Source organism: Aplidium turbinatum, chromosome 2 (assembly GCF_918807975.1).
Source record: "Aplidium turbinatum chromosome 2, kaAplTurb1.1, whole genome shotgun sequence".
Classification (NCBI taxonomy): domain Eukaryota; kingdom Metazoa; phylum Chordata; class Ascidiacea; order Aplousobranchia; family Polyclinidae; genus Aplidium; species Aplidium turbinatum.
The window spans coordinates 56,435,078-56,579,256 of NC_137473.1; the positions used below are offsets into that span (position 1 = coordinate 56,435,078).

The following is a 144,179-nucleotide window of genomic DNA, read 5'->3' on the forward strand; positions in this document are numbered from 1 at the left end:
AAATTATCTAAATAGCAAAATATTCGGTCGTGCTCTAGTCGGCGTGGTTCGAACTGATACAAAAAGCGGAGCAGAGCAAGGAAGCTTGAAATAAGTGGATAAAAGCCCCATACAATTCCTGTGCTGTTGGTTTTGTGGCAGCTCAATAAAAGATTATTGAATTTGAAAATCCGCTCGTTCACAAACGGAGATTAGGCTACAGCCTATAAAAGAATCGTCCCTTGAAGTAGTAGAAAAACTGTGTTCCGATCTATATTTAGAGAAAAAACACGAAATACGTAAGCCATATTACATTTTGTCACTTTGCTGGTCATATCTGCCGAAAGATGTAACAAAATGACTTTTCAGGTTGCCGACCCCGGTATAGTGTGAACAGGCCTTTCCTAGAAGCTCAGACGAAGCGGAGAACAAAAGTGAATATTCGCGACTGGTTCGCGGAACAATGAATTATTGCGCGGCCACGCTTCTTGCTGCGTGACTTCGGTATAGATTGTTTCACTGATTCCTAGAATGTCTAACTGACTGCTATTATGACGTAGGTGGTGCTTTACCCTCGTCATGCGATGTTAACGCCGACTGCGACTATTGCGCGTGTACAGACGGCACAGTGAAGGATTACGACACAAGGCTCTGCGCCTCCTACGATAATCATTGTGGAACATGTTTGTACAACCAAACTTCGTATGAGGTATTATCGGCTGTTGTGATGTTGTTTGCTGACTCTCATAGACGGATTTAATCTTTTAAAACTTTCGTTATACCCGCTCTCGACCGGCTGACATTGCTCCTAGTCCCCCCTTGTTTGTGGTGAACTACTCGACTTTGTACACGAAGCAACCTCAAGATCAAGCGACGCTGGTTCGGTTCTTGTGTTTTGCGCTTAACCCATATCCTCCTGAATCAAAATTTTTTTGCAATTTTTTGTATGTTAATGATTTTTAAGGTATCTTAACCAAATTGAACAATATTTTTGAAAAAAAAATTTGGTGGGGACAATTATCAACAGTTTTTGGCTTTTCAGTTTAAACTGACGTTAGGAGCAGGAGGGGGCATATAAAATAAATGCGAAAAAGTTTTCTCGGTCAGTGTTTAGTCTAATACGTATTCAACCAAAGCAATAATGGAAAATAACAAAAAAGTCAAGAAATCACTACATGTTAACGAATCAAATAAATGTCACAGTATCAAAAGATAGGAATGTTCTTGGTTGATTCAACGTCTGGCGATATTGATTTATCATAAAAATGTACTTTATATTGGCTTGAAACCATTTCGTTTCACATGTTCACCCGGCTTGAGTTCAGCTGAATGAGCCCAATTCTGACATCATCTATTTCATGTGGTACTCCTTAAAACACTGAGGATGTAGGCCAACATTGCAGGTTTCACAAAAATAAAGGGATGTTCCAAAACATCCTGGTTTGGCGCAGCGGCGTTGCTTCCCTTTTATGATCCAATGTTGGGCAGTGCTGTATTTTATATGGGGTTGCGGAGATGCCCCAGCATCGGTCTTGCGATGGCGATATATTTGAAAAACATTGTTGACTGCCATATCAATACAAAAACGAAATAATGGCCACCAACATTTTTTGCTTCTCAAGTTGATCATATACTTTGAAACATTTTGATCCAAACGGTCAACACCACCCATGTGTTGGTTGTAAACGTGTATTACATTTGGCTGCTGAATATCAATCTTTTTTCTCTCTTGCTTACTATATCGCTTCGCTTTTTGCAGTGGGTCTTTTCCTGCAAAGGTTGACAGAACATTTACTACTTTTCTGTCTTTCCATCGGATAGCAGCAATGTTATGTGATGTCTCCACAGCAACATCCGAGGCACCTCTGTGTAACTTGTCAACTTCATTATCTCGCTTGAGGGGAGGATTTTCCATGCGGTTAACTCTGGCTGTTCCTGTAGCTGCAATAAACTTTTCACGAAGGTATTGCAGAAGTCCCGTACTTGTGAAAAAGTTATCCATAACCACATGATATTTGGAACTGGACTCGCTTTGTGGAGGTAGATGTTGCATCAAATGAGCTACTACTGCAGCACCCATCTCAAGCCCAATATCCTCGTACTCTTCCAGCTGGGAGTCTTTTCCTGCATAAGGGCGGAATTGTACGCAGTAGCCTGACGGCTTCGCTAGCACCCACAGCTTATAGCCAAACTTTATAGGCTTGCCATGAATGAATTGTTTTGCGCCATGTTTCCCAAAATATGGTACCATGCTTTCATCCACACTCACATGTTGTTCAGGTTTGTAGTTTGCAAGGCATTGTTTGTTCACTGCAGCAAAGAATGGCCGGAGTTTGGAAAATTTGTCACTTTTGTTTAATTGCTGGTTGTCAGAAAGATTGTTGGGAATGCCCCCATTCCCAACGATATCCAATTCAGCATTAGCCAACAACTGTCTACCACATAGATTGTCTGGAATACAATCCATTTCACTACCATCATCTTCATCTGTATCCATGCCATCATCTTCAGGAGGAAATATAACTAAATTTGCTTTAGACACGACTTCTGATATTGATTCTTCATCAGTTTCTAACCTTTCAAGAGCTTCCAATGCTTCAAAAACTGTCAATTTGTTGCTATCATGCAAATGTTTTGCCATTGCTATGCTGTATGAAATCAAAAGATGTATGATATATCATTACTTTTAACTTCAAAATGAAACAGTTATACCATATTATGTTCACCAATTGACCTAGATTAAGTTTTTGTTTGCTAATATATCAACGTTTTGCTTGAGAATCAAAATGTTTGCAAAATTACCCCTAAACTCAACTATTTTGCACATAATTTGTAAAATCATTTACAATTTACATGCTCCCTTCTGCTCCTAGCGTCAGTTTAAACTGACGGAAGCGGAAATGGTACAAAACTTAAACAAACAATTAATTTCTTCTAAGTATGCAAAATATGGATACAGCAATGTTAGTTCTAACTAATTTCGTGGTTTATGTCATTATAACGCGATCCAGTAAAAATTGACACCGCTATAATTACGAACAACAAAATATATCCATTTTGGAAATTTGATCCGTTATATCCAGTCGAAGGATAAACGGAATTTCACTAAATGTCTATCGCTGTCAATTCTTGCTACAAATCGGCTGCCGAGAAACATAATGTACTATAGTGTTAGGTACAGACCTTACGAACCTCATAACATACTAACTGGGTTTCGACAAAACGGTTTGTAATCTAGAAACCATCTAAATGTGCTGTCAGTTTAAACTGACGGTAGGAGGATATGGGTTAAGCATTAAGGCGATGTGAAATTTGAATGGACAAAATCGAATTATCACACAGGGTGACTACTGTTGTGTAGAGTATTTTTGTGAAGTTTTATGCAATAAAATCCAGTATCCGTAAACATGTAAGCGTTTTAAGGTTAGTATTTTCTAATTCTTGCAAGGTGATTCCACAAAAAATACTATCACAACGCATCAATCCACGTGATCCAGATAGCGCGCTCTGAATGGCTAGTTAGGGAAAACGCGTTGTGTGCCGCACACACGCGCGCACGAGCGATTGCTGTCTGCTGCTGAGAGATTTATAGCTTGAGATGCTGAATTGCTGATTATTATAGAAGATAAGGCTGCAAAATTCAGATAAGAAGTTGTGTTCAGCCGAAATGTTTGCTATGATTTTATGCTTGGTTGTTAAATAATCATTCAGGATTCGGTTCAAAGTTAGTTTAGGCTAGGTTTTCCAAATTGTGTAAAGTAGGCCTAAGAGTCTGTAATTATCAGGTCTTCTCGAATAAGAACTGCTTATTCAGGTGAAGTTGCTGTGTGTGGTTCTGCATTTTTTATATGTAGCTTTGAGAATGACACTAATAAAGTTCATAGTATTACGGAAGGCTCAGACAACTGAGTTTTCAGCACTTAAATTCTTAGTTCTGTGTACTGTAAGTGGGCTATGTTTTTTTTTTCAAAAAATACCTTAATCTCTTTACATATTATCTTTAGTTCATAAAGCTGACCTTGTTGTGGGTAGCATTGTTAACTGTTAAATCATGCCTAAAAGTTCTAAAAAGAGAGTAAGAAGCATGGAAAGCTCTTCTGTCATTGGACCCTCCAAGGAGCTTCCCACTGTTGATTTACCAACACTACGATATGTTCTTGCATTCTGTACTTTGTTAAAGGTGATACTCAAGTACTTTATTACTGCAACTTTTTCTCTGACCGGTTTTAATTAAGCTTGGTAGTGACATAAAACATAGACCAACTCATATATCTTCGTATGTATGAAGGGTAGTTGTTAAAAATACTAACATATGGCTTGCATGAATGAACAGTACACGTAGGCTACAATAACCAACTAGCAGACACTTTTCAAAACCTTAATGTGTTGAAATAATTAATTGCACGTTTGCAGAGACAGAGCACTCATAAGGAATTAATTTTTCAGGAAGCTGGAAAAAAAGCTAACTATTCTCTTTTCAAATGAAGATCGCATTCCTAAAACAATTGAGGTTTCTCCTCTCCCAACGTTATCGTGGAGTAGAAGCACCATTATACCAAGTTGGTCCTCTTCACAAAAGGACAACGAAAACGCTTCAAAAGAGAGTTAACAAAAGGTAAGTTCTTACATACGGTATCTTTTCAAACTTTTTTGTCTAGTAATTTTTTATGAAATGTAAGGCTTTTATAAGTATATTCTTTGATAACAGGGTCAATGGGTCATGCATAGACATGTCCCATGTTGTGTACTGGGGTTGGTCAGTTGTTGTCATTGACATGGCTCTTCTAACAACATTTGTTGAATGGAGCCATATGAGAAGGATAATGGGTTTGGGTTACTGCCAATTCTACAACCCCACTTCACCATTGCAGATGTAGTGCAACCTGCTCTAGATAGTAGGTGGTTTAAGGATTTTTCGCTTTCCTAAAGCATTTCCTCGTGGGAAAGTGATTCAGATGTTCTGATTTCTATGTCTGTAAAGGCAGGCAGCTTGTGCTTTCACTAAAGCTAGTCGTGCTATGGCGAGAAGATTTTTCTTGACTATCACTGATTTTTACTGCCATTTGGCCGAAAGAGTATTATTTGTTATGTTTGGCATATATTGTTTTTCGTTGTGATAGTCAGAAATAAAAACAAACTGAACTGATTTACATGGATTATTTTGTGTTCTTTATATTTATCATTCACACAGAAAACTTGTTTTTCAAGAGCCTCAAACAACAGCGAGGAGATGATTTTGCTGCAGCAAAGAAGTCACAAGCGATAGAGGAAGAGAACTGGAAAAAAACAGCAGTTTTCTGCAGCAATTGATGAAGAAATTGACTCTCCTTTCGAACCAGCTGCAACTGGTACATCTGAATGTGACAATGCCCGGTATCCAGTGATGATCCTGCTCTGCGATCTTTTTCTGTGAACATGTTAGAAAATATTTGCAAAGGCAGTAACTCTTGTGATGTTTCTGTCCGCACTTTTACCCAACCAAAATTAAATTTGGATGCCAACTCACTGTTCTCTTTGATTGGGACCATGCCACGCTTACTGAGTCTATCCTTACTTTACACTTGACCATAGATGAACTAAATGGTTTGATAAACACAAAGTTTGAATGCCCTCATTTTCCTGCCCATACTCAGGCTGTGGAGCGTATTATTTGGGAAGTCACTAACGACTGTGGAAGTGTTGTTGGCCATCAACGACGGTATGGTTTCATTCGGGCGAGAATTGCTTCGCGTAGGGTCTTGCCGAAAGCAAACACGAAATCTCACTTTCTTTCATTGGCTGCAGTACAATGTTTTGATATTCACCATTGTTTCTTGTTCATTGTCTTTATTCTTCATTCGTTTGTGCACGTTTTACAAGCACATATAAAGTTGGTTGGTTGATGTGTAAGCTACCATTGGAGAGTTGCAGTTACTATATCTGCCAAAAAACAAATGTAAATTGGCGAAAACAATCGAATATTAATGCATTGCGTTGTGTGATTATGTAATACATATTACTACAACAAAACCAAAGTGTCATCTTATGCACAGTGCATTCCTACTCTTGCCATAGAAGTGAAAAAGGCTTTACTATCATCAGTTTTTGCTGACCAAGCAAAAATAGGGTTGCCAGGTGATTGTTTAATATCATACCTACACCGCCAGCCTTTACCTAAAAGGGCAACTAGCAGTCGCATCATATGTAATTGTTGTTGTGGTTGTTAAAGTTGGAAATTTTTACAATTTAAGTAAGATAAACAAAGTTTTTTCTTCAAAAAATTTGTACCTGGCAACTCTGTGCTGGCAACAAATGCCAAAGACAAAATCGACTACATGTTTAAGGTTACTGAATATTTTTGCGTGAAATTTTACAGAAATACTCTACATAGCAATAGTCACCCTGTGTGATAATTCGATTTTTGATTTTTTAAAATTTTTTGATTTTCACATCGCCTTATTAAGCATCGCATTTTAAGGACAGCTCTCCATTCAGCGGCATCTAGTGGATGGAATATTCATAGGCAACGACACTTCAACAACAATTGGAAACTTCACTCTGCCTATCTCGGTAAACGGTCTTTGTCAAAAATCTCTATAAGTATGTGATTAATAATTATCTAAGGCTTTGTCAGTGCGAGAATAAAGATTCAAACCAACGCACCTTCTTTAATTAGCGTATTGTACAGTAGGTTACTTTGTATCAACTTTTTTTCACATTACCGCACAAGATAGATGCGGTGGGACTAACTTGTTTGGTTTATAGGACGGCGACAAATACTGGAAAAGTAACTGTCAAAAATGCGAATGCTTAGACGGGAGCGAGGTTTGTCACTACGAGTGCAAGCTCACAGAAGAGGATTGTAAGAAAGAGAATTTGGTGCTTCTTGACCAGGAAGGTCAGTAACCTGACGTTGATTTATTGTTGAATGTTTAATGAAGTTGAACTGATGAGCTGAACTGATGAGTTGAACTGATGAGCTTATGATTTGCAGATATATGCTGCTACTGCGCCCCCCTGGACATGGAATGGGTGAAAAACCTGGCGCGTGACGAATCCCAACCAGCAGCGGCATCCAGAGGTTGGTCCTTTGGAGTCATGATCGCGTTGTGACGTTCATCCTTGCTGCCAAGCAACCTCAAACTGCAACAAGCGTTTAAAATTCGCCGTTGATTTGATGTTTATCTAAACTGAGAATGTCGTCAATTTTTATTTTAGACATTTTGTGTTACGTTTCTTAGGTTGAGCCAGCTACTCGATTTTTTTAAATTCTATATGAACCTTTAAGATTCAATAACAATGTCGTATTGTTGAACAGTGTGCACGTACGATAACATCAGCTACAGCGATGGCGACCACTGGATGGACGGATGTCTCCAGTGCGGTTGCGACTATTCGTCCGGGATCATGTGTGACGATTTGTATGACACTTGCAACGTCACATGCGCTGATGACGAAGCAGAGGTGTATGACTATGACATCACTCATTGTTGCCCCACGTCATGCGGTAAGTAGGATGAGCTGTTGATGAGGTGGTTGTTCCTGCAAGGTGCCAGCCACAAGATTGGCACCTGCGCTTGATTCAAGTCACTGGAGTAACTATGGTCCATTTGAACCGTATAGTTGCCGGTGATGGATTTTGTCGAGGGGGCCAAACTAATGCATACCTACTACAATCTTGTATCACACCATTCCACAGTCAACATTTTGTCCATCAAAAATATGCAACGTGCGAACGAAGAATAGACTCACAATCTATGCATTTTCAAACTCTTTATTGTTCGAAAAAGCCTCTTTGAAAGCTTAATTCTGGCAGTTGCGTATAGTTGTCAAACCATGTTTACCGGGAGAGTTCAACCATGCTTACCGGCAGAGTCGAACAATGTTTACCGGGAGAGTCGAACAATGTTTACCGGGAGAGTCGAACAATGTTTACCGAGAGAGTCGAACAATGTTTACCGAGAGAGTCGAGCAATGTTTACTGGGAGTCGAACAATGTTATACTGTACAAGGAGTAACATTGCCCAGTAAACATTGATTGTTGGGGCAACATTGGCAAGAAGTTGGTCGCAACATTGGCAAGATGCAGACGCCAACATTGGCAAGATGTTTTATGCACCATTTGGATGCATCTGGCCAGCGTTGGCGTCTGCATCTTGCCACCGTTGGCTTCTGCATCTTGCCAACATTGGATTATGCATCTTGCCAACGCTGGCTTCTGCATCTTGCCAACATTGGCTTCTGCATCTTGCCAACGGTGGCAAAATGTTTTATGCACCATTTGGATGCATCTGGCCAGCGTTGGCGTCTGCATCTTGCCAACGCTGGCTTCTGCATCTTGCCAACGTTGGCTTCTGCATCTTGCCAACGTTGGCTTCTGCATCTTGCCAACATTGGCTTCTGCATCTTGCCAACGTTGGCAAAATGTTTTATGCACCATTTGGATGCATCTGGCCAGCGTTGGCGTATGCATTTTGCCACCGTTGGCGTCTGCATCTAGCCAACGTCGACTTCTGCATCTAGCCTACGTTGGCTTCTGTATCTTGCCAACGTTGGCAAAATTTTGCTTCATCTTGCCAACGTTGGCATCTGTATCTGGCCAACGTTGGCAAGATGGCTTGTGCACCATTTTGCTTCATCTGGCGCCTAAATTCTGGTTGACTTTTATGCACCATGGTGCTGCTTCATCTGATCTATTGACTATTGTGATGCCCGCGCTTTGACCAAGGTTGGCCATGCGAAGCAAGCTGGTGCATAAAACATCTGAACAGCATTGGCATCTACATTTGCCAAACGTCTCTGTAGGCTACTTAAACCTCGCTCATCACCAAAAGTTTATTGTTGAACCTAGCTAATCCTTGGGCAAAAGAACAGCAGCAACACGGATTTATAAGCAACACTACTCTTTTTGTGACGAAGCAAAGTAACAGCCGAGCTTCATATATTTTCACATTTATTAGAAACAAGCCACATCAAATTGTATTGATAGGTGGAGATTCATTGCACATCAGCAGCTTTTTCTTGTGTATCTTTATCATTGTGAATTCCTGCGAATGAAACAAAAATATTTAATTAGGGACAGTAGATACCAGGATGGTTAACTACATCCGCTTTTTCGCTCATCCGCAACATTAGAAGGGTAATTTTTTATTTTATTTACAAAATAATGTATTTTTTATGGGTTATATAAAAAGAGTGAAGTTGGTTTTGAAGTAATTTAAACTATTTAGTTGAAAGCAAGCCAGCAGCAAAGCGTGAAAAAAATGTCAAATTGGCAATTTACCCTTCTAATGTTGGCGGAACAACGGAGTTGCGCGTCCCGGTATCTACTGTCCCTGTATTTAATTCAAGAGGGCTGTTTGGCAACAGTGTAGGAATCATAGACGTAGCCAGGGGGGCAAAAGGGGCCATGCCCCCCCAAATTTTCCAAGTTTGGATTCCGAAGTTGAGCCCTTTGTTGAAAATACAATAAAGTTGGTAGAAATTTATATCGTTTTCCAAGACATCTGGCTATTAACACCCCCAAGGACTTGTTTTAGACACACAGAAAGACACCAATAAATTTTCCAAATCGTAAATCGCGCAAAATTTATGCGATTTACATTTCTTTGACCTAATTTGTGGAAGCAATTTCAGAATGGCTTACTCTGTTGGGCTTTTGTGTAGTTATTGAGTTTTTGTTTAGCTGAGTTTTTGGTGTTCTCTAATTTTAGCCGCAGTTTTTGCCAGTTCGTGTGTAAGAGCTATCTTTAATAAGTTAATAGCTGTTTATCTGCTAATAAATTTCATACAAATATTACCCTAAAAGTGTTTTCAGAAAGCGCTATAATCCATTATTTGAGTGTAATTTTTCAAAAATTTTCCGGGGGAGCATGTCCCCGGACCCCCTAGAATACGAGTGCCTTTGGCACGCTCTAACCCCCCTACGACTTTTATTGCTTCAACCCACCAGAATACGCCACTTCACATCAAGTGGCGATGGCTTTAAATCAAACACTTTGTTGTTCTCTTCAATTCATCAAATATTTGCCCCCCCCCCAAAACATTTTTCTGGCTACGCCACTGTGTAGGATTTTGATCAGTTGTCGTCCAGGATAATGCGAAGTTAATTGACAATCTGCAATATCAATGTAATATCCCTCTCTCCAACGTGCGTGACAAAAAACTTATCATTCGATTCTGCGCCACGCAGAGCAATAATCAAGTTCCAATACATTCTAATTGCGTGTACACTGTACAGTAGTTATTCAACAACTAAAGCAACACATTCGCTGTTGTCTTTCAAACATATAACAAGCTCACCAAAAGTTAGTTTTTGCCGTTTTCGGCCACCTTGCCTGTCCTTCCAATTTCGAAATCACTCTGAAACTCTTCATCAATTTGCTGCACGGCAGCAGCTTTGTCGTGCGCCATCACCATGTCTAATCATGAAAGTAAAAAAAGAAGTGTTAAATCAGTATATAAATGCCGATATAGCGTACTAACCACCATGTTCGTTGTTCACATCAATGCGAGTACACCACTAAAACATTTTCATACATTACTCAATACTCTTCACAATTACATCATACATTAATCAAAAGAACAAAATGGCATAGTTATGACATAATCATTTAGTCGTAGTAAAAACATTTATCCGTACTCACCAAGAACAACCTTTTTCAGATTCTTTTAACAATCAAACGAGTGCTTAGACTTCACGACGTTTTTTTCTTTCTTTTTTCTCGACATGACTTGAACTGTGTTGTGTTCGATAATAATAGTTGGAATAAGTCCACTGATACAATCGCTTGCATTTTTGCCAACAACTTGACTTAAATTTGCCACCTGCAAAATGTAAATCGAATGTAATGACAGGGATTTCATCCATCATATTAAAAAGCTTCAGCACTTGTTATAGAAATTTTCGACTGTTACAAATGACAGCCAACGTTTAAAGTTTATTTTGGGATTCCAGTCGTCTGTTGTGTTGCGTATGTAGGTCGCAGTGTAGGCTACTGTAGGCTATGTTGTCGCAATGGGCGCAAAATAAAACATGTTATTATTATTATTATTCAGTTGACGGCAATGAAAGCTACATTTGCAAATACTCTACAACCATCACAGACCTATCCACACGACATAAAAATACAAACACATTCAAGCAGTCAAGCAAACACTGCCGGAGCAGCAAAATCAAAGATTGAGCAAAACCCTACACAATACACATGTTGTGGGACATCACAAGCTCTGCTACTTTGCTGATATCTTGTTAGCACTCATCTAGGAGCACTGGCACTAAATTTGTCACGAGAATATTTCATATGAAAGTTTTCCATTGGTCATTGAGTTTTATAACTTTCTCTAAATTGAGTTTTATAACTTTCTTTAAATTGTGTAAACGTAGCCTAGTGACAAAAACGACTTTACACAATTATTTCAGGTTCAATGAATAAAAGACATTCACTTACCAGGTTTTCATAAACATTGTCGTAAGTCATTCCTATAGTTTCATTTTGATCATTTCTAAAACTTTTTTCGGCCGTAATATCTCAATTGAATTCGATTTTTTATATTTTCGATGCAAGAAGCGAAAATTCGTCTTAGCGCTGTTCACATAAGCATTGTGCTTTCGGCTCTCCACGTAATTGTGTATTGAGCACAACCGCCATGCTTGAACAGTCGAAGTGAATCGAGTGACGTCATAATCCCTTTAGCAAAGGATTAAGTCATGGCCTTTGTCTTCCTTCATAAAAAAAACCAAGTTCTTCTGCTAAATTGCATCTCCTCACGTTGATATAACATATCGCCGCATTCTAAAGCTTTTTTGCCTATTTCACTTCAACGCGTCATATTGCCCAGTCAAAGTTTAAGTAGTGACGTCATAATGGAGTTTTCACAACAAGTATTGTGCCTGCAGTATTGTTCTATGCACCGCGAGAGGAGAAAAAACGATTCGCCGGATCGTTGAAAGTAAAAGTAGCGATCGTTTTGTGAAATCTCGCTTCAAGAAATTGAGGAGAGATGTCGACGCAACATGACTGCTCCTGAAGCTGGCCTATTGTGCAAGCTTTGCTACATTTAAAGTAAAGACGCCCCTTTGTTGGCGACACGAGAATCTCACCCACGTGGTCAAAATCAGACAGTGAGCGAGACTGCTCTCAGAACAAAATCAATAAGTGATACTGCATCAATCGATTTTTTTTACATTGATTCAGCATCTGCAGACAGGTCAGCAGCGCGGCGGCAGTGCAGCCGCAACTCAATGATTACATGATCACCACAATCATGCTGCTGTGTCGAGCGCTACCAAACATCAACAAGTGAATTCGATTAAGCTTACAAGTTGTTTTAAATTTTCTTGAACTGCACGCAAATTTTGAGATTAGTCCTGAAAAAATGTTTTCAAAAATATTACAACACATTTTAGTATAGTTAAACTTGAAAATTAAAAAAGCTTTTGTTAAACACAAGAAAAAAATGAAGACCTGGCAGCTTGAATTAGCAACCACGTTTTTAAGTTTATCGCTTGTTAGTTACCTTACCAACGTCTGCAGACGTTGAATCAATGTAAAAAGAACGGATTATGCTAGTTGGGTATTGGAGGCGCCAGAGCCTAAACTTTCTGGAAGTGTCCTCTGAATCACAAGACATTTATTGCACTAAATTATCTGAAGCAATTGAATATGAACAAACGATTTTTATCATGGCGTTGTTGGTACAAGAATACGGTATGCTAAAGAAACTGTGTTTTTCCACTAAACCACATGAGTCATTTAGTTAAAGAGTCATTTTATTGTTGGCTATAAATATTTTCAAAGAATAAATCAAGTGAAGCTGAAATGAAGTAGCCAACGCTGCAATTGTTTATTTGTAGAAACGTGTAGGACGAATGGAAACTTTAAACTGGTTGGGTATCAAGCACGTTATCGCGTTCGCGTTTTGTTGTTCCTACCTTTTTCTAGACCTCTGCTCCGTTTGGCATAAACAAACTTGGCAAACTGTTGGCTACACTTCTGACCAACGCTGGTCTTAAATATTCATAGCATACTTGTACGGTATCAGAAAATAATAACAGCATTGATAGCCTATTATAAAAATGTAAAATTGTAGTAAAATCATGGTATACATTTGCATAATTTTAAAGAAAACACCGAAATTGTTATGAATTGGCACAACGCTGGCAATGCTTCTGACCGATGTTAGCCAACCACACAACTGTGTTTTGAAGCAATACCACATGAAAAGAGGTTTGTGTTAATAATTTTAAAGATTAAAACAAATAAACCTGAAATAAAATCTTTGAGACCTTTTTGAACGCATGATAAGAAATAAGTTATTGAAATTGATGGCGTATTGTTGGCAACATGTTGGACATAATTGCCAATCTTGTGCCCTCACATCCAGCATATAGCCGACATTGCAATTGTTTATTTTGTGGAAATGTGTAGGGCAAATGGAAACTTAAACTGTTTCAGTATCAAGCACGGAATCACGTTCGCGTTTTGTTGCTCCTACCTTTTTCTAGACCTCTGCTCCGTTTGGCATAAACAAACTGAAATGAAACTACTTTGTTGGCAAACTGTTGGCTACACTTCTGACCAACGCTGGTCTTAAATATTCATTGCATACTTGTACGGTATTATAAAAACAATAACAGCATTGATAGCCTATTATAAAAATGTAAAATTGTAGCAAAATCATGGTATACATTTGCATAATTTTAAAGAAAACACCGAAATTGTTATGAATTGGCACAATGCTGGCCATGCTTCTGACCGATGTTAGCCAACCACACAACTGTGTTTTGAAGCAATACCACATGAAATGAAGTTTGTGTTAGTAATTTTAAAGATTAAAACAAATAAACCTGAATTAAAATCTTTGAGACCTTTTTGAACGCATATTAAGAAATAAGTTATTGAAACTGATGGCGTATTGTTGGCAACATGTTGGACATAATTGCCAATCTTGTGCCCTCACATCCAGCATATAGCCGACATTGCAATTGTTTATTTTGTGGAAACGTGTAGGGCTAATGGAAAGTTTAAACTGTTTGGGTATCAAGCACGTTATCGCGTTCGCGTTTTGTTGCTCCAGCCTTTTTCTAGACCTCTGCTCCGTTTGGCATAAACAAACTAAAATGAAACTACTTTGTTGGCAAACTGTTGGCTACACTTCTGACCAACGCTGGTCTTAAGTATTCATAGTATACTTGTACGGTATCAGAAAATAATAACAGCATTGATAGCATATTATTAAAATGTAAAATTATAGCAAAATGATGGTATACATTTGCATAATTTTAAAGAAAACACCGAAATTGTTATGAATTGGCACAATGCTGGCAATGCTTCTGACCGATGTCAGCCAATCACACAACTGTGTTTTGAAGCAATACCACACGAAAAGAGGTTTGTGTTAGTATTTTTAAAGTTTAAAACAAATAAACCTGAAATAAAATCTTTGAGACCTTTTTGAACGCATAATAAGAAGTATTAAAATTGTTGGCGTAATGTTGGCAATGTTGGCAAAATGTTGGACAAAATTGCCAGCCTTGTGCCAACATACCCAGCATATAGCCAACGCTGGCCCAGCAATCAATGTTTGCTGGGTGATTTATTATGATGATGATGATCAGTGGAACCAACGTTGTGCTGAGACGTTTCAGTCCTAGGAACATGTATTCTAATCCCAGGGTTGTGTTTTTAATTCTCTGAGTTGTGTGTTCGAGTGTCAGGGTTGTGTGTTTAATTCTCAGGGTAATGTGTTTGAGTGTCAGGTTTGTGTGTTCAATTCTCGGGGTCGTGTGTTCGAGTGTCAGAGTTGTGTCGTCGATATGCGTCGAGTAATAAAACGCGCTTGACGCCATTGTTATTCAAACTCCTCATCAATTCCGCCATGTTTCTTTGCACGTTCAGCTCCTAAACCACGCAATAACTGCCTCCTCTCCAACGTGTCAACGACGCTCGAAGTGGATGGTTGCGTCAATCATGACGTCTCGATGACATCATGCTCCGGTAGTTGTGATTCGGGCTACAGCATCATCCAAACTGATCCATTTATTGTGGTGAGTCATGCAACTGGTCGCTGACTAATTGTGATCATGGGAGTCGAGAGATGTTTTCAAATATTGGTTTTCGTCACTTCAAGGTTGCGTATGACGTCACACCATCCAGCGAACGTTCGCATTCCATTGTTTTATAATTTGCAATGAATTCTAAAACAAAACTTACAGCGACGGCTTAAACTTACGTGAAGATGCATTCTCCAACTTATAGAATCAGGATGATTTCCATAATGGAGATGGAGTGGATGTTGTTGCAATGTAGAGCGCAATGATTTTGTATCAAACTGCCCACGAGAGGCGAACTGCAATTAAATATAGCTATAAAGCTTTGGTAGAGAGTTTGCTTTGTTGAACCATAGAGAAATAAAACAAAGTAACTTCAGCGGGTTTATAGCTATGAAGTAGAAATACGTATAAACTGTGGACCTGGTTGGTTATTTCAGCATGTCCAGTATTTCAGCATGTCCAGTTGTTAAAATCTTTGTCTTCAGGCGGATTGCAACTGTTGCCAAGTGGTTGGACTTGTGTGGAATGACGTCATATTGACTTGCGCCGACAATTCGACGACAACGCGAACGGTGCCGATGATCACCGCATGCGCCTGCGACCCCTGTGGCTCTGGCGCCTCCGTCGTGCCACCAGAAACAACGACCACAGTCTAAAAAGTTGTTCAGCTCGTCTTGCGTTGTTTCAACGTAAGAAGTTGTTGAAATAATGTTGATGAAACAATCTCCTACACCTGACCCCGAGTATCGCCCCACACAGCCGTGTATCGCCCCTCATATGACGATGGTACGGACGAATGGTATTGACACGGATGATTGAATAAATCGCGGTTTGTGACTTCTTACTTTGCTTGTTGCATTCATATCCAAATAAACTGCTTGCTCTGCATTCGAGTGTTGCTTCATAAACAGAACGAGCTACGTCAATGAGGTTTGGGGTGTAAAACTGCCGATAAACTATAATATTGTCTATATGCTGTATCGCTTTGTGTGACCGGTACTTTTTTCACTTAGTGGCATCGAAGTGATTCGAACTAACGTAAAACGTTAAGATCAGAAACGAAGAAATGAGAACAGAGATCAATTGTGGAAGAATGCGGGAATTTAGAGAAACATGTTTGCAGGGAAAAGTAAAAGTGTAGGATTCTATTTGTAGAACTGGTTAGCAATGGGAATGGGTAGTAGATAAGAAGATGGAGAGACTGCTGTATTAGACAAAATGTGAGAGCTGTGAAGAGAATGCGCACGACAGACTATGAAGATAAAAGATTCAAAAAACTGTGCTGATGGTAGTAGCTGAGTTTATAGATTCAGGATAGTAATACCAGACTATTGATAGCAGTGGGGAAGTTTTAACTAGATGATTTATGATTTGTCGCAAAAAGTATTTGGGCACAATTGCTTATATTCGGGAAAGAATTCTTTTGCACCCCTAAAACTAACCTTCCCCTACACTTACGTTTTACTAACGTAAAACGATAAGATCGGAACGAAGTAATGAGAACAGAGATCAGTTTTGGAAGAATGCGGGGAGTTTGGAGAAACATGGTTGCAGGGAAAAGCATAGGATTCCATAGGTAGATGGAATCATTGTTAACTTGGTTAGCAATGGGTAAGCGGATAAGCAGATAGAGAAACTGCATTAGACAGAATGTGAGAGAGCTGTGAAGAGTATGAAAATAAAAGATTCGAAAAAACTGTACTGATGGTAGTAGCTGAGTTTATAGATTCAGGATAGTAAGAAATTAGGATTGAGGTGGTGTTTGCTGGCCAACATTGACAGGGTGACATCATTTATGATTTCACTTTCAATTGGTTAAACAACTTTAACTTCAAAAGTTAAATCTGACCCTTGCACTAGCACCACACATCAACAAAGTCAAACAACTGCTTTGTCAGAAATGTCAAACTTATTTGTTTGAACCGACCTTGAAGCTCACCTTATGAATAACCCAGTGATTGATGAATCTGTGCATAAGCGACGGTGTGAGCCGGTCTGGGATCGATCATAGATCTACCAGCACTATGAGCCAAGACGATAACCATTCAGTCACTGAGCTGTTTCATGCGACTGAGCTATGGAGGCAATTTCGCACCTTGATGACTAATTAATTTAACACATATTTAATCAAAAAAACTTCTTGGTGATGGAAAAGACCTTAACAGGAGCACTCTCCGAGTATTCCACCTATTACAAGTACTGGAGCTTAAATGCAAACCCTTCCAAAACCCTAGTAACATGCTTTCACCTGAACAATCATAAGGCTAGCCAAAAACTTATCATCAATTGGGAAAACACTACATTACAATATACCCCCTTCCCTGTATATCTTGGCATAACACTGGACAGGACCCTATCCTATAAGACACACCTACTGAAACTTAAGAAAAAACTATCTGCTTGCAATAACCTTTTGCAAAAGCTGGCAAACTCAAACTGGGGAGCAGATGAGCACACACTGAAGCAAACAGCACTGGCTCTCTGTTATTCGACCGCTGAATACTGCGCTCCAGTATGGGCTAGGTCAAGCTACACCAAAGTAATTGACTCCGAATTTAACCAAGCATGTAGAATCATAACTTGCACACTCCTTCCAACACCAATCTCCGACCTCTATAACTTAGCAATTATAGCTCCACCTCACATCCGAAGCGAAGTCGCTATAAAAAAGGAAAGAGTAAAACAAATAGCCGACCAACGCCACCGTCTCTATGAACACAAACGTATTCCAACAAGACTCAAGTCACGCAAGAGCTTCATCAAAGTCGGCTCATTGGAACACACAAACGCGGCAGCGGCACGATTAGAAATGTGGACCTTTGAGCCCGATAGGACACAACATCCTACCATCCCAAGTCTTTCCGAAAGTCTTCAACAAACTCCCACCCTTGACAGAAGAGAGTGGTGCTGCCTAAATAGAGCCCGCTGCGGAGTCGGGAGAAATAAAAGCAACCTTTTCCGATGGAAGATGACTCCTGACTTAACGTGTGATTGCCGCCTAGACAATCAGACGATGAAGCACATCCTCACCAACTGCCCCCTTAGCCCTTTATGTGATGACAACGACCTGAAAAACATCACTAACAATGCTTTTACCTAGCTCCGACACTGGCGTGGCAAGCTATGAATGAATTTAACAGCCTTTGGAGGAACATGTGTTGCAATCATTGCAAAGACCTATTCAGGTTCTGTCAAAACAAACGCTTGTGAAGAGGTTTTCATAAACGTGCGCGGACATTTTGCCGAATGGACAAATTGCCGAAAGGACTAAGTAGTGAAATCTGTTTGTGAATGATATTTATGTGATTAGGTTATGATAATACATATAATACATTTGTATAATTTCGGCAATTTGTCCAATCGGCATTTAGTCCTTTCGGCAATTTGTCCATTCGGCAAAATGTCCGGGTACCTTCATAAATGATTAGATCTTGAATTTATAATAACAAAAAATTAATTTCTGCGTTTTGCGATTCCCGTGCAAAGGATAGAAATTTTGCTGATTTAGGTTATAAAAGGCAGAACGGTCGCTCTTGATAAGAATTTGATTAAAACGGTTTATTAAAATAATTATGTTTTCAATTGCATGATTAAAATAGATGAAGCGATTATGACATGCTTGATGAAGCATTCAACGTGACAGTTGACTTTGTGACGTACATGAACTGAGAAGTTCTTTTAGTTTACATCTGTGATTCTTGTGGCTCTTACACAATCGTGCTCTAAACTTTGAGTCATGTCCTCTACTGGTACTTCATGTGAACTTATATGACAAGCAATACGTCGGCAGCAGTGGCCGAGTGGTTAGCGCGTTGGGCTCGCAGTCGAGAGCCTGCATGTTCGACTTCAGCCACCCGCACTTGCTGTTGTTTCTCTGGGCAAGAAACTTTACGATAATTGCCTCTACCCAGTGATCGATTTCGAGTAATGGGTAGTACCAAATTTAAGTCATAAGTAGAGTAGACAACAGGAAACAGACATTGCCGTCGGCTGCAGCGTGGGTCATGTGTACGTCGGAAGGCGTACACCGATGCATAGCGCTCAAGTCCGCTTTCCCGCAATGCAGGATAAAGATATGAAAAACAAACAAACATTGTCGGATACACAGCAACATGGTCTTGAAGCTCCCGCGAGCTCTGCATACGTCCGCTTTCACGTTTTCTGTGGTGACTCATTTTGCCTTCACTTAAAATGCTGGAATCTTTATGATCCCGCGGGCTCATAATTTATTTCTGCGACTTCAAGTTGAAGAACACAGACAATAATATTATTATTATAAACATTTTTTGTTGATATTACGTCATCTTGAACCATAGGCATACGAAGCCGAGCAACGTGATCAAGTTTAACATCTTCTAGTCTGGGAGCCTACGACAGAAGATTTCACCCCATAAGGTACAAAAGGTTTGACCCCTTGAAGTTACTGGGGTCAACCATGTCACTCACAAAAAGTATGGAAGATTGACCGCACCGGGTGGATCTGGACCCTAGAGCCCCCTAAAAAGCCCAAAAAGGGGGTTAATTTCACCCCATAAGGTACATGGACCAAACTTGGTCAAAACGAAGTTCTATGTCAAGACATCACAAAAATATCAAATCTAACAATATTTTCGAGTGGAAAGGTGATGTAAGACCCCCCAAAGTGACCCCCCAGGGGGTTAATTTCACCCCATAAGGTAAATGGACCAAACTTGGTCAAAATGAAGTCTTATGTCAGGACATCACAAAAATATCAAATCTAACAATATTTTTGAGTGGAAAGGTGATGTAAGATGCCTTCAAAGTGACTTTCCTTAATGTGACCCCCTCGGAAAGTGTATTTCACCCCATAAAGTACATGGACCAAACTTGGTCAAAATGAAGCCTTATGTCAGGACATCACAAAAATATCAAATCTAACAATGTTTTCGGGTGGAAAGGTGATGTAAGATGCCTTCAAAGTGACTTCCTTAATGTGACCCCCTCGGAAGGTTTATTTCACCCCATAAAGTACATGGACCAAACTTGGTCAAAATGAAGTCTTATGTCAGGACATCACAAAAATATCAAATCTAACAATATTTTCGAGTGGAAAGGTGATGTAAGATGACTTCAAAGTGACTTTCCTTAATGTGACCCCCTCAGAAGGTGTATTTCACCCCATAATGTACATGGACCAAACTTGGTCAAAGCAAGATCTTATGTCAGGACATCACAAAAATATCAAATCTAACAATAGTTTTGGGAGGAAAGATGATGTAAGACTCTCCCAAAGTGACCCTCCAGGGGATTAATTGCACCCCATAAGGTAGGCTACATGGACTAAAGTAGGTTAAATCGAAGTCTTATTTCACGGCATAACAAAAATATCAAATCTAACAATATTTTCCGGTGGAAAGGTGATGTAAGATGTCATCACAGTAACCCCCAGAAGGTTTATTTCACCCCATAGACTACATGGACCAAACGTGGTCAAAACGAAGTCTTATCATCATCATCATCGGCCATGCCTGAATAAGGCGTCGGCTACCGTGATTCTCCACAACGATCGATTGTCCATACTTCTAATTAGGTTTTCAAAATTTTGGTTCGTCCATGTTGAAAGATTTTTGAAGATTTCCAAACGTGGACGCCCCTGGTGTCTCTGACCAGGAAATCGCCCCATCATTGCCGAGTGTTCAATTCCGCGTTTGCGGTAGACATGCCGGATAAGTGTCATTTGCCTTTTTTTGATAGTTGTGATGAGGACGCCAGGGGTGCACCCAGAGCGTCTCCACACTTCTTCGTTAGTGATTTTATCCATCCAGTTAATTCCCATCATTCTACGAATGAACCAAATTTCAGCACTGTTGATCTTCTTCTCTATCTTCGGGCATACAGTCCAGGATTCACAGCCATATAGCAGAACTGACCAAATGTACACATGTAAAATTCTTATTCTAATGCTTAGAGAGATTGAATTAGATTTCAGTATTTTGTCCATTTTGATGAAAGCTTGTTTGGATTGTGCAATTCTTGATTTTACGTCGCTCCAGCATCGACCATTCGAAGTGACCAAAGAACCCAGATATATAGAAGTCTTATAGGACACCACAAAATATCAAATCTAACAATTCTCTCAGTTGGCAAGGTGATAAAAGACCTACCCAAAAGTGAATCTCCTCCTAGTTTAATTTACTGCATCCCTTACTCGAACCAACCTTGGTGTAACTATTGGTTACAGGTTGCTAAAACGAAACTTTACAGCCAGTTATTGGCTAATGTTTACAGTAAGAAAGTAAATGACGGATAGACCAGGAGAAAGTTTTATATTTATAAAGGGTAACCCAAGCGACATCAATGCTGTTTACCTTCTTCTTGACTTTCCTGGATGAGATCAGATTCCACGCAGAGACATCTAAAGATGTAGGTGAAGCTTTACCTTCAAACCACACCACTTTTTAACAACCTCCTTCTTCTTTCCAGCCATACTCTAGCAGCGATGTTGCTGCTTGTTCACTTCTAGTTGAAGATAACCAGCGTCTTGTGATGAGATGTGTGCGCCTTGTCTTCTGGAGAAGTACTCGTGAACAAAGTGGTAGAGTACTATACTATCTACAGTAGCTTCTGGTATGCATGATATCCTTTCATTGTCTTTTTTGGGTTTGTAGCCGTCTAAAACCATTATTTTGTAAACGGACTTCGTTGACATAATTAATTTTCTTGTTTTTGTACATGTTACACACAAAGTTCTGTATTGTGATGATGGTGTCTTCACTAATTTCTTTGTCTTGTCCGAGTTGGCTAAAAGCTGCCTGCGCTTCGTGGTTTCCTTGGAGTAATTTCAGCGGCCGCACTTTCCCTTTCCTGCTAAATGACGAGGTGTAATCAGAACCTGTAAAGGCATGATATGCAGGTAAACACTTGCAAATCGTCGCTCCAAGTGCGGTATGCACCTGGTTGATGTTGATGTACCGCTGCGTGTTATTGCTTTGCAAGCCAGCTTCTATCCATATCTTTAATGAAGGATCAAAAGTTTCATAGCAACCTAGGCCAATTACAAGACAGTCAGTGTCAGACGTGCGGATAACCACATTGCTGGGGGCTGGTACATCGCAGACAGCTTGCTTTATCTCTGTATATAACAGGAGAATTGTATGAATCTGAAGAATAAGACGAAGAAAGTGAAAGCGACAGCAGTGACAGTGAAGAATAAAGAAACGACCATTTACATTTACACAAACTATCTCTGTTTATGAATGAACAGTTACAACAACTGATTGGAGACATGAAGCAAATGGCATTACACAAAAATTTACTACATTGGGTTTATTGGGTTATTTATTGTAGCAGCTGGAAAATGTTCATTACTGCCTGAATTAACGTTCCAAATGATTCATTTCGAAACGTTTTGATTTGGATAGTCAGTTGTTCGATTAAGTCAACGTTTAGTGGTCGTATCAAGATCTTGGATCAATTTTCTGGCTACTGTAGCCTATATGCTTCTTATGTACTTTCTGTTTTTGGTGTTACAAAGCCGTGTATTGTCATGTCCTGTTGCCTTTTTTCGTTTGACTGAATATGATTTATACAAAAACTTTTTGTAAAGTAGGCTATAGTTCCATTTCATGCATCATGGAACAGCTTGTGAATGTATTTCACCAAAACCTATATAAAAATATTTTTAGATTTAATCCATTCGTACTGTCTTGGCATAGCACTTCCGTTACACCAAGCCCAAGGTTGGTTCGAGTAAGGGATGAAGTAAATTAAACTAGGAGGAGATTCACTTTTGGGTAGGTCTTTTATCACCTTGCCAACTGAGAGTATTGTTAGATTTGATATTTTGTGGTGTCCTATAAGACTTCGTTTTGACCACGTTTGGTCCATGTAGTCAATGGTGAAATAAACCCTCTGGGGGTCACTTTGATGACATCTTACATCACCTTTCCACCGGAAAATATTGTTAGATTTGATATTTTTATTATGCCGTGAAATAAGACTTCGATTTAACCTACTTTAGTCCATGTAGCCTACCTGTTTGTCGTATCCAGGCTTACACCTGGTGGTTGAAGATTTAGATTAAGTGGACGGGAAAGCAAGGAAGCCAATCTTCGTGTCCACCTTCAGGCATGCCTTAAAGTGTCCTGCCAAAGACACAGCCGCATGCTCTTGAGCGGTGTCGAACCGGCGCCCTTTCGATTGCCGTTCCAGGGTTCTCACCACTCGGCTATGCAGCCGGCCTACCTTATGGGGTGCAATTAATCCCCTGGAGGGTCACTTTGGGGGAGTCTTACATCATCTTTCCTCCCAAAACTATTGTTAGATTTGATATTTTTGTGATGTCCTGACATAAGACTTTGCTTTGACCAAGTTTGGTCCATGTACTTTATGGGGTGAAATACACCTTCTGAGGGGGTCACATTAAGGAAAGTCACTTTGAAGTCATCTTACATCACCTTTCCACTCGAAAATATTGTTAGATTTGATATTTTTGTGATGTCCTGACATAAGACTTCATTTTGACCAAGTTTGGTTCATGTACTTTATGGGGTGAAATAAACCTTCCGAGGGGGTCACATTAAGGGAAGTCACTTTGAAGGCATCTTACATCACCTTTCCACTCGAAAATATTGTTAGATTTGATATTTTTGTGATGTCCTGACATAGAACTTCGTTTTGACCAAGTTTGGTCCATGTACCTTATGGGGTGAAATTAACCCCCTCTTTGGGCTTTTTAGGGGGATCTAGGGTCCAGATCCACCCGGTGCGGTCAATCTTCCATACTTTTTGTGAGTGACATGGTTGACCCTAGTAACTTCAAGGGGTCAAACCTTTTGTACCTTATGGGGTGAAATCTTCTGTCGTAGGCTCTCGGTCTATTCAAGTTTATTACATTTACATAAACATAAAACTACGCAACAAATTAAGTATCGAACGTTTTCGACATCACAAGATGTCCTCTTCAGGAATAATATACATACAAATTAACTACATCTTTTTAAATGTATTTAATTTGTATGTATATTATTCCTGAAGAGGACATCTTGTGATGTCGAAAACGTTCGATACTTAATTTGTTGCGTAGTTTTGTGTTTCTATATGTAATAAACTTGAAGATGTTAAACTTGATTACGTTGCTCGGCTTCGTATGCCTATGGTTCAACAAGACAAACTCTCTACCGAAGCTCTATTACGTCATCTGATCTAAACAAGCAGTTTATTGTATTTTTAACTCAACCAAACAAAATCACTGGATAACATAATTTTATTATATACATCAACAAATAAATGAAAACATCATCGATCCTTGTGCTTGATGTAATCCCTTTCGAAGCCAACATGGATCTTCAGCTTCTGTAAAAGACAAATCGAATAAGTGACGTTGATTTAATGTTGACACAATTAATTGTTATAACGTTGATTCAACGTAAACAACTCTCACTTTATTGTCCGACCGATCCAATGCTTCTTGTAGCTTGGATTTTTCCTCCATGTTCGGATCTCTTCCCCTCCTCCCATCTCCATCATCAAGGGATTCCAGCATCCCAACTTCCTCCTCAACCTTGTGCAACACCTCGATGACGTCATCGACATATAAGAGGTTGCCATCGAGATACATCCGAACAATCTAACCACAAATTAATTATGATTCAACAATTAAACATTAACAATTTATTTGTGCTGTGATTTTTTTTTGATTTTTTTTAATGTTTACAAGAAATGTTAGAAATTGATTAAAATTGGAAGTTCAAACTTACTTTGTGAAACTTGTTGAAAGTCAGACGTGAAAACAACGTAATACAACGTTGAATCAACGTAACAACTGACCGTGATTCAATATAAACGTTGGTTATAAAATTAAACATGACTTACGGATCCAGGCATCGATTTGATCGCCTCCTTCCACGGACGGAATTCATTGAGAGTCATTTCGCATCCGAACAGAGAAAGGATTTCAACTTTCGTCGGCATCGATTTGAGGAATGACGTCACTGCATGGATGTCATTCTGAGTGTGGGAGGGTTCCATCCCTATCCTCCCTCCATCAAAATGACTTCCAGCTGTGATTGTCACTTCCAAGTCGTTGCCTTCCCTCAGAATATTTGAGATGGCCGTGATGGAGCGACCATCATTGTGATCTAATAATGCAGGAATAATATCAATCAATCTTAGCTCGGCTAACCAGGTTGTAATCTAAAACCACAGTTTGGTTCTAACTATAAAATAATCAAACATTGAACAAAAGTTGTTTACTAAAGAACAAAACATTAATTCATTTATGCTTGGTTGGTTTTGAATCTTTATTCTCGGACTGACAAAGCCTTTATTGGTTATTCCTGGTAGTTTCGCATACTTGTAGACTGTAGAGGCTCTTGACGCAGGGCCGGTTATTGAGATTGGTAGAGTCAAGTTTTCCGATTGTTGAAGAGTTCTTGCCGGGTAAATATTCCATTCACTAGGTGCCGCTGAATGGATAGCAGTCCTGAAATGCGTTGCACCAGCGCCCGCGTGATTTTGAGCCGGGCGCGTAACCACTAAGCTAACGGGGCGGACAAATTATATTGCAAACAAAATTATAAACAAATCATTTTGAACAAAACTGTTTATTTATAACTAATTATAAATATTTTCAGATAAATAGTTTCAGTTTAAGTCTAAAACTCCTTTCCGCTTATGCTCAAACGTCGTTTATAAGTTCACTTGCTCGCATGATGCGAATTCGACATACATCGGTATGACCACGCGACATTTGTTGACAAAAGTGGGAGAGCATCTGAATTTAGCTAATTTGAATCAAAACAGTGCAATTAAAGATCATATTAGAAACTGTCAATCTTGTTTTAACAATAAACCCTCATTGGAGACCTTCGAAATTGTTTGTAAGCGCTTGTCCGAGTCCGACACCAAGATTCATGAGGCATTGATAATAAAATCTTTCAACCCAGGGCTCAACAGGCAATTATTTGCTGGCGGAGCTTCCTATCTTTTAACAGTTTTTGATTGAATTGTCACGTCTTGTGCTTCTCGTATTTTTACTTTGTTTGTGCCACTATCTCGTGCTGTGCTTCTGTCCATCCTGCGTAATCTGCTTTAGTCCTTTTCTGAACAATTAATTAATTTCACCTCTCAAATACTTGACCCGTTGTGCTGCGTAATTTTTAGTTGTCAGTTTGTGTGAGCTAGTTAAGCAAGTTTCTCAAATGTTTAGATTTATTCATATTTTGTTTGCGATAGTGTATTATTCTTTAGTATTTCTTTTAAAAAATACTTTTTTTATAGGCTTAAAAAGGGCTGTATGATTAGCCGAAAACGTTCGCTTATTGTTTTTGTTTTTTGTTTTATAATGTTAAATGGAGTGTTGTTGCTGGGTTACGTCTGTTTATGGTTCAAAAAAGTTACCTCTCTACTCAAATTGTATTGAACTTTATGTTTCCAAGAATAAATTTAACGTTCTATTAGTTCTGTTGGCTATACCCCTTAGAAGGGCCAGACCCATTGCTCTCTAAAACAGCTTACAATATGAAGACTATTTGTTGCTTGCTCTCTGGCTACTTTGTTAAGCTTGATGACGTACATCAATATTCAATATGGCACTAAACACAAAGCTAAAAAGGATTTTTTACCTAGATTTTGATATCGACTTTTCCAAAAAAAAAAACACTCTATTTCTTGTGTGTATAAGTGTGGAGTGACATTTCATATGACATAAAAGATTTACCGTTCCATCGCTTTAGAAAAATGTCAATACTCTTTTATGGGTGTATATGCACACCTTAAAGTGCTTAATGCAATAGACTATTTTTCACAATAAAATAGTTCTTCTTAATTTTTGTCATCTACGGCAGTACCAAAACATCCTATATATCTGTTTTCCATAATAATTGTTAGATTGTGATGGCGGCCAATACGTTTTTTCCTTGTTATATTTTAGTAAAACTTTGGCGAAGGCTGTATTCTAGCACACAACTTCAGATGGGTCGTTGACTTAATCTTGGATGCTGCTATGAATCCATATCCTCCGTTTTCTCAATCTCGGGATGAAGATTCAAACCACCAGCAGTTGTTTTTTTTAATGTCAGCGGCCAAACCCTTTTTATTTATCGAAGTAGTGTGCGTGACTCTACACACATGTGTGCATGAATGTGTAGTTAGATTTACTGTTATTAGTTGGTGGCTGACTAGATGACTACTTATGGTCTTGCGCTACCATCCTGATTGCGTAAATACCAACAGCTGTAACTTACAGCAGTGGTCTCCAATCATTTTAAGAAGCGACCCCAATTTAAATGAAAATGATTTTCAACATTTGCATGCGACCCCATTTTGTTTTTCCCAAAATTATAACATAAATTCGACTTTGCGCTGTCTATAACTGTAACGACACTCTGGACTGAAAAGGTGCTTTCAGTCCAGCGTGTCGCTACAGTTGTAGTGCAAAGTCAAATTTATCTTACAATTTTTCATTTATGTATATTGCAGGTTGAATCCCTGATGAGGACACACGCACGTGTCGAAAACGTTTAAGTTATTATCTCATATACGGTATTTTGTTTTGTGTTTAATACATTATGTTAAACCCGCTAAACTTTAAGACAGATTACACACTTTGGTTTGCCATTAAATTCAGTGAAACCAAGTATTAAAAAAGCTTCGTCATATGATCTTTTTTCTGGTATTCTTTGCTGCCATTTTTGTATAATATTTAGCTACACTTACTAGCTACAAATTACCACTACCAGCTGCAAAGCAAACCGTAAACAGCCGATGAAATGTCTGCAAACTATACCTGCATAAATAATTATTCGCTCGTTCTGGAGTCACCTTGAATAATAAAAAGTTAGTCTAAAGTACTAAACTAGCATCGCGAATGCTTTTGCTCTGTCCTACTTGTCGCAACTATTCCGTTTTTGATTATTGCACCACAATGGTTTATTTGTGACACGAGGTAGCAAACTGTACTCCAAAACACAGGCAAAGGTTTCGAACTAACAAAAAGTATCGGTCTTATTTTTCGGTAATGAATTGAAACGGTAACAAATTGAATATAGTGAGTTGTGGCGACCCCAGGAAAAGTTAAGGCGACCCCACTTGGGGTCGCGACCCACAGGTTGGAGACCACTGACTTACAGTATAATGCAGCGTTTTAACTTTTCATTTACTATGCTTGTATGTTTATATGTGGCGCTATTGAAGCAAAATAAATTCATTTGACTTACACTTACACTACTGATAATCATGAAAAAATGGAAGGTTATAGTCGAAAGGTTGCCGCACCGCAATCGACGTTATGGCTCGAAGGTGTTGGCAAAAATGTTGAAAAAAAGTTAAGTTATCTTGTCAAGGCCATTTCAACATAATAAGGTCTTTCTTGTTGGTCACAGCGGTAAACCATAATCTCTTCTTGGGAAAATTTTAACATAAAGTTCCCGAATCCGTTCGTCTGTATATAATGACCGAAGAAACACACACTTGAACTTCTTTTCAAACAGTGTATTTCTGTAAAAATTAGCCCACGGCTACCAAAAACGAGGGGGTGCAACGCGTACACCACTTAAACTGTCACTACACAACAGATTACTTGGATAAAAGACGGAACTTTTGTCCAGCTAGCAAGCACTAAGCCAACAGTTAAATGTGCGGCCAACTTTCAAACAATCATTTTACGAATGACCAGAATAGATATCAATATCTCAAATTCACGTAGAAAGTAACTGTGACGCAATAAATGAAAGACAATTATGAAGTCATTCCAACAGGTGTTTAAGCTGATGTAATATTTCCTGTTTAAACAGGCCCAAACAGGTCCAAACAGGTCTTATGAACGATGGTGCAATTTTGGCACATGCTTTAGGAATTTCCATGACGTAATATTCAGTAGACTTGAACGGTTTTATATGACGTTTGATTTGTACAGAGATTGGCCGTAACATAGCGGCCCCTAGTTATGACAGTCTAACATGGCATAACTAAAAAAGAATTGAAGGACAATCGTGAGCCAATGAATAAAACACACGATACACAAATTTTTTGAATCACTCACGTTTAAGTTAATACGCAAATACAAAGGGCATGCAAAGAATGAACAGCAATAAGAATAAACACGACGATACATGAAATTGGTACCATAGGTACACGCTAAATGACGCTATATACAATGGTTGCGCTAATAACCGACTGTTCCGGGCTCAGACAAGGGTCGGCCACCGCAGACAAAACCAGGCTCAAACCCTAACACTTAGGTGTTCTTTACGGGGGCGAGGCACGAAATATCCCTCAACACGTAGTCTACTTTCACTTTCCCCGTACTCTCATCATAGTTGCAGACGGCAACTTTAGCTCTACGAACCACAGGCTTCCCTTTCCTAATTTGTGGAACTACCTCATGCACCCTCCCAAGTTGATACTTCCCACGTTTACCAATGTCTTGGAGAGAACCTACCACTACAAGTTGACCAGGCTCCAAATTCTCGGCCATTTTTAGCCATTTTTTCCGGCCCTGAAGACCTGGCAAGTAAAAATCGATCCATTTATTCCAAAACTGCTGAGAAAGTGACAAATTGAACCGATAATCCCTTCTTAATTGGTCACGATCATGTGGTTGCCCAACAGCACAGTATGGGGTCAAAAGTGAGGCAGGGGTGATGACAGTAAAATCCCTAGGGTCGTCACTCAAAGGTACCAAAGGGCGTTCGTTCACGATCCGAACGGCACTGCCTGTGTACGTAAGCAGTTCAATAAAACTGGGCTTACGTATTGAAGAGTTCAAAATGTGAAAAAAGTATTTAATCACATCGGCCATGAAACCAAACCTTTCAAGCCGAAATCTAGCCAAGAGATCTGCCAGAGGGTTTAAGAAGGCAGACAAGTCAGGACAAGAAGACATTACATCATTTACACAAGTTCCTCGGAATTCAGATTGTTTTAAAGCCTTCTTCTTTAAATCAGCAGCTCTATCTGACGCAAACACAAAATTGTTAGGTAGATCAATATCTTCCTTCAACGGTACAGGTATCTCAAATCGACCATCTTTCAACTCAATATTCGGTTCGACAAGTTCTCTAGCCAAATTATCATTGCGAGACAATTCACAGGTTTCATTTTGCAAAGTCAAATCCTGAATGACTTTATTCAGGTCTGCTATTTCCATATTACAAGACTCAATTTTACGCTGAAAGCCAGAGATGACATCCGACTCTGAAGACGTCTGCACTCTGCACACTTTAGCAACGCTTTCAACTAAGGGTGACTTACCACCACAAGCCAACCAACCGAGAGGAGTGAGCAAAGCATGCGGTTCACTACGATTGTCACCAACACGCTCTTCTTTTGCACACATCAAATAAGCGTTGTCGTTGCCAATCAGTACATCTACAGTACTACAATCATTCAAATGAAACATATTCACGTCATGAAAATGACGGAAACCACTTAAATCTTGTTTATGAGGTAAAGTTTTAACATCGTCAGCCCAAGCTGGGTTAACCACCGAGGTTATATCACAAAACAGTTCATCAGTCTCTAACGACTGGATGTTGAGTTTAACAAGGTCAGCACAAGTAGGTTTCTGACCAGCCAGAGTATCTATTTTAAACGACGCTTTATCATACGGTTTAAGACCAAGTTCGCACACCAAGTCACTCGAAACAAAGGTCAACTGCGAACCAGGATCATGCTGACAATACACCAACTTCGATTTGCCAGTCATTGGAGTCAAAACACGAGCAGCAGTAACGCGGTTAAAGGCTGCTTTAACATTTCCAATCTTAACATTACGCACAGGAACTCTGGCACCAGCATCATCTTTACCGACCGAATCCAGAGAATCACGTGACGTCACATAAAAATCATGCAGAAGAAAATAGTGTTTCCTATCGTTGGTAGGTCCACACTTACGACAGTTATTTGCATGATTACAGTCTCTAACCATATGCTGGCGCAAACAATTCAAGCATTTGCCAGCTTTCACAATGACATCTCTCCGATCTTTAGGTGTCAAGCGCAAAAATTCTTTACAATTAGACAAAAAATGATATTCAACTTGACCACGTGACGAACAACAAAAACACGCCGGTATGTCACTATGTCTGGCCACACCGCCGCGCGGTGCGCCAACAGCAGTCGAGTACTGCGAACTCCCTGAAATCACATTATCATGGGGCTTTACCGACGTCAGCCTAACCGGACATGAAGGCAATTTTCCTTTGCCAAACTTTTTAAAATGCTGCGACTCACCAGAATCGCCCATTAGCATAATGCTAAAATCAGTCGACTTGCGCGTTTCCTCCCGTACTACAAAATCAAACAAACTCTGAAAGGTAGGTTCCTCAGTGCTACCATACTGATCACCTAAAAAGTCAAGATAACGCTGCTTAGCGTCAAACGGGAGTCGCTTAGCCAAATCCAAAACAAAACGTCCTTCTAATTTATCACGCTGACCATAAGCTTTCGCGTAAAGCAAACACTGCGACAATTCATCTTTAAACTCTTTCAAATCACTGGAAGAGATAGAAGTCAATTTGCTACCATAGCGATACTTTCTAATTTCTGGTTCTGCGAAAAGACCTCCACGAACCCCAAAACGTTGGGACAAGCGAGCTAACGACATTTCTATCCTGTCTTCCTCTGACAAGCCAGGAGTGTCAGAAACCAAATTAGCAATCGTTTGTGCAGCTGTTCTAACACAAGCTGCTTGCAACAAAGTCAAACGAGTTCCCTTAAAGGGCGAAGCTGCCATCAAGGCCATAACACGATTTTTAAAGAAGACAAATGGCATATTATTACCATCGTAACCAATCAAGGCCGCCTTATCGAAGAACGTCCTACTATTTTGGTATTCAAAAAAGCAATCCTGCTGCTGAGAACCCGATTTAGCGGGAGAAGACAAGCTATATCCCTTAATGGGCTGAGTGGGCTCAGTCACATGCACAGCCCGATCACGATCCTCACATACGTTAAAATCAGGAGACACGATACGCCTCTCACAACCACCCAAATTACGTGTAGCTGGGCGATCAAAAACTAGCGGCGCTGAAAACTGTGAAGGGGGCAAAGCATTACTGCTAATGGCGGCCCCGTGACCTGTACGCTCTGGGGGAGGAGTTCGGTTGTAATTTGCAGACCTTGGCTCTACAGCCTTCGGAAGATCCTTAGCCGCGGCCCCGAGACCTCCTGAAACAGCTGGAAAACATGTGGATTGTACAGTAGGGTGGAGTGAATTTCACTTAATGTTTTGGATTTTGATTTAAGGTGTTGTAATGTTGTCTTTGGGCCTAAAAAACAACCCCGAACATAATTTTGGTTCTCCTACCCCTAAATTGACCCTCCTACCTGAGGTCAAAGGTCACATGAGGTCAAAATTGCTCTATCTCCACTTCTACTGGTGCTACAAATCTGTTTAATGGCTTAAAAGATTCAGAAGACCCATATTTCTATCTATTCTAAGAGAACTTTTTCTTCTATTGCTAGTAGAATTTGACTAAACAGCAAAAATACAGTTTTTGTAGTATTTTTGCATACACAACATTATAGTAAACGAACTTCAACAGCCAAAATACTAAATTTCAGCAATTGGTTGGATTGTTATTTAAGAATAAGTGTATTGATCATCGAAATATTTGTAGCATTGATGAGGAACTGAAGTTTGAACTAAGTAGGAAATTTATGTTTTGATGCATTTAAGATGACATTTCAATGGTTGAAAGGCATGAAATTATTGAGATACAGTTTTTGCCAACAAGTCACACTACGTACAATAATAATTATTACACAAACAATCAAAATTTAAATTGAGCATGAACTAACCAGCAACAACGGGAAGGCTGCGAAGGGACCACCGACAGGTCTTCAAGCCAAGCAGCACCTAATGAAAATCCCATTGCTTGTAAATGAAAATCCAATTGCACTTTTAAACACTCAAAAAATGTCACAAAATATTTTGCCTCCCTCATATTTAGGTTCCCGTTATGCCTCTGGTAATTATAACGAAAAAACAAGTGTTTTTTATTCAATCGTATTCAGCAGTAAAATTGCTTTTTGGTGTTGAAAGAGGGCATCAACTTCCGTGATTTGATCTTTTGCCAGATCACACCATCCCGTCTTTCGAACCCAGCCACATGCATGGAAGCTTCTGTTACGAGCTTCACATGACGCTTTACACTTACAGCTTGATTGTGGCATGGGTGATCAAGTTCAAGCTTGTTTGTTTTGAAGTTTTGTATTGCATCATCATTTATGACTTTGGTTGCGGGAGGTTCCTGTGACATGAATTTCATCAAAGTTTACTATGTTGTGGTAGAACTCGGCGTTGATATTGATCTCCAGTATGATAAATTTTCGAACAGTTACTGTCCTCTCTGCGATAGATTTCGCCTTTGCACAGTTTTCATCATCTGGGGTCATTTCAACATTTTTGCTTCTGCATAGCGAGAGCACAATATTGACAGCTTGCGATCGAATGTATCATCATCGTCAGCCATCATCGAAAGAAGAATGTTTTCGGGGTGAGCTGAGAAGCCATTACGTATCAAAGTTTTTGATGCAATGTCTCTTGCTTGCTTCTAGGGAAATTGGTTGATTCGTTTGAGCATGCGAAAAAAGTTGACAGCTACTTTATTTATTTTAGAGTTAAGCTTGATATCAAACCAACTTAAGAAGTAGACTTTTAAACAAAATTCTACCAGAATTCTCAAAATTTTACTCGGCTTTGTTTGGGAAGTGTAGTATCTCAAAATGCGACATGCAAGTGTCAACCATCTTGCATGTGACAAGCCATCTACTTCAAACTGTGCTAAGTCATTCTCAAGTTTTCCAGATATGACAGCCAAACAAATTTGGTATGCATAAAATTGATCGGAATTCAAACTTTCCATAACTTCTTTTGGCAATTGAGGAAATTCAATAGAAGATAATGGCTTAAACTTAACCACATGCCAATCAGACACTAAACCATTTAGTTCTTTGCCAATTGGGCCTGAAAACGAGTCGGAGTTTAAAGAGACTCCATCCAAGTGCTTAAAGAAATGCCTGAGAGGCAGTTCGTTGGTATGCAGGAGACAGATGACCTATTGCGAAGGTCTTTGCAGCAACTCTTCTAATGTGGCAAGGCTGCAGTGGTGTTTACCTGTCATAATTGGGGTTCCATCTGAGCCTATAATTGACAAATTTTTCTGCAGGTTGGTATTTTCCGGTGCTTTGTGAAAAGCTTTGTGATTCTTACATAACAATCCAACCAATTGCTGAAATTCAGTATTTTGGCTGTTGAAGTTCGTTAACTATAATGTTGTATAAGCAAAAATACTACAAAAACTATATTTTTGTTGTTTAGTCAAATTCTACTAGCAATAGAAGAAAAAGTTCTCTTAAAACAGCTAGAAATATGGGTCTTCTGAATCTTTTAAGCCATTAAACAGATTTGTAGTACCAGTAGAAGTGGAGATAGAGCAATTTTGATCTCACGTGACCTTTGACCTCAGGTAGGAGGGTCAATTTAGGGGTAGGAGAACCAAAATTATGTTCGAGGTTGTTTTTTAGGCCCAAAGACAACATTACAACACCTTAAATCAAAATCCAAAACATTAAGTGAAATTCACTCCACCCTATTGTACAGGTCCACTTACGGATTGAACAGGCGTGTGGAAAAGGTTAAGTAAATTAAACTGTGATTGATGTTCACTTCTGGAATGCCTAGAAGAGCCCTTCCTAGAGCTACGCCGGGAGCCCAACTCAGAACGATATTCAGCTAAAACTACCTCTTTACGTTGTTCGGCCCTCAACTGAGCGTCTTTGAGTGCGAACTCAGCAGCTCTAGCTTCGGCTCTCGCGGCGGCCTCAGCAGCTCTCGCTTCGGCCTCAGCAGCTCTCGCGTCGGCCTCAGCTCTCGCGGCAGCCTCAGCTCGTATGGCCTCAGCTCGTATGGCCTCAGCTCGTATGGCCTCAGCTCTTGCGGCAGCCTCTGCTCGTGCGGCAGCCTCAGCTCGTATGGCTTCAGCTCTTGCGATGGCCTCAGCAGCTCTTGCTTCGGCCTCAGCTTGGATCTGGAGCTCCTCTCGTCTTAACTGTAGGTTAATTTGTGCAACTATCCGTGACGAGCTCTCAGACATCCTAGTGCTTACATTTGAGGCGCTATCCTCAGGATGTATGTCAGCATCCAACCTATCTGACAACTCACTTTCTTTTTGTTCGAAGTTATTTTTTAACGAGTTAAATTCGGGATCTACCCTATCACGAAGTTCTGCTAAGATTGCAGAGTTAACAATTTTACTCAAAAGAGCATGGAAATGCCGTAATTCCTCTTCTAAAGTAGATAACTTAGATCTAAAAATTAACAGTTCCTGCTTATCACTCAAAGAACCTAGGGCTACAGAAAGTTTCCCAATTTGAGTCAAAATATCCCGTCTAAGATGCCGGGCCTCTCGAACTGACTTAGCCTCATCGTTAATGGGTCCCTCCCCAGAATGGCCTGCCCGACCGCAAAGAACATCATCAGGCTTAAACTCAGTCGAGTCGACGGCGGTCGAGTCCCTGTCGCCACCGAGTGTAGACATATTAAATGTTAGGGCTAAATTTAACAATTAAAAAATTAAGTTACACAAACACACAAATTACAGTAGTTATAAAAAACTTAACTGCAAAGACCGTAAAAAATACAAAAAAGAATTTAAATGCACGATACCGTAGCTGTACGAGTATGTGAAGTCCAAACGTCCACAAAACTTGCTTGGATTCTTCCACTTGAATCTTCAAGCACAGATGGATTGCCTTTAATCTTCTTTCTTGCCAATAAATGTCAAAGTTATTTTTCTTCTGTACCAAACTGAGAAGAAATGTCTTTACTTTTCTTTACTTCTTTAGACTACCAACCAATAAGATCTTCTTTTATTATTTCTTTGCTTCTAAGTGCTTCTTAGCCTACCAACTAACCAACTTCGTCTTTTATTTTTTTGCTTCTAAGTGCTTCTGCGCCAAACACTAGACAGAGAATCGTCTTTTATTTTTTATGGTCACAGCGGTAAACCATAATCTCTTGGGAAAATTTTAACATAAAGTTCCCGAATCCGTTCGTCTGTATATAATGACCGAAGAAACACACACTTGAACTTCTTTTCAAACAGTGTATTTCTGTAAAAATTAGCCCACGGCTACCAAAAACGAGGGGGTGCAACGCGTACACCACTTAAACTGTCACTACACAACAGATTACTTGGATAAAAGACGGAACTTTTGTCCAGCTAGCAAGCACTAAGCCAACAGTTAAATGTGCGGCCAACTTTCAAACAATCATTTTACGAATGACCAGAATAGATATCAATATCTCAAATTCACGTAGAAAGTAACTGTGACGCAATAAATGAAAGACAATTATGAAGTCATTCCAACAGGTGTTTAAGCTGATGTAATATTTCCTGTTTAAACAGGCCCAAACAGGTCCAAACAGGTCTTATGAACGATGGTGCAATTTTGGCACATGCTTTAGGAATTTCCATGACGTAATATTCAGTAGACTTGAACGGTTTTATATGACGTTTGATTTGTACAGAGATTGGCCGTAACACTTGTGCTTCTCGGCTGTCCAGTGTAGCAAGAATTGACAACGAAAAACACGTGCTTCGCCCATAAGGCTTGGCTCTTTTTTTCCATAAAGGTAAGGATTCAATTGACTGAAAAAAAAAACAGCGGTTGAGAACCACGTGGCATGAATCAGTGGTGCGTTACTGATGCTAGTTCTGTAGCTTGACCAGCCACTTTCTAGTTTGTTCCAATATCAGCAAGAGAAAAGTTGAGATAGGTAGATAAGCTTGAGACAACCAGTAACGTTTTTTTATATCTCCACAGGTTACCATCTACCGCAGTACGTCCCCTTTATCAGAGTAAGTCTCTCACCTCCCTGATAGGTATCATCCATGTAAGTATGATGTGCCTGCTGAGTGTTTGGATGTGTGGACGGCTCCCGGAGCGGACACATTAATGATGAGTCGGGTAACAAATTCATTTCATATGAAAAATGTAAACTTGCAAGGTGTAGTGGTATCCATCTTGAGCTCGTTGTGTGATAAAAAAATCCCAGTCTCATAGCGGAAATACTGTACGTGTCTATCGCTGTCAATTCTACGATCTAAGCATTGCACTACACCTTCTACACTGGTATGGTTAGCAAAACACAATGCTCGCTGTTCTATAGTGAGTTGTAAGGTAATGCTGACGCCAAGAAGATCGCTCCTTCCCAACAGGTCTTGCTTGGTAAATAAATTAGGTTTGAACTACACAAAAAGCAATGCAATGTTGAGTTTTAGTCCTTTAATTAGCCACACCAAAAATGGTGAAACATATTTAACATAGAACACTGTGTTTACCAGGAAAAAGACTTTTACTTACTTGCAGCAACTTCTCCAGTTTTCTTGTACAGCTCTAAAATAAATACTTTCTGCTTTTGCAACTTTTCACCTGAAAGAAATTACATTTTACGGCTTGCCATCATCACTTTCGCAAACGTACAACCTCAACATTGTCAAACAGCACATTAGCTTTGTTAATAAATCACTGCAAGGTCTGAAAATAATTTCTTTACTAAAATTTGTTGTTTGTAATTTGTTGTAAACTTTTGACGAGCGGTACAGATCTGCGTTTTGCTAAAGTGTTTGCGAGATGTCGTGTAAAAAAAATTGTGGAAATGCGGTTCCAACTTTACTACACTCTGGTTTGTCATTTTATCTTTTATTAAACAAATAATCTTGGAGCGCAAATGAACTTCTCAGCGTTTGAAGTGAAGAAATAAAGTAGCCTGTGTTTCAAGTTACTTTATATAGTAAAAGTAATTTGCGTTCTTCTGGTGACTATTTACTAGGTTACCTCTTGATGTTAAGGATGATAACTAGCTTTTGTATTTCCGACGTTTCGTCAGTCAGCACGACTGACTTTATCAAGGTGGTTAAAACAGGTTAACACAACCTGTTCAGCAACGATGGCACAACACAAAAACATACTGATAAAATGAATAAAGTAAAGCAGCGAGAATCAGAATTAAAACACGCAACAAGATACCTAGAGGTTAAACTGAATGCAGTGAATGCCTACTGGTTTTAGGCATTCACTGCATTTAGTTTAACCTCTAGGTATCTTGTTGCGTGTTTTAATTCTGATTCTTGCTGCTTTACTTTATTCATTTTATCAGTATGTTTTTGTGTTGTGCCATCGTTGCTGAACAGGTTGTGTTAACCTGTTTTAACCACCTTGATAAAGTCAGTCGTGCTGACTGACGAAACGTCGGAAATACAAAAGCTAGTTATCATCCTTAACATCAAGAGGTAACCTAGTAAATAGTCACCAGAAGAACGCAAATTACTTTTAATATCAAATGCCTGGTGAACAGTCTCTCTCTGTTTTTACTTTATATAGTGTTGCTATAGTCCTCATTTAACGCATAAATGTAAAGTATTCTTTACCTGGTAAAGATAGCCGGGTTTGCTGGGAAGGTTCTTGGCGTGGTAAAGAAACGGATTCTTCTGAAGGTAACTGGATGGTGGAAGAGCTTGAAGAATCTATAAAAACGCAAACAGGTTTGCAATCGCTAAACTATAGATGTTAAAGTTAATACTTTGTGAAGTTGTTGAAATTGTAACTCAACTCACAAATGTAAACTAGTCTTGCCTATATTTTACTTGAAAGAGAATGACGGTTTTAAACCTTAAAAGGAAACGATGATTAACTTGGTTGTGCTTGCGTCATGTGATCTTTGAACACTTTACATCAGTAATAAGTCTGCTAACAAATCACTGCTAACGTTTGAGTCCAAACTCAGTTTATACAATACAAGGTCAAAGTAAAAAATTATCTTATTATTATTGTTTGCCTTAAATTTACATGCAGTTGCTTGGCCTCGTAAATTTTGCGTTGGCCTGGCTCATAATTTAAACTTTTTTTATGAAATATGTACACTAAAACAAATTTTGCAGAACATTTAGAAAATGTCGCGAAGTGGCAGATGCTTGGCAGATTAATTGCAAACAAGCAAGCATATATTGCTTTTTGTCACAAAATAATCGCAAAATATCTAGCTTATATTCCTACTTGAAGCAATTTGTGAAGACGAAGTTGTTGGTTGAGATGACGTTTGTGTCAGTGCTGACGTAGATGCCATTGAAGGAAGTTTGTTAACTGCAGAGCTCGAGAGATCTGTAGAGTTGGAAAAAAGCATTGTTGTTGGTGCAATAATTATTATATAAAATGAAATCAAGTTTCAAGGTTTTATTGTACAATTAAAATTTGTTTAAGGAGTATAACTTATTGTAATGATTTTTCCCCATAAAGTTGATAAATCATGTCTTTACTTATGATAATGAAAAGAAACGCGATAATATAATTTGTTGTTAGTTTTATGATGAATGGTCTGTAGATAAAACACAAACTTACCTTTGTTCATGATCGGATCCAAAAGGAGTCCGGCCGTGAACTGGACAACCACAGACCAGTGATCCTCAAGTAAGTTATTTTGAACGACTAATTTGAAATCAGATAATGACATTTCACGACAGATGTATAAAGCACTGAAGTATTCTTGGAAGGTCTGGTGACTAAAATATAACCGTTGCTGCCCTTCCAGGAGTGGATATTCTCTGTTTGCTCCCATTAGAGTGACGACAAGATCTTGAACTACCTGACTGGTGAGACCTTCTTTTATAAGATCGTCTGTTGTGATCAATACGGTTCCTTTTTTTGTTGCTTCATACGCGATTTTGGAAAGTCTAATGACAACATCATCAGATGTAGAAACGGCGTGTGTAGAGGCTTTAAGATTTAATAATACAGTATGAAATATCCTGGTCATCGTGGATATATCATCAATTTGTGACGATCCAAGAGATGCTCTTACATAAAGTTGCAGCATCAGAGGATTGTGAGACATTGATTTTAAATGAGGGGTTTTTACTGAAAGATTGTTCCAAAGAATCTTAGATTGTTGTTGGTCGTTGACCAACGCGTCGAATAACGTTTTCATGTTGTCAGGCGTCAGATCACGAATGAAGTAAGTGCGATTGGGTCGGCATCTTTTTGGAATATTAACCATAGCGTGTGGTCGAGAAGCGAATATCAGGTGACAATTTACAAGAAACTTTCCTAAACAAAGATTCGAAACAAGTTCCCAATATTGAAGTGGAGTGTTGTAATTGGATTTTTTCACATTTTCGTTTAAGTTCCATCTCACCTGATCAAATCCATCAAAAATAATGAAGCAGTTTTCCGGATTGGCTGTGATCCATTCAAACACAAAAGTCTGTTCTTGTTCGCTTAAGTTGTAGTTGCAATCTCCCAGTAGAAACTCTTTCAATGATAATTGTTCGTTGCAGTCATTCATGTCCATAAAAAGCTTCTTTAGAACAAGGCAGTTTTCACTTTGAGAAAGTCGTCGTGCCAGGCGTCTTGTTAGGGTCGTTTTTCCTGACCCAGGATATCCGATAACCGACACAAAACTGTTCTTTTGAATATCAGAAACTAATTGATCGATTGTTACTGCTTGGTCAGAGGCGGCCAACTTAATTTCTTGACTTTTAGGATTGTATTTGTCATCGTCAGGAATGAATCTTCCTTGGTAAAAACCAACTTGAACCATTTCAGGATAAATTTCTGGAAAACCCTCCGAAGAAACTTTAAAATTGGAGAGATCAACGTCATATTTGGAATGATATTGTTTGCAAGTTGCTTTTTGAAGTTTTTTTAATCCTTGTTTTGAACCTGAACATCAGAAATGAAAATTGTTTGCCAAAATTATTTGTGCAATTACATGGCGACTGGTTTTGCTGGCAGCCTTACTTGATTAGACTTTAAGTGACTTGTTGTTCAACAAAGTGAAATAAAAGTTCAACAAAGAGTCCAAACATGTAAAGCTAAGTACAGTGAAGATTTTGATTTAACGTCTCATTTCGTCCACAGGTCATACGTATTATATATTTTCAATACAATATTACAAACTTTTGTGAAGGATTTTAACATTAGAATTACAAAGGGCCACCTCCATCTGTCATCACAAAAACCTCAATTAAAACGTTCAAACTGAAAATCAAGCAGATTGATTCCAACACCTGTGACGTCACAAAGAAGCAAAATGCAATTTAAGAAGAGATAACCTGTAGTAACTTGTAGAAATCAAATAAAAATTTATTTTTAAATTTATTTTATTTTGAAGTATTTGAGTTTAAATTTGTTCCGATGACGCTTTTGATGATGATTTTGGTCATGCGTTTTATTTATTTTCAAACCAAGATTAAAAAGTGTCGTGAAGGATTTTGTTAAATGCAGGCAGAAGTTTTAGAAATTTTACCAAATCACCATGTTGCGAAACAGGGCTGTTCGAAACAAAAATATTTCGTATTTTTAAAAGATGAAATTTCATATCTTGTTTTTCTTTTCGTTTTGAAATAATTTTGTTATGTTAGTAAACAATTTCGTTTCGTTAAACCGTTGTGTTTCGTTCCCGTCCGAAACGAGACAATGCGCATAAAAATTACAGAATGGAAGTTACACCACAAAAAACAACAACAAAAACTCAGGTTTCCAAGTGATCTTGCACCATCGTTTTCAAAAGTTCCATAGGCTACTAGCAATAGCCCACCGATCGGCATCGTAAAATGAGGTGATTTGAAATTCTCATTTCTGCAGTCAGAAGTAAATCTGACGCATATATTGGTCATGTAATGTTTATTAGTAAAAAGATCCAATGATGTCAGGAATTTTTCTAGAAGTATCGGATGTGAAACTGCCTACTCAGAGTAGGATGCGTTATGCAAAAGTGTTGCCAGATGTTTTTAGTTAAAATGCAATTTTTGGTTGTCTCATGAATACACAAACTCTAACTCAAGACTTTTAAAAACTCTAAACATTTAATCTAATGCCATCTTTTATTAGCTCATTAACTACTAAGCCTGGATACAACAAAAATAACTTTTGATGATAATAACGTTTAGCCATAATTTGATCATAAGAAGTTATAACTTAAAATAAAATAACAAATTTATTAACAAATTTACTACTGTAAGAATTTGAAAGCTACTTATTAATAAATTGATGGGTTTGCGTTGCAGTAGCTCATTTAGTAAATTCGTATTTTCAGGCTGTAGCCTAATTTCTTTGAACAGCATTAATTTCCAAACACTATCACAAAATAATTGAATTTTACAAGTTTTTAAATAGATTTAACTGCAAACCAACGGTTTATTTCTGAGCTGCCTAAGAATAAAAATTGTGTTTGAAATAGCATCTGGCAGCACTGTTTAATAACGTACCCTACTCTGAGTTGGTGCCTTCACATCACGTTCATCTAGAATTATATTCCACTCACTCAGTTCGCTCTTAACTTAGCAGTTCTGTAAGTTAAATCAAATTATGGTATCATTAAAGATGCCTCAAAGAGGAGGAAGTGAGCTTCAAATTATTCTTTGTCTGAATTACCCTGCTTTAGTTTACGTACCCTTCCATGTTGTGAAGACTTTACGAGATAAACTGATGACACTTTTTTCACGTTTATGTTTCTTATTTTACGGGTGTAAGCCTGGATTCGACGTTTTAGTAAAAAAGTTTAGAAATATTTTTTGAAATATTCAGAAACAATTTGTTTCGTTACAAATTTTAAAACATTTCTTGTCAATCAATCAATCAATGTTTTATTTGTCAGTAACAGGAACATAGGTACATGTTTGAAATATGCAATATACACAGTACAAAAGTTACACAAGTTCCCATACCGACAGGGAGACAACGAGACGACCATACGGTCTACTTGTCAATTGCCACCCTACGGAAATTACGATTTTGCCATTTAAAATAAGCTTACAAGAGAAAAATAATAATTGAAACGTTCCCGCGCTTCAACAACAGCATACGCACAAAAAAAAACATATTGATGATAACGTAGGCCAAAACACAAAATTCCATGAAGCAAGCAGAGAATAATAAAGTTTCCGAAGAAACTGACAAGTTGGTTTCCATAACATATCACTTACGATGCACTGTAGCTTTGTAAAATTAACGTTTTGATCTCTTTTTTGAAACAATGAAATGATAACTTTTTTAGCCTACTTGGAACCTCTGACCAGAGCATTGGTCCCAATACCTGCATGAACTTTTTGCCATATTCTGTGTTAGATCTATTTATAAAATAGTTGTTGCTTGTTTGATATCTTGTGTTATGCTGATGAATTCTCGATGCAAAAGTATTTGTCATGGTTTCGTTTCGTTTCAAATTATGTTTCTTTATGAAAGATTTTGTTTTGAACAAAAATCAGTTTTAAACAGTCAATTCAAAATTAAATTATGTTTGGAAACAATTGTAAAAGTATCAAAATAAAGATCTTTGTATAATATTCCTCCTGGATTCAAAACATTTTGAGTGAAGTTTTATTCCAAGTTTCAGTCGCTTAGTTTTAATCCTGTAATGGCCTGCTTGAAAATCATTCATTTAGCATATCCACAAAACCCTGAATAACATTTTGTTGATATTAATTTTATTGTCGATTGTTTACTGTATACTAAATGAACAGAGTGCAAATCTGCTTAGTCTTACTCAGTAATGTAATATATCTACATTCTTATTGCAACAAACAAGTGACGTCATGTGTTTTAATGTTATTCCAGCTTCGTAATAAAAATAAATATTTTGATCAGTGCTTAGCTTATAACTTTTTACTACATTTTCAAGTTTTTGATTTAACAAGAATTAAAAGTATGAAGCTGATTTGTTTGCATAGCTTGGCATAGTTGCAGTTGGTAATGAAGCATGATTCACTGACAATTAAAATTATTAATACTACTTTTCAATTAAAATATGGCAACATAGCAATTGTTTACAAACTCTCCGTGTCCATCATCATTAAGCTCAATGCTCTGATGCTTTAACAACCGAGCAATTATTACCATAATTATGGAAACTATTTCAATTAAATATAAACAGTAGGCTGCGAACCTTCATCTCCAAATGGAACACAACTTTGCTCCGGCAAATTGTACATCATCGTTGTATGAAACTGCCTCTTGTCAACATGTTTGATCACTTGTTGGTCAACATGTTGATGATGCTGATGATGGGCATGATACTGTCGCTGATCAACCTGGACCACTTGTTGATGCAGCCCTTCATCAGCCTGGACCACTTGTTGATGCAGCCCTTCATCAACCTGGACCACTGCTTGATCAACATGCTGATGGACAGTTGTAGAAAACTGTCGGTTGTCCTGGTAAGTCAGTTGTTGCTGAGCTTTTCCTGTAAGAAAACTTATTAAATACTGTTTTGACAATTAACATGTGAGACTTGAATTTAACTCAAGAAGACGTCGATGACTTGATGTCGGGATCATGGCGGTTTTAAGTTTTGTTCTCTTTCACTAAAATGAAGCAACATATTTTAAAATGTGTAAAATACGTAAAAAGCAATGCTATCAAAATTATCAACATGTTACACAGCAACCATGAAATCAAACTCACCTTCATCCACCACTTCCTCACTTGGAACATTTGCAATTCCTTCGTCATTGTTTGAGAGAGACATGTTTTTTAATTTGTGGAAGTCGACAGTATAGAATTAAAACTTAGCAGCTGAAACTATGAAACACAATTGCAAGTAATTATAATGTCGCTTTAGTAATAACAAAACAGAGAAATCAAGCAATTATAGTGTTTGATTGAACATGTTTTATGGCGACAAGCCACCTTGCTTAGCATCCAATTTTACAAACTTGTGTAAACGTTAGTCACACTATTTTGTCTCATCTAAAGCTAACGCCGGTGGTGGAAGATTTAGATTGGATGGATGGAAAGCAAAGAAGCAATGTTCAGGCATGCATCGATGTGGTTGTCTGAACACACCACCAAACGTAAAGGAGATATCTTGGAAAGATTTTTATTCGTTTTAAGCTCAAACGACTCAAAATAAGAACACAACAATAAGAAAATAAAGAAAAAATGAAATAAGGTGAAATAAAACTAATAAAGAACTGAAGAGAGCAGAGAACGTCGAACAAAGTGTCAGTTTTTCATCGCAAGAATTAAACACAAATTATTTCTCCAAACGGTTTCATTTGACTTGTAATTGTAACGAAAATGTAAAATCGACACTGAACTTCATCATGGTCCTAATTTGGCGTATCCAAACGATAGTTAACTTTTGTTGCAAATGATGTGTGGGCGGTTACTTTCCACTTTAAATTACGTAAAAACTTCGAACCTGAATTGAATTTATGTTTTTATTGGAAGTTTTTACGTATTTAAACGTGGAAAGTAACCGCCCACACCACGTCATTGGCCAATCTTTAAAATATTGTGAGTTTTTTTCTTGCCTTCAATCGCACTGCAGTATATAACTTTGTGAAATTTTATTTTGTATGCTTTTCGTTCTGAGGATGCGCATTGTCATGGTGCGCGAAACGTCAGTGAAGCAATAAATCAACCTGTTTGTTGTTGCTTTTACTTTCACTTTCATCAGATGAATGTTGCAACTAGTGTTACAAACCATACTGTAGAAAGCAGACTTTGACAACTAAATAATTGGATGAATTAAAGCAAAATGTTGGCAATTATAATTCTAATCTAATTGGTAAAAACTTGTTTACTCTAATTCTAGTTCTAATCTAATCTCCAGCTTTGCTGAAAATTTTAGGTTGTCTTACAGTGTTTTTCAGCAAATGAAAAGAATCTGCGCCTTGTATTAATTTCATACAAGGAATGCAATAAAACGATCAAAATCAAAGTGTCATGCTGTCACTTAAAAGCAGCGAAGTCGTTAAAAACTCGTTTAATTCATCAATTCACCCACCACAATGTTTATTATGACGTATATGTTGTGGTGTTGGAATGACACTTTGATCCAGAGTTGCTCTCGCCTATTGGCGTTTTTAACCAAATAGAAACAGATATTGGACAACTGCGTCAAACTAATTTTAACCTAGTTTAAATTCTACTCTAATTTGTATCAACTTGCGTAGCTTTCATTTTAGTCTAATTTGTAAAAACTTGAATAGCTCTAATTAGAATTATAATCTAATTTTAAAAAGCGAAAAAATTCTAGTGGTCCAAGTCTGGTAGAAAGTTACCGCCCACACGTCTTTTGGTTACTATTTCAAATAGTGCATGTTTTACTTTTGTCTCTTGCCTTCTCTCTTTCTGCACTACCAGCATATAACTTGTTGAATTTTATTTTGTAGGTTATTTTCTCTGAGGATACGCGTTGTCATGGTGGGTGAAACGTCCGAAGCAATGAAACAACTTGTATGTTTCTGCTTTTATTTTCGCATTCATTATATGAACTATGCAACTACTGCTAGAAACGATAATATTCCTTATGAACATCCAAACTTTTCAGTATTTAAAGTGTAATAAATTCATGAACAACGACTCAGTGGTGCACAAATGTCACAACAGTAATGCTGCCAGTGTGACGCTATGTCTCTACTGTGCTGCTATGCAAGCCACAGTACTAACTTTGTCGCTTAACCAAAGTGTTTTGCTACTACCTTTCGTGGAAAATTGAATTTACATTTGTTTCATGAAACGTTTTATCTTAATTCAATACCTGATACAATCATTCAAATTAACAATTTATCGTGAGTTTTGTATTAAATTTTCAACATGCAAAGGTCCATTTAGTTGAATGCTGATACATTGAAAAGTTTGCTTCTGCACATTATGTGCTAACTGTAAACGAAAGAGGTTTCTGTGACAATGTTTATCACCAAGTGAGATAAATTAGAAAATTGCAGGAAAAGTGTTAAAATGACTAAGTCATTCCGAAAAGCGAAAAAACAATGGCTTGTTATCGCAGCAAACTTGCTGAAATAGATAACTGTGCAAGGCATGACCCAGGTTGGATGACTTGCAATTGAGCGCAGAGAGACATTTCTATCACAGGATATGGAAATACGCAGCAAGATTTCCATCATTGTTTGAAGCTAATTCAAAACAAACCGTTGGTGGTTTTTTAAACACACCAAACGTAAAGGAGTTATCCTGGAAAGAGTTTTATTCGATGTCAGCTCAAACAACTCAAGATTCACAGAATGAGAAGATAAAGAAACAAAATGAAATGAGTTAAAAAAAACAAATAAAGAAGTGAAGAGAGCTGAGAACTTAAGAACTAAGCACAAATTGTTTCCCTAAAAGAAAAATGTTTGTGTTACCTCACGATCACCAGCACTCTTAATAACGCACCATGGCCGATCTTCATAGCAACTGTTTATTTATACAAAATGGTCTTATAAAGCTATTCCCTATAACTTATGTTGTTGTCGTTTTTATTTTTGTTTGTAACTTTTTTTTTATTACTTTGTTTCCCTTTTATTTTAAATTTTTCTGAAGGTGATGCGACCGTGCCAAATTTCTTTCAACTCAATAACTTACTTCGGTCACAAGCACGTTTTAACGTTCGCGTTTTGTCGCTTCTACCTTTTTCTCACCCTTTGCTAAGTTGATGTGTGTTGTTTTTGCTGTGATGGTCAGAAATAAAAACGACCGAACTAAATTGAACTGTTTTAACTGAACACTTTTCCATTTCCTAAAGTGAGTTCTTGCTTCTCGCAGCAGACTTCTAGAAAATAATAGACAACGTTGCCAGATGGGATTCAAGCTGGATTAAATGAACAAACTGTGGCACGCGAGATACTTCCAGGCGCAACAATCTAAGTAGAGATAGGCTACAAGATGCAACAATATAATAAAATCAATTTTTAGGTTGCACTTCTTTGTGTGTACTGTACCAGCTTTGACAATTACTGCCACCTCGTGGACGTTTGTATTGTTTTCAATCCAATATTTGATGCATTCACAATCCGTGGATTTTCTATCAAGTTTTCAACATGCAGGTTCCATTCAGTTGTTTACAAGTTTATTGGCAAACTGCTTTTACAAATTACATGCAAATGGAAGATGTTTTTGTCACAATGTTTGTTGGGAATACATAAATATTTGTAATATTGCATTTGCAGTTTGTGCATTATTTTGTTGTTTTGGATATGGACAGCTTTGTCTAATGCAAATAAATAATTATTAATAAATAGTATTACCAAGTGAGATAGAGTGGAAAATTAAAATAAAGCATGAAACTGATCGTGATATCCGTTGCTGCTTCCGCAAGTTTGCAGTTTAAATTATTTTCGTTGTAACGGTCCAGGAGTGACCGCAGTGCAAGAGTTACCAAGGTTGCCAAATATAGTTAATTATTTCTTTATGAAAATAATTGAAATTTCTACAGCTCAAAAAGTTACATTGACAATTTTAGGCATTAATTAATCTTAAATGAAAAGGTATGCATTAGTTTGAGAGTAACTATTCAATTAAATTTAGTTGTAATTTTTTTGTTTTTGTATAGCTTTCAGAAACGCCGGGCAGCTCTGGTTATTTGTGGTCTCACGTCATTTCTACAGTGCCATGCTGCAGCAGCACGGTAACTTTCGGACCGCAGTAACTCCTGGACCGTTACACCGTTTCTTTTTGTCAAATTGTTAAAATTAGGACTAAAGTTAAGCTCATCAGAACGCGAATAACAGAAATTGTTATCGGCTAGATGTTGAAGTAAAAATAAATCATGACTCGTTTGACACACAAATTTAGAGAAACCCCACCAACATTGGCCTACTTTTAAATTACAACGCTTTTTGCCCAAATAAGTGGAAATCTGGATTCTGGATTAATCTTATGTCTTTTATCTCGTGCCCGATTGGTTTGCTCGACGGACTTATCGTTCCACAATGAAACTAACAAGTTGAAAAATATGCTGCATTTAAATGGATAGGCTACCCGTCATATTTTTTTGATAAAATATTAAAAACTTTTTTGGATACGAAACCTAAAGATAAACTCGAAGAAGACAATTTTAGCAACTTTTTTGATGTACCGTTTTTTGGAAAAGATTCGGTAGCCTAAGATTTTCAAAAAATCTAGCTAAAGTTGTCAAAAAGAAATTTGATTGTGACATTTACCCTGTATATAGGACGTTCAAAGTAGGCAGATATTTCCAGCTGAAGTCGCCTACGCCCTTTGCTCTATGTTCTAATGTCGTTTGTAAATTCAGTTGTTTGCGTGATGCAAGCCTGACATACATCGGTATGTCAACAAGACATTTATCGACAAGAGCTGGGGAACACCTGAATTTGAATTCTATACAGAAAAGCGCAATTAAAGATCACATTTTTTCATGTACAGAATGCCAAAATAACGTTTCTATCAAGCAATTTGAGATCATGTCCAGAGGCAGGTCTGAGTATCAAACTAAGATCTTGGAAGCCTTGTACATAAACGTCACAATCCACTTTTGAACAAACAATTGTTTGCTTGCGGCTCGTCTTTCTTGCTCTCTGTATTTCAAAATTAATTTTTCGCACCTTGCTTTTCTACCATATCATGTGATCTGTTTAGCACCTTTTGATGCAGTTACCTTTGATTCTCGTGGAGCTTATCTTTGAGTTTGAGCTAGTCAGAAGTACTGTGCAGTTTTTGTCTTTTTCTGTTTATAGATTTAGTTAACCATTGTATTTTATTCAGATGTAGTTAAGTTGTATGTATATTATTCCTGAAGAGGACATCTTGTGATGTCGAAAACGTGCGATACTTAATTTGTTTCATACTTTTGTGTTTCTATATGTAATAAACTTGAAAATGTTAAACTTGATCACGTTGCTCGGCTTCGTATGCCTATGGTTCAACAAGACAAACTCTCTACCGAAGCTCTATGCTTATAATTTAATGAACAATTGATGACAAAAATAGGCTAAATAGCTTAATTTGCACAATTCAAAATTTTATTTTGATGATGATTAATTACATCTCAATCCAGCACAGGAAACTGTTTTATATTTTCCATTTGAAAGCCTGCTTCATGTTTTTTTCTTTTCCACATTTTTACGAAATACCAATTCGTGATTCCTTTATAAATTTTTAAAGAAGATGAAATTGTAATTTTTCTGTTATAAATTTTGAGTTTAGTTTATCTCCAGGTCCTGAATTTCCACAAATCCAGTTCTAAGTCCTGGAACTGAAGAGCAAACGTCAGAGCAATGATGAGAAAAGTTTGGATGATGAATCCTAGAAAATGTTGCCCTAGTGGTGATCATCTTAACCGTACCTGTTACTTGCGTAGACCCTATGGTCTCGCCCTCTGCTAATTCAGCGATTTCACATAGAAGCAGTGACGCTAGAAACCTGAGATTTATTTACTTTTACTTTTTTTTCTTGCTCCAACTTTTAATCCGGATTATGTTGGTATCGGATAATTGTGAAGTTCACAATAAACCTTTTGTCACAGCCAGTTATGAAATGCAAGAAATTTGCTGATAATCAATAGCTTGATTGACAGTTTACTATTAGCGTGCGGTTTCATTTTGTGTTTGTTATTCATTACGCGACAGCGCTAAAATACCCAGGCAGCAAAATCCGTCATTTTTACATTGATTTAATGTCGATTTTGCTGTCTGGGTAGGGAGTTATTGGTCTTTGACACAATATGAGTCATTCTTTGCTGGCAGACAATAATTAGGAAGGTGATTTGTTATTTGCGCAAATTGCTTTGTAGTGCAAAAAGTGCATGGAATATTGTTTGCACAGAAACGGAAAAACAAAATTGATGAAATTCTGTGTTCAATGCAAGAAGACTTTCAAACTAAAATGTGAACTGAAAAATTTGACCAAGAAATGGCAAAAATTGGTCAAAAACCGAGTCTTTCTCACCTTTTCTACCTAAAATACACAATCACAAATATATTTTGCAAAATAAATTGATTGAAGTGATAGCTAAGGCTTTTGAGCAATGGCATACTTTTTCCCTTTGTTATTTGATATAAGCCGAGGGAGTAATTAGCAATCAGAGAGACGTAGACCTGATGGTCTCGGCCAGTAACTCTTGCCGCCAACAGGAAGCAGTAACAGATACTTAACAGTCAGCTTTTTGTTGTTGTTTGTCTTAGTTTATTTTATTAGTTGGTTATTTTTTTCATTTATTGCATAATTATATAATGATGAGTAGGCTAAGTTGCTTGGGATTTCTTCAGCAGGCTATATAAATGTGGTGAGATTTCATCTCGTCCCATTTTCACAATGCACTTGATGTCATTCCTACGTATTCTTGCTTGAATATATTTTCCAATTTGGCAGCCATCAAAACCAAAGTTAAGGAACGTCATTTTCTGGTAAGCTTCTTGGATGGTGTAACGGCTGTCTTCCATCTTTTGAATTATATCAAACAGTGCATTGTACTGCTCCTCTATTTCTACAAGGTGAGTAGCTAAATTGGAAGCTTTTACAGCATCTAGAGCACGCCGCAGCAAGACACCACCATCATGGAAGCCTTCCACAATATTTCCGATTTGTGTTAAACTTCTTGAATAATAGAAAGCAGCTTTCAACCCAGTGCCCCATCTAATTACAATTGGCTGTGGAGTTTGGCCAATGGAAATAAAACTAGCTCTTCTTGAGATCAGCATAACACAAGATATCAAACAAGCAACAACTATTTTATAAATAGATCAAACACAGAATTTGGCAAAAAGTCCATGCAGATATTGGGACCAATGGTCTGGTCAGAGGTTCCAAGTAGGCTAAAAAACTTATCATTTCATTATTTCAAAAAAGAGATCAAAACGTTAGTTTTACAAAGCTACAGTGCATCGCAAGTGATATGTTATGGAAACCAACTTACCAGTTTCATTATTATGCAATAGGCTACAATGTTCAGTCGGAAACCTGATTAATCTCTGCTTGCTTCTTGGAATTTGTGTTTAGGCCTACGTTATCTTAACTATGTTTTTTTTTTGGTGCGTGTGTTGAAGCGCGGGAACGTTTTAACGTTTCATTTTATTTTTCTCTTGTAAGGTTATTTTAAATGGCAAAATCGTCATTTCCGTAGGGTGGCAATTGACTAGTAGACCGTATGGTCGTCTCGTTGTCTCCCTGTCGGTATGGGAACTTGTGTAACTTTGCATTGTGTATATTAATTGCATATTTCAAACATGTAGCCTACCTATGTTCCTGTTACTGAAAAATAAAACATTGATTGATTGATTGAATATTGGTCACACAGCTGCATCCACTTCTTCAAGAGATGTTAGAGCATCTATGCTATCTCCTAAAATCACCTCTGAAGTACAAAATGATGAAATAATACATTGCTTGACAGAAAGTGCTTCAACAAACCCTTGGATTGATGTCAAAAGGAAAAAGAGAAATCATCGAATTGGCAAGTTAGCAGATGAATCTTTAAAAATAGCGGCAAAGAAGTATTAACTGCTAAAGTTTTCATCTCAAAACTGGATCCAACTTCAAGTATTGAAGATGTAAAGTCATTTGTGTCTGTCACAATTAATGTGCGAGGTCTCGCGACGGGCTGCTTTGTAGCCTATCCTAACGAACGTGCTGTTTTGATTGTGGAATCCTTGAGCGATGTGTTATTATCGGTTACTGACCTGTAGTGACCTCTGGTTGCAAAGTCTTTATTATGTAATGTATTTCCAGAACATTCATTCACAACAAACCTGGAATGTTCTTTTGTTTTTCACAATTGCCAAATGTCGTTTGTCATGACGTCATAAGGATGTTTACTAGTAGATCTGTGATTGAGAAATCTTTATTATGTAACGTATTTTCTAGAACCTTCTAGCCTACGTGACAATTTGGAAGCCTCTTTAAACTTGCTTGTTTACGTTTAGTGCAACTTGACAGAACAATGAGTCCTTATGATGTAACATTAGGCTTACGTAACCTTCTCGAAGTTACTAGACCGAAGAACTTTCTATAAATAGTGGTGTAATTTGCGCAATCGTTATTATGAGTTGATTATGAGAGTTGTGTTATGAGTTGTGGATTGGTAATAGGTGCAGAGATTTCTGTTGATTGAGATTTGAAGTAGTTCAATACAAGTAGATGAGAATTGGTGCTGATATAAATTGTGTTCGAAATTAGAGTTATTTGAGAAGCCGTTCGTTAAAGTCCTTCAAGAATTTTCATTATCATTTCACCAGTAGAATTATTCGACATTTAATTGACTGCCTTTCGGTAATATCCCATTAAACTACGTCATTGAACCTTTCCAAGTCTCTTTCCTGGTAAGAGATAGAAAGAAATCGTGACAGTGTCTAAACAATTTTTAAATGCTTCCAGTGTCAATGCACACCAACTGAAATCTAAATATAATTCATGCATCATTTAAAGTGGAGCTACAAGGTGTAACATTTAAAGATTCAACCAATTCAAACAATTGGCCAAGTGGTCTTCTTGTGACAAGATTCTATTCTCCAAAACCCCAGGAGCCTGTGTCTGCTGACACAAATTAAATTTAACAAAGTTCATGGCTTCCAGCAACATAAAAATTGTGTCATATAGAGTATAGACCTAATTGCAGAGGTTTTGGTTCTTCCAGTAGCATAGCCAGGAATTTTGAAAGGGGGGGTTTTGACCACCCAGCGGCTGGGGGGCCTCCCCCAGAAAATTTTGAAAAATTACTTTGAATTTGGTGCATTCTGAGAGCATTTTCAACAAAAATGTGGGTACGAATATTCCTGTAAAATGGTGCTGTCTGGTAGCATAGCAAAAGGATAAGATCATGTTTTCTTCGGCATTTTTCGGAAATAAAGCTAAGTCTCTGTGTTTTCTTGTTGCTAATTCCTGGCTGAGATGTTTGAATGTTTGGTATTGGCAAAACTCGCTCTTTTAATGCAATTTTGTTTAAAACTAGGCAATTTTTTTTTAGACTGAAAGCATCATTCTCAATATCGTGACGTCACACGCGTGCCAAAAGGAGGGTTGTAACCCCCAAAACCCTCCCCTTGGCTACGCCACTGGGTTCTTCTGTTGATGAAGTCAGAAACTTTTGCAAGAAGTATGATGTCATATTCCTGCAAAATCCTGGCTCTCTAAACAACAGCTTGATTGTCTCAACATCATCATCATCAGCCGGTCATGCCACTGCTGGCAGATGGCCTCCACATATGTTTCCACACCATTCTGTCTTTTGCTGTTCTCATCCAGTGAAAATCATTATTCTCATTATTTTTCTCCAATGAATGAATGAAATAAACTTGCCGAAATAAATGCCGAAATAAACTTGATTGATTGAATGATGAAGATGGCTTTAGAACTGGTAGGCCATTTGGTGGCACTGCCATCCTATGGATTACTAATATCTCCGGGATGTAAATACAGTAGAATTCGCCTATAACGGCACCTCCAGGGGATTGCAAAAACTGACGTGATAGCCGAATTGACGTTATAGACAAACTATCGCAAACTATTCCAAAACTGTCTTTTGATTAAAGAAAGAGGTGTATAATCCAGTCAGGTTTAGCCTACTGTGTACCACCAAACTGACAAAAGTCACTCAGAAAATACAGTAAACAAAGAAATTGTTTAAAACAAATAACCTACAGCGAAAGGTACAGGAAATTTGCGCAATACAGCTCGTTACATACAGTAGTAAAGAAGTTCATTGTTTATTAGCAAAAAAGGCATTGATCTTCAGCTGTTTCGGTTTTGACACGGATTTCTTTCGGATTTCACGGGAAAAAAGTTAATTCAGTTGCCGTAATTAAAGTCCCTGCTGCTAACAACGTAGTGAAATAAAGGGAAGACATTTTGCAAGCAGCAGCGCTAACTGGATTAAAAGACTGACCGTTCGTGGTGAAGGTGATGGCTTAAAGTGACGTTATAAACGAACAAAAGACGTCTGCGGACCAATAAAGGGTGCTGTTACATGCGAATTGACGTTATAGGCGATGCTGTTGTAGCCGAACTACAATGTACGTATAAGATAGGAATTCTGCCGGGACCGAGCGAAATGTGTCGTAATAGGCGAATTGACGTTATAAACGAAGCCGTTATAGGCAAATTCTACTGTAATATCTAATATCTCCAGAATAGCCTACTAATATCTCCAGGCGTTTTCGAGTGATTCAAATTTGAATTTTTACATCACACGAAGGCGTTGGATTAGTGAGCACTGGTCACGCTTTACGATTTTCTTTAATACCATACTGTATCTTTATTTCTGAAGGTAGAATAATGAAACAAATGTCGAATTCACCATTTTTGGGGTCAAGAAATTCGTTTAAGCACATAATAAACCTGTATCACACCTCCTTCAGGGAGTAAATTAAGTTTTTTTTTTCATTACTGAAGAAATTCAAGTTTACGATGCAATTACAAAAAAAACAATCGCATTGGAAACATAATTTTTGCACTTTTGTGTATGGTGTTACGGCCAATCTCTGTACAAATCAAACGTCATATAAAACCGTTCAAGTCTACTGAATATTACGTCATGGAAGTTGCTAGAAAATGTGCCAAAATTGCACCAGCGTTAATAAGACTTGTGTCAGACCTGTTTAAATCTGTTTGGACCTGTTTGGGCCTGTTTAAACATGAATGCATTGGTTCACTAGCTCGAACACCTGTTGAATGACTTCATAATTGTTTTTCATTATTGCGTCACAGTACTGCATACGTGAATTTGAGATATTGATATCTATTCTGGTCATTCGTAAAATGATTGCTTGAAAGTTGGCCGCTCATTTAACTGTTGGCTTAGTGCTTGCTAGCTGGACAAAAGTTCCGTCTTTTATCCAAGTAATTTGTATTGTAGTGACAGTTTTTAGGTGTACGGCGTTACACCCCCTCGTTTTCGGTAGCCTCGGGCTAATTTTACTGGAATACACTTTGAATAGACGTTTCGAAAGTGTGTTTATTTTTGGGTCATTGCATGCAGACGAACGGATTTGGGAATCTTACGTTACAATTTTCCCACGAAGAGATTATGGTTTACCGCTGTGACCATATGGTTCATGTATTTTTATGTATCCAAAAATTGGAAACTTGTTTTTTTTGCTTTAGGAGTAAAGTTGGTTTTAACAGTAAGCACTATCTTTATGTTCAGTTCAGTTTATTTTTTGTTTTTGTTGGCGAAAAAGAAACACACAAAAAGCAAAAACACAAATAATTCGCACAACAAGGATGGCAGCGAAAGACCAAAAGGTCACCAAAGTCAGCTGCCACCCAAACATTTAAACAAAAAACCCAAAATTATGAACATTAACACATACGGTATATAATATATATATAGCACAATACCAGCACTTTAATTCAATACATTAACAATGGAATAACACAGGGCAACATAAAAAAACTGTGTAGAAAAATAAGCGGATGATACGTTTCAGGAGTGATCATTGCACAAATTCTTTAATAAACATTTATATTTAAATTTAAAAACATTGTAAGACTTTTATTTCTTTTGGTAGCCTACTTGATTCCATAGTTTCACTCCATTAAAATATAGCATCTTCTTACCAGAGTTTGATGTTGTAGAAGGCAAATATAAATCATTCTTTTGGTTCTGACGGGTTTTATGATGGTGAATTTCATTTACAAAAATAAAGCTGTGCTCATATTTGTACATAAATTATGATATCAAGTTTGAGTAAACTTGATTTTGATGAAATGGCTTAGATATTTTTTTGCAAGTTGAAAATGATATAAGGGACCAATGAGCAATTTGGCTAGAAATACAGGTATTGAATAGGCCTACCTGCCTACAGGAAAAATAGCAACTATAGGCCTATAATAGTTCTAACCTCCTCCTTTTAACTAACAATACTCTGTTTAGATTTAGAATAATAATAAAGCATTTAGGCCTATCTGTTATAAATGGAGTGTTGTAGTACTAGTATTGGTGTTTTGTTGCAGCAAGACTGTCATAAAACCTTATATATATACATGTAGGCCTACTGTACACAGCAAAAATTGAATTGATGCCTTTGGGAAGTTTTTGTTCCGCAGACCGAGAGTTACTGTTATGAAGAACTGCTTTGAAAGACAAAGCGGAGCAAGTAACTAATTTATGCTTGCACCACAAAGAGATCTTTTTGGCGCCAAGATTTGATTACAGGTTCAAAAATTGTTGTGGCATTTATAAATCTCACAAAAAGAAAGCCAAAGGTAACGTTTTAATTACCGTACACTTGAAATGGCCAAAAAGATGGAAAAACTATTAATCTGCGTTAAACCTGGATGGCGCGTCTGTGTGACATGCTACAAAAGATTTCAAACAGATTATACACATAATTGTTTGGGTGATTCAAAAAGAAGTCCAAATCCATCTACAAGTGATTCTGACAGCTTAAATTTCAGCTTTGATTGTTATCCAAAATCATAATTTCACCAAGATTTAGCAAAAGAAAAGTTAAATGAAATTTTTCAATCTGTTGGCGTGTCTCCAGTTGGACCTTCACATAGTCTACCAAAACGACAGCGTATGCTAAAAGCAAAATATAAAGTATCAAAGTGGCACGAAAATTGGAAAACTCTTTTGCAACTGTTATTGGCACAGAAGGAGAAAATATTACAATTTATGAAAACACTACCATGACTGCAAATGAGATCAAGTTGCTGCAGAAAAAAGCAAATGACCAAAATCTGTTAATGGAACATGTCAAAACAAAGCTTGCTGGTGCAAGTTCATATAATGAAATGTAATACTCCTCACACTGAAACCCCATTCCTGGTCAATTATGCAAGCTGCTGCCTATTTTGGTGAATCTGAGTATTTGATTTTATAAAACGAGCAATAAAACAAAAAGAATCTGATGGGATTTTTTCCAAATCAACTATGTCGCAAAAGTTGCTGTTTCATCTATTTATAAAAATGATAAATTTACCCGTTTAATGCCTGGAATTAAAGATAGTGTTTCCAAAAATGTTCAAAGCAAAAGAGGCTCATTTTGTGCAATTTGAAGGAATCATATGCCACATTTTGTGAAAAATACCCCGAGCTGAAGATTGGATTCTCAAAGTTTTGTTCACTCTGTCCCAAATGGTGTGTCTCCGTATCGTCCAAAGGCAGCCATTCTGTCTGTGTGTGCATCCAACAATTCCAACATCAAAATACAATCATTATGGTTGATGCTGCCAACAACGATGAAACATACAAAACATTGATTGACAAAATAGTGTGCAGCACGGAGAACAAAATGTGCATGTTGCATCGTTGTGAACAATGTCCTGGGACTCAAGCACTAGAAGGCTTTTTGCTTGCACAGGATGATGAGGAACTTGATGATGAAGTCCAATTGGACTTCATCATCATTGACAAGCATTGCATTGCATGGACAAGCATTGATGATTGATCATTGATTGGTTGATGCCAATAATGAAAGTCTACAGACAGGATGGATCTTATCACAGTGTTAATCACTGGGTTTCGGCGCGGAAAATCCACTGTAGATCAGGTCACACTGTTGACCCAAGACATCGAGGACTGCTTTGAGGCAAAAAAGAAGGCCGGCGCTGTCTTTCTAGATCTCACAGAGCTCTGCCTATGATACTGTATGGCATCGCGGCCTTACTTACAAGCTGCTTCGCCTGCTTCCTGACCGACATATGGTCCATATGATTATGGAACTCGTCAGGAATCGAAGCTTCACCCTCACCACCGGCAACCCACGGCGAAGCAGACTGAGACGCCTGAAAAACGGCGTCCCACAGGGATCGGTCCTGGCTCCCCTTCTTTTCAACATCTACACCCACGACCTGCCAACCACGGTCTCCGCAAAATACGCTTATGCGGACGATCTGGCAATTCTCCACTCCACAAAGTCGTGGGAAAATCTAGAAGACACCTTGAGCCAGGACATGCAAACCATCTCAGCTTATCTCCAGAACTGGCGACTGAAACTCAGCGAAACCAAAACTGTGGCGGCAGCTTTCCACCTACACAATCGGGAAGCTGATCGTGAGCTACATGTCCACAACAACGGAAAACCTCTGTCCTTCTGCCCCGAGCCAAGGTATCTTGGGGTGACACTAGACAGATCGCTCACATACCGCCACCATTTGGTGTCACTGCGCAAGAAACTGACATCCCGCGCTGCATTACTGAAGCGCCTGGCAGGCTCTAGCTGGGGGGCGAGGGCTGACACTTTGCGAATAGCAGCCTTAGCCCTTGTCTACTCTTCAGCAGAGTACTGTGCACCTGTCTGGTGCCGCAGTGCTCACTGCCACAACATCGACACTGCCATAAACAGCGCCCTGCGCACAGTGACCGGATGCCTGCGTCCCACACCATTGGACAATCTCCCCATTCTCGCTGGCATCCAACCTGCTGAGCTTCGTCGCGAAGAAGCCACTCTGTCCCTCGGTCGACGGGCACTGGAGCCTAACCATCTTCTCCACCACAAGATCTCTGCCTTCCCAAACGGGCACCCCCGCCGACTGAAATCAAGACACCCATTCGTGCCAGCCGCTCGGCTTCTGATCAACGAAGCTGATGAACAAGACATCTCTGCGGCTACTTGGGCGGACCATAAATGGAATTCTGAATGGAAGTCAAGCACCACCAGACTCCATTCATTCATCCCCGACGCCGACACACGCCCCATCGGCCTGACACTACAGAGACAGGCATGGGTGCGCCTCAACCGTCTCCGTACGGGCGTCGGGCTTTTCCGCTCAACCATGCACCAATGGGGAATGGCTTCTTCCTCCTCCTGTGAATGTGGTGCCGAGGAACAGACCGCAGACCACATCATCAATGACTGTACCATCTTCAAACCACCTAACGGAGTGGAAGGTCTGCGCGTCATGGATGATGAAACTAAAGACTGGCTGCTCTCTAGCAGCCTTCCAGTGTAGTCCGGGAACATCGTGAATCTGGGGTGGTAAAAGGATAGACCCTCGGCCCCAGAAGCTCAGACGACGACGACAGTGTTAATGATGAGATATGAATGGATTCAAGAAATTGTAAGAGTTTTGGATGATCTTACAAAGCATTCATTCATAGCTAAATGCCAATCTAGATACTTAAACTCCAGAAAGAGTTCTTTAACAGATGATACAGTACTTGTGTGATTTTACTGGATTTCGCTGAGAATTACACTTTTACAATCCAAGATGAAGTACAAAGCCATCACTGGAACCAGAGCAATGTGCAATCCACCCCGCTGTTGTGTATTACATGCAAGATCACATCTTGATGCAGCAGTCATTTTGCTTTGTTTCAGATGACTTAACACATGACACAGCTTTTGTACAAACGCACTGCATTGATTCCAAGCTTGTCCACAATGTCCAGCCACATTACTAAAGTTGAATATTTCTCGAACGGTTGCACTGGACAGTATAAAAATTATAAAAATAGGCTGAATTTGTGCCATCACAAGTGTGATTTCAACCTGGAAACGTGTTGGTCCTTTTTTGCAACCAGTCACGGGAAATCTCCATGTGATGGCATTGGAGGTACTGTTAAACGACTGGTTAAGACTGCTAGCTTACAAAGACCTACATCTGACCAGATTACAACCACACAAGCATTCTATAAATATTGTGACAACATCAATGGAATTGCATTCGAGTTTTTGCATTCAGAAGATTTACAAAAGGACAGGCTTGCAATGACATCAAGGTTTTTATTAGGAAGCACAATATCTGGAACAGGATCTTTTCACCATTTTCAGCCCCTTTCGAAATCTTCAATAGGATACAAGCAAACAAGTGATTCATTTATTACTTTTCACATTGCAACAGAGATGATTTGCAAGTTGCTGTGAATGACTATGTAGCTGCAACTATGACGGAAAGTGGTAGATGAGATTAATCAACGAAGTCGACAGTGCTCAGTTGGATGCCCAAGTGAAGTTTATGCACCCACCAGGTCCCACAAATACATTTTTTGGCCATCAAGCGACGATGTATGCTGGGTTCCTTTCCAGCAAATTCTATGCAAAGTTGCTGCACCGATTACAACAACTGAAAGATCGTACAGTATCACTGCAGAAGATTTAAAAACAGTAATGAAAGCCTACACCGATAGAGAATGACAATTCTTTCACTTTGGTATAGTGATATAGGCATTTTATGAACAGTATGTACAATTTTGTACAGTCATGTTACTAGGCCTACATATCGACTTGGCAATTTTATATTGTGTTAAGTATTGTCTTGCTCTCATTCAAAGTTATTTTTTTTACATTTAATGTGTGAAAACTGCATAAATGTTAGATGTGTACCGATTATGCTTTGGGACGAGGAAAGACCACTAATATTAAAAAGTTGTGGGGTTGATAACTTGGTATAAAGTATTTAAATAAAGACCAATCTTGCATGCAAATGGTCGTTATAATACAATTTGCTTTGTTACTACATGCGTGCTTCTTTTTGTTTTATTTTTTGCTATTTGTTTTTTTGGGTTTGTGGCCGTGCTAACTACTGATATATAGCCTACTACATGATTTTTCATTTAGGCACGTTTTAAACTTCAAGGATTTGCCACCTTTTTTCGTTCGTTAACGTGCTGGTAGGTCTGTATCGATTTTTGTAGTTAGTATCTTTTTCATCCCAGATGCGTTAATGACGAAAAATAAAAGGATTGATTGATTGTTACTAGCAATAGCTTTTACTGTTGTATATATATATGCCAGATCTTTTGTTGGGTAGGCTATGGTAGCTACTAAGGTCAAGAATCAAAATATGAGTAGGCCAAATTGAGGTTTAAAAAGGAACTCGAATTTGCTGCAACCTCTCTCAGAGTGCACCTTTAGCAGGCAGTAATTAATGTTTTTGGTGAATAATCTTTAAACACTAGCAGTTGGTGCCTTGGAATTGCAAACTTGCATATTATCATATATATGCATGACCAGTTATACGATATTGCTCAAATTTGCATTTTATATCTTATAAGATTCATAAAAATAGTGCTTGCTGTTAAAACCAACTTTACTCCTAAAGCACCAAAAACAAGTTTCCAATTTTTGGATAACAAAAGTGCAAAAATTATGTTTCCAATGCGATTACTATTTTTGTAATTGCATTATATACTTGAACTTTGACATAAATGAAAAGACTTAATTTACTCCATGAAGGAGGTGTGATAAAGGTTTTTTATGTGCTTAAACGAATTCCTTGGCCCCAAAAATGGTGCATTCAACATTTGTTTCATTATTGTACCTTCAGAAATAAAGATATATATTAAATAAAATTGTGACCAGTGCTCACTAACCAAACGCCACCGTATGGCATAAAAATTCAAATTTGAATAACTCGAAAATGCCTGGAGATATTTTCAAAATTTCTTTTTAATCTCTGTTTTTCCAAGGTCTATAACATTTATTGAAATTATGCAAACCCAAGAGTAGTGGTTACAGGGCCTGGTTGATTATACATGGAATGACTCTTTTGTTGTTGTGAAAAACAATGTTAAACATAATGCTATTGCTGAACAATATTGAAACAATACTAACAGAATCATAATTTGTTTAAATATGAATAACAAAGTAGCCGTTTTTACTCACTAGTTGCGTAATGAAAAAGCATTGTGGCAAGTGTTGCCAGGGTTAACAAATTCAAACATTTTCTTCAAAGCATTCTTGCAACAACAAACAAATAACGACATTCTTTCCGTTTATATTAAACTTTGGAGTCAAAGGTTTATTTTTTTATGATTGATATTTGTTGGTTGTGTCGTGTGGGAGCTTAGGCAATAAGCACGACTTTCAAAAGAGCCTCATGCGCCGGTTGGACAGTGCCACTGAAGAGGATGTGCCTGTGTCATTGACAAGGCACTTAATGGCATGTGTGAAAATGCCCACAAGATTGGCTTCCTTCCCAATGAAGCACTGGCCTGGATACCACAAAACAAAAATCACATTTTATTATAGTACTTTGGCATGCACTATGTCTTCATTTGATGTTGTTTGCTTAATTTACTGCACTGATGAGATCTTACACTTAAGTGGTGTCATCTTATTCTCTGCAGCCTGCAGGCATCTATGTATGCACTTTTTTTATTGTGTTTTTATGATGCGATCACAATAAACAACTTGCTTCACTACCGCCCATTTAACCTTGTAGGTTATTAATCAGATTTAGAATCTTTTGACTGATAACTTCAGACAACATTGCTAACCTGCTGTGAATATGGAGTTGGAACGACTTACTGGTGAAGAAAACCTCCAACATACCAGGCAGTCTGAAGAACATGGCTCCATGTGTAAGTGAAGCTCATTTTTGTTTGTTTATTGCAACATTTTTACCCATTTGGCAGCAAAACTACTTTACTGCTAGAATTCGTAAAACAACTTTGAAGACAGTAACCTACATTCTTAAACTTTCTCAGCCAATACAAACAATTTTTTTATCACAGACAAAATGAATCGTATGAAATTTGTACTCACTTCCTTTTTTACCCCATCTTAAAGTCATAACAAATAGAAATAATTATGTGTTAAATTTATGTTTTGTCTTGTACAATGTACATATATTATATAGTCTACGGGGGTGCCATTTAATTCGTACCCTGAAAAGATCGAGAGAAAAAATAGCACAAAGCCGAAGTCGCTAATCGGAGTTTCCGCAAAAATTTTAAAGTTAGGATTAAGTGGAAACTCCGATCCGTGTGCTATTTAGGCTTTTTTTATTTTTTTTTCTTGATTTTTTCAGGAGCTACGAAATGAGGGTACAAATGGTTCATCAGGGTACAAATTAGGTTGCATCTACCTACCGGTCACTGTCATATTAAAAATAATTTTTATTTCATGTGGTTTTATCTGAATATTATATTTTTTAATGTGGGTTTAAAATTTAAATGACTCTTTCATGCTCAGCAGCATTTTAAAAAAAGCTATGCTTGCTTACAACAACAAAGTAACCATAAAAATGTTGTTTCTTTTTAAAATGTTGTTTCCTTTTAAAATGTTGGTTGGTAGTGGGCAAATGTGGGTTGGTAGCGGGCAAATGTGGGTTGGTAGTGGGCAAATATCAAGGTTGTTGGAAACAGAAATTTGGAATTTAAATAATTTTCAGGTTCATGAAAATTGTATCTGACATCCAGCCCTGCAAACCGGTTGGATTTTTCATTCAAACTGCAGAAAAAGGCACAAAAGTTAAACTTTACGACCATAAACTATGTGCTATCAAAACGTTTTTTAAATCTGATGCTTTAATGAAACAACATGATTCTTGTGTGACGACTCTGACAGAATTGTGGATATCATGTTTTTCCTCTTGAGTGTTCATGCACAACTATCAGCAAAGTGTTCTACTTCTATAAATATTTCATTGCTTCTTATATCCGAATCAACCTCCTGAATATTTCATTATTTGCAATTGCATCTACCAAGATTAATTCCTCCATTTGATATATATATATATTGATTTATTTTTCATTTTTCTTATGGCTGCTAAGACTGGAAATGTTGAAATTGAGGCGTCAACTTTATCACAAGAAAAATCTTTTCTAAGTTGTAAAACATTCACTTGTGGCCAAATACTATTTGCACAAACATTACATTTCTTAAAACCATGAATAGTGATCATTAGGGCAGGGCAAGTAAAGTCAATGAAGTCAAGTTTTTTTTTAGGATGTCATTGCGGTGTGGTTTTAATTGAGAGTTCTGGAAGCAAGGAGTAAGTTTTAAATTCTTAATTTGATAGCTCAGTAAAAAGTCAATTTTGTATCATTAAGTCAATTTTTCATATTTAGGTCAATAAAGTCAATTTTACATTAATGCCACGTCCAGTTCAAATGTTTTCTTTTGAATGCTGAGAAAACCTGATACTTTAACAACTTCTTGTTCCCTGTCTGGTTCTGTACAAAAGCGTTTTTTGATGCTTTGCAAACTTCTGGCCAAGAACAGAAAATTTAATGCCGAAAATGTGGAACATTGTAACCAACATTATGTGGGACATTGTAACCAACATTATGTGGGACATTGTAACCAACATTATGTGGGACATTGTAACCAACATTATGTGGAACATTGTAACCAACATTATGTGGAACATTGTAACCAACATTATGTGGAACATTGTAACCAACATTATGTGAAACATTGTAACCAACATTATGTGGAACATTGTAACCAACATTATGTGGAACATTGTAACCAACATTATGTGGAACATTGTAACCAACATTATGTGGAACATTGTAACCAACATTATGTGGAACATTGTAACCAACATTATGTGGGACATTGTAACCAACATTATGTGGAACATTGTAACCAACATTATGTGGAACATTGTAACCAACATTATGTGGGACATTGTAACCAACATTATGTGGAACATTGTAACCAACATTATGTGGGACAGTGTAACCAACATTATGTGGAACATTGTAACCAACATTATGTGGAACATTGTAACCAACATTATGTGGGACATTGTAACCAACATTATGTGGAACATTGTAACCAACATTATGTGGAACATTGTAACCAACATTATGTGGAACATTGTAACCAACATTATGTGGGACATTGTAACCAACATTATGTGGAACATTGTAACCAACATTATGTTACATTTGAACTCTTGTTCTTGTTGCACTTGATGTTCATTGTGGAATTAAATGCCGATATAGCCTGCAAACTAGCTTGAAATACATTTTTTGCTGATTTATTAATTTTTTTGGGGTGGTGAATCCGGCCACCCTCGGTAACGGGGACATCACAGGATTAAAACTGGACTACTACTACTTTGATGTGCCAGCCTTCTTTCAAGTACAAAACACAAGAAGCAATGTTTCGTTCATTCAAATCTTTGTTAGGTCAATAAAGTCATTTTTATTGGATTTTTAAGTCTATAAAAAGTTACCTTAGTGATCATAATCAAAGGTAGTTTGCTGTGCTTAAAATCATCGATGATTGAAGTAACGTTTTGAATCAAAGGCTCTATCTCATGACCTTAAATGATAGAATTATCTTTCATGGTTCACAAAAAGTTTACTTACTAAAATGACTTTTTGTTAGTTCAAAAAACCATGTATACTGTACATATAATATGCTGTATGCAACATTGCAACAGGTCTATTGCTAAGTGCCAACATAGAGCTTTCTTAAAATTAAATTTAACTAATTCTATGTCATAGGGCCTACTTACGACATAATTGCATTTGCTCAAGGCTAGGCACAGTGCAATATTATTCTTTTAGCAATTTATGGCTGGATATTTGTTATTGTCTACGTTTTATCAACTTACCATACTAGTTTTTTGTGGAGCGTATGTTTTCGTGGTGTGCTAGGTTAACCTACTTGCAGACAGAAAGAAACCTGACATGATCCTAAGGAAAGTTTACTGTCAGCAAAGGAAACTTATAATGTTAATGATGGTTGGAATGCGTATTGCTTGTTCACTATAACGCCTTCGCTTTCCCAGCTGTGCCACGAGGATTTGTGCTCAGCGATGTCTGCGCTAATGAATTATTACTTAAGACAGTGCATTAAATATTTAGCTTGGCTATTACGATCATTCTCATGTGTTGCCTGTTGCCAACCCAACAAACGGCAAAAACATGACTGGATCATTACCTAGATGACGTCATAATGTATTGATTGTTTGTTCCAGCTGGCCGGCACACCTCGTACGGATTGTGCGGTTATCTGCTCCTTGGCCTATCTTGCCTCGTCATCCTCTGCACCTTCCCTGTGGCCATCTGCATGTGTGTCAAGGTACACCCGCTTAATGTTGTTTTGTTAGTGTTCACTTTCAGCCACCTACTTTCCAGCGCGTTCTTCTATTTATTTCGTTTCTTTGGTTAAGTTATTGTGCCGCAAGATGGCTCACTCTTCACCCTGAGTTGATTCAGTTCCCAACAAGCTGCGAAATATAAATTCATCCTGATGTTGTCGCCTCAGGTCGTGCAGGAATATGAACGCGCCGTCATCTTCCGGCTTGGTAGACTCGCCAAAGGAGGCGCTAAAGGTCCAGGTGAGTGTTGCCATGTTGGTTGCACGGGCAGCTTCATTCTTGGGGTGTGACGATCAGTGATCGTGAATATTTGATGAGACACGATTGTTAAACTTTTTATAATCTCAAATAATTTCTGACGCTTAATTAAGATCGCATCTGGTTTCCATCAACGTACTGCTCAATGTTATCTAACTGTATGCATTGGTTGAATGCACACACTGCAATACTTCAAGATCATTCGATACTGATAGCACAATGCAGTAGAATGGCTCCTGATTAACTGGTTTGGCAAGTTATGACGTATCCATCATGGTTTTCCTGTTTGTTCTCTCGTGCCGCCGATCATCCACATGGCGTGTGTACAGTGCTATTTCGGCTTTGTCGTGGACTATTGAGTTGGAATGCAGGATCCCATGGCACACATCGAAGAAGCGTATTCCTTGCGTTGCTTCATGTTAATCCCATCTAGACATTTCACCACACGTCCAACTTCACTAAAACGTCTTCACTTCAGGAATCTTCTTCATCATCCCCTGCACTGATGAATATAAGAAGGTGGATCTACGGACTATCTCATTTGATATTCCTCCGCAAGAGGTGCGATGGACATGATGTGACTTGATACGTTCAATTTTTCATTTACCATCACGGCCATTAAGCTGACACAGTTGAAAGCTTTGCATGAAGCGTGAGTTGTTGTAATCGTGTACGTCGAACTTCATTGTGCCACAGCGAGCTTTTCGGATTTTAAAATTCTTGCCGGATAGCAAACGAAACTCACAAATTCAGCTTGACACCTGGGCGGATTTTTTGCTAGTGTTGGCTAAACACTAAACAGCTATGGTCTATAGTCAGGCTACGACTAATCTCACATAAGACAATTGCACTTAAGCCAACATCGAGACGGTTTTCAATAATAATTCGCTTTATCGGATGTTCGTCTAAATAGGAACAAAACCCGGTAGAAGATCATGACGTATGCAGAGAATTTACCTCGAGTTTACTTTGTTAAGTTTAAGTTCTTCCCCGGGCGAAAGGTTCTTTCTATTATCCGTTCGTTTCTAAATCCCTCTAGCAAACTTATTCAATTACGCATCACTACTTCATGCTTTGAATGAGATATCCGCTGGATGTTGCCAAGTCTTATTCGATTCCCATAAATTGTCCTTAAACCTCATCCCCTCCTCCACAGATCCTGACCAAGGACAGCGTCACCATCTCTGTGGATGCGGTGGTCTACTACCAGGTCCAAGATGCCGCCATGAGTATCGCCAACGTCGAGAACGCGGACGGCGCCACTCGACTCCTGGCGCAGACCACGCTCAGGAACATGCTCGGAACGAAAAGCCTTTCCGAGATCCTCACCGACCGGGAGCAGATCAGCACCGGGATGCAGGTGGGATGGTCGTTGCTATGCCAACGTTCTACGCCGTGCTACTTCCCAATTCCCATGGAAGAGAAGGCACGGTCTGATCATCTCTCTGAGATACGTTGACAGTTTCGAGTCGACTTATCTACATTTAAGACATTTTAAAATCAACATTGAATTTTAGCGTGCCTTGATTGATATAATCGACCTCTGTGAGCTAACAATTGTGTTCATTTGTCAACAGTCGACGCTTGACCAAGGCACCGATCCGTGGGGAATCAAAGTGGAGCGGGTTGAAATGTAAGTTGTCCTCGCAGCTTTCTACGTCATACGTCACGTGTTTAAACGTCAGCATACAGTAGAAGTTGTTTCGATCTGCAAACTAGCCGTTGTTTTACGTCAGTTCAGCGTCAGCGCACTGATAAACAACGATGGGTTGCCTGCGAGGATGATGTTTTGGTGGATTGCGGTGACTGACTGATGGTTTCTTGTCCACAGCAAGGACGTCCGACTACCTGTCCAGCTACAACGAGCCATGGCTGCTGAGGCCGAAGCGGCCAGGGACGCGAGAGCTAAGGTCAGTGACGTCATGATTATTGCATAGATGACGTTTAGTGATGCTGGCATTACGTCATTGGTTGAAACCATACGTTGTATCTGATGACACACTTCGTACATCGCATACGTCCACTCATGCCGCACATTGTACCCTGCTACGTCATCCGATGAAACATGCGGCGGCGCAGAGAGGTTGTGATGTTTAATGCAACCACTCTGGTTGGTTACTGGAAACATGCGGCCATAGGCGTCGATTATGCGAGGCAGGGGGGAGGTAACCTCATGGGGTCTCAGACAGAGAAGAGCGAGATATGTCTGGCACCTCGAATTTTGTTATTTCAAAAACCATTACAATTTTGTCAGAAAGCTGCGGTTTTGCGCAGTTTAGGCGAATGCGCAAGCTACCTTTGTCCAATCGCAAGCTACCTTTGTCCAATAAGCTTCGCCACAATGTTTTGTAGTAAACGTGGCGAGTCGGGTTGTGCTTTTGTCACGAATGAGTTCAAAATGACACGCAACAAATACAAAAGTAAAAACAGAGAGTTCTCAGTGCGTCTTCTCTATCATTGTTATTGCCAATTCCCTTGGTTTCTGTCTTGTCTGATGACTTTTCAATGTTTCTTGACGGTGGCCCAATAGATAGATAAATTTACGCTGTTGGAAAGCAGCCTACTGGTTTTAGGCATTCACTGCATTCAGTTTAACCTCTAGGTGTCTTGTTGCGTGTTTTAATTCTGATTCTTGCTGCTTACTTTATTCATTTTATCAGTACGTTTTTGTGTTGTGCCATCGTTGCTGAACAGGTTGTGTTAACCTGTTTTAGCCACCTTGATAAAGTCAGTCGTGCTGACTGACGAAACGTCGGAAATACAAAAGCTAGTTATCATCTTTAACATCAGGAGGTAACCTAGTAAATAGTCACCAGAAGAACGCAAATTACTTTTATTATAAAATACAAAAGTGTTAATAAAAGTCCCGAAAAAAGCATGCGAGGGTTTTCGCTGTCTTCCAGGCCGTTCGGTTAACGTTCCAGTCAAACTAAACGACGCACGACAATCGTGGCAGACTGACACGTGGCTCCGCAAACAGTGGATTGTTGACGTTTAAACTGAAAATCGATAACTTTAAGAAATCACTTTCAGAACTAGTGAGAAATTCTCGTTTCTCTGGAATTAGCTTATTTCGGTAAAAAAATCGACGCCAATGGAGTTAACTTTTGTTACTTTCAAAGCTGACTGGTTCACTTTTGAAAGTCACATTGCTAGTATCGTCAATGTGTTCACTGTTGCTGGTACACCGATGATATCAGCAATGCATCGATCAAAATTCTAAACTTCTAAATGGCTGTCCGCGACAAGACAATGTTGTGTCATCATACCGAGTAGTGCGAGCACATCGGTATCCCAAACCACTCCTCTGCTGAGTGCCGAGCAGGAATGAAGTTTAGTGCCATTTTTAAAAGGTCTTTGGTATGACCCGATGGGGAATTGAATCCACATCTACCGACGCAGAGGCGGACACTCTAACCACTAGGCCATTGTACCGGTGATTCGGTGAAGAACGTTTTTGTTTTTCAACCTCTCGTTGTTTGTTTTTTGTCGTATCCAGGCTTACACCCGGTGGTTGAAGGTTTAGATTAAGTGGACGGGAAAGCAGGGAAGCCAATCTTTGTGTCCACCTTCAGGCATGCCTTTAAGTGTCCTGCCACAAACACAGTCGCATGCTTTTGAGCGGTGTCGAACCGGCCCCTTTCGATTGCCGTTCCAGTGTTCACACCACTCGGCTATGCAGCCGGCGTTGTTCATGTCAGGACATCGGTTAATCAGCAAACTTGCTGAATTCATGGTTGCTTCAACGTCTGCTGACGTTAAATCAATGTAGACAACGACATTTGCTGGCTGGGTATGGAATCTTAAATAATCATCGTGAACATTGCAAGTTTAAGGTAACAGGGTCAGGGTGTTTGGGTGTTTGTAGCTTGGAATACGTCATCAGACGTATCCTTGGTCGGCAGAGTTGCGGACGCTAATGGTAGCTCCTCCTCATCCAGGTGATCGCGGCGGAGGGTGAGATGAACGCCTCCCGGAAGTTGAAGGAAGCTGCGGATGTGATGAGTGAGTCTCCCAACTCGATGCAGCTCCGATATCTCCAAACTCTGAACGCGATTAGCGCCGAAAAGAATTCCACCATCATCTTCCCTCTCCCCATCGATATGCTCACCGCCACCAAGCGGTAACAATGTATCAACGTCGTTGTCTTCCTTGGAGCACTTATGTCAATCATGCGTTGTTCAATCATATTTGTTTCACGTCTCGAAACACTTCGGTGCTTGCTTTGGTGCTGCTGGGTTCATTTGATGAAAGGTTCTTGCACAGTTCAGCGACGGCGATCGAACGTCATTTGCCGCATGCGCTTATCGAATATTTATTTATTTTGTGCTACAATTCGTGAATCATGTTCATTGTCTTCTAATTCAACAATCGCTTACAGAATCCATGACGTGCGATGTTGTAACTAATTACCGATCCTAGACTTGCCACTCGCCCAATACATTGAGGTAATCGGCAGCTCTGGGGTGTCTGTTATGCCAAAACAAGGTTCCTAAGGCACAAAGATGCATGGGACGCATCGTGACTGAAAACCACGCAATCGCTTTTGTATTTGAATAAAACCGCCCGGAACCAGGTAGGAAACTTCTATTAGAATCCACGTGACAGTCTGTTGGTTTTGTGCAACAGATAGATAATAATTTGTTCACATTAATCATTCTTATGACGTCATCGTTATGTCATTTAGTTCAGTGTAATGACTACGACCCGATGCGTTGTAGCAAGCCAAACGGAAGTGATACGTCGCATCTGACGTCAAATTGGTGACGTGATAGGAAGTCGACTTGATGACGTCATCGATCACTTTCCACTCCGATTCTCCTGAATATAAAAATCAATGAAGCGTGTCATTCGACTGACCTGTCATACCGCGCGCAGTTCAAGCGATATCTTTTGGAAACAAAGTTTGTTTTTATGCACTACTCTCGTCGCCTTGTGCATTGAGCTAACAACCAACTTGGAGCTTTAATGGCAGATTCAAACCATGCACAGCGAGCATCACCTGCTGAGCGGCATTCCAGAATGTACGTCACAGGATCGTCATCGACTATGTGACGCCACTGCAACCATACGTCATCACCGATAACTTGAACGACCTGGAGTGATGATGGAACGGCGACCACTGTGACGTAATTGAAGAGGTAACTACTAAAATTGACGTCACAAAAGTAAACTACAACGAAGTTACACCAGTTCAACCTTTTTCGTTTGGTTCCACCTTCCGTAGTGGTCGATCAACCGATGACGTGACGTCACTGCTTGCTGATGTCATTGTTCTTGCCATGTCAACATTGTTATTGCAATGACGAGCAAGGGAACTTTTGGAAGATGACGAAAGCTTGAGCGGGAAATTCCTCATGACGTCACCAGCCATCGCAAAGGTCTCTTCGTCATCGTTTTGTCGCTCCAAGAGCGGTCCACGCAGCCCGCAAGGTCTCGGTTTGGGAGAAGAAAGCGCCGAGTCGGCCGACACACCACGCTTCATTTGAATACGCCGTCTAGCGGAAGCAGGAATGCTCGTTCTGTCATCGGACAGCTAGAAATGAAAATAAAGCTTCCAGTGAGTTGATTGTTGTTCAATAACCTGAACGAAATTAGGGAAGAACCAGGAAACCTGTTGATTGTATCGATGGACTGCACTACCCGGTGGTAACAACACAGTTCATCAGTAATATCATCGCCATTGGGCTTTGTGTCGGTCCTGGTCCAAATTGAGACAAAGGCCGTTCGCTTGTGTGGTTGTTTAAGGTGGTCGTGACTACGCGAGGGCTACGCACACACTCTTGGCCAGCTCCATGTCCACTGCGGTCCAATAAGATCGGAACGTGCAGATTCAGGGGAACCGGTTGCAACGGGCTGCCGGGTGCTCTGTTCATTGAGGCCCGCCTTACAGGATGCCTGCCCGTCAGGCACTGCCCTCTTCCGCCAAAAAGAGATTGCCGTTGGGGACTTTTACGTGTGTCTATTAGCCCCAGGATTTTCTATGAGTGAGCCTAGTTTTCAGCCTGGGTTCACCTCTACACCACGTTGAGGCATCTCCATAAGAATGGGGCTGAACAAAGTCAGCTCCCTAGACACTCCGATTTCGTAGAGGACAGTTCATCAGTACAGAAACACTTTTAGGAAGTGGCTTCGGACAACGAGCTTCATTTGTGAAAATGCCATACAAAATTTTTACCACCACTTGAGCACTTCAGTCTTTCTGAACTTACCCTCATATCCAAAGATGGAGATTTTGCGAAATATTTTCTTTTACGGAACCCCGACTGGACAAGGGATTTCCCCTCCACTGGGTTTCCACAGAGGTCGTCTGTCGAAGTATACAAAACTTTAAGTAAATATTGTTCATTCTTCTTGCGTATGAGATGGCAGCCGTCATGTTGTTTCATCCAAGCACTGCATACACTCCAGTAGCCTATGTTGCTATCAAGCGCTGTATGACTGGTGGCATTTCTAGTTAAATGAGGCAGTGATACATGATTTGAACATTTCAATTAAAAATATGTCATTCAAGTCAGGTTCAAAATGTTAAAACTTGGTTTCACCTTTAAATTTTTATCCTCGGTCTGACAAAGCCTTGATTGGTTATTCCTGGTAGTTTTGCATAGCCTACTTGTAAAGGCTCTTGACGCAAAACCGGTTACCGAGATTGGCAGAGTGAAGGTTCTGATTGTTGAAGTGTTCTGACCATCACAGCAAAAACAATACACGTCAACATAGCATAGGTCGAGAAAAAGGTAGAAGCGACAAAACGCGAAAGTTAAAACGTGCTTGCGACCGAAGTAGGCTATGTTATTAAGTTGAATAAAATTTGGCACGGTTGCAACACCTTCATTGCTGGGAAATTATTCCATCCATTAGTTGCCGCTGAATGGAGAGCAGTTCTTAGAATGCGTTGCTCAAGCGCACACCCAAATAGTCGAACCATCGTCGCTTGACCTTGAAGCTTCGTTTACGAAGTCACGCGCTAACCAAATGAGTTATCGGATCCGGCGAACCTTTTAAAAATTTAGGTTTCAGAAATGTTTTCAGCAGATTTGCAATAAAGTTTCACGACGGTCAATACTTACGAGAAATCCCTTTCTTCAAAATTCCTTTACGAGGTTTTCGCTTTGCTGGTGAGTCACTTGGCAACTCTGGAACGTTGTTGGAATTAGCATTGACCTTATAGCGACGCCGCGTTGAGCTCATTGTTCCCACGTTGACGTCACTGCCACTTTCGTCAGATGAACTAAATGACGCCTCTAGTGTTGAATGTCGTAACGGAAAGAACAGGCTGTCGGTGAAGAAGGGCGATGGTTAATGACGTAACCATGATGTAAATATTGTTAGCGTAATTATTAAGTTTTCATCAAAGATATGAATCAATACGTCATCTTTGAAGAAGCAACGTCATCATGCACTCCACAGAGGGGGAACAACCTTGAACCCATTTTGAGGAAAATTGTGACTAACTAACAAAACCCGTTGCACTCTCCTCAAGAGGCCCTCCTTGTGATACTATGACGTCGTCAAATCGGTGGGGGAAGTTACAAGTGAGGTCACCACAAAAAGTAAACAAGCTAAAGAAGTTTAACAATTATTTATAACATCGTCGCGGTTGAACTCACTTTTTTTTACGCTGTTTGCTTTTTGCGACGATTTTCGGTTTCTTCAATGACGTGCCGTCGCTTTCTTCCTGGATATGACGTTACGTAAATTATTACGTCATTGAGCAGTGTTACACACAAAATCTATCAGGTTATTACTGTTTCATGGTTTCCACAACAAACTTAAAAGATACGATAAACTTAAAAGCAATATCAGTGCAGTCATTGTGCTCACTTTCATTTGAACAACTGTCGCTTGTGATGAGTCGCTCGACACTCCTGAATGAAAGTTATCGATAGGCTTTGTTACGTCACAGTGACGTTCTGTCAGTGGTCCGACTTCGTCTTCAAAGCTAACCTAGACAGAAACAAACCGACAGCAAGCCGCGATAACCTCGATTTGCAATTGAATTTCTGTGCTCTAAGCACTCATTGCGTTACCGTAATAGTTTGTGATCGCCTTCCATAGTTCAACACATCGATCTGGTTCCTAAGGTAACTTTTCCTGTGACAACATGAAAGATCTACCAACAGTGCTTTAATGTTTACCTTCTTTCCGATGTTGTCCAGTCTGAAGGGTCCACAACGGCCCGTTTGTACCCCCCAAGCGGAAGTTGGGGTCGTCCTTTCACCGTCTAAGCTTCTACTAAAGACTGGACCTGAATAAGCAAATTGATTAGAGTTGACATCTTCCGTGATATTCGGGCAACTCCTTTGTTTCATTTCAACACAACTCAACGAGAATGCTTGCAGTAGTTTTATGACATCATCAAACAATTGTGACGTTTCGTAAAAAATGTTTTTAGAGTTTTCAAGTAGCACCTCTCGTTTTTCCTGTTTGACCTTCCAGCACTAGAGGGCGCTCCATAGACCCGCTTAAAGTTCTTGCATGAGCAAACAATTCTCTCCTCGTGGTGGCAGGCGAGTGCTGCGGTGTTGGTATTTGAACTTTGACCTCGGGTGTTTCCCTCTGTGAAGGCTGATGATGAAATCGAATCAGTTAAAAGCTATTGGAGTGATTGGAAATTATTAAGGGCCCTGACCCCCATGCGAGAAGAAAGTAGACTAGCAGAGGATAGCTACTTGGGGTTTTTGTATCAGATTTAGTCGGTTGGAAATAAAATTATTAATTTGCAAAACTTCGAAAGTACATAATTTCATGTTTACAGTTGTTTTGAAAATTATGTTGAGTTTAAACAACATACTTCAGTTCGGTCCATTTTTATTATGTCCGTTGAAAGGAAAAGTAATATTTACCATAATACGCGAAATGTTTATGAAAGGGTAGAAGCGACAAAATATTGAACGTTGTCACATTGAAGAAGCATGTCTTGCATTTAGTGAGTCTACCTCTTTGCTGTCAGCAAGTGGAAAGCATTCGATGATCTCATCGTTTGCGTCAGTGTCGGTGTCGCTCGTGGACGAGGTGACGTCAGCAAGAAGATGACGTGCTACAGCCAGTGATGCGGAACCGTATTCAAACTTGAACAAAGAGGGTATTGATCTCCGAGCCAAGGAAGACTTCCCACAAACTAAGGATCTCTGGAGGAGATTTAAATAACTTTTAGATTTTGGATTCAATTTTAGGTTGTTCAAATACTAGATGACGTCATTATGCTGTTTTACTCCCTCATTTGACGTCATGGACGTATTTTGTCAGCCTAACTACTCACATGACGATCTTGATCCCACGAGAGGATCGTATGATATTTGAACAGGCTTTAAATTGCAAGGAAATAATTTAATGACTCATGATTTAAAGACTTATAATATTATTATTTCTACACGGTGACGGTCTTCTTAAAGTTATAGAATGTTACAGGAACCATCAGACAGGAACAGAAGAGAAAACCTTCCAAGTCCTTTGGGATTGGAACAAACGAAGCTTCTCCGTTGAAACAACCTTCTTCTTGTCACGTGATTCAATGTTCAGCCATGTGTGACTGATCGATGCTGATGATGTCATGCGATCGCTGGGGTTGATTTGAATAAGCTTTGTGATGAAATCATTGATGACGTCACAGTCGCCAAACGACGACACAGGAGGGACATTTCCTTCCACCACATTGAAAAGTGTGCTTCTGTCTCTACGAGAAAATATTTCTTTATTTATTTCTACTATATTTTGCAGACAAAAAGTATTTCTCAAAACAATTAACACAGTTTTGATTGGTGCAAACATCAATGGATGCATCGGCAACAACGTACACAGTAAAACTGGTGGGTGGTAACACAGTAGCAACAAATTGTTGAGTTACAGCAACTTGGTCATTAGGTTTTTAAACTATTAAACTTTATCAATTCTTACGTTTCTCCTAAAAGTGGAGAGATTCCCGTCATTGCGATGTACGTTATCAACGCAACTGGCCACATATCCGTTGCTGACGTCACCGCTCGTGACATCACAATTTCTGGTGCAACAAACTCAGGAATCCCCCAATCGCAATAAACTGGACGCCCCTGCAAATGAGCAGAAAGTTTTTTTAAATTAATGCAGAAACCAATCAATCCACTTTATTACGTCACCATTGGTATGACGCAATGAATTCTAGGAACCACTTTGATGCCTTGCTGAGGCTGAAAGTGAAGTCCAGCTACTTCTTTGAGAGGGTACCAGATGACGCATCCAGAAATTGTGTGATGTGTTTTGACCGCACTATATTGTAGAGCTTCTCACGCCACAACTTTGTATATACCGACCGTGTCACGTGGTCTGGGCCGTGTATCGCATCATGAAACTTCAAATTGAAATTTGATAGAGTTAGATCTAGGCTTTAATAACTTAAATCTGGATTTAAAAAACTACACATTTTTGAAATTGGACAAGAATCTACAGAGATATAATGATTCAAATCTGTCAATATTTAGGATTAAATTTAAAGCGATTTGTCGTAATTTTTCACAACTATTTAAAATTTCAATAACTTGATAATTTCAAAAGTTAATGGCCTTAAATTTTTTTCTGAACGAATAAATTGATACGTCTCCCAAATTGATGTAAAAGTTTTATTTTACTTTTAGCCGTTGAACCTTTAAACCTAGGTTTACATTTCCCTCAGTTTTAGCGCATTTATTGAACATTTTAAGACAGATTTTTCGAAAGAAACAATAAATATCAGAACTAATTTCTGTTTCAACACCCAGAGCTATCGGCAAGGAGAGCGCAATAATGAAAACAAAATTTTAGTATTTTCGAATTCAGGATCCACAACACCAATTAAATATATAAATATTTATGTGCACTGAAAAGTGAAAACAGGATAAAATAGTAAGAAATTTCAAGTGGCAACATGACGACGTCATTTTCGCAGTGTTGCCAGATTGACATTCAAATCAAGGTGAACATTCATTAAAAACTTGTTGATAAATTTTTATTTAATTTTTTTGTGTTACTTTGAAATATTTAGATGTTTTCTTTATTGCGATATTTTTAAATACAAAAATAAAGTATAATTTTGATTTTGTTGACCAATCATTCAAAATCTTGACTATTTTATTCAGTGAGACACCAAAGCCAATAAATAATTTGAAACTGTCACAGTAGAAATATTGTATATTGGCAAGATAAGTTACTTGCCTTGCTGAGCTCACAGGATCTTGTAAAGTTGGTAAGTTTAAGGCGCCCTTTAGCGACGAGCAAACTCTCCGGTTTCAGTCCCAAGTGGGCGATGTTTCGTTCGTGCAGATACGACAGAGCCTGGCACAATTGCATCATAAACCGCGCGACCTGCAAGCAACGCCGATGAGAGGATAATTTGGGCCCGGTACCGATAAAATCTGGGTACCAATGAACAGAATGGGCCCGGTACTAATGAAATCCCCAAATCAAGATACTTTGTTTGAAAACGCACTAAAAAACGCGAGTTGGTTTCTTCAAGTGTCCGGCCACTTGCAAAGGTTACAAGCCCCTAAAATGATCTCGGGCCAGGGTTAAAAAGTACCTCTTGGACCCCCCTATCAAAGCTACTGCCTGAAAGCGACCTTCCATCATTACGTCATCCAGGCAAGGAGAGTGGAGTTCAATGTCTCAGTGGTTAACATTTCATCTACCTTCAGGTGGCAACAAAATTGATTGCATGTGAGAATTTTCATTCTCGGACTGAGAATTTTTTTTAAAACTTTCAATTTTTCGCGTTTGAAACCAGTCCAGTCATCGATGGTGTTTAATGGACCAGTTAGAAATGCAGTTACCTGACAGTAGCTCACTTGCGGATATTTTAGTTTGTTCATTGATGGATTGAATAAATCTTTATCCTCGAACTGAGAAAGCTTCTTTGAGAGTAATTCTGGTAGTTTCGCATACGTGTAGAGGCTCTTGAAGCACAGCCGGTTACCAAGATTATAAAAGTGAAATTTCCGATTGTTGAAGTGTTGTTGCTGGGGAATTATTCCATCCACTAGGTGCCGCTGAATGGAAAGCAGTCTTTAACGTGCGTTGCTCAAGCGCACACCCCGTGAGTCGAACGAGCGTCGCTTGATCTTGAAGCTTCTTCGTTCACGAAGTCACGCTATTTAATCGATGAGCTATCGCATAAGCACACATTTCAACTGCCCCCCCTGCTCTTAATTCTATCTTTGCTTAGCGCCAGAAAAATTGTCATTCACCGTTTGTTCTGTGAGTGTTTCCATGAAGATGAGATGTTCAAATAATTCCACATCGCACGCTTCACTGATCATGATCACAGGACTACTTGTGAAAAATGTTTCCACATACGTCACAATGTTATCATGACGTAACCTGCCAATATGGTTAAATGACATTCATGCGAAAAGTGGTATCCAATCCATAGTCTTAAGGTTTTGCCAACAATTTTGATGTTATTTTTACAAACTGGTTTAAACGACACATTGCTGGAGGCACAAGATGCGATGGCCTCTTGGAGCCGAAAGAACATAGACTGTGGTTATTCCCCTCATTTAGATGATGCTTCCTTCAATGACGTCACTTACTTTCCAAGAATGCTAATTTCATTTCTAGCCAGTCTTCTGTCCTCTCCACGATTTCTCCAGTATCTTGCAACAAAGCTCCTCCCGGAAGCGAGATGAATCGCCTCTCGGATCACCGATCGACTCCCTCTTCCAATCACGTTTGTGACATCATATAGGTCTGTGTGAGATGAAAGCTAGTGTAATTCTAGAACTTTCCCATTGCTTTGCCGCACTTGAACAACCGACAAGGATGTTAAGGATATGACGTCACAATTCATGTTTAAACATCTTTCCCTCAATGTCAAAATGTCATAATCACTTTTTATCTGTGAACTAATAAAGTAGACTGAGACTTCTATGAGCTCAATGAAATTGACGTCATGGTTATGTTAACATGACGCTTACCTTTGAAGCGCTTTGTAAGAGTTTGTGAAATGTCGTCATCAGAAGAGCTTGACCAATCAGGATCGGTCTTGACTGAAAGCTCGGCTTTGCAAATGACGTCACCAGCCAAATTGGCTGCCTTGCATGCGTAGACGCCAGCGTCATCTGATGTCACATTGACAATCACGAGAGCGTGACGATTCCCAACCGTGGTTCTGGACAACAGTTTGTTCAGCCCGCAACGAAGAATAACAAAACAAGAACATAGCGAAAATATCACATCAAAGACTGAAACAAGCTGATACGATACCTCAGTAACATCAAACCTAGTCAGGCTTTCACCGCAAATGCTTTAAGCCATTCTTATCTAGCTTGGTGGCTACGCGCCCGACTCAAGATCACGCGGCGCTGGCTGGACTCTCAGGGCGTGCGCTTGAGCAATGCATTTCAGGACTGTTCTCCATTCAGCGGCACCTAATTAATGGAGTAATTTGCCGACAAACAAACTGCCAGAATTAACCTCTCAAAAACGTTTTTGCTGTCCGGAGATAAAGATCAATTCAATCAAAATTGAACAAGTTAAAAAATTTAATTGCTTCTTACATTGTTGCGTTAGGTCCGCATACTTCGACGTCATCTTGATACCACGTCACGGTGGGCGTTGGTTTGCCGTACACGCAAACGGAAAATGTGACGTCACTTTTAGGTGTGGTGACGATATCTTCCATGATGACGTCAAATAATGGCTTTTTAATCTGAGGAAAGTTTTCAACAATTACAAGATCATCAATACAGACGTACGCGATCTCTCAAGCAACTACCTCTGGAAACGAGTCTTTCGGCGTCATGACGTCAGCGATATCGCCATTGCTGTTATGAGTCTCGATGACGCCATTTTCTTCGACGATCAGCAAGGACGTAGAAACAGCGTTTCCGCGATTGTTCGATGCAACGATTGTGTACTCCCCCCCATCGTTGAGGGCCACACTAGCGATTGTGATGCTGTGTCTGGGAAGGAAGAAGAGGGTGATGAGTGTGCACTGTGCAGGTTGAAACCATTATTAGTTGTGTCGAAACGAAATGCCTTGCCAGGAAACTTCATTTGATATCAAACCATTTGTTTTGAACAACCCAAGATCACAAAATAATCGAATCAGTTTCGATCAATTAATGTTTGAAAAGAAAATGACATTTAAAACAAACTATTGATGAAAAAAATCAATAAGTAACAAGGATATTATAAGTAACAGTTCTAGCGGTTCTAGCAATATGTTTTGCATTGCTTTGATTTCGCATACCTCTTCTCATTGTTCCCAACGCTGCTGCTGCAAGTACTGAAGCGCCCACCATCTTGAATCCTCTGCATCGTTGATTCTAAAGAACTTCCGCGAGAATTAGAGCGTTTGATTTCTGCAGAGTTGTACGTGTTGCTCAGCTTTTTATACCAAGACACTTGAGGTGAAGGGCAACCCTCAATATGGCAGTGAAGCGTAACCGATCTCCCATGTTGTGTTGTGATATCACAGAGTTCATTCTGGAAAAAAAATACGTAATTATACAAACTATTCAACCAGGAATCTGTGGATCCTTCTCTTGTATCATGGGCCAACTCTATAGTATAGATGTTTGTTGGTATACCGCTTCATTTTAGTTGAGTTAAACCAGGGACTGCTAGACATATTCTAGAACACTGGCTCTCAACCTTTTTGTCTTGGCGGATCCTTTTGGTGCCTTCGAAGCGGTCGCGGATCCCTTCAAAATGTTTATCTGTATTTTTGGCATATCTCGTCTCCTAATAAAAACAAGTGCTTCATGTTTCGAAACGACACACTGAGAAGAATTTGCTGAACTCGCGAAGCACTTATGACAAAAATCAGTAATCTATATGCTGATTAAATGTCTTTATATAAATTTTATCAAAGAAAATACAATTTTTGCGACTTTTACAAAGAATTTTTCCTATTTTTCATTTCTCATTAATGCTTTGTGGCAATCATGGTCATGGCAAAACTGTGTTAGTGAGCTGCTGACTAACATTTTCATTTCTAAAGTAAAACATTGATCAACAATTCGCTGTCTCAGAAGAAATAAGTTGAACATACAAGTTGCATACACAACCTTATACTCTTTTTTAACTCTTTCATATAAAATATTAATTTCAGTTACAAAACGAAACCTTTGCGTGAACTCCTTTGACATTCCAAAGGATGCACCAAGAAATCACTGTGGTTGAATACACAAATCAATCATAATCAATGTTTAAATGTTCTAATTTATCAATCATGCTGCAAAACTCGGAAACTTCTACGGACCTCCTGAAAACGCTACGCGGACCCTCGGTTGAGTATCACTGTTCGTACATGATTAAACATTGATTGAGGTGATCTTCGAAGGAAATAATTGAAATAGAAATGAAGTGATCATTTGTATCAGAATTTTTTAGGAATTGTTGAGTTTGTATGGTTACCATACAAGTAAAGGAAACGAACCTTAATAACAGGTGGGAAGCAATTGACCTTGACTTCCGTTTCTGGAACAGGGGTTTCCCCACCACTATCAGTAAAGTGGTCTTGAGGTGAAATCTGCAATGAAACGGAAGTTAACGCTTCGTACGATATACTTCTTCGTAATGTCAAAACTACATGATATCAAAAGCATAAAATGCCACTTGCCTGTTGAATAGTGTCAAACGCAGTGATCTGGAACGATGGGTTGTTCTCTTTGTAGGCACTTGAGCATAAAAATTTTTGGTAAGACAAATGAATCTTTGGACCAATCAAAAGTTACAAGAACAGCGTATTAAGCAATCAGAAAGTTATAGGTAAAAACAAAGGAAAAACGCAAACACTGGTTTAGTGGATTAAGGCTATGGAATACGTTTCGATGACGTGGGTTCGATTCCCACCCAAGCCATAACTCTTTTTTTCTTCTGTAATTACCAAACGACATTCAAAGTCGGATCAACTCTCTGGCTGAATGTTAGAGGAGTCACTATTGGACATTAGCCACTTAAACATATGTTCTGATTGGTTGGTGGTGCCTTGCAGAGAATTGTCATGTTTAACTGGCTACCTGTTTTGTTCAACTTCAAAATAAGAATCGCTGATTGTTCCTGGTGTACTAACGGATGAACGTGGTATGAATAGTTCGTCGTCTGAGGGCGCACCTGCATTGAACTTGGAAAACCTGTGGAATGTAGATACATCAATGATTCCATGTGAATCAAACAGAATAGACAAGATTTGATGAAATACTGTACACTGAAAACAATAAAATTAATCAGGGAAGGGGCAGACGTCATCGATGCAGTTAAATATCCAGGTCACTGACGACTGACGAGGTAAAGCAAGTTTTGTACATGTTTTGTTTCATTTTTTTTCCATCTAGTTGAATATGTAAACAAAAAAGTATTTTTCAATGAAAGCATCACGACCGTTGGATTAAAATTTTGAAAAATTAAAATTGAGCGGCCGAGCTGAGAGATTTTCTAAAATTTACACTGAGCTCACGCATGACACCATGTGTTCAAAAATACCCGGTTGTGGATTCTTGGTCAGGCTCAGGGCGAAAGAAATCATCGGTGGATGGATGAACAAGGTCCTCCAGCGGCGAAAAGTAGTCGATGGTTGCTATGGAAGATGATGATGACGTCATTCACAAGTCACAATAACAAATCGATGCAAAATAATGGTAAGCTAACAATCTATATCAACCCAATGTTTGGTAGCCTATGCTTTCCATGCATATAGTCGGTGGGTAATGTCTAATGTTTAACAACAATAATATAGTTCATTGTTCATTTAACTATAATTTGTTTAAGATCGACTCTTGCTTGGCGAAGATGCAGTTAAAATATTGAGCTTCATTGAAGTTTGACACCCGCACCAAAGTACACCACCAAGTCACATCACCAAGTTACACTGGCAAAGTTTTAACATGTTGCTTGTGATTAGAGACCTGCGAAGTGTTGTCAGACTTGTGTCAGTAGTACCCTCTGCATGTTCTCACATCAATTGCCGGCCACGCAACTGCATCCAGGTAAAATGTTGACCCCAAACATTCAAGGAATAATAATCAACCTGTTGAAAGATTTGAAGTCGGCAATAAAACAATTGAACAATTTCTATCTCACCTTCAGACAAGCAGCCGTCATCTTCGGCGCTATAGTACGGTGCTGATGACACAGAGCTAAATGACAAGATGGAGAAGCGACGATCTACTTGGGAGGTTGCCTGGTTCGTTGTTGCTGGGTTTCTGTGAAATCAAAATTCAGATCAAGAATCCTAAAAGCTGCTGACTCTCCCTAAGACACCAGGAGATCCGTGGATCATCTGAGACTTCAGCAGATCCGTGAAATCATTTGAGGGTCCAGAAGATCCGTGGGATCATATGAAGCTGCAGGAAATTCGTGGGATCATATGAAGCTGCAGGAGATCCGTGGGATCTGAGGCTCTAGTGAACAAACATGAGCCGATGACCTCTCATCAAAGACATCATCATCATGATGGAAGTCATGTATAGGAAAAACTTTCAAAACTGCCGAAATTATCTTAAAACATCGATTCTGTTCAGGAAGGATTGTCTGGGCATTTCTATGATGATGTCATAATTTCATAAATGTCAATTTGACCTACATGACGTCAGTATCTTGTTTCTTGATAACATCATTTTTCTCCAAGTCCGACTCCTTACGTAAATATTCCACTAATGACGTGTTGACAACATTAAATTTCTGAAAAGAGAATTATTGTTGAATTGATGACATCATACATCGACATTTGATTACATCAGCAGCATTATTTAGAGAAAATCAAAACTAGTTCATGCAGAATCTTACCGCAACTGGCAACTCTGCACTTACCTCTGTGACCTCATCGTCATCCAACAGGGCGACTGTGTCTAAAATGAAAACAAACGCTGTGAACAATCGGAGTCATCAAGGGTTCACTTTAAGGTTTGAGAAATTAAATGTTTTTTAAGTTCAGCAAAAATCATGGTCCTTGGCGTGTTGGCAATATCGATGGATGTTGATGATGAATCAATTGTGGGTGGAGATCAAATTTTAGGATGAAAGCAAATAAAGAGATGTAGAAATGTGCACTCCTATAATTGTGACGACTTATTTTGAAGATCTTTCGAATTGATCCCGAGCCGCATTTTTTTTCTTGGACAATGAAACATTCTCAACTTGAATCACTTTTAGCAAAGCCACGGATGATTGAAAAATGATTCGTTGCCCAGCGAAGGCCTTAGAGCGTCATGAAAAGCTGATTAGATATAAACAAACAACTTCGGTAGTGCACAACTTCCAGGGTCAAAAAAAATAATATCTTCTGGAAGAAGTTAATCCCTAATCAGTGAGCACTGCGTCACTTTCGCATTCATGACGTCATAGCTCGGCTTGTTAAAAATCATCTTCACTTTTTTGTCAGTCAAACTTTGTTATTCAAAATTTCGACATTCACAGCCTTGAATTCCAGACACAGCTGGGTGCGTATTGTGACTGCATTCATCACTTGAGGCGCTGGTGGGCCATAAACCCAACTTTCTTACTAAATTTGCTAGATTTGCAATTCTGGATACAACCGCTTGGTAGCACCCGAAAGCAGATAAATTTATATATAATCGTAAGGGGTCGCACTGCAGTGCTGGTTCGGAAGTGATGCGCGTCATAATGCGTCATCTTCACGTCGTTTGCGGGTGAGCCCGAAATTTAGGTTGAATATCTCCGAAAATTTAATGTTAATTCAGTTTTTGATTAATTCTGAGGAGAAATTAAAACTGAGCATTCAATTCGGCTGCAAACAATCTTTTGAAGAAATAAAGCAAACCCATTAATGCAGCCCATCATTGCTAACAATTGCACGCCCTTGAACTCGCGACGCACTATAGCACCTCATTGTGACGCTAAAATACGTAGTGTGACGTACTAGTAATGTTCAAGATAAGTACCATACCACTATTTAAAAATTTATTAAAACAACTACAGTAAGCATTGTAAACCGTCAGTATCCGCCTCATTTATCGAGTGATCGAACCTCGTATGACGCTTTGGAGGGAGGACTTGCGTCATAGAGGTTGGCAGTAGACATTATATTGGGCGGGAGGCAAAAAAATGAAAAAAATGGCCTCACGTGATATTTGAACAACCCCGGATGCCGGAGAGGAATGAGGAGGCTGAGGTTACGAATCAGACTAATCTAGAATTTGGATGTTGTGAAAAGATCATTCGAAACTGGAACGATGGCCAGATCAGTTCAACACATCGATTCAAGACACGATAAACAATACACGTATGAACACGATAAATCGGTGAATTATATGAAATACGTGAACACGAAGGTAAAAACGAGAGAGAGCTCTGAAAATTGAAGGTTTTTCAAGAATTTACAAAAGATCACTATTGGGCTTGGTCGTTTTTGTCCATACTTCTATTTATATTGCTGTATATAAAACTAATGTGTTTCTGTGCATAAGCTTTCAATGGCGTGTTTTCAAAGTTGCTGAATCGCGTTTCTCTATTTACAAATTTTGCAACGTCATGAATCGTAAACAAATCACGTCACAGGAAAACAAAGATTTGGTTTAGAAAGTTGAAATGTTTTGGAATAAAAACAGAAAAGTTTGAAACAATAACAAAAAATATAATTAAAAAAGACAATAGAAAAAACAATAATAAAAGAGAACTGGAGAGTAGCGAAGTATGGTTTGCACTAATCAAATGGTAGAATACTGAGACACAGTTGAGGATGGGCTTCAAACCCTTCAACAGGAGGAACAAGATGATTTGGCAAAATTCACTTCACGATAACTTCAAAAATCTTCTGCATCTATCGCGCTATGTCCATCCACTGAATGATGTTGGTTGAACATGAATAAATTGTTGAAATCAAAACCAATATCGCGTCCGCGGACGATTCATTGATGTCATGGAGCATCGAGATGATGTCATCATCCAAATGATGTCGTCCAATGATTCACTTTAAGGCTAACTTTGCCACGTCATTCTTCAAAGATCCATTCTTTTTTCCTCCTCCTCCGTTCAGACCAGCCTGGAGTCGACCCATCGCTCGCACGGCGTTGATCGACTTCTGATCATGACAAACAAGAAGATATTATTTTGCAACAATCGTAAGTGACATTTAAAGCTTCTTGTTTATTTTTGCAAAGAAAATGCCTAATAAGGAAATTATTAAACACTAACTGCAGGCAGAGGTCAATTGTTCCGATCTAAAGAGTCTCTTCAATGCAGGGAAATTGTAAAATTAAGATTTGATTTGGAATGCTTTAATGTATAGTCGGGTAAGATGATTTTCGTAGGTGAAAGTACAATCAATGAGAACAGTTTTAATTTTGAAATTTAATCACAAGCGAAAGTTAATTTTTCCTGCTAATTAGAAGATTAGACAGTTGGTTAAATTTGGATTTGGCGTTTGATTAACACAACTCCTGTATTTTTAAACGTTTTCGGCTTAACGTAAACCTTCTTCAGAAATTTGAAAATATTTGTACAAAGTGCAATACATATCAACGTCCTGAAAGTAACTAGCTAACTAACGAAGCAACAAGAAATACAAGTTGTGTCAATGATCGGAATTTGATGAAATAAAAAATTGAAGAAAGGGCAAGATTATGTTACTAGGACAAATCAACTAAGATGGACCCAAAACCAACTAACCGTCCATTTCCTTCTGGCAACATATTTCTTCATGTTAGTGACTGCGACCAGTAAACTCTTCCTGTTATCTTGTGATGACGACTTGTGGGATGTCTGGAGGAGCCATCGATGCTTCAAGCAGTCGCTACATCGCGGGCGTTGCCTAGAAAACAAACATAATGATAAAAGCACAAACAGCCATGCTCCATCTGTTTGGAACACAAAAGATCCCTTAGGATGAACATTGGGAATCGAACTGCCATCCCTATGAAAGCTGAAAGCATATACGGTGGGATGGAAAGCAATGAAATGGACAGGTTTCCCAAGCGATAAAATGTAGCAAAGGAGAATATTTTACAAAGGAGATCATCAGCTACATTTTTGAGTAACACCAAATAGAATCAGAAAACGGTGGATGTATAATGTTCTTCTGGAGGCATCCCCCTCCCGTAAACTGCGTTTTCTCAATAGTTGTCAGTTGTGCGACCACTAAAGACGCGCAGGTGCACAATTCACATGACCACGTGCTTCATGGCAGTTCGCAAACATCGAGGTCCTGTATGACGCATGACGGCGTTATCAAACCACATGCCATGAAACATCAGGCTAAAAGATTTTTTTTGAAGAATGAGACTTGAATACTTTTAAGTTGGTTACAAAATTCAAGATATTGCCAATACGCTTGATGGAGATGATAACGTCATTATATTGAGTGTTGTGACGTCAAACCTGCAAACAATGACAAGAACCTTTAAAATCTGAGAAAAGAATGTTTGCGCTTCACTTGACGCCCCAAGATGGGACATCATGCGTTGCAACTATTTGACGAAATTACATAGAAACGGATCAACAACTTTCACAGTGCTTTCGTGTGTAAACCCGAGATCAGAGTTTGTAGGCTGCGATTCGCGCGCTAAGCGCCAGAGCGAACACGCGAGTGCTTGGTTACAAATATTTGAAAGTTTTGAAAATTTCAGTTCCTCCTACGTTTGTGACATCACTAAAACCGCTGAAGGGTTGCTATGGGAACTGGTCGGTAGCCTACTTCTAAAGTTATTAAAAAAGTTAACTTTCGTTTGTTGAACACGCACGTGATGATATCTTGGAAAGGAATTGACTTCGAATCATATAATGTTGCACTTAAACACTGACAGTTATGGAGATAATAACGAAGCCAATGTTTGAAGCACCGAGGGATGTTGTAAGAACACGTGGGAGGAGATTAAACTCAATTTTATATCCATGATGGATCAGGTTTTGGACGTTTCAAACAATTATTTTTTTTATGCGTTCAAACTACAAAATGTTACGTGTATCCTACGCGTGGTGACGTGTGTATCGTGACGTATGCTTTGTAACCAATCTTCTGAAGAGGGTAAAGTGAAGATTTGTTTTGCATGTGGAATCTCTCATTCTGTTCATCGTCAGCAAAAACGAAATCAACAGCTGATCTTTACTCAGCAAAGCCCAATTTAAAAACACGTCAACAATGGTCAGCCTGAAACACATGGGGTAATTGGACGGACGTTGAGGGGAAACCCCCACAAATGCGACATGGAAAAGCTAGGAACTATTCATTTCACAAATATGGCTGTGGGCAACAGCATTATTCCAGCGAAAGTTCAAGAAAGGCTTGATGCAAAGGAAAGTCCAGAGACATTCGTGAAAGTAAATGTGCAAACAATGACGCGGTTCACTTTAGAAGTCTCAGACCACAACCAAGCAAGTCTATCTTCAATGAATTCGACTCTAGGGGTGTGCGCATGAGTAATGTATTTCAAGGATTAATCTCCATACAGCAGCACTTAGTGGATGGCATAATTCACAGACAACACAACTTCAACAATCAGAAACTTCGCTTTGTCAATCTTGGTGACAGGGCCTACGTCAGTGGTTCAAAGCCTCTAAAAGTATGCTCTTGCGACAGTGCCAGGAATAACCTACCAAAGGCTTTGTCAGTCCGAGGAAAACTAGTGATAGAAGGGGCTATGACGTCACAAATTTCACTGCTCACCTTTCGTCATGTACAAGCATGTTTGTGATAAAATCTTTTGCATCATCGCTGACGACATCAAAGCAATCATCATCGAAGTCGATGTCACAAGCGGTAACGTTTGAAAGAGTTTCTTGGTTGTCGTCACCCAGGAAAGGGGAGAGCCCCGATAACCTAAGAAGTTACATTTTTTTTTTCAAAGTTGTCGGTGGAAAATCTTAATTGTGACATCATCTTGGACATTTCCATCAAGAAAATGAAAGCACGAAATTAGTTACAAAGAAAATGAAGCGATGTGCCAGCAAACATCTATAGGATTGGTCCATGATACAAGACAAGGATCCACAGAGGATACAAACTGATATGCATAAATCAACAAGTAAATAAAGAAATAACAGTTACCTCTCAAGCTCATGTAGCTCCACGCAAAGTGAAATTTGTATGATTTTGTCAAAACTTGAGAAAAACACAGGAATTTTTTACCAAGCTATGATATAACAATCATGTGAGATGGAATATTCTCAAGTTTTTTTTGTTTTTAACAAATTCCAACCATTGCTTAGCATAACTTTTCTCAAAAAAAATCACACTTTCCAATTGGCGGTGAAATTACGTTTCGCTGGAGTGCGAAATTAAAAATTAAATCAATTCTCATTGGCTTATTAAATCACTCTTAGAAACCATCATCCCAAAACTTCAAGACAACTTTCCACTTTCACTTTACTACGCTGAAGAGATCGGAAGATCGAAACACTGGCCACTGTCCGTAGTTACTTTTAATAATGTCTTATTAGACATTGTCTTTAAAGAAACAAAAGTCATGTAATTTTCACTTTGTGTGGAGCTACATGTACTTGAGAGGTTCCTGTTATTGTTTTATTCACTCTACAAAATTAGAATCTACTCACAGAACGTAAGTAATCACTCCAATGCTCCACACGTCTGTACCCTTCCCCAAAGGGTCAAAGTTCACAACCTCCGGAGCAACAAACTCTGGGGTTCCGAACATGACTTTGAGAGGGGTGTTCGGGGTGTAGCGACGCGCGAACCCGAAGTCGATGATCTTGATGTGGTCGAGATGGTCCGGACTGAGACAAAGGATGTTCTCCGGCTGGAAGAAGAGTTCTTGTGTAAACGTCCCTTGGAAACTGGCGCCGTAAGTCATATAGCATGGTACAGAAATAATTATATTTGCTATTCAAGTGTTCACCAGGCAAACAATGAAACTCGTGCTAGAGGAAGTAGCAATGGTTGAAGATAATCCAAGAAAAAACATCTTTTTATACCAATTTATCACAAACAGCATTTGCTTTCGTACTTTACATAAACAATCCTTTACCTTCAAGTCAAGATGAAGTATATCCAGGGAATGCATATAAGTGATGGCTTCACATATCTGCTTCACATAGATTACCGCCAGTTCTTCCGTCAGATCAAATGCGTCATCAGCAATGCGGTCAAACAGCTCTCCACCAGTTACCCTAAATGACGTCACACAATATATGATGAACATTCTAGTCCGCATCGTTAGCTCAGTGGTTACGCGCGCGACTCAAGATCATGCTACGCTGGTTCGGCTCTCAGGGTGTGCGCTTGAGCAACGCATTTCAGGACTGCTCTCCATTCAGTGGCACCTAATGGATGTAATAATTCCCAGGTAACAAGACTTCAACAATCGGAAAACTTCACACTGCCAACCTCGGTAACCGGCCCTGCGTCAAGAGCCTCTACAAGTATGCGAAACTATCAGGAATAACCAATCAAGGCTTTGTCAGTCCGAAGATAAAAATTCAAAACCAAACCAACCAACATTTGATGTCATACTTGATTGACTGGAAGCTGTTTGTTTTATTGTGGAACATTTAGTAAATATGACATAATAAAGAATACGGAATTCTCACAAAGACGCAGGAATCTCTCGTAAATTACGTTCCTCTCGTCAGAAGAAAGTCGTATGATGGTGTAGAAACCAAAAAGCGCTAAACTTGCAAACTGACGTCACTTACAATTCCAGAACGAGTGTGACATCATTCTTGCCGAAAAAGGCGTCGTAAAGATGCAACAGTTTTGGATGCTTCAGTTCATTCATGATCTCGATTTCGAGTTCGAAATCTTTTCGTTGACTCGGGCGTCGGCACGCGCAATGCTTCGCGGCAAACTTTCCTCCGCCATTTTTCTCCTCCACAAGATAAACCTTTCCGAATCTTCCGCTGTGGACGAAAAGTCAAATATTTGGTGTCCACGCAGCAATCATAGTGAGAACGCCCTCAAGCGCTTACTTCTGTCAAAACGTAAATATATTGAGGCAAGTTCTCATGAAAACACTGCACAGAAATGTCGCAAACAACGCATTGGTATTGGATGGACAGGGTTGCCACACGTCATAATGTTTATGACGAATGATCGACCTCAATCTGTTGACATTATTACATGACAGAAAAAGAATTGAACCGCGCGGCACATTTCTGTGACCTCCCGATTGCCGAACGTAACCTGTATGGGTGCCATCCATGCCGAGCTACTCCACGTCATAGTTAGAGTGCTACATACAAGTCACCTGATTTGTGATGCTTTATTTTCGCCTATTTTTGTCAAATCGCGTCACGTTTTGATTACATCACAGAGAACCTTCAAAACAATGCACTGTCGAAAGTGCAAACATTCACATGAATGAGGTCGCTACATAATTAAGACAGGGCTTCCCAAACTTTTTTGCTCGCGACCCCTTTTAATCTCCTAAAATTTTCCGCGACCCCCCTTTACGGTTAAAGGGATAAACAATGCGAAATATAGGTTTGTGATATTTATTGAAAGGTTTAACTTGAACGAAAACTAAAAGCAAGCTATCCGTACTCGAAGCCTACTACTTTACTAGGCCTTGTAGCCTGCTGGAAACAAAACCAAACAAAAAGTAAACACATTTATTCACTGTGATGGGTGCGATTGCTCTTTGCGACAAAGCAAGTCTAGCCGTCGCTCGATGTTTGTCAATGCTGGTCTCAAGGCAGCTTCAATGTATTTTACGCTAGAACGGTATTTTATCAACTTTGAAAACACTGACACGCACATATACGTGGAGACAAACGGCAGGAGTGCGGTTACTGCTAAGCCATATAGGCCTAATGGTGAATATTCCAGTCTAACATTAGGCTAAGCCAAAAAATGTGAAACTTTTTTCCAGAAAATTCAAGCCACAACTTAGTTAAAAGATAGATCTGCAAATTTTTTCTGAGATTTGAAAGAGAGGTAATCGGTATTTTGTTTTTGCATGGTCCGCCCCGTTAGCTCAGTGGTTATGCGCCCAGCTCAAGATCACGCGGCGCAAGTTCGACTCTCGGGGTGTGCGCTTGAGCAACACATTTCAGGACTACTCTCCATTCAACGGCACCTAGTGAATGGAATAATTTCCCGGCAACAATCGGAAAACTTCACTCTGCAAATCTTGGTAACCGGCCCTGTGTTAAGAGCCTCTACAAGTATGCGAAACTACCAGGAATAACCTATCAAGGCTTTGTCAGGATAAAAATTCAAAATCAACCAACCAAATGGGTTTTGGATCCAATCTATTAAGCTCTTTCAACAGTCTTGACAAGTGTCGATAACCAGAGGCTTAACATAACGTTTGATTCCATGCCATTGTTAGCCAAACACTTTTCAGTAAATGAGATTATTTCAAATAAATCATTTTCAATGTTTTGTTTCTAGATGCTTAATTTTTTGATGAACGCTCCAACTTTAGATTTCCACGTAAAAACATAAATGTTTTCTCCTTGGAAGGACAAATTAAATTCGTACCCGTTTTTCAGGCAAACCTGACAAATAGCATGATTTGAAAAGCCTTTCCAAAAACGTCTTTACAAACACGATGGACAAAGGCTACACTTTTTCCGTTGGAAAATTCACGACTTATTTTTTTAACGCTAATAACTTGTTAAAGCATTGGCTTTAGTTTTGAAATCCACGTTTACAATGCAGAAAAGAAGATTTTCAACTCCTATTTCATATTTCACTAGGCTATATAAATTTAAAAAATACGGGTAGCCTATTGAGTGCACGACTCTTAATAGTTAATAACTTTCACAGCATCTAGCATATAAGTGATAATATGCAGTGCTTTGTGTAAAATTTGTATACTTTCTGCGACCCCCGAAGTTAGTTACGCGACCCCTCTGGGGGTCGCGACCCCCACTTTGGGAAGCCCTGGTTTAAGAGACTTTATAGAGTCGACTTGATGGCTATGGCATTGTTGTGTAGAGAAATTGAAATAAAAGGCTTCAACCAAATTTAATTTAACATCGGGACAAAGACATAGTTCACTTCGTTTCCAGACACTTCGTTGTTGAATTTTGCTGATGATGAACAGAATGAGAGATTCCGCATGCAAAACAAATCTCCATTTTACCCTCGTCAGAAGGTTGGCTACAAAGCATACGTCACCACGCATACGTCACCACGCGTAGGATACACGCAACATTTTGTAGTTTAAACGCATAAAAAAAGTCCAAAACTGATCCATCAGTGATTATCACACACTGCCAGGTCTCACTGCTACTGGCTTTGTGATGCAAAATCAATGAAAGTAAACGTTTGAAGACATTTTTCGATCAGAGCACGATTGCAACATATAAATATTCAACATTCTATCAAGATTCAATATTCAATCTATATGAATATTCAATTTCTAGATAGAAACTAACATTAACAAACTTATCCTAACAAAGTCTTTCGTTAGCAAGAAAAGCGTGGCAGCTTAAGTTAAAACTCATTCTTAGAACAATTACTTTCGTCGTTTGCAACAAGTAACTGGAAGTTCGGTAGATGCTTCTCAGACACACACAGATAGATACACAGCGGTTGGAGTTATTAATAAAAAGTGTAATTAACTTCGTGCCATGCAGAAGCTATCTTCAGACAATTGAAACCGCTCGGCGTCTGAGAAACTGCGGGAAACAAAGTAAGCAAAACAGTGAAACATTAATCAAGAAATGTTTGGGGCAAAAATAGTTTTCTTAAAGCAAACCTTATGAGGGAGTGAACAATGCAGAATTTTGACTAGTTTACGTACTTTGTATTTGAACATAATCGTTAATTCAAACAAAACTTCTGTAAAACCATCGTTGATCCCCCATTGATATTTATTAATCCCGGAAGAATATTTCATGAGATAAGGACAGCGCCAGTATTGAAGAGGAATCACTTTCTGAACTAAGTTAACAACAAACGTTCGCAAAATACCCGGCGTGTATTCTTCTTTGATCTAGACTGGACTCTTGAAAACAAGCAATCAACGGTGCTGCTTGATTAACGTCACGAACGCAGCAATGCTAGTTATGTGCAACAATGGTTGGACAATGGTGTTGGTTGTAACATTGTGACGAGGCTGCAACAGACTCACCTTCCCAGTGGGTTTCTGACGTGGTATTGTTCTTCCATCATTGATTCCTATCTTTGCCAGGCAACCATACGCAATAAACTAATCACAGTGACGCAATAGTCTTCAAACCCTGCAGGAAAAGAAGATTAGTCGAAGATTCGTGAAATCGTGTTTGCATTATAACAAAGTTACCACGAATTTAAGTCGAGGTCGTCGTCGTGAGAGCTTCTGGGGCCGAAGTTTAGCCTTTATCACCCCAGAGTCATGATGTTCCCGGACTAAGCTGGAAGGCTGCTAGAGAGCAGCCGATCCTTGGTTTCGTGGTCTGAGATCTCTTACTTTTTGCGAAGTAAAGTAAAAATGGGGAAATCGTCAATGACAGATTCAGAAAATGCAAAAAGTATCTTTCCTTTGGCGACAATTGACCAAAACGTTGAAAGTGAAAATTAGCTTCATTTTCAAACGTTTCGTCACTTAGCTATGTGGTGGTTCTACAATAAATTCCATGCCGCCAGACGAGGATGACTGAACAATCCGCTGTGGATTTTTGCTGTTTGCTGCGCTGTTGCGTTGTAGGCTACTGTTTGTGTTGTCACAAACGAGGCTAAGTGAAATGATGACGCAATCAGACAAAAACCAACATGAGCACTGCTTTCCAACACGATCTGTCTTTGCTGGTGGTGCTGCAAACTACGATTGCTGATGGAATACTCTGGTGCAAGCATCATCACATACCACGCACTTGCCCACCGCACAACCTATCATTGCCACCACGCTCAAGTAGCACTCTTGCCAGTGACATCACGATGATGGATGGTCATTCAATTGTTCAACAATGCTTCAAGGCTCGTTATCGTGACGTCATAAATGTTAAGTTGAAGTTAAAGATGTCAAAACACAATACGCCGTCGTATTGTCGTCGTTGGAGATATGACAAGCAGTTTCAGCAACAATCCAAGCGAGCTTGTTCTACAAAGATCCTTAAAATTTTTTGTGTTTTTCCTTAAACTTGTGGTTGTTAATCACTTTTGAGACAGTTTTGTTGGCGCCTCCTCAAGAAGCTGCTTGTGCTGATGATTCGTGATGCTCAAACGTTAATAGTTTCAACGTTGCTTCACTGGTTTCGCGTTTACGTTGAAACTACGTTACTCTGCGTGGGATTATGGAAACTGCATGAGGGAATGCCGCGCGTGGTCAAACACAACATTATGGATTCCATTCTCTGGTATGTTGCTTTCCAAGGGCGTCCAATGTAAATAATCGCTTACGTCTCTGTGTCAACGATATTCGAACTTCTGGCTTGGAACAAATGCGGACCACCATGTCACTTTGAAACAAAGAAGATTAAAAACGCAAAATCATCATCCAGTTTATGGCGATCATTGTGAGGCGTATTTGCGGCTCTTCAAGTTTCAGGTGTACGCACAATCCGTGCACAAAAATTTATTTAGCAATTAGGTATTTATGCTAACCGAACTTTCCTGGTCTTTCGAGAAATGTGCACAAAAAAACAAATTCAGTCGGCGGCTCAAAACTGAAGGTTGCTATGATCCGGTTTGTGAACCACTCCTCTATGTAGCCACGAACTAGGTGATGTTTATTGTTCCGACATTGCACGCCACTACGCGTCGAATGGTATTGTGACGACTACAAACATCTGCTTTTGCTGCATGGTGGAAACTGAGCAAGACTTTTCTTGTGGAAACTTTCACTTCAGAGCTTAAGTCAGCAAATCATTTGTTTATTGCATTAAATCAAAGTCTGCAAACATCCAATAAAATATATTTTTGTTTGGTATCACTCATTTCCCTGAGCAGCACCTTAGTACTATGCATTCTGACCGTAGACCCAACATTGCAAGTTTTGCTGCTGAGTTGAATGTCGCCCGTTTGTACTTGTCATCTGCAAGCGGCTGATCCGCGGCAACACTGAGGTTTATAGTTCGATTACCGCCCTGCGCTATCTTTATGACAAGCCTATCGCTGCTGTTTCCATTCAAATGTCTGAGAGTTTATTCATCGACCTCAGCATCGGCAACAAACCGAACTATAATTAACTTTCTATACTTCCGCTACAGTGATGCTTCCAAGTACTGGCGCACGTCACAATGCAAACGCGAAACCTGAAGATCTGCATCGGGCATGCGCCTTGCAAGGTTCACACGCATGAGTGATCGCTGAATGGTTGACAGAACCGACATCATTATTACGTCACTGCACGCTTGTTGTTTTTGCGTTATTTACAAACAATGCGAAACATTCATGCGTGACAGTGCTCATCTCACGCAAAATGACGCCATACTTTGGGTTAAAGCTGATCAAAACGCCTTTTTAAAGTGATTAGTCTTCTCGAATGTATTACCCCCACTTCTTGAAGGTTTTAGGTTACTTCAATTGTGGAGTTTCTGAACAAACGCAAAGTTCCGGCAACTTGAACCACAGGTCGGCCACTGATATCAAACTAAATGGATGATTCTTGAAAACCAGCATCCAGTCTCACTTCAAAACGAACAAGAATAGACGAACAAATGGAACAAATGAACTGAATCAATAGTTTTGCGTCTGAAATGAAGCTACCCGAAGTTATTTCTTTATCAATGCAACATGAAGCAAAGTTCTCTTTGCGTTGTTGCGCATTGTTTGATTGTTTGATTGATTTTAATATTCTTGTTTGAAACTCTCTTAGCCTGAATATAAGATTTTTCCAAGAACGTGGTTCTAGGTCCAAGACCATCCGGGTCTATTAATCGCTTCTGCGTTCGAAGATGCTTGTACAAAGATTCCCTCAAAAAAATCTGCATTGAAATAAAACCAAATTGAAATAAGACAAAGAATCTTGCATCAGAATGAAACAGTTCGAAAATTTGAAATAAGTTTTTTCTCGAACAGCTCTAACGTGAAGGTGAAGTTCCAGGTCATTCTTTCAACTTTATTCCAGGAACTAAAATTATCTCATTCTAGCGACCGATCTTACGCTCGTTATCGTTTCATTCCAGTCGATGACGTCACAAATCTAATCAGATTGATCTTTCTGGAGTTCTTGGAAGAATCCTGATTCGAAGTGACAATAATGCGTTGCCAGCCTCTAACTTAGTTCTCGTTCAAATAACTTGAAGTTACCGATCGCGTGTGAACGCGCGAAGTGTTTACAAAAGAGGATTATGTTTGGTGAATGGAAGCAACCTGTGACAGCTTCGACCACGCCCCTCAACCGGGTCGACCGTTTGTTGATTGGGACGATTTTGTTGTTTTTCCAAGTGCAGAGTATTTTTCTTATTATTGTTACTTTGAGACGAATATTTCCAGTTCACTTTAAACTGACTCAATTTAAAAAATTCAAACTCAATGTAAAACATTCAAATTGCTTTTTTTTTGTCACAAAAAATTTTCACAGTTGCCAGTGGCTGGCAGTCTCTGCAGCATCGCGCGATGAAGGCTTAAAAGGTTAGCACCATTAACATGAACAACCATATTCTGTGCATTCTCCAAAACAAGGAAAGCAAAACTAGAATAAAAACTAAACCATTTCAAAGCCGCAGACGCTAAACCCTAAAGTTAAGTTCTTATAAGAGACACTTCATGTCTAACTCACCTCATACAAATGTGACGTAAGAAGTCAAAAAATTAGTTTCCAATCTAATGATTTGTGACGTTTCCTCTAAAAGTGTTGCCAATCGTCTCCAAGCAGGAGTAAGGAACTTTGAGAGCTGCTATGACGTCACAGAAAGGATTGTTACACGATGGAAGTGTGGTAGAGAGTCAATGACGACTTCTGATGTGTATGACATCATCTACCTTGGAAACCGACTTAGCAACTAAAATTTGTTTACCTCATAGTTACCTCATAGTCATGCCAACTTCAATTATTTCTAATAATAACCAAAGATTTTGTCAATAGCTTGAACTAACACCATTAAAAATTTGGTGACGTATCTCACAAATTATTGTCAGTCAATTAATTTATCAATTAGTTAACGAATATAGGTTTGAAATGATCAAGATAACAATTTAAAGATGATAAACTTCAACCAAAGTACTTTGATATTTATAAAAAATTTGTTTCATCGAACAATGGTTATTCAGAGTATTTTTATTACCACTTGGCAATAACCTAAAACCTCAACCACTCACCTTCGGCCAGTACAGCAAGTTCCCTCTCCCCCACTCCAGCACCTGCCTGTAGTCTGCTTGCATCTCCTGCATCCCTTGCATCTCTTGACGATCTGACTCTCGAGCAAACTATCCAGACAGCAAGCCAGTCGCTTTTTACCAAAAAAGCGACTAAAAAGCGACCGGCTTGCTGATGGGTAATGGTTTGTCATTGCCCATAATTGTGAGGAGACTGGCTGTTAATATCTTACAAGTATTTGCATCACAAATCAACCTCTTGTTGTGCTACAAAACCTCAATCATTTTCATTTTCGACATCAGTCGACGTGAGATCAGCGAACGATTGTTACGTTACAATTGCGGCAAAAGTCGAAAAGGACTCTTACAATTATTGTGAGGTCATAAATGTTTCTGTTTAAAACTATCAACAGGCAAAGTTACAGAAAAGTTAAAAATATAAAGCTTTGGTAGAGAGTGTCAGTGGCGTAGCCAAGGGGGGGGGAGTTTGGGGGTTACAACCCCCCCTTTGGCACGCGTGTGACGTCACGATATTGAGAATGCTGCTTTCAGTCAAAAAAAAACTGCCTAAATTTAAACAAAATTGCATTAAAAGAGCGAGTTTTGCCAATACCAAGCATTCAAACATCTCAGCCAGGAATTAGCAACAAGAAAACATAGAGACTTAGCTTTATTTCCGAAAAATGCCGAAGAAAACATGATCTTATCCTTATGCTATGCCACAGGACAGCATCATTTTACAGGAATATTCATACCCACATTTTTGTTGAAAATGCTCTCAGAAAGCACCAAATTCAAAGTAATTTTTTAAAATTTTCTGGGGAGGCCCCCCAGACCCCCCGCCTCTGGATCGTCAAAACCCCCCCCCCTTTTAAAATTCCTAGCTACGCTACTGGAGAGTGTGCTTTGTTGAACCATAGAGAAATAAAACAAAGTAACTTTGGCGGGTTTAACATGATGTATTACATACACAATTACATGGCCACCTGGAGGCCATGCACAAATATAACATAATTAAAAATAAACTCTAACGTTTTCGACACGTACGTGTGTCCTCGTCAGGAATTACATATCTGCAATATACATAAAATGAAAATTGCAAGGTAAATTTGACTTTGCACTATAACTGTATACTAACGACACTCCAGACTGAAAGGCACAAACTGAACGAGTGACACAGGAATGATTACTAAATTATACTGTGGAAAACCTCATGTGATCTGTTTTCCACCGTATAATTTATTTATTTTATGTATATTGCAGATAAGTAATTCCTGATGAGGACACACCTACGTGTCGAAAACGTTAGAGTTTATTTTTAATTATGTTATATTTGTGTATGTAATACATCATGTTAAACCCGTTGAAGTTACTTTTGTTTTTTTAATATAAGTTTCAACTATCGCCACAAGATTTGCCGATATTTGTAATGTTGTTTACAAGCAACAAAGCAAAAAGGGATCTTTCGGATATAGATCAAAGTAATGTTCATACAGTGGAACCCGCCTAACGCGATACTGGAAGAGAAAGTGGAAAAGCTGCCTAGTTAGACGAACCGTCGAATTAGCGTTCTCGTGACTTGTTTATCTCAACTTGGCAAACCACACATTTTGTTTGTAAAGAGACGTCATTGATCCACCAAAAATCAAACTAGTTTAAGAAAAGATTTATTGCACTCACAGAAAACATCCATCATGGCAAGCAAACCGTTGCCCAGCTAATACAGTTTGAAAGTACATGTCATAAAAACGCGTGCTGTGGTCGAATAGTGAAGCAGAACAGAATGAATCTTGTTTGATTATCTCATTTTATAAAACGATATGTTTGTTGGAACACCTCGTCTGGAGGGCGACCAGTAACTGATTGGTTTTCAGTAAATCAGCAAATTATCTTTAGTTTGTAGACAATGACTGTTTGTATGAGATAAAGCTCAAGCGACTCGCTCAATAACCAAACGAGACAATTTGCTGTGCAAAGCAAGAGAATAAAAGCAGAAGCGCAATTTTGTGCAATTGACTCCAATAAGAGCAAACAGTGAGACGCAGTAACATTTTTTCTATACAATTTGTCTTTATAATAATTTCATCCGATGTTTTTGGAGATTTTATTCATTGCCATCAACGTGGCCCTCATGATGTTGTGTTTGCCTTGTTGTTTATTTCTTTTTATTCTTTGTAACAATAATGCAGCTTTCTTGCAATTTTAAATGATAAATTTAATTATTTTCTGACATTGCCGAAAACTGTAGCAACCTCATATTATGTTGCATAATTATGATCCAGCTTTACCCCCAATTGAAGCTTGCAATTGCACAGTGCTCACCTTGGAAGGGTTAAAGTCGACAAAATGTGAGAAAAAAAGAAGAATCGCCTCAAGTGCACTGTAGAATTGCACAGCACAAAGTATGCAATGACGCCCAGAGAGATACCGAATTCGTCGACTTGTACAAAATGTCGTTTGTCAAGATCGTAATAATGGCGTCAAGTTGCATAAACCGTCGCGATATCCAGTGTCGAGTTAAGCATTCATGACATCAAATCAAGCGATTGGCGAATTTATCAAAGCCACCAATAACATTAAACATATTTTTGCATTCGAAACTGAAAATCGTCTTGAAAATGAAAATCAACATGAAAATCTCTTTCAAATCTAACCTTTTATCTCTGGCGCCATCTCTGTTTGGATGGTGATCTTGCCACTGGATGTCGCCTCGCCTGCTTCATTGCAAGCTATACACACGATGTCGCCCTCTGCCGCCATTTGATTCGCTGTTCCATTCTCTGTGACATCCAATTGCCTTCCATTGTAAAACCACGTGATCGTAGGCTCGGGGTTACCAATAAGGGCGACATTGAATGACGTCATATGTGAAAATGTTCTGTTCTGTAACAATCAGTGATTATGAATAAACAATCGAAGAGGATATTCTTCTATTAGAATTTGTAACTGCAGGCCGCTTTTTACAGACGCAGATGACAATTTACAAATATTTACAGCAAATAGAGAAGGCCGCAAAGTGATAGTCACGCGGCCACTCTCGAACATGAAAGTAACTTATTGGGGAAACGTTTTGTCACGTCATACCAAAGACCTTTTTAATAACCCTTTAAAAAGAAATAATAATAAGCGCATAAACTCCATGACAAACCCCAAATATAATTAGTGTCAAACTTTCCTTCACGAGTAGCAATGAAGTTCTTGCCTTTCAGTTGATGGACGTTGTTCCAATGTCTTTGTTGTGCAAAGACCATTCTGATAACTCACTTTGTAAAATTTCACACATGCTTCAACTACCAGCATTAAGGTAAAGAAATCAGGTGAACAATTTAAACGACTGAAGTCAATCTGTATGCCTTCAAACTATCCTGTGTTGTTGTTGGTTAGCTACTAACAAGATATTGGACGTCATTTCATAAAAAGGACGTTGTTTAAGGGCAAAATAATTTGAAGTCGTGGCCAAATTTTAGTTGTCTAATCCTTCAAAGTATTTTTCGAAAAAATTCAAAAGAGTGTCTTGACTCTTGAAGGTCTTGTTTCTTGCAAAAACTAGTGATCAACGTAATTCAGGGAATTGTTGAAAGAAATAATTTAAGAAACTTCACCTGCAGTGGAATAGAAAATTCTGGCTTCACGATTTCCCCGTTTATTGCGTCGTTGCTGCTTTCATGTGGTAATAAGATACTAGTTTCATCAGCCGCATGGTGTCGACGAGATGTGTTAAACGATATCTTGAGCAGCGAGGAACTGCTGACGTAAAAGGCGTTCCGCGACTTTGTTGTGTTTGTTTGATTTTGTCTCACTAAACATGATGACGTCAAAATGACGAAACAAAGTTATTGTGACGCAATTGCGAACATCATTCTAGTGATGAACAAAAACATCATAAGAAAAACTTAACAAAAACATTTTAAAACTCAGATCAATATCAAACAATTGCAAATCAAACCTATGCAAAGATTTATGACGTAGACACTCTGTTGTTTGCTTAGCTCCAGCAACGTCGTGATGACGTCATCATCTGCATTCATCTGCCAGTCGTGAAGTGCGCCTGTGAAATCATTTGTTGACATTACTCGAAGCTCAACCGATTGAGAGGCGACTTCACTGTCTGTGATGTAATATTTCTTATTGTGTTGCATGGTGCAAAGCGCAAGCCATAATTCTAGAAAACTGTTCTTTCTGAAAAACTTTGACCCCCACCTCCACATCTGTCATCGGGCGAATCCAACGTTGGTTCTTGTGCGCCACCTGGTGGAGGGTAGACAGGAAGAAAACTCTCTTCAAGATTTTGATTTTCTATCACATGGTGTCGCCCTTCGACCTGGGCCAGTGAGTGAGAAACTTTCTCGAACTCCTCCATCAGATGTTGATAGGAGTCCTCGAACGCCTGGTAGCCCGAAATCGACTCTTCATCATCCACAGTGCGGTCATGGGGCGTGCCGCCACGTGATTGGCTGATGCATGAGCCACATTCCGCTGTGTGTGCATTGTCAGCATCAAGAAGTGGATTTTTCTCGAATGAATCAGTTCTGTAGGAATTTATTCAATAAAGTTTCTACAAAATAAACAATGCAAGTCGGTCCGAAAAGTTGCGGTCCGAAAGCAGAACAACATTGTTGACGCCTGGAAGATTGCGTTTCACAAAACAAAATTTTTGGACATTTAATCTTGTGTTGATGGGTTTTGCGCATTTTGAGAAGCAATAATCTGTTTTGATCAAAACGAACAATTTGCATTTGACTAAATTAATAAAAAGTGTGGTTGGTTGGCGCGACCCAGCGCCTCCATGAATCTGCTAATAATGTATGGTCAGCCCCAGTTATAACGACGGGAGATAAACATGGCAATGCAATTATTGACCTGTCTCCAATCGAGTTAAAAGAAGCTTTGTTGTTTTTCTTGTAGTTCCCAGGATACCCAATCACTCTCGTTGATGATAACTCCCTCTTCACTCTCCCATCTCCTTCAGATGAATGGCATCTAATTACAGAACCTGATGTCAAAAGCAGTGTTGCCAACTTGCAACGCTTGTACACCTCATAAGTTAGTCCGCGCTGTTAACTCAATGGTTAAGGACCGGATTCAAGATTACCCAGCGCTGGTTTGCCCCTCGGGGTGTGCGCAACGCATTTCAGGATTGCTCTCCATTCAGTGGCATCTAATGGATGGATCAATTTCCCGGCTACAACACTTCAACAATCGAAAACTTCACTCTGCCAATCTTGATTACCGGCCCTGCGTCAAGAGCCTCTACGTTTACAAGAATGCGAAACTACCAGGAATAACTAATCAAGGCTTTGTCAGTCCGAGAATAAAAATTCAAGACCAAACCAACCGTGCGACATCATGACAATGTGTTCATAAGTGCAAGGCAAACGACCCAGTCAGCAATATCCGTCACTTTACATTGAATCAACGCTTGTAGACCAGTGGCGTATATTCAGGGTGTTCAAGGTGTGCACTGCACACCCCAAGAAATCCAGAAAAAAAGAAAATTTCCATCGGTTGTCGATGTTCTTCTTTACTTTCATGATATTCTAACATCTTGCTGCATGCTGATTGCTTTCTTTTCAATTGCAAAACTCGTCCCTTTCTAATTTTAATACTCCAACGTTTGAGGTCATTGCCTTTAATTTTTTTCGGTCATTACCTTTAAGCTGGGCGTGCACTGACAGCTTGGCGAGTGCTATTTAAAATAAACAATTAAGAAAAATGACGTCACAAGGCAGCGAAAACAGCAATGGTTTTAGGTCAGCCAGGCTGTGCACTCGCTGATCTGCACACCTTGGCGCGTCATTGGGGGAATCCCAGGCAATAGCAAGTTTTAGCTTGTTGGATTAGAGTTTGAGGTGATCAGCGTTGGAAACAACTTTTGCTTGAACTGAAGCAAAAGCAAGCTTTCTACGACGATGTAATTCAAAAATTTATTGCAAACAAGAAAAATCGAATTATGCTATAGATGAATTTTCCTTCTGTAGTCGAGGTGTTAAACATTTTCGTTTTTACTGGATAAAAGTACAGCCGACCAACATAGCAATCGACTTTCTTTTCTTGTTTATTATCGAGTTGCTTTGCTATTGTTTTTTGTTTTAACTTTCACCTGTTTGTTTTTAATTCGCTTGTACATTTCTCAAGGTGTTGCGACCGTGCCTAATCCTTGCATGAAGTAAATCATTTCCATCTCGAGCACGCTTTAACTTTCGCGTTTTTTCAGACTCCTGCTGTGTTATGGCAAGTAATATTGTTCGTTTTGATGGTCGGAAATAAAAACTGAACTGAAGTATGTGACTTTAGAAATGCAACTTAATGTTTGATATTATTAAGTCTTTCATTCAATGCGCTGTCAAATAAATATCTATTTTGTATTCTTCTCCATTCCGACAACATTATTTTTGTCAGTTCTGTTCATGTTCAGAATTTGTGCTAAAAATGCTCTCTGAACGCACCAAATTCAATGTTAATTTTAAAAATTTTCTGGGGGAGGCCCCCCAGACCCCCCGCTGTTGCTTTGCCGTCACTGAACACCCTGTCAAAGTGGTCACGGTACGCCACTGTTGTAGACGTGTATCATACTGTAAGTTAGGAACTACATGGCTACTATGTAGACACAAGATCCCCGTCAACTCATAATGAACTCATAAGCTAAGGACACTTTTCATGAGTTGCTGATCTTATCACCTTTTCAGCAAATGTCTTTTGTCATGATGCGTTTTCTTTCGCAGTTTTGCGGAATCTACAGAATGCATCTTCGGTAATTTTCGGAAAATCTCGGAACGCATCTTCTTCGGTGACTTTCGGAAACTCTCAAGTGAAGATACTCTTTGTGATTGGAGAAATTGTTCAGCAGACGTTTGAAGTATCGCAGTTTCTAATTAACAAATAAAAATCGGCATAAAATGTTGAAGCTTCAGTAGATTTAAGCACCTGATAAAATTAAGCGAAGTAGAAGTTTCGATTTGAAATTTCGTTGAAACAACTTTTAAGTGGCTGCTTCTTGATATGAAGATCATAGTTTGACTGTTGCGACCATAAATTATAACTGACAATAAATTTTTGTTGATGAAGGAAAGACAAAGAATTCTAAAGTCTTCTACTTGGTACCTACCACCAGGAATAACTTGTTGAGAAGTTTCCTTCTGGAACTCTCGTTCGCCCTGCGCGATCCATCGCAACCTCATTGTGACGTCATTATCAATGGAACCGCAGTAAGAAGAATCTGTGAAGAAGCAGGAAGGGAAAACGAAAGTGACTGATGCGGTAATTCTTCGGCAATAAATCAAAGTTTTGTGTCGTTAAAAAAGATTTCAACTTCTCGATATATATCAAATCACCTAGGCCTAGGGCCACACTGAATGGTCATATGATCACCTAAAGCCACACTGGATGGTCATATGATCACCTAGGGCCACACTGAATGTTCATATGAGCAAGGAAGGGCCGCACTTCCCCTACTTTATCAAGTGACAAAATACTTCTGAGCTATACATCTACCAATGTATCCATAATGATAATATTTCTAAATAGGTGAATAAACGTGAAGTGGTTTATGCCACCTAGCTGTGATGTATTTGCTTTACCATGACCGCTGTGTGGCATTTAAGTGCTGATTGACATTGAAGCAAACTCTAGGATAGTGACGTCAGACCTCTGTCAGAGTCAATGCCGAATACGCTTCCGTAGGTGGATTGCGTTGATGACGTCAAGAACTGAGTGGATGATGACGGAGATGTGATGTCAGAAAGCACGAAGTTGTGAAACCTACATAGTGAAACATCAGTTCAACACAATCAAACAAAGCGATGATAGTTGTTCAATTCTAACTGAAGGCGATCGACGAAGCTTCTGATGACTCAGACTTTGTTTGGAAGCGCTCTCAGGTTTCGTTGAATTTAAGTTTCAGCTCTCAGTTTCGAGCTCCCAGATTTCATTGAATTTACAGGTTTCAGCTTCGAAATTTTACCGGTGGAAGTTCTGAATGAAAATGGCGTTAGAGTTTCCATAATAAACAGAGCTATGCGTTTTTAGCATGCTTAAATTAACGAAGCACAGAGGCGCATTGATTACAACCCGGCTTGTATCGGGCTCTTTACATTTTATAATTACGGACAAATATCTAAGTGTCATACTGAATAATTATATTATTGAAAAATGTTCAAATACTGAAATTCTACAAATGCGGAAAATTATCATTTGCATCAAGAACAAACCTTCAATGAACCTTACTTGGAAAGGTGGGCTGCTTTATGGCTTTCAGACCTCTCGCACTCATCGCTTATTGACGTCAGATCATCGTTAGTTGACGTAAGCCCATCATACGTCGATGTGAGGTCATCATAAGTTGACGTAAGGTTATCGTTTGATGACGTAACTTCATCACTTGATGACGTGAAATCACCATTTGTTGATGTAAATCGATGTTTAGTCTTTCGCTTGTTTCTTGATCGCGCTGGAACACAAAAGCTCCCAGAATGCAGGAGACATTTTATCAAACACATTTCACAATCAGCCAAGCAGGTTAGCAACTTTATGAAAATATCACAATACCTAGTTTCGGGATAACTTGGATACCCACCGGAATCGTTATTGAAATCGAAACCAACTTTACCTGTCACATTAGGAGTGCGACTTTTAGCGGAAATAGCGAATGTAATGGCGATTGTTTCATCTTGCATTAGGTGGGGCAGAAGAGTCGACATGTCAGATGTTCCTTTTGTCGTCTTCAGTGTTTCATTGCTAAAAATACAGTAAATTCATGTCAAGCGATACCTTAACCATACACGCGCATGCGCAGAATACTCACATGATGAGTTTCTTTAGGTTCGAATTTGATGATCCTTTCTTCCGAACTGAAAGTAAACATTTGACAAAGTTAAACCTAGGCATGTGGCCACTGACCAATCGGGTTTGAGGTAATTGTTAGGAAGAATGTCGCACGTACAAAACTTTACGCACCCATAGACACTTCTCCAAACTTTTACTCCGCAACTACAGAGGAATGACACCTTACAAACACAATGATGTAATCTTTACAGTTTATTGCATCACAATCATTGTATCCATGCACTGAGCTGGTGTTAATTCGAACTTACTTTTTCTCGGAGCGTAGAACAATCGCCCAGTTGATGACGCGTCTCCCAACTCGTTGGTCACCTGAAACAAAATGGTCATCATGACGTCATGCTTCACGTCATACCTCGCTGGTTTGGAGCGGATATGACGTAATGCGAAATGATTGCAAGCAATTGCATGTTTTATGTAGCGGTAGCCTACACGACTGGAACATCATTGTACATCGAGGGCTGTGATACCTACACTCCTACAGCCATGATAGCTACAGAGAGAGCCTACACGAAATCATATCTAAAGCTACCAGTAACCAGCATATGGACAGCTTTACCCAATGGTAACTCTAGGCAGTAAGACTTTGGGTTTACGAAAGAAAAGCATCATTTACGTCACATTGATACCAACCCAACAGAACCACCCGTCATGTTTGCATTGATCCAACGTATGCAGACGTTGAATCAATGTAAAAGTGATGGATTTTTCCGTCTGGAAACCAACAAGTCACCACATTGATACCAGCACCTGCCTTTAACTTGTGTCGACACTCAAACACTCGAAGCACCTGCATTTCAATGCATTGTTTACTTCAGTCAGCGCATCATCGAAAATCATTCCGTTATACATTGATTGGACGTTTGCAAACGTTGAATCATTATCATCGTCATGGAGTTTTTGTTTTTTACCGTGCAGGTTTTGCGGGGCAGTTTTGCATTCGTCGGCCCCACTCCAGATAACCTGCAAGCTGCACCCATGGCAGATTGCACATCAAATCTCCACTTCTCACGGTCACGAGGGATGGATTCCTTTAAATTCTATTCTCTACGGTCTTTCAGTGTAATCGCTTTCCAAGTTAATTTTGCCTACCAACCCCATGTCTTCTTAGAATTTGTAAACTGCGGCTCTGCCAGCTAACTTCACTGCACTTGTAGCTCTTTCTACATGTCCGTTCCAGATGCACCTTCTCTCTCTTAGAATATGATCGATGTCATCAAGACCCAGTCGATTCAGCAACGCGGTTCATCGCACTGTGGTCAGGTCTTTAGGCTGACATCACATATTTGTCGAATCATATCATTGCGCTATAGACGAAAATATTTGGTCTATTCAAACCCTAGGGCTTAGTGGCGCATAGCATAGGACCCCCGCACACAAGTGCTTGCAGTATCCCACGCGTCTTGGAAGATAGTGAGCTTGGTTGGTTTTCAAAATCAGAAACTCACATGCACTTTGATCTAGTGAAGGTTTTCTGATCTTGGGAATCAACCCAACTAACTATTAACTTGAAGCGGGTTGCAAATTCAAGTTGACGTCATGTATGCAATGCTGATACAAACAACATCAGCTACCGTCCTGGTATAAATGATACGGATAAATATATTTCAATACTGTCATACTTGCACCTCAGTCAACCAACCTACTACTAATAATAATGTTATGGTTTTATTTATTGTCGCTGTACAACTGCTAAGGCCTTTTGACGACAGGACAATTTTTTTTAAATTTTATATCAAGCTTCACCATAACATTATCACCCGACTTATCTTCACTGCGTTATGCAAGAAAGAACATAATCGGTACCGTTTTTAAATCTTCGGTTTGACCTGAACCGGAATCGACCTCAAATCTATCAGCACTAGAGCCTGAGCTAGTTATCAAAGCACTGACACTACACTGTTTGCGTCTCTGTGGGGCCAACAACTGGATGAAGTCTATTTGCATTACAATAACGCAACATGATGGATAATACAACGCTTATTGAACTGGCAACTCAAAACAATGCGGAAAAACTAAATCACCAAGCTGAACACTTGGTGCTCAGGTGAACATCGAACGAAGTAGAAGAAACTACATAATGTAAACGTTATTTAACATGAATTGGACACAAGACTTCTGAAGCGTGGTTGCAGTATTAAAAAGAGATGCCAATGCTCTAAAGGTGAAATGCAAAGGTAAAGGCTTTAAAAGTGGAATTTTCAATTTTCATCAGTACAATTGAGGCTGGGGAGCAGCTGATGACATAACAATAGGGCACATTAATAGATGACATGTTGGTGGCCTGCATTTCATCTCATTGCTGTAACGTCTCAATGCTGCTGGATTCATTCCACCTTTGCAACATCAGTCTAGCCTGGAGTTTTGAAATGTGGAGTATTTTTAATTGAACATGTGAAAGTGGCAAGTAATCTTAAACGCCGATGTTACCAACGCAATCACCCCAATGCAAATTTGGATCTACAAATGCAGATTTAATCATGTTCTTATCACATCACAATCCCTGGTTGCACATTTGTGCAAGAATCGGCTTTCCAAACACAAGCTGCTTCAAAATAGTTTCCAAGAGAATTGAACAAATTGATAGGTTAGCTGTCAATCAAATATCACCTTAGCATACCCAACAACTGTCAGCAAACATCAGTCCATGCATGCATTGTGGAGGTGTTGCCCAACAAAGTTGTACAAGTTTAGACATTTTGATTTATGTTGCCAGAGGAAAGTTGCACTTGTTCAATGGAAGTCAACGCCGTTCCAAACCATTTCAATTAAATCAACAAAACTTAACCGTATCTGTCACTGCTTCCTTTTGGCGGCAAGAGTTACTGGCCGAGACCATCAGGTCTACGTCTCTCATTGCTAATTACTCCGTCGGCTTATATCAAATAACACCGGGAAAAAGTATGCTGTTGGTCAAAAGCCTTATCTATCACTTCAATCAATTTATTTCGCAAAATATATTCGTGATTGTGTATTTTAGGTAGAAAAGGTGATAAAGACTCGGTTTTAGACCTATTTTCGCCATTTCTTGGTCAAATTTTTCAGTTGACATTTCATTTTGAAAGTCTTCTTGTATTGAACACAGAATTTCATCAATTTTGTTTTTCCGTTTCTGTGCAAGCAGTATTCCATGCACTTTTTGCACTACAAAGCAATTTGCGCAAATAACGAAATACCTTCCTAATTATTGTCTGCCAGCAAAGAATGACTCATATTGCGTCAAAGACCGACTCCCTACCCAGACAGCAAAATCGACGTTGAATCAATGTAAAAAGACGGATTTTGCTGCCTGGAATTTTAGCGCTGGCGCGTTTGACTGACAAGCACAAAATGAAACCGCACGCTAATAGTAAACTGTCAATCAAGCTATTGAATAAATCCGAAATTTTCCTGCATTTCATAACTGGCTGTGACAAAAGGTTTATTGTGAACTTCACAATTATCCGATACCAACATATTCGGGATTAAAATTTGGGGCAAGAAAAAAAAGTAAAAGTAAATAAATCTCAGGTTTCTAGCGTCACTGCTTCTATGTGAAATTGCTGAATTAGCAGAGGGCGAGACCATAAGGTCTACGCCAGTGACAGATACGGTTATTAAAATATTCAACCCGAGATGAAAATTGTAAATACCTTGCAAGTGTACGACCCTATGTCATCAGAGGTGACGTCATGGATCATGAGCATGACGTGTCCGCAGTTCTTAACTACTGCGTACTTTCCGCTGTACTCGCACAGCTTCACCTTGGACCGCTCCTTGAACCAACTCACCGTCGGCTCTGGCTGTCCGGTGACGTCACAATGCAACTTGGCCAGCTGGCCGTAATCGCAAGCCGTGTCGTCAACTTGACGTAGGATATACGGAGGCACTACGCAATACAACAAACGTTAATGCTGCCATCGAAAGGCTGGTTAAATATAAATACGTTGGTCTTGTCATGCAGCGTTGCTAGAGTTAAGCATTCTTCACTTCAATGAAGTCTTCACTCACCAGCGCACTTGTTCTTCTTCACTCGGTCCAGGTAGATGACGTGTATCACGTGACATAGTTGGTCGCAGTCGGTGAACAAATTTAAATTGTTATCCTGATATGGTGTTGTCATAGTGATGCAATAATTGCCGAGGGTGACGTTTCACTTGATGGCGACGAGAGAATAGCAAATCTTTGCGTGATACCGCCACAAGATGACGCCACAGAACAAGATCAGCAGCAATGAGATGATGTAAACAAAACCTTACTTCAGACCTGCGATGAGAGTGGTTGGTTCTACGCAAAGCCACTACGCAATGCCTCACTTGTTCACTTTGATCCAGCAGATGAATCTGGCTGTACTCTTCTATTTTGAACTTATTTGACGGTGATTGTATAAACCAAAGACAGGCAAGACACAATAATACCACAGGGTTGAGCATTACAACAATATATAATATAATGCTCAACTTATGCTCAACCCTGTGGTATTGTTGTGTCTTGTCTGTCTTTGGTACAAGAAAGAAAAGTCTCTCCCGAAACTAAATTTTATAAACATCTTAGACATAAACAAAACATTACTGTGGTGCTCCTTGGAGTTATTAGTTTATTATCGAATAAAGACTCCTTTCCAGCAACATGGTATCCAATCTGATCAATATAAATATTTCTCTGAAATTATTTGACAATTATCTCATCAGCATCCCGCACACGGCAGAGGAGCTGATGTTAATAGTTTCGACTTCCTCCTATACTCTGAGATCATCTTCTGTATCCGTCAGATACCTCCAAGCGCTCATGTTACCTTCGATCGAGTCCACCTCACAGAGTGATGTACACTGAGCCTACTAACTGCTGAAACTATCTATGAATTTGTCAAATATACAGTATTGAAACAATTTTCTAATGTTTGTTGTAACAATGTTTTCCGATGCTGAATCAATGTTAGCAACCAGCACACGATTGCTCCGATTGGCTCGTACAAAACTTGAAAACAAAAATTTGAAAATCTTCGTTTTCGAAATCTTTGAAGTTTGTAAGAATCATAGCTGCTTCCAATGACGCACACCATTTAATGCCTTTTGACTTACACATCACAATTTCTGCTTGCCTGCTGCTTCTGGAAAAGTGTGATGGTCTTCACAATTTGCCATTACTGCCTCTCTTCTGCGCTGTTGGTTGGCTCATACAATTTCTATCTCGATTTTGGAAGCTTCCACAAAACCTCTACAAACCATTGGATTGTCACAAATTCACAATCACGTTGAGTGGTTCGCATTAGCTGCTTGTTTGACGGAAATCGAACGTTTATTGACGTTTCAATTGTTAAAAAAAATTTCTAACTCGACTTTTACGCAAACTGTAACTTAGCTTCTTCCTGGCTAAGCTCAAGGTCGACTGCGCATCATTTCGCTGCAACTATCTCGTCACTATCGATTGTGCTGATTAGACGAATGGTGACGTCAAAGATAAATGCTCCAAATATAGCCAATCCCTGGAGGCCAGCTGGCGACGTGACGTCATCTCTTATCATCACCCGCGCTTGCAATGATATCGCTATTGTGACGTCATGAATGAAACACAAGCAAATTGCAAACGGGACTCTGAAGGATTAATGAGATTAGGAGTTTGTGGTCCAGGGAAATCCTCTGCACAGCCCACCGCAATGCCGCCATGCTGGATTGGGTTGCAGTTGCTTTTACAATTTTTTGAAAGCTCGCGAGACAAATTTGTTTTCCACCTAACCATGACGTAGTCAAAGACGGTTTGACGTGAAAATGCTCTCAGCATAAAGAAACATTTCTTTTCTAATTATTATAAAGCCTTTTTGAAATATCAATCACGGCAGATGTGAAAACTTGCACAAGGTTTGTTGCAACGCTGGTCAGACCATCGACGTCGCAGTCAATCATGCATGTCGAGAGCTGATTAGTTGGCTATGTTGCTTCCCACGTTTGCATCCACGTTAACCGAGCAGTGTTGGCGGACACTGGCGTCTGAGCTCAATGGTTCTTTCTGTAACATCCAGGATTACCGAACCAAAAGCCTCAGACACAGTGGATCTGAGTTCGATTTCATGTCAAGTCATCACAAACTTTAAAAACTTTGTTCTTTCTTGCGTCAAGTAGTGCAGATCCGAAAATAATGTGGTTACATTGTTAATATGATAAAAATATGAAGACAATGCAGTCACTATGTATATCTCAGCTACTGTGGCGTCACAATGAACGGAAAGTAGCGTTGTTGTTATTTACCTCTCCATCGACACCATGGTTTGCGTCACGAAATTACGAACCGTTACAAAATATAGAAGCATTTAAGGCTTGAAAATATTTTCTCACTTACTTTTTAACCTGTTGTCACTCACAGACAACATGGTACACCCAGACATGGTACACCCAGACATGGTACACCCAGACATGGTACACCCAGACATGGTACACCCAGACATGGTACACCCAGACATGGTGCACCCAGACATGGTACACCCAGACATGGTACACCCAGACATGGTGCACCCAGACATGGTACACCCAGACATGGTACACCCAGACATGGTACACCCAGACATGGTGATTGATCCTTAGAATCGACGTGAAGACAAATTTGTTTGTCTGGAGAAACAACCTTAAAAGTTTGTTTCATTTTCTTTCATTTTACTTCTCACCGGATTTACTTTCTCTCTTCCATTCTCAACATCTTCTTCATATTCCCATGAATAACAACTTTGTTCTTGTCTGGTTTAGGAATTTTGTTTTAATTTCAAGTCACACAAGACAAGGCAAAGTAACTTCTTCCAGTGTTGTCATGTTATGTTCTCAATTTTTTGCTTTGTAAATGAGACATTTAAGCGTGACATTGCCAGCACTTGTGTTTCACCCATGAAACTGGGCTCATCAGTATCGCACCTTATTCTTGCCACAAGGGTAATAAGGGAACGCCCCTTCTTCACAAGCACACAATCATTGGCTTCGCCGTATGGCCTACTTCCCAAGTAACAAAATAATTGCTGTTGGCTTGATGGATGATCTGACGCATGATAACTCTGAGACAGTTATTTATTTCCTGATAATATTATCCAGTCAACTTGTTGACAATATTTTTTGCTTCAAACGAACAAACGGAAATAACGACAGAAGGAAAAGAGCGTGTGGTTTTAGAAAGAAAAACAAAGTTTTACTGCTTTGCACCTTGAGTCATGCTATTACAGAACTTCAATTGTCTAATAACTTCAACTTCAATCACACGTTCCCATCAGTGGGAGATGTGGGACCTATATGGGTACAGTGGGATGGGACCAATGGAGTATCAGATTACTTAGTCCCCTGTGAAATATAAAGATCTTCTTTCGATTAGAAAACACCAATTCTATAATCAAAATAAGAATGGTGGAGATTTCTTTCTTCTTTGACTGCAAATAGCATTTGCGTGATTTCATAGGTGAAAACAACCTTTTTGGCTCTCTGTATGAAAGGAATTCTTTCGTCCGAATAAATCAATAGCCATAAGTTGTGGCGCCTTGACAAGTAAAAGTATTAAGCTTAAAGATGAATATAGGTTTAGCCCACCCAAGCTGAGCTTGAACAATTTAAATGTCGTTTTTGCATTTATTAACTATGTGGGACCAATTGCATTCCAAAGCGTTTATGGAATCCTTGTCGTTTAGCTTTTGCCGACTTTTAAGCCAAACAAATCAAAAAAGTCTATTTTCTGAATAACAACTGCAGAAAACTGTAATTGCTGTTGTTTAAATACAATGAGCCCAAGTCTGCATTGTGCGTTTGTTTTATTCTTTTATTTTGTATTTATTTTATTTTTATTTAAAATACTCTAAAATAAGGCTTGGTCTGTGGCTCTCCTGTTTTGATTGTTCAACATGTTTTGCGAATGATTCTGTACAAAAATTTAAAATTCCCAGATTGCATGTTTTACATGTGTTTTAATGCTGTTCTAAAATTCTTATTAGGTGTTCCATTGGTGACACATGGATGGGGCCTTTGGAACAGTTAACAACTTTTTAAAAGTTTTTGTGATAAACATTGAAAATGAATTGGTTGTAAGAGTGGGTTAGTCTCTCAAGTCAACAATGTAGAAAAAAAATTAAGAAATTTTAATTTAATTTGTAGACATGGTGATCAATGAATAAAAACGTTCCATGGGCAGGGCCGGTTTTAGGCCGATTTGACCGATTAGATCAAATTGGGCCCCGCATCTTGAAGGGGCCCCGCGCTAGCGGGGGTCTTTCTGTATTACGAGGTTTAAAATACTACTGAAACGTAAAATAAAAATTGAAATAATATTCTTTCTCATAACATCAATTTGTTATGCATCGTAACTAAATCAAAGTTATATTTCTGTGTCTGCCTGTTACGTCATAATGAATATGGTTGCTTGCTTGCAATCATTCGCAGAGTTGCCAGATTGGGCTACTTATCAAGCCATTTTGCTACTTTTTTGCTACTTTTTTTGTCAAAAATCTGGCAGCTCTGATCATTCGTTCTTTTAAAGTGTGTCGTATTAAGACTTGAAGCAAGCTTAATCTTAAATGTAGTTCTTTTGTATGCTTAATCGTTTAACTAAGTTATAGTTGCAGGTCTAGTTGTGTTAAGTCATACAGTATTAAAGAAATAGTCTCTTTATTTCGGTAAGTGATAGGTGCTACAGTAATTTTAGTAAATTATCGTTATGTCACCATTAGCAATTAAATTTTTCTGTACTGCTTCATTACAGAAACTCAGATTAAGATTTTTGAACTTTATTCTAAAAGAGATAAATATGATATAAATAAGCCTTATATCATGGGAAATACTAGCAGAGATCGAGATAAAGGACGCAAGTATTTAAGTGGTAACCAGAAAAGAGCATTGGCGAAGGCAAAAGAAGCTGAAAATGAAAAACAAAGAGGGGCTATCGATAAATTCCTTGTTACCCCACCTTTGAAGCGCTCAAGGATTGAGAATGAAGAAAATAATAGCAATTCAGAAAGTGGTATAACCATGAATCCGACAACAGTTGATCAATACACATCGGAGATAAATAACGAATTAGAAAAGAATGACACAGCAGTGAATAGAATTGAAGACAATCTCAATTCATCACAGGAAAGTTCCAATGCAGAATGCAGAATCATAACCGGAAAAAAGCAAGCCCAAACGTCAGCATACAGTAATGTATCATTCATAAGTACAGCTGTAAATATTATGGACGATGACCCAGCAAATTGGCTAACATCTATGAATAACAACCTTAGAGATTATTTAGCAATGAAAGGTCCTCAAAATATTCTTGGGAATAGCTTTCCAAGAAATGGGAAAGGATTGTGTTTTTCAAAATTCCACTGTAAGAGAAAACTTCTGAATGGGGAGAGTGTTGAAAGACCTTGGATTATATATTCTAAGTCTGCTGATAGAATTTATTGCTTTTATTGCAAACTTTTTGTAAAGAATGCATCCACGGCCTTGTCAACGATTGGTCTAATGTTCACACAAGGTTATGTCAGCATGAAAAATCAACAAACCATATGGAAGCTACATGCAGTCACTGGGAGCTATACGTAAAAGACTTTGTAGTGGACAAACAATTGATAAAAATCAAGAAAAAATTATCAATGAGCAAGCAAAGCACTGGCAGCAAGTGTTTGAAAGGCTAGTAGCTATAGTGCAGTTTCTTGCAGAGAAAAATTTAGCGTTTAGGGAAACAAATGAAAATGTTCGACATGAGAGTGTTCACAATGGAAACTTTTTAGGTCTTGTGGAGTTAGTTGGAAAGTTTGATCCTGTTCTTGACATGCATTTGCGAAAAATCAAGACAAACGAGATTAAAAATCATTATTTAGGAAAAGATACTCAGAATGAACTTCTACATATCATGGCTACAGCTACTTTGAATGAGATACTGAAACGTGTAAAAGCAGCTAAGTACTATGCCATTATTTTAGACTGCACTCCTGATATAAGTCATCAAGAGCAAATGTCTCTAATTATCAGGTATGTGTCTGATGGTAACTTGACTCCTCCAGGTGTCTTTGAACATTTTGTTAAGTTTATACAAGTTCAAAGTAGCACAGGAGAAGATTTGTATAAAACACTATTAAGCACACTGAAGGAAATAAATTTAGAAGTGCAACATATTCGAGGCCAAGGCTACGACAACGGTAGCAACATGAAAGGTCACACATCTGGAGTACAAGCACGACTACTGAAAGAAAATTCAAGAGCGTTTTTTGTACCCTGTGCATGTCAGAATTATAACCTATTACTCGGAGATGTAGCCAAATGTTGTCCAGATGCTATAACATTCTCTGGAGTTTTACAATCGATCTACACATTGTTCTCGGCATCAACTAAGAGGTGGGCTATTTTTAAAAAATATGTAGGCTACCTGGGTTATCAGTAAAACCCTTGAGCACTACAAGATGGGAATGTCGCATTGACAGTGTTAAAGCTATCCGTTATCAGGTTGGAGAAGTATATGATGCTCTTGTTGAAATATCAGAGATAACAAATGAGCCGATGGTAAAAGCAGAAGCTGAATCTTTAGCAAACTAGCTAAAAGACTACAAATTTTGTGTTTCTTTGATATTTTGGTATGAAGTACTTTTTAAAGTTAACTACGTAAGCAAGGAACTACAAAGTGAAACAAAAGATATTAATAAAGGTATAGAGTCATTTAAAACACTCTTGTCATGGCTAAGAAATTATAGAGAAGAAGGCTTTAATGATGTTCTAATAGGTGCAAATGAATTGGCTGAATCGATTGAATTACCACCGGAGTCTAGAAAATTTCATGAAAAAAAGATACGTCGAAGGAAGCGAATGTTTTTGTATGAAGCAGAGGATCAACCTAATGATGATCCAAAAGAAATGTACAGAGTTCAATGCTTCAACTTAGTCCTCGATCAAGCTATTCAGTCAATGGAAAGTAGATTTAAACAACTTAAAGATCATGCAAAATTATTTGGATTTATAAATAGCTTTCAAGATATGCGAAAGGAGGAAATAAGGGAGCACACATCAAACCTTGAAGCTGCTTTAACAATTACCACAAGAAGACAGGACGCTGAAGAAAAGATTGTTACAGAAAAAAACAAAGATATTGATGGGTATATGGTAGCTGAAGAACTTGAAGCTCTAAAAACTTTCCTTCAACCCAGAATTAAGCCGTATGCCCTCTTTGAACACTTGATAGAAAACAATAGATTTACAACATTTCCTAATGTTTTCATTGCATTGAGGATTTATTTGACGATGCCAATAACTGTTGCATCAGGGGAAAGAAGCTTTTCAAAGCTGAAACTAATTAAAACGTACTTGAGATCTACAATCGCGCAAGAAAGACTTAACAGTTTGTCAATGCTTTCTATAGAATGCGAGATTGCTAAAGCCATTGACTTTGAAGTTATTTTGAATGACTTTGCTAATAAAAAGGCAAGAAAAGTTTTTTTCTGAAAAACTAAAGGTTAATTGCCTAATTTTCCTTTTTTGCTATTAAAAGTAAAACAACATATCGTAAATAAACATCCACATTACCTTTAATTTGTTTTATAGCAAGTAATAAATGTCTATCTTTGTAGTTTGTATGTACTGGTATGTATTTTATGATATATAAACACCCATAAATTTTGCTATGAAGAGTAGGGGCCCCGTCATCACATTTCTAATTGGGCCCCGCGGTTCCTAGCACCGGGCCTGTCCATGGGTCCCACACTTCCCTTACCTAGAGTGGAGCATGAAGTTACCTTTTAAACTTCGGTGTCAACTTCCAAGCGAAACGGAAGCACAGATGTCGTGGTATAATGCTGCTGGTATAAGAGAAATGTGCTGTGCTGGTATAAGAGAAATTTTCGGACTGAGAAAACCTCTTGTTTCAATCTTCACAGTTTCTAACTTGTGGAAGGTCATTTATTTCACAAATTTTATTTGAATTTAATTTTTGATTCTGTTTGAATAAGGACCTTCTGATGATCTCCCTTTTAGGGCGAAACAGACTGTAGAGGTTTTAGAAAGTAATATCTATATTTAATGTAATTCGCTCTGCTTGGCTTTTTGCTTGGCATTGAGCACTTTTTGTAGTATTAATAGTATTTATGGTTTATTTCACAAATTTTATATATTGACTTCTTATTTTTAGGCTATTTATTTTTTTGGAGGTTGATTGCGGCAAACCTTTATTTTCTAAGAAAAATTCTTTGAGAGCTCAATCCTGGCAATTTCTTATAACTGTAGTGGCTTTGAATTAATGACGCAGGTCGGTTACTGAACCTGAATCTAAGAAGTAGCTGATCCGTCCATCGGGGCATGGCGGTGTTGGGAACATCATCTGTCTATCCAGACGAATCATCGGCAGTGAAGTGACTCACACTTTCTATCAACAGCCAAGCGAGTTTCAAGCAACTTCTGTTCATTTATTTCCGATCAATAATATACAGCACTGAACTGAACATGAACACGATCAACCATCTTCAGCTACAGTGACAATGCACATTGTGACGTCATCAACCGACACGCAACGGTAGACACCTGCGTCATCATAGTTCACGTGATCGATATGCAGAGCTACGTAGCCGTTGTCCAATTCCGTCATCATGACGCGATCACCGCTTTGAAGAAGTTCTTGGTCTGTAATGACGTAACAATGAAATAAGTTACGTCATAGAAGAGGATTGGTTGGCTTCAATCAAGATGAAGAAATCAATTAATGACGTCATTCATTACCTCTCCACCATTCCAGCGGCATCAGTGGTCTTTCAGTGACGTAACAAAATGAATGCAACGCTTCGCTTTGCGCAAGTGTGATGTCATGCAGTTTAGAAGCGAAAGTCGCTTTATCTGTAAAATATCCAAAGTACCGTATCAGGGAAAGGAGATATAGAAAATAAATGTAATTTCGATTCAAAACTTCTTCCATAAGGAGCCCGAAGAAGACCCACCAGTCACCCAGCAAGATGAAGTGCAGTACCATTCGGATGCTGTGAAGCAACCATGTTGCTTGGGAACCAAACATGGTACTCGTTGTTAGTGACGGACCATTGTTTTTGAGATTAAGTTAGGCGATCAAGGCAAAGTTTAAATTGTTTGCCTGGAGCAACTCTAGCCCCCTTAAACATAACACCCAAACCCAATGAAGACACGAAGTTCTATGACACCAGATGTATTAAACAAACACCCATAATGACGTCACCTTCAACTGGGTCACCATTGACTGTTACCCTCCTCAGTTCACGACACCAACTCTTCTTTGCGATCAACGATCTGCAACGGAAGCTCACTGGCGCCGTCTCATGGTCGCCTGGTTTCAATAGGAACGTCCTCACATCGGCGCCAATAGGATTCTCGACAAGTGACGCCATGGATATCTGCGAACCATGGATACTCAATGACTGGTTTGTGACATCACACAGATTGCTAACCTTTCTTATTCAGAACCTTCTGATGACCCTAACAACGGTGAAACAGTTGGTCAGGTTATTAATGAATGGTAACTGTATTTAAATTACAAATATTTTCCCAAACCCAACAATTCTTACCGGAAACAATTGATCGAATTGTGACTTCACGGAAATTGTTTCTCCCACGCCTGGTTTTCCAACTTTAGCGATTGCCAAGAAGTTTTCGAAAAGAAAAGCCCGACAAGTAGGGTTACCAAGTTCAAACCCTTTCTCGTCCATGGAAACAACTTGGAGTAACCCTGAAATATAAAATTTACTTATTACGACAAAAGCATGACGTCATAGTGAATAGTTCAGCCTCGTCAGTTGTTCATCGTTTTGAGAATACAACAGCTTCATTATTTCGTTCCACGAAACATTTAATATTTATCGAGTAATTATTAGTTTAGTTTCAGTTAATAAAATTATTTCATCCGCGTCTGAAACACTCACCCTCACGGAGTAGCCGGCCAAAGTGATCCGTCTGTTCCGGTCTTCCGTTAGTTTCCATCCACATTCCGCTTATCCGTCCCTTGTGGGGGATCCCCGCCAGAAGAGCAACCGCGTCGCGTATTGGTCGCGCGTGATGTCGAGGTGTATCCTCACGACATAGCAGTTTCTAGATTGTGTAGAAAAATATTTCCCGTCATTGGAATTATCTGATCACTTTTGTCCAAAACATTTAAACCAAGTCTCACAAACAAACTGGCATGAAACGGTGACGTCACAATCAGAGGGAAGACCGCAGTACAACTAGTTAGGTCATCGTAACTGGACTACTGGACTAACAAGTTGGATAAACTACTTTCACCAGAAGAACGCAAGATATTACTTTATAAATACCTCATGAAATTTAATTCTGTAACTTAGGTCGGTTGTTGAGTTAGTGCACAAGCAAGATAAGTGATAAAGTGACATCCTCAACAACCGGTGATGCTACATTGCTACTGTAAGCAGATGGCCTTCACATGTTTCCACACTGTTCTATACTTTGTTGCTATCATCCAGGTGAAACTAATATTTTTTCTTGCCATCTTGTTTTTGTCTTCTTTCAGTTTTTATCGAATCTCTTCAAATATGTAGGCCTACTTCTTCTTGTTGGGTTTGAAGTCGCTGCAGGTCACGTTGTTAAATTTAGACACAGCAGCCAATAGATTGTGTGTTCATCGAGCGTTGTGAGATCTACATATCTGTCCTTTGGTCGGTATATAGGACATTGGTGGAGAATGTGTTATACAGTCTGAAAATTTAAGCCCCATTCGTAAGATGGTGAGTCGGCGAGGCCCCATTGAAACATGCTACTATTGAAACGGCCCACCCCCGTTTGTAAGCGATTGAACTTTACCCATTTCTTCCAACGTAGTTCTGCTCCAGATGGAGTATTGGTGTTGGGAAGGACTGTGAATTGGATTGGTCTCACGACTTTCACTATTCCAAATCCATTCGTTATTCCAAACTTCGGAAATGTAGAAGTTGGAGTTGCAGATAGCTGCAGCGTGGCGGAAAAATGGCTTCGAGATTTCAAGCCCAATAATATGTAGCCTACTGATGATATTTTATCGCATCTCTTCACCCACATCACCCACCTTCAAGTAATGCTGATACAGAGATAACTGCTGCATGGGAAGTGATGATATTTCCGCAATATTCTCGTCACAAGTGCCTGAAAGCTCGTTCAATGCGGTGGCAATGAGGTCATGTTTCCAAGCCAATCGATGGGAATTTCCCGTGTTAATGACGTGAGACAAGTGAATTTGCTTGAAAATAATATGAAAGTAACTTGAAGGGGTTCGCCATCAACCACACATTGACTTCTTGCCCATGAAACTAGAAGCTACTTGTAAGGTTCAACTCTATCTTAAATACGAGCTGTTTTTGTACGTAGAAAGTACGTCACGGGCTATCTTAGCTCCGTGCTAATTAATCGCTAATAACAGGAGCTATGAAAATGACAGAGCCAAAATATTTTACAAGATAATAGAAATGTGTATTGTGCGTATAGAAATTAACTTTTTACTCCAAAAAATTATTGGAATAAAGTGCTTAAATAAAAAACAGATGAATGAATAAAAACAGATGAAAAAATCGTCAGAATGTCAGTTCATTTTAATTTTTCAAAATTGGAATTTTTGAATTATGATACAGAGTAATGCTAAACTAAACAAAACATTACTTTTGCTCGTAAATATAAGCCATGCTTGGTTGTTTTTACATTTCAAAGTATTTGCACTAACATTTATATTGCACTAACATTAATATTGCACTAACATTTATATTGCACTAACATTAATATTGCACTAACATTTATATTGCACTAACATTTATATTGCACTAACATTAATATACACATAACTAGCATTGTAACATATGCTTATTGTGAAGAACAAGAAAGTAGAAAAATGACCAGTGTAGGTTTAGAAAATTCGCAAAAAATAAAAACTAAAAGTCAAGTAATTTCACATTTCTACCATGTTTCTTTCTGAGAAATATTTCACTACCAGAATGGGGCGTCCTCATAAAACTCCGTATCGCTACAGATAGGGTTGAATGAAACTGAGTATTTTTATGAATTTAAAAATAAAAAGAATTATTTCGTTACTGAGATAAGCTTCCCTTTTAATGACGTCGTCACCGATGACCTCACCTCCAGTTGTCGACCATGACGCAAGATGACGTGGCACAAGTTGAAAGGCATCTTCATCACTGAGTGAAAGGCAGGCAGAAGAACTCTGTGACGTAATAACAATACCAAGATAACGTTGAAATAACATCCCATTACGATGATTCATGGCAACTGAACGGCGCCCACCCGCAGTACAAACTAGCACATACTAGTCAGACCATCCTTGACAAAGGGACAAACTTTTTGTGGTTTATTTTTTCGTTGTAAAAACGTTGCAAAATGTAAAACAAGGATGTTGCAACGATTGATGTTGATATTCGTCAAGTTACATTGTGGCGACATAATTGAATTCAATAATTCAGGAATCAGTTCTTACTTGGAATGAAAGTCGAGGATTCCTTCAATATCTCCAAATAATTCTTGAATTTTGTCGTCTAACTTGGGCGGAAGTGTCGCGGTGTTGATCGCGTGACAGGCACGTTGCAAGGCGGAAATGAAAGTATTTTCCTCTTTGATGAGATTGTCAACGAGACTCCTTTGACAGAAATAATATACAGTGACGTCATGTTATCATGCAGCAACAAACAACATTGCACCAACCACACGTAGCTTCTCCAAAGATATTGAGCAAGGTTTCTGTTTGTTGAGACAATTGCATGAGGTCCATAACTGACTCTAGACCAGACATTGGAAAACTATGGCCGGCGGGCCAAATCCGGCCCCTTGGGTTATTTAAATTGACCCGCCTGATATCGGCGGAAACGAATGCTTCAACCCAATTCATTACTTTTTTTCTAATGCACACACAATCATTCTATCTTATTGAAATTTTGTTACGTAGGGTCTATCGTTTCTTGTTATGCCACAACTAAGCATTGTTAATTTGGTTTACAGTATTGTTCCGTCACAGTGAAACAATTGTTGAAACTTTATTTAATACACGATTGAGCTGTCGTAACTGGCAGGGCTAGCCTAGCAAGGTTGTTAATCTCACAAAAAGTTAACCTCTAGATTTATAGAAAAGCTCGTTTAGTAAAGTTTTCGAAGCTTTGTGAGTGTGAAACTTAATCTAATCAAGTTATGCTTACATGTTGTAACAGTTTCAGTGTGGAAGCTGAATAAGTTTGTTGTTACTAACTATACTCACATGGCCCGCTCGTCAAAGATTGAAAAAATTTTGGCCCGTGGTCCAAAAAGCTTGCCTACCCCTGCTCTAGAGTCAGGTATAGACACCAGAACAATAGACCATGCTTTGAAAGTTTTTATTTATACAATTGTGGTTTGTCGGAGAGTGGTGCATAACTAAGATGACGTCATGGTGCACAACCAAGATGACGTCATGATGCAACTGACCCACAATGCATTGTGATCACTCACTCTTGTTTTTGCCACAACTAAAATATCCATCTTACCTTTCCTCATCTTTGCTGCTGCATTCCTGCGTAACTTTCCGATAAGTTGGGTAAACGGATGGTTCATCACTATCCCTGCTTCCCATCCAGACTTTGTGTGTTAGGGGAGTGGTATTTTCATCAAAACATGAAGTGGATTTGAAAAGATGATGAGCGGGGGAAAGTGTAGGTGCCCGATTTGATAGATACGCTGGGTCAACAAACCCCATTCTGCACAAGTATAACCCGTAACAAATTTCACATCGCATATTCAAGAGATGGTACAACTTAATTCTTAGAAATGAAATGTTAATGTTTGTTGGATGGTTCTTATCCATCCCTGGTGGGATGGTTCATAAGCCTACTCTGATGTAAAGGTTCTCACCTGGTGGGATGGTTCTTGGTTGGTTTCGTTCTCACCAACCACTCAACACTAGAGGCGCTGTCCAACACTTCGACTGGCTGACCACTCATCAGTTCAACTGACGCAAGATCTTCTGCCGGCCGTGACGTCACGGCATAGTAAACATTAGCCTAAAATGAAATTAGAAATTCAATTATTTGATGGATTGTGTGAATCCTGATCCTAACACTCACATGCCACGTCACGTTTGGACAACAATTTCGCATACTTGGAGAGGCTTTGAACCACCACCCAGGCAACGTCATCAAAATTGACAGAGTGAAATTTCCTGTTGTTTGTTGAGGTGTTGTTGTTGGTGGAATACTCCATTCACTAGGGACCGTTGAAAGGAAAGCTGTCTTTGAAGTGTGTTGCTTAAGAGCACACCACGAGATTCGAACCAGCGTTGCTTGAACCCAACGTTGCTTTAAAGAAACTTAACGTCGATTAAACGTGATTTGTTTCATGTGGTGAACATTTGCTCAGATCGTTAAAACAAACTTACTTCTTGTGAAGTTTGGGACTCTTCATTGTCAGGATCGGGAAGAGGCATTGTGACGGTCTGTGGGTTCGAGCATCGCTTCGTTATCACTTTGTGACGCTGTGAGGGAAACGAATGTTCATCCTTCGATGCTTCCGTGGCGCTGCTGGATTCATCAGAAGACACGTAGGATTCCCGAACCACGATGCTTTCCAATAAGTGGATCTGGAGAGGTTTCTGTGAGCCTACGAAAAGCAATATAATCATTTTCATTCCAAACATCTAAATAATTAAATCAAATGTAGTTATTACTATCTGAAGCCTTTACAAATTGTTTCACCTAACGGATCATCAGAAGGTCTGCAAAAAACATGTAAACAGTAAAGAATCGATAATTCTGAAAAGATATTAAATATTACAACTGTAAATTAATCTGCCAAAAAAAACTCTAAACCTGTACTTCCTGAGAAGATATTAAATATTACAGCTGTAATTTAATCTGCAAAAAAAACCTCTAAACCTGCATTCCTGAAAAGATATTAAATATTATAACCGTAATCCAATCTGCAGAAAAAAAACTCCAGAATTACTAAGGACAGCCTTCATCCGCCACGATAAAGTATCAATCAATTTGTCCCAATGGAAACCAAGCAACAATGATGGCAACATCTATGACATCACAAAGAAGCAAAATGCTTGTTATGATCGGCTCAACCTGTAGTAATCTGCACAGAATGAATAAAAATTGTTTTTAAACCTGTAAAAATTAAATGAGATTTATAACCTGTAAAAATCAAATGAAATTTAATTTTTATCAAAATTATAACCTGTAAAAATCCCAAGGAATTGTGATGATGTAACCTGTAGTGTCCTGAACAATTTTTTAAAGTAAAGAATAATAACCCCTCTCAACCAATAATTAAATGTTAGTTGATTCCAAATATTTGAATAAAGTACTTCCTGATCCGATGGATGCTAGGCTCTTCCAATCTACATCCGGGACACCAAAATAAGCATCTTGAGTTTGAACTGAATCCTCTCGAGTGTTGTCGTGAGATGTTGGCATAGAGATCGAGACGTCATCATCGCTGACGTCATTTTCGTGTGCTCTCTCACTGATCCCTCGTATCTATTGATAATGACACACCATCGTTAAATAGCAAATCCCTTGAGGCGTTTGAAAATTTCTGTGATTACATGTCGGTCGTTAACTTCTGATAAGTCTTCTGCTTCGAGCATTCGGTAGGTAATGCAAGAAAATAATAATTAAACAAATATCTGTTTGGCAAAGATAAACTCATCTAAAACAATTTAATGACAATCTATCGATCAAACAGACGAAAAATAAAATTGATTGGAATGCATATTTTCATAAAACCCTCCGTGCTTGCTTCAGGGGGGAGAATAAAGGAAGAAGAAATAGAAGACCAGAGTTTATCCAGATGCTACCTCGGAATGATAGGTTATTGTTGGAGCTTTCTCATCATCGATTGTCAGCATGGCAGAGGATTCACTTGTACCCATGTGATTAATAGCCTCACATGAATAGCAGCCTGCATCAACTGATGTAACTTGATGGATTTTCAATAAACAATCCATCGTTGTATCACCCCTGTGACGTCACAATTGCTGATTATAATAAATCGTTCGAATTATGATGAGATTTAAAAAGATACAAAATGGTCTAGCACTTAAATTGACGGTTTAAACTTTAAAGTGTTCATGCAGTTCAGTTTATTTATTTATTTTCTGCTGGTGAATAAACATTAATAATTCGCACAGCAAGGATGGCAGCGAAAGAATCAAAAGGTCACCAAAGTCAGCTGCCCCCCAAACATATACGCAAAACACAAAATTAAGGATCATAATACCGGTACTTAACAGCAAGGAAAAAAGCATATACACCTTAACTGAGTGATTACTGTACAAGTTTTTTTAAGAAACATTTCTATTTAAATTTAAAAGTGAGATGTTTCTTTTAGTTCTTTTGGTATTTGATTCCATAGTAACACTCCACTGAAACATGGCATCTTCTTACCAAAGTTTGCTTTTATTGATGGCAAATATAAATCACTATTTTTGTTTTGACGGGTGCTATACTGGTAAACTTTATTTACAAAAGCAAAGCAGCCAGCAAAGGCCCGTGGAAAATTTTGTGCACATATTTGTACATAAGTTTTGCAGTCTCTGATTTAATAACGTCTTTATTTCTGCAGCAAATCTTCGAGGTTTCCTGCACAAGAGCAATGAACATAAACCATCTCCAGTCTCGAGAATAGCAACGCAATAAAATGAGCTCCTGGCATCAGCGCGTTCAATGAACGAACTAGATTTATAGTCGCTGTTTATGGAGAAGTTTCTTCAGTAGAATACATAGATTATGTGACCTACTTTATCATTTCTTCTTCAATTCTCGCGTCATCATAACTTTCAATAGTGATGTCACTGCCGTCGAATGTCTTGCGCCATCTTACGGTTGGTTCTGGAAAACCTATAAAGTTTTAAAGAAGTTCACGCTTTAAACTGAAAAGATGAACATTGAACAGTTAAGTTTCTTTGCAATGATTCTGATCATGTTCTTTTTGAGGTATCGTCTGAATGCCACTATTGCATTTTATGAGGTTGGCTCAAACTTTGGCAGCTTCAAAAGTATGAATGAGAAGGTTAGCACGGGAATGACTGTGGTGTCAATGCATTATTTTATTGATGGAATTATTTAGAGTTCGTCTATCGGTTCAAGGAAATCACCTCTTTACCAAAATTATATTATTTAGAGGGTGTGGACGATCAGGTGCATGAACAGCAATACGGATCACTATCTAATTATTCGAGTTTGCACCACAGTATATTACACATTGTTCTATAACCTTCAATGTGTGCAAATCGATACAGGTAGTCTGTAGATGTATTGAACATTAAGCTTTATGACTCTGCACTAAAATATTATTGGCTGGATTGGTCCTATGCGACTTTATTGGGAAGAAAAATTGTCCAGTCTTGAGCCAAGGGGTAAGTGTTAGCCATTGAGCTGGTAGATGTGGGTTCAGAACCCCGTCCAGCTATAGCCTGCAACAATGGCGTACGCAAGAGGGGGGCCTGCTCCCTCCCCTTAAAAAAGTTTTTTTTAACGTTGTTATGATTGTGTAGTACAAAATATTATTATAGATTGATCTTGGGTAGCAGAGCCGTATTAACTGCTCCCGCCGTGGGCAGCCCACAGCAGCTGCTTAGAGGCCACTCATTTCAGTTTTTTGATGTTTTTTGGCTACTTGGAAGAATAAAAAAAAAAATTAAAATATTGCTGCAAAAGCTCGATATTGAATAGCTCAAATCACGTAAGACCTCAACCAGTTTACGCATTTCCCTTCCTTGCAAACCTCCTCCTACGGTCAGAAGAAAAAAGAACCAGTCGAGACTCTCTCTTCAACCGCCCCTCTCAGCCGTCCTCGATGGTAGGGACGACTGATTGCAGCGGTGGGTCTCACTAGCACAGTACGGTCGTAAAACATATTTGAAACAGCTTAGACAGCCAAGGGCGTAACAACCCATCTTTAACCCGTCTCTCATCTGAAACGGCCCTATGCCGGAAGAGTGATTGCATCAGGAAATCTTTAACCGTCCCTCTTCATCGTCCCACTCCCCCTGGGATGACAGAATTGCAGCTTCCCATCCTAAGAAGACTCTGGGGTCATCGAAATCTACCCTTCCTCTGGCCTCCCCTCTCTGGCATCTCCGCCAAATGAGATGTCAGACTGCAGTGGCCCTTTTTCCACAAGCCGGTGCCCTTCTCCAAACGGACATCAAGAAAAAAAACACACACAAACAAACTCAGGTTAAATGAAATTAATTATCCACCAAAACGCGCTAGTTTTCGAGCTTGACTCGCCACCTCCTAGTCTGCTCCAACACCAGCAAGAGGAAAGTCGAGACATGCAAATAAGCTTGAGGCAGCCAATAACCATAATTTTTTACATCCACAAATTACCAATTTCAAAACTCCCGGTTGGGAGGCCCACCTCTGTTAAGTGCCCACACATTCGATGGCCCAGCGTTTATCGGCAATTTGAATAAAAAAAAGTGACAATAGCCTACTGCTACAAAAACTCGACATTTTACTGTATAGCTTAGGCTGCATCCATCGGTTTTGTATTGTTGATCATCATTTGGAATGACTGTTTTGAATCAGCAAAACCAGGAAATCTATGCTATTTTGTTGGAGTTTACAGAAGAAATATTACTTGGAAAAAATGGTTTCTTAAAAAATGTCTTATATAGCATAGGACGTTCATATTAAATGCTTGTGAAACGACGAAGATGTCCGATATTGGCAGCCAGAAGCGTTTACCGGGATTATCCAGACTATGCTTTTGAAAAGAATTTCGAATGCCTCCCTCCCCCCTTGCGTACGCCACTGGCCTACAACAAACGCAACTACGTGAGGAACATATCTCGATTATTCACCTTCCACAGTGCAATGAAAGATGGCAGTACTTCCTTCAGGAACATGCTGATCGCAGGGGTCTAAGGTGAAAATGGGGGCTTTGAGAATTGACGTTGCTTCTTCGGAAAAATTATTTCTAAAATATTAAAAAAAAATTGTTTATTGATTGTAGCATCCAATTCATAAAAAAAATGAGATGATGGGATTGTAGAATCTATAGTTTGCTGCCAGTAACCTTGGCAATAGTGAAGTTGGTTGGTTTGGTTTTGAATCTTTATCCTCAGACTGACAAAGCCTTGATAGGTTATTCCTGGTAGTTTCGCATATTTGAAGAGGCTTTCGACGCAGAGTCGGTGACCGAAATTGGCAGAGTGAAGTTTCCAATTGTTGAAGTATTGTTGCTGGGGAATTATTCCATTCACTAGGTGCCGCTGAATGGAGACGTTCTAAAATGCGTCGCTCAAGCGCACACCCCGAGAGTCGAATCAGCGCCGCTTGATCTTGAGTCGGGTGCTTAACCACTGAGCTAACGGATATGTAATAAAGTATATCAAGTTGAGTAACAAGTGACATACGCAGTCCATGTCACTTCAGACATCAGACGGGACATCATGTTAAGAGCCAATGGTCATATTTACAAGATGAAAACAATCCTCAAATCAAAGCAAGTTTCTTAAAGCTTACTCTATCATGTCGTCACAATCATGCGGAGTTAGATTGTCTGCCGATGTAGATGCGAGAAACAACTCGAAGATGTGCGGAATATCTTTGACGCTCTCCTGAGATCACAAAAACAATCATTAGCAATCAAAGCACTGAAATCAAAGGTAGTAAAGTTTAAGGTTAAAATTAGTTTGTAAAAACTGACTCACTTCAGTTTGACACTTTGCCTCATTTGCTTTCATCTCATCAATCTCCTCTCCGGATGACGCAAGCAACACTCCGTGAAACTCCTCCAGTTGATCTTCATATTCCTCTGAAGCATCAACTTCAACTGGAAAATCTTTTCCAAACATTCGCGCCATCTTCTCCTCAGTCGTTTCTCGGGGAAGGAGAAGATTACTGGATCTTGTTGTTTTGTCACAATTAACTAAAGTTGATGATGTCACGACACGTGTTGTTGTAGTAATGACGTCACCAGTATCTGGATCAACGATGACTGTAGTTTTTGCATTGCATAAATGTGATGATGACGATGATGTTGAAACTTTGTTAAAGCTACGTTGCTCTGTCGTGATGACATCATCTACTTCCTGAGACATCATTCGGAAATGTTTTTGACATGATCCAGGATTAGATACGTCATCCGAAGATTGAGAAGCATTTTTGCGACTATGATAAGCGTCAATGTCCTGAAGAGCTAACGACACTTCCCTGCAAAGGCCTTCAATCAAAGACTTCACTTCAGGAAGAGCTGTGTGTCCGGATAATACATGAGGAGATACAGGAGGAATGTGTTCTCTTCCTTGTTTCTTTTTGTCAGCGGTTTCCACACTCCGGAAACTAGATACGGTGCACAAAGAATCTTTGTCATCATCTTTATACATCGAAAGATGTTCAACATCGTCAACTTCATCGCGTTGGTTTTTAGCAAGAGGATTTGCATTTCTTTCTTCCAAGCTATCGTTGTGGCTAAAAATAATCAACTTTTGATAAAGTTGTTGCACAGTCACCTGAAGAGTTTATTAAAACCTAATTCAAGATTATTTGTTTGTCAAGGTGTTTACGCTTGATTCAAATGTCATTTATCTTATAAGGTTTTATGAGAAACCGCTTCGTGTTCAACTTAGCGAACTTCATAAACGAATGATCCGACTTACATGGTGTCTGCATCGGAGCATGCGCTCATGTAATCCTCACTTGAATGAACCGATTCAGTGGCTGTTTCGTAGGCGTCCGAATACAGGGATGCTAAACTCATTCGTCGCTTTGTGGATTCCTCATCAATTGAAGAAGTTTGCTTTTGTGTTCTTTAAAATAAAACATTCAGTACAAACTTTTCAACTTAAAAAGCGGAACATTTGAACAATCAAACTACAGTGAAATAAAATATCAACTTACTTGCTCCACCATGAAGTACATGCTGCACGCACTAACACGGCAAAAATGAAAAGAAATAAAACAATACAAAACTCACCGATCGAAACACAACGACTTTTCATCGTTCTGCGCATTCGTTTGGTTGTCAATTAGGACGTAGTCGAAACGTGTTGTCCTTCTTCCATCATTTTCCAGCTCAACAAATTCTTTGTTTCCGCTTCCACCTTGTGATGAACCAGCCTCGCATCTGGCCGATTCTTTGAAAACGGTTTCAATGTTTTCTTCTGTTTTCTGTTTCCTTTCTGATTCGACGAAACATTGAACATCACGTAAAACTGGTTGTTTGGCTACGCCATCATGACGTAAAAATTGTAAAACTGGTTGTTTGGCTACGCCATCATGACGTAAAAATTGTGCATCAGGCCTCTGTGTGGCGTCGCGTTCATTGAGAGATTGGAAACCTTTGAAATCATTTCTTTGAAAACTTCTTTCTTCTTTCGAATAATTTTCAGCATCTTCTTCACTTGCTTTTTCCGTCAGCACTCGTCCCTCCATAACGTGCTCAACTGTGACGTCATCGGGAACAAACACAAACGCTTCCCGATCATCTTTGTGAATCATCACAAAGTCATCACTGACGTCATCAACATTAATTTTTAGACCCACATTAGGCGACGCAGGGTTGTTATGATTTTCAGATGACTCTAAATTTAACGTAAATGCCAATTCTAAACCATCCATCTTCTTATGTAAATCACTTGTCTTCCTATGTTCAACGGAGCGCTCTGAGGATGAGACATCAGGACAAGATGAGTCATTTTTGTCATTGAGAAGCACAAGATCATCATCTTGAGGAAAAGCAACAAACTGCGTTGTTTGTTCATCATCAGCTTGAGCTACGTTTAACTCAAGAAGATCATCAGAAGATTGTGCAATGATTTCGTGATCATAGCCATGATCATGAACGTCATAGACAGATTGTTCATCATATTTGTCATCATCGTGCATACAATTATCACTTGCAGATAACATATTATCATTCTCACCAACGTGAGGCAAGCTCACATCGCTTCCTTCTGAAACATTCACCAAAGCTTCATTATTCTCATCTTGGGATGCAGGTATTCTACATTCGGGATCTAGTACATGAGAAATTGCTAAAGTGTCATCACTGGGTGAGATGATAGAAACTGCTTTTCTGGTCATGTCGTGATTATCTTCGTATGAAAGAAAATCTAGGTTATGTGAAACCTCTTCAATGGAATTGCTTGTGAACTCTGCGGACTGACGATCAACAAGATACGATGTAATGGAATCATCAGCTGGTTCCTCTTGTGCATATCGTTGATGTGTGACATCACAATTGCTGTCTGGAGATGAACGTGCTTTTTGGTCTTCCATCAAAGAAGTGACGGTGTGGACATCTAGTTGAGTGAAACAAAAGTGGCCAATACTAGGTGATGAAGTCCTTTCAGGAACAGTTTCCAGTGATGCAACAATTTCATTGTCACGATCATTACCACTTGGCTCACATTCATCATGAGAAGGACGTAACTCAGCAAAGCTTGTGACAAATTCATCAGATGACAAGTGAATATCGTGCACAGAGCTCCCTTCTGGCCTTAGTTGTCCACAAGTGGGAGATTCTATGGTGTCATAATCATAAACGATGCAGGGATCCTCTTGGAAAGGAAATAAACAAGCAATAGATGAATGCCCTTCCTCTTCATTTAGAGGAAGATATCGTTCATTATGAGCTGATTGAGTAGCATCATCAGTGATAGAAGAAACCAATGCATGATCATCGTGCAACACTGGAGATGAATCGATAGTTGGATCAGAAAACGTAGTTTGTTTTTGGTAATTAGTTAAAATCACTTCAGATCCGTCAGCGTCATTAGAAGATCTGCTAGCACACCTGACAAGATATGATATCATTTCATTGTCACTATCATGAGATGATTGATTGTTTTTGTTGTGGATTAGCTCACGATCATGTGGTCTAGACTCATCAGTACATTGTTCGAGCAGCAAGTTTGATGAGAGATCTAATACAACCCCATCAGTTGAAGTAGTTGTGATTTCTCTTTTGTCCGTGGTTTGAGATACTTCATTGTCATCAAATAAGAACACTTCACTAGAATTTGTTATTTTATTTAAAAATATGTCGCTTTTCGGTGGACACAACTCCTGGCTCTCGCTATCATGAGAAAGTTCTTCATTATTGCTGAACAATTCCATTTGGGTTTCCTCCTCTATTGGGCGTTCACTTCCATCAATTTTATCAGAATCGTGTGCTTGAGCATGAATTAAATCATGGCTTTCATTATCACTATCACGAACTGACCTAGTTAGTGAGGGGTCAGTTAAATATGACGTTAGTGATTGTGATTCAGGAACAAACGTTTCACTTCGGTCATGATCTTTCGCATTCACTTCTGATGAAAGTGCTTCATTATTGTGGCATAGTTCATTTTCAGCGGAAATGCTACAAGATTCAGGAAAACCCTTTGCTTCGTTTTTGTCATTGCTAAATGAAAATTTAGGAAAATTGCCTCCACCAGAATTAGAATTTTCTATTGAATTCAAACCAACTTCATTGCAACCAAGAACAATGGATGGGTTTCCATGAGCATCTTCAAAGCTATTTGTATTTCTTTCTGTTTGATGATGTCTATTATCATCCACTGATGCCTGATCATTTTCATATGAGACATATCCTTCATAGTCATCGTTTCCAGGTTGTTCATGCTCTACCAATTCAAATTGAAGCCCTTCATTTGACGAATATTGAACATCTACTGCAGAATATCCTTCTTGATGTGGTGAAAAGGATTTTAGTGCTAAACCTTGTTCTTCATCAGTTGCCGAAATTCCATATTCATCTACTGCAGATTGTTCCCTGTCATCTTCTGCAACTCCACTTTCTGCATCTTGTTTATTTTCGTTTTGTGTAAAACTTTCAACTTTATCTACTACAGAAGGCTTCTTTGTTTCAACAAATTCATTTTCTTCTGCTGCAAAGAGTGTGGTTTTATCAGCTGCAAACTCATCAAATAACAAGTGAATGTCGTCTGCTGAGGTCCTTTCTGGTCTCATCTGTTCACAATTGTGAGATCCTATGGTGTCATAATCATAAACGATGCAGGGATCCTCTTGGAAAGGAAATGAACAAGCGATAGATGAATGCCCTTCCTCTTCATTTAGAGGAAGATATCGTTCATTATGAGCGGATTGAGCATTATCAGTGATAGAAGAAACCAATGCATGATCATCGTGCAACACTGGAGATGAATCGATAGTTGGATCAGAAAACGTAGTTTGTTTTTGGTAATTAGTTAAAATCACTTCAGATCCGTCAGCGTCATTAGAAGATCTGCTAGCACACCTGACAAGATATGATATCATTTCATTGTCACTATCATGAGATGATTGATTGTTTTTGTTATGGATTAGCTCACGATCATGTGGTCTAGACTCATCAGTACATTGTTCGAGCAGCAAGTTTGATGAGAGATCTAATACAACCCCATCAGTTGAAGTAGTTGTGATTTCTCTTTTGTCAGTGGTTTGAGATGCTTCATTGTCATCAAATAAGAACACTTCACTAGAATTTGTTATTTTATTTAAAAATATGTCGCTTTTCGGTGGACACAACTCGTGGCTGTCGCTATCATGAGAAAGTTCTTCATTATTGCTAGGCATTTCTGTTTGGGTTTCCTCATCTGTTGGGCGTTCACTTCCATCAATTTTATCAGACACGTCAGAATCGTGCGTTTGAGTGTGGCTTAAATCATTACTTTTTTCTGCATCATCACGAACTGACCTAGTTAGTGAAAGATCAGTTAAATATGACGTTAGTGATTGTGATTCAGGGACAATCGTTGCACTTTGGTCATGATCTTTCGCATTCACTTCTGATGAAAGTGTTCCACGATTGCCGCATAGTTGATTTTCAGCAGATATGTTACAAGATTCAGGAAAAACATTGGCTTCGTTTTTGTCATTGCTAAATAAAGATTTAGGAAAATTGCCTCCACCAGAATCAGAATTTTCTATTGAATTCAAACCAACTTCATAGCAACCAGGAACAACGGGCGGGTTTCCATGAGCATCTTCAAAGATATGTGTATTTTCTTCTGTTTGATAACGTCCATTATCATTTACTGATGCCTGATCATTTTCATCTGAGGCATATCCTTCATTTTTATTGTTTCCAGGTTGTTCATGCTCTACCAATTCAAATTGAAGCCCTTCATTTGACGAATACTGAACATCTACCGTAGAATATCCTTCTTTATGCAGTGAAAAGGATTTTAGTGCTAAACCTTGTTTTCCATCAGTTGCTGAAATTCCGTATTCATCTTCTGCAGATTGTTCCCTGTCATCTTCTGCAACTCCACTTTCTGCATCTTGTTTATTTTCGTTTTGTGTAAAACTTTCAACTTTATCTACTACAAAAGGCTTCTTTGTTTCAACAAATTCATTTTCTTCTGCTGCAAAGAGTGTGGTTTTGTCAGCTGCAAATTCATCAATTAACAAGTGAATATCGTCTGCTGTCCTTTCTGGCCTCATCTGTTCACAATTGTGAGATCCTATGGTGTCATAATCATAAACGATGCAGGGATCTTCTTGGAAAGGAAATGAACAAGCGATAGATGAATGCCCTTCCTCTTCATTAAGAGGAAGATATCGTTCATTATCAGCTGATTGAGTAGCATCATCAGTGATAGAAGAAACCAATGCATGATCATCGTGCAACACTGGAGATGAATCGATAATTGGATCAGAAATCGTAGTTTGTTTTTGGTAATTAGTTAAAATCACTTCAGATCCGTCAGCGTCATTAGACGATCTGCTAGCACACCTGATAAGATATGACATCATTTCATTGTCACTATCATGAGATGATTGATTGTTTTTGTCGTGGATTATCTCACGATCATGTGGTCTAGACTCATCAGTACATGGTTCGAGCAGCAAGTTTGATGAGAGATCTAATACAACCCCATCAGTTGAAGTAGTTGTGATTTCTCTTTTGTCAGTGGTTTGAGATGCTTCATTGTCATCAAATAAGAACACTTCACTAGAATTTGTTATTTTATTTAAAAATATGTCGCTTTTCGGTGGACACAACTCGTGGCTCTCGCTATCATGAGGAAGTTCTTCATTATTGCTAGGCATTTCTGTTTGGGTTTCCTCATCTGTTGGGCGTTCACTTCCATCAATTTTATCAGACACGTCAGAATCGTGCGTTTGAGTGTGGCTTAAGTCATTACTTTCATCTGCATCATTACGAACTGACCTAGTTAGTGAAAGATCAGTTAAATATGACGTTAGTGATTGTGATTCAGGGACAATCGTTGCACTTTGGTCATGATCTTTCGCATTCACTTCTGATGAAAGTGTTCCACTATTGCCGCATAGTTGATTTTCAGCAGATATGTTACAAGATTCAGGAAAAACATTGGCTTCGTTTTTGTCATTGCTAAATGAAGATTTAGGAAAATTGCCTCCACCAGAATCAGAATTTTCTATTGAATTCAAACCAACTTCATAGCAACCAGGAACAACGGGCGGGTTTCCATGAGCATCTTCAAAGATATGTGTATTTTCTTCTGTTTGATAACGTCTATTATCATTTACTGATGCCTGATCATTTTCATCTGAGGCATATCCTTCATTTTTATTGTTTCCAGGTTGTTCATGCTCTACCAATTCAAATTGAAGCCCTTCATTTGACGAATACTGAACATCTACCGTAGAATATCCTTCTTTATGCAGTGAAAAGGATTTTAGTGCTAAACCTTGTTTTCCATCAGTTGCTGAAATTCCGTATTCATCTTCTGCAGCTTGTTCCCTGTCATCTTCTGCAGCTCCACTTTCTGCACCTTGTTTATTTTCGTTTTGTGTAAAACTTTCAACTTTATCTACTACAGAAGGCTTCTCTGTTTCAACAAATTCATTTTCTTCTGCTGCAAAGAGTGTGATTTTATCAGCTGCAAATTCATCAATTAACAAGTGAATATCGTCTGCTGAGGTCCTTTCTGGTCTCATCTGTTCACAATTGTGAGATCCTATGGTGTCATAATCATAAACGATGCAGGGATCCTCTTGGAAAGGAAATGAACAAGCGATAGATGAATGCCCTTCCTCTTCATTTAGAGGAAGATATCGTTCATTATCAGCTGATTGAGTAGCGTCATCATTGATAAAAGAAACCAATTCCTGATCATCGTGCAACACTGGAGATGAATCGATAATTGGATCAGAAAACGCAGTTTGTTTTTGGTAATTAGTTAAAATCACTTCAGATCCGTCAGCGTCATTAGAAGATCTGCTAGCACACCTGACAAGATATGATATCATTTCATTGTCAATATCATGAGATGAATGATTGTTTTTGTCGTGGATTAGCTCACGATCATGTGGTCTAGACTCATCAGTACATGGTTTGTGTAACCAGTTTGATGAGAGATCTGATATGACCCCATCACTTGAAGTAGTTGTGATTTTTTCTTTGTGAGCAATTTTAGATGCATCATTGTCCTCAAGTAAAAATACTTCACCAGAATTTCCCAATTTATTCAAAAGTAATTTTCTTTCCGTTACGCTCATCCCCTGGCTTTTGCTATCATGAGGAAGTTCTTCATTATTGCAAGTCAATTCCATTTGAGTTTCCTCATCTGTTGGAAGTCCATTTTTATCAATTTTATCAGTCGCGTCAGAATCGTGCGTTTGAGCATGAGTTAAATCATGGCTTTCATCATCACTATCACGAACTGACCTGGTGAGTGAAAGATCAGTTAGATATGACGTTAGTGATTGTGATTCAGGAACAAACGTTTCACTTTGGTCATGATCTTTCGCATTCACTTCTGATGAAAGTGTTCCATTATTTTGGCATAGTTGATTTTCAGCAGAAATGTTACAAGATTCAGGAAAAACATTGGCTTCGTTTTTGTCATTGCTAAATGAAGATTTAGGAAAATTGCCTCCACCAGAATCAGAATTTTCTATTGAATTCAAACCAACTTCATAGCAACCAGGAACAACGGATGGGTTTTCATAAGCATCTTCAAAGCCATGTGTATTTTCTTCTGTTTGATAATGTCCATTATCATCCACTGATGCCTGATCATTTTCCTCTGAGGCATATCCTTCATATTCATCGTTTCCAGGTTGTTCGTGTTCATCCGATTGAAACTTGCGCCCTTCATTTGACGAATATTGAACATCTACTGCAGAATATCCTTCTTTATGTGGTGAAAAGGATTTTAGTGCTAAACCTTGTTCTCCATCAGTTGCAGATATTTCACATTCATGTACTGCAGCTTGTTCACTGTCGTCTTGAGCAGCTTTTCTAGGTTTTTCCCATGCAGATGATTTATCTTCATCTTCTTGAGCTTCATTGTCTACAGTTCCATTTTCTAAATCTTGTTCAGTTTTTTTCAGTGCAGAACTTTCATATCTATCTGCTACAAATAGTTTACCGTCCTTTGTTTCAACAAATTGATTTTCATCTTCAGCAAAGTGTGTATTTTTATCAGCTACAGAATTTCCAGCTTCATCTGTTGCAGTTCTTTCGTGTTTTTCTGATGCAAGATGTCCTGTCTTATGTGGTGCATGATTTCTATCTTCATGCAAGTCTTCCTCTTTATGCAGTTTGAAGAGCTTAGTTTCATTGCAAGCATACAATTCATCTTCATCCGCTGTTGGAAGCTTATTTTCCTTTGCCACAAAATGTTGAAATACACTTGATATAGAAGGTAGAGTCTCATCTGGTGTAGGAAGTTTATCTTTTATTGCTTCAAAACTTTTATGCTCATCCTGTGAATAATTCCGATCGTCATCTTCAACAGAATGTTCATCTTTACTTGGCGCATTATCTCCTTCGTCATCTGCTGCAAGATTCTTGTCTTCACAAGGGGCACAATATTCATTCTTATTTCGTACATCATTTGTACCTCTCTCTGATAAAAAATTGTCATCTATTCCAGATGAAAAATTCCTACCTTGAGCAAAGTTGTTATCTTCATGTGACGTATGAATTCCATCTGCTACAGAATGTATATCTTCACCTGATGCAACGTTTTCATAATTTTCGCCTGTTAAAGTTTGTGCATTTTTGTCCGGTTCAAAGCGTCCATCTGTAACTGATGAAGAATTTTCTTTCATACGAGGTTCAAAATTCTCCTGTAGTGCAGAGATTTTATATCGATTCCATTTGTACTTTCCCCCATCTGCTGTAGTTAGTTCGTTTTCATCTGTGACATAGTGACAATCCCTACATAGTGCGAAATCTTCAACTTTGTCCTTTGCACAATCTTCACTTGAATCGGAATGTCCTTCCTCATTTGCCTCAAAATATCTTCCTTTATTTGATTTAGTGTGTCCCTCTGTTTCTGAAGCGCTACGTTCATTTTGATCTTTTAAAGATTCGCAACGATTTTTTTGTGCAAAATAGTTATCTTCATCAACTGAGATTTCACTTTCATCTCTTGCAGATTGCGTATCACCATGTGTCACAATCTCTCCATCTTCATCTACCACAGAATGTTCACTTTCTCTTGGTGCATTATCTGCATGATCTGCTACAAGAATTTTGTTCTCATCTGGAGCATAATGTTTATCCTCATGTGGTACAAAAAGTTTATGTGACGAACAATTTTCACCTTCACCAGGTCGATAACGTTCATCTTCAGTTGTCAAAGAATACTTATCTCTATCCAATACAGAATGTTTAATTTGATGTACGAAAGAAAGTGGAACTTTATCTGCTGCATAATGGCTGTCTCTATATGGAGTACCATGAACATCTACATCAGATCCGGGAAGTCCCGTTTCATCTGCTTCAGGTTTTTGATTGCTGTCAACCGACGTTGTTGATGAGCAATGGACCAAATATGACGTCACTGACTCATGATGGTACGGATCTAGTGCGTCATCGTTTGATTTCCTTTTGTCTTCACTGAGTAAAATATCTGAATCTTTGTTTGAGTCATCAAGTGAAGCATCTGCAGCCAGAGGTGAAGCCATCGAGCACAAAGACATACTCGTTCCGTCAGTATTAAGTTCATTAAGATTCGCAACCTCTGTACTTTTGCCATAATCACTATCAGGAGAAAGTGGTCTGCGACGATGGGCACTTGTTGCTTGGTGTATAACAACATCAACATCAGTTATAAGAGATCGAGAAGAACTAATGTTCTGACTTTCAGTGCTGAGATTATTTCTTATTGTTACGTCAGCTGCATGACAACCAACGCGATGGTGGTCTGGTTCTTCATCAGATTGTGGACGAAGACAACAAATTGAGCTATAAGCGACGATCCATGGTGCTGGGTTACTTTCATTATGATCGCAAACGTCAATTGTTTGTTGATAGTGGTCAGGCCGAGATGCTCTGGGACTTTCATTTGAATCATCAACATCATCTTTGGATTTGAGACATTCATCAAAGTTATCGAGTAATCTATGACCATCATCGTTTGATTCATGACGCGGATTTAATTCGTTAAACTCTTCTTCTGTGCTATTGTATTCAGAGAATTTATTTGGCTCATCATTATCCGATTTGTAAAATCCACCCGGTTGAAAATCTTCTTTGAGCCAAGCGACTGACTTTGCATTTTCCATTTGTATTGAAGAATTGTTGATGGGAATCAAATCCACTTCTATATGTTCATTGTTTATGGTTTGTGCTGTGGAAGCATTTTCACTTACGAGGTATGATGCTACTGAATCTCCGATCATATGATCAGTAGCAGCATCAGGAGAAGTGCGTGGCCAGCTTGTGCCAAGGAGAACATTATCAATTGCAAATGCTTCTTCACAAGTTATATCATCGAAAAGTTCTAATGAATCGTCTGCTTTATCTGTTGGTGAGGGTGCATCTTGTGATAGCGATGCATGGTCAGGACACCATTCATCTTTGTTTTCATGACACAAAGATTGATTGTCTTCATCGTTTTGGTGACACGAAGACTGTTCATTTTCACATGGAGCTTTCCGAAATGATATTTCATTGAGTGAATATGACGTAGTAGCACTGTAGTTGTCACCTTCAGGTTTGTCACCATGACGACCATTATTATCAATATCGCCTTCATCATGACTCAATAATGAAGAAAAGGAATCATATTCCTTAAAGTCGTGATTCTTTTCACCACTGTTGGACAAGTTGTCATCGTCATGAGATTTCCTATCGTCACTTGATCTTGAACTATGATTGCCTTCATGTGACGTCACAGAGGTATCCGCATCATAAAAACTAGTGTCTTCACGAAAATTTTCAGATGAACAATGTGATTCAAAATTTTCATCTTGAGATGAAGCTGATCCATGTTGAACAAGAAGTGATGACATTGAAACGTCTTCACTGAACTTTGTATTCTTTGATCCATCTCTTTCCACGTCTGCACAAGGTTGCACTTGGGAATCAGCATTCCTTGAGAAAGTTTCTCCTCGGTTGTGGGTATCTTTGCCAAGCGAATCCACATCAAGATTAGAATCACTAGCATTAGTTTCAACGTCAGACGGTCTAAGCTTTTCGTCCGAAACATGGGAATCACTGTCATGAGCAACAGACAAAGCTATTCGTTCAACATTTGAGGCAAATGATTGGCTAGCGCCAGACTTTGCATTACCAACTTCATTGTTAGTTTCATCAGCAAAAGATTCTTCTTCCGATTCGTTTTCACCACAGACAAAAGACTTTTCAATTGCAGGAAGAGGAGACACAGATGGATGACGAACGAGATATGACGTCACTGAATCACTGTCAACATGAAACTGTTGATTTTTATTTTCAGAGAATTTATTGTTATCTTCATGGAGAGAAGACAAGATGGCAATGTCATGACTCAGCAAAACAGGTAAATAATCTTCAGGTGAAGACAATTCAGCGCTATCATCCGAGACACTTGCGCTATCACTATTTTCATATGAAGTTGCTTCATGTTTTCTTTCAGCTGATATGAGAGAGATGACCTCACTATCACCTTCTATGACGTCACTATTAGATTGTGCTGACCTTGAGTTGCGTACATTTGAAGCATTGTCTTCAAGGACCGTTTCTTGAAGTAAGGTATTAATTGACAAGTTATCATTTGGACATTCCGCTTCAAAAACATTCTCATCATCGAATAATTTTGTTTTGGCATCACGTGGTGTGCTTGCGTCACATTGATCACCCGAATTCACTTCCACATCATTTTTGAACACATCTGATTTCGGAATATATCCATCAGAAAAAGTTACATCATCAAATCTGCGGTCAAATGTATGTATATTCTTACCACTTTCAAGTAATTTTGTTTCGTCACTGAGATCGTCGTCATTATCATGATTACCCGATAATAAAGCATTATCAATGTCACGATCACATGAGACAGGGTTCACTAAAGTACAACATGATAACATCTCATTGTTGTTCTCGGTAACATGGGACGTTGATACATCGTCCATTGGACAAATCGTGATGGCTTGATCACAAAGCTCTAAAGGTTCATCATCGTCAGAACAAGTGATGAGAGGCTCATGATGATATTGGTTATCATGAAATACTGTTTCTTGATCATCACGAGATGGAGTCCTTTCATGGGTTTCATCGTATATTGAAGAAGCACTAGGAGGACTTTGATGGAAGTCATGTGTAATGCCTGATGGGAGCAGATTATTGTTTGATATCTCCTCACTAGGAGCAACTGAACATCCACCAGTGTCATCCTCTTCTGGCAGTAAGTAGCACTGAAGTTCCTCTTCAACCTTAATCTCATCCTTCATTGCTCCTTGAGTTCTCTCGTCGC

The 144,179-nt window shown here is 39.0% G+C and overlaps 5 protein-coding genes and 1 long non-coding RNA gene across 6 annotated transcripts; 2 read left to right on the forward strand and 4 right to left on the reverse strand.

Moving 5' to 3' along the window:
* Positions 1–10,310: 10,310 nt before the first annotated feature.
* LOC145764638 (uncharacterized) lies at positions 10,311–11,475 on the reverse strand. Its single transcript, XR_014288497.1, has 3 exons — positions 11,409–11,475; positions 10,605–10,785; positions 10,311–10,379 (listed from the first exon to the last, which is right to left on the reverse strand). It is a non-coding gene; the product is annotated as an uncharacterized LOC145764638 (long non-coding RNA).
* A 12,735-nt stretch (positions 11,476–24,210) lies between these two features.
* LOC145764465 (uncharacterized) lies at positions 24,211–40,577 on the reverse strand. The gene is made up of 7 exons (XM_082576078.1): positions 39,380–40,577; positions 39,038–39,142; positions 38,413–38,508; positions 37,346–37,414; positions 24,848–25,113; positions 24,417–24,602; positions 24,211–24,328 (listed from the first exon to the last, which is right to left on the reverse strand). Exons 1-7 carry the CDS (start codon positions 40,575–40,577, stop codon positions 24,272–24,274), a joined length of 1,977 nt encoding a protein of 658 aa, XP_082432204.1. The 3' UTR covers positions 24,211–24,271.
* Positions 40,578–62,824: 22,247 nt separating this feature from the next.
* Positions 62,825–71,161, forward strand: LOC145785835 (stomatin-like). Its single transcript, XM_082597545.1, has 8 exons — positions 62,825–62,963; positions 66,323–66,426; positions 66,613–66,685; positions 67,182–67,264; positions 67,860–68,063; positions 68,281–68,336; positions 68,535–68,613; positions 70,645–71,161. Exons 1-8 carry the CDS (start codon positions 62,891–62,893, stop codon positions 70,828–70,830), a joined length of 858 nt encoding a protein of 285 aa, XP_082453671.1. The 5' UTR covers positions 62,825–62,890; the 3' UTR covers positions 70,831–71,161.
* A 159-nt stretch (positions 71,162–71,320) lies between these two features.
* LOC145764466 (uncharacterized) lies at positions 71,321–85,678 on the reverse strand. Its single transcript, XM_082576079.1, has 27 exons — positions 85,609–85,678; positions 84,467–84,504; positions 84,240–84,337; positions 83,738–83,859; positions 83,141–83,234; positions 82,678–82,791; positions 82,278–82,335; positions 82,095–82,187; positions 80,904–81,139; positions 80,427–80,613; positions 80,209–80,360; positions 79,627–79,820; positions 79,243–79,399; positions 78,898–79,030; positions 77,870–78,019; positions 76,601–76,752; positions 76,145–76,379; positions 75,643–75,834; positions 75,115–75,271; positions 74,842–74,951; positions 74,528–74,650; positions 74,314–74,381; positions 73,774–73,979; positions 72,916–73,013; positions 71,903–72,239; positions 71,706–71,825; positions 71,321–71,524 (listed from the first exon to the last, which is right to left on the reverse strand). The coding sequence occupies exons 1-27, from the start codon at positions 85,676–85,678 to the stop codon at positions 71,364–71,366; spliced, it is 3,855 nt and encodes a 1,284-aa protein (XP_082432205.1). The 3' UTR covers positions 71,321–71,363.
* On the reverse strand, positions 85,560–98,838 carry LOC145765047 (myosin light chain kinase, smooth muscle-like). Its single transcript, XM_082576785.1, has 9 exons — positions 98,760–98,838; positions 98,221–98,338; positions 94,651–94,759; positions 91,262–91,465; positions 90,595–90,736; positions 90,164–90,366; positions 89,277–89,429; positions 87,284–87,425; positions 85,560–86,696 (listed from the first exon to the last, which is right to left on the reverse strand). Exons 3-9 carry the CDS (start codon positions 94,689–94,691, stop codon positions 86,583–86,585), a joined length of 999 nt encoding a protein of 332 aa, XP_082432911.1. The 5' UTR covers positions 94,692–94,759; positions 98,221–98,338; positions 98,760–98,838; the 3' UTR covers positions 85,560–86,582.
* A 17,722-nt stretch (positions 98,839–116,560) lies between these two features.
* Positions 116,561–119,822, forward strand: LOC145764467 (uncharacterized). The gene is made up of 4 exons (XM_082576080.1): positions 116,561–116,903; positions 117,310–117,913; positions 118,258–118,960; positions 119,811–119,822. The coding sequence occupies exons 1-4, from the start codon at positions 116,561–116,563 to the stop codon at positions 119,820–119,822; spliced, it is 1,662 nt and encodes a 553-aa protein (XP_082432206.1).
* Positions 119,823–144,179: the final 24,357 nt, after the last annotated feature.

Excerpts from the sequence above, each read along its gene's own strand:
- LOC145764465 (XM_082576078.1), bottom strand. The coding sequence starts at position 40,577 with ATGGTTCAAGTTGGTTTTTACCAAGGAAGATTCATTCCTGACGATGAC. Across the intron at positions 38,509-39,037 it reads GTCTTCACAAATTGCTTCAA|ATTCTTCAAGCTCTTCCACC; the intron begins GTAGGAATATAA and ends GCGTTTTTATAG. Across the intron at positions 24,603-24,847 it reads TCAAATCGATGCCTGGATCC|ATTGTTCGGATGTATCTCGA; the intron begins GTAAGTCATGTT and ends ATTTGTGGTTAG.
- LOC145785835 (XM_082597545.1), top strand. The coding sequence starts at position 62,891 with ATGGAGTTGGAACGACTTACTGGTGAAGAAAACCTCCAACATACCAGG. Across the intron at positions 67,265-67,859 it reads TTGATATTCCTCCGCAAGAG|ATCCTGACCAAGGACAGCGT; the intron begins GTGCGATGGACA and ends CCTCCTCCACAG. Across the intron at positions 68,064-68,280 it reads AGATCAGCACCGGGATGCAG|TCGACGCTTGACCAAGGCAC; the intron begins GTGGGATGGTCG and ends ATTTGTCAACAG.
- LOC145764466 (XM_082576079.1), bottom strand. The coding sequence starts at position 85,678 with ATGACGCAAGTCCTCCCTCCAAAGCGTCATACGAGGTTCGATCACTCG. Across the intron at positions 82,792-83,140 it reads GACCAAGAATCCACAACCGG|GTTTTCCAAGTTCAATGCAG; the intron begins GTATTTTTGAAC and ends TACATTCCACAG. Across the intron at positions 79,400-79,626 it reads TCTTACAAAGCGCTTCAAAG|ACCTATATGATGTCACAAAC; the intron begins GTAAGCGTCATG and ends CATCTCACACAG.
- LOC145765047 (XM_082576785.1), bottom strand. The coding sequence starts at position 94,691 with ATGATGGAAGAACAATACCACGTCAGAAACCCACTGGGAAG. Across the intron at positions 90,737-91,261 it reads GTCACACTCGTTCTGGAATT|GGTAACTGGTGGAGAGCTGT; the intron begins GTAAGTGACGTC and ends GACGTCATTTAG. Across the intron at positions 90,367-90,594 it reads TACTTCATCTTGACTTGAAG|CCGGAGAACATCCTTTGTCT; the intron begins GTAAAGGATTGT and ends CTCTTCTTCCAG.
- LOC145764467 (XM_082576080.1), top strand. The coding sequence starts at position 116,561 with ATGAATCCGACAACAGTTGATCAATACACATCGGAGATAAATAACGAA. Across the intron at positions 116,904-117,309 it reads GTGTTTTTCAAAATTCCACT|GTCTTGTGGAGTTAGTTGGA; the intron begins GTAAGAGAAAAC and ends GAAACTTTTTAG. Across the intron at positions 117,914-118,257 it reads TTCTCGGCATCAACTAAGAG|AAATTATAGAGAAGAAGGCT; the intron begins GTGGGCTATTTT and ends GTCATGGCTAAG.